The sequence below is a fragment of the Saccoglossus kowalevskii genome, chromosome 19 (genome assembly GCF_978046115.1).
Source record: "Saccoglossus kowalevskii chromosome 19, keSacKowa6.1, whole genome shotgun sequence".
Taxonomy (NCBI): Eukaryota; Metazoa; Hemichordata; class Enteropneusta; family Harrimaniidae; genus Saccoglossus; species Saccoglossus kowalevskii.
Genome location: NC_140659.1, coordinates 12,349,504 through 12,493,682, shown reverse-complemented (window position 1 = coordinate 12,493,682; position 144,179 = coordinate 12,349,504). Strand labels below are relative to the sequence as shown.

The following is a 144,179-nucleotide window of genomic DNA, read 5'->3' as shown; positions in this document are numbered from 1 at the left end:
AATGTGGACACTGTTAAGTCTACCAAGGGGAAAATGTGGAACAAACGAAGAAGACAGCAGCTCACACGAGATGAGCCTAATCAAAAAAACAATAATGTTAGCTATCATCATAGTAACATATGTTCGTGTTGTGGAAAACAGCCAAAATCACGATAGAGTAAGTGTCCAGCAAAGGGTGCAACTTGTAACGCATGTTCTAAGGTTGGTCATTTTGCAAAATTTTGTAGGTTTAAAGGCAACCAAAGTAGACCAAAACAAATGAATGCACTACAAGAAGCTGAAATTGATCCAGGATTTTTAGGTGAACTTAATTAAAACCACAGGGAGCAAACATTGGGTGGTAAATCTTACACTCAGTAATAGAAATGTACATTTCAAAATTGACACAGGGGCAAATGTGACTGCAATACCAGAAAAGATATTCACGGAAATACTCAAGTCGTCACAACTACAACCACTGACAGAATACTTTATTGGCAAGGACAAACCAAATTATAGACTATTGGACAATTCAAGGTGTACTAAACCTGAATTCAAATCGTAATGGTCGTCAACATACAGCCCAGTCATGTCAACATATCTACGAACAAGTCTTACTTGGTAGGTCAGCTATTGAAGCACTGCACATTTTATCCAGAGCCAACCTCAGTACTGTTTCTGAACAACAGAATGGACAACTTGAGGAATACAAAAGGGTATTTCCAAAATTATTCAATGGACTAGGCAAACTTGAGGGTACATACACAATTGACCTCATTGATAATGCAAAACCATATGCTATTACTACTCCCAGACAAGTACAACTACCACTCATGTCAAAGGTTAAAGAGGAACTTGTACGCATGCAAAACCTTGGTGTAATAGAATCAATTGATCAGCCAACTGACTGGTGTGCTGGAATGGTAGTAGTTCCAAAACCTAATTCAGAGCGTGTTCGCATATGTGTAGATCTACAAAGGCTTAATGAGACTGTACACAGGAAGCTTCACCCTATACCATCAGAAAATCAAACTTTAGCGCAGCTACAGGGAGCAAAGTGATTTTCAAAACTTGACGCTAACAGCGGATTCTGGCAAATCGATTTAGAAGAAGACTCTCAGTTACTTACCTTTATGACCCCCTTTGGGCGATTTGCATTTCGTCGCCTACCATTTGGCATCTCATCAGCACCAGAACATTTCCAAAAACGCATGCAAAGGATCCTTGAAACAACACAATGAAAGACTGATGGATGTTTTGCGCAGGTTAGAGAAATCTGATCTAACTTTAAATCCTAAGTCTCAACTCGCTCTGTAAAATTCGTTGGACATATTGTTGGTGAAAATGGAATTAGTGTGGATCCCCTCAAAGTCAAGTCAAATACCGAGATGGAAAAACCCACTAACGTCACTGAACTGAGGGGATTTCTATTAATGACAAACGAACTGAGCAAATTCACCTTAGACTTATCAGAGGCAACAAAGCCTCTCAGAGATCGTCTGTCAAAAAAAATGCATGACACTGGTTTGATGCCCAAGACCAAGCCTTCACCAAAGTGAAAACATTGCTTAGTTATACTCCTGTGCTCGCCATGTATAACACACAAACCGAGACAGTATTGTCTGTAGATGCCTTGTCATATGGTCTTGGTGCAATTTTGGCACAAAAACAGACGTGTGGCGTATGCTTCGTGAGCTATGACAAACTAAGAACAAAGATATGCGCAAAAAGAGAAAGAAGCCTTAGTCATCACATGGGCATGTTAAAACTTATAATTATCTACTAGGACTTCAGTTTCATATCGAAACAGACCACAAATCTCTTGTACCGTTACTTGGGACCAAGAATTTGGAGGACTTACCCCCCAGGGTCCAGCTTTTTAGACTCCGATAAATGAGATATTCATATACAATTTCACATGTACCAGGTAGAAATTTGGTTACAGCGGATGCACTCTCACATGCACCGATAAAGTCAGCATTGCAGAAACGAAACTGCAGCATATGTAAACGCAGTATACCAGGGGATACCAGCATCTTTGTCACGTCTTGAACAGATTCGCATTTGCCAATCAAATAATCCAGCATGTCAACTGATGGGACAGTACATCAAAACAAGATGGCCTGAATGGTCAAAACTGAACACCATTGCGAAACAGTAATGGCATGTAAAGGGAGAAATAAACACCCATAACGGATAACTTCTGAAAAATGGTAGACTCATTATTCCTAAGGAAATGCGAATTGCTACAAAAAACCATGAGGGCCATTTAGGTATATCAACATGTCGTGCTCGTGCAAGGGCGGCAATATGGTGGCCGGGACTGAGGTGTGAAATAAATGACTTAGTGAAAAACTGTGACACTTGCTTTAAACGCCAGAAAGATGAAGCTGAACCATTAATTCCAACTGAATTCCCGCAACGTCCATGGCAAAGTGTCGCCACTGATCTCGTTGAGTGGAATCGATCAACGCTCACCACGGTATACCAGAAACAGTAATGTCAGACAACGGACCACAGTATACTGCAGGGAAATTCCAGAAATTCGCAACAGATCATGATTTTGCACATGTAACAAGCAGCCCATACTATCCGCAATCGAATGGCGCAATTATCTGGTGAGCGCAGAAAACGGGTAACTCTTTGATTCTCGGTTCTATAGTCCTCATAGTATGTTGTCAGTATATTCAGGAGGTTCTTCCATGATATAGCCACCACTGTATCCTTTTGTCTGGATACAAACTGTCCCCTCTCTAAATTTGTTATTGCCTTGTGATTTAAATTTTTCTTGGCGTTGGTACGGAGGGCATTTGGAAATCCCACTCTATCTTGCCTAACTCTGCCAACCACATATATTTCATGATTTTCTAGCAGGTAACTCACCATGTCTACACTGGTATAATAACTGTCAGTGTACAGGACATGATGGCATCCCCTAATGTCAACGATAAGCCTTTCACACAGATCTTTTGTTCTGGACACATCCCTTCTATACTTCTCATGACTACCAGTCATTGACATGATCTCAATCCTGTAGTTGTAGCCTGATTTGCTATCAGCCAAGGCATATATTTTGAATCCCTTAGCATGGGGTTTTCCCTGGATAAAAATTGTAGGTACTCCTCCATAACGACCCTTGTAGCCAACAATAGATTCATCTATGCAAACCTGGCGATGCATGTTGTAACATTCCCGGGAATTGGTGAAGACAGCATCCAGTACTTTATACAAAGGCGCTTCTTTTCTCCTTTCTCTGCGTTCTTCATCATTGACTATATTCATTGGGTCAGTTTCTGAGTTGTTACAGTGAAAATACTGCATCAGTTTTTGGTACCTGTTGCGGCTCATAACATTGGCAATGTAGTCATTTCTTTTATAGCTTGGTAGGTGGACCAGTAGTCTGCTATCTCTGGTTTTGAATCAACACCCATGATGGCAATTATTCCAATCAGTGCACTTATTTCTTCACTGCTAGCTGGAGACCACAATCTATTCCCTCCATTCTTAGTGATGCACCAGGTTGCATAACTGTTGGTTTCTTTCCATAATCTTTTCACCAGAGATCTTGGAAAGATGGAGTAGAAAGCATCAATGGGTTTTGCACCCTCACTCAAATCAATGTTTGGTTCAGGTGTGTTACCAGTTAAGGGCTGTGTATGGTGTTTTTTAGCATTCTACTCCATCCATCATCATCTATCCTACTACTGTCGTCTTTAGACTCAGAGTAGTGTGCTGGTTCAGTATATACTGTTTGCCAAATTTATAGAAGACACCTGGAATTGTGGTTGCATAATCTTAACCGTGCCATTTCTTCATCTTCAGATGAAAAACCACTTATTTCACTCCCTGATGAGGAATCTACTGGAGGTGGTGGGGATGGTGAGGACATTTATGAACCATCATCGTCGTCAGAAGTACTGTCATGTACCGGGGCATGGCTTACAATTATCCCCTGCATTTCTGGTAGTGGTTGCTCCCTACTTTCAGATGGTGGTGGGTCTATATTTTCTGGTGGCGGTGGGTCTACACTTTTTGCAGATGTGTCATTGCTTGTATCCATCATTTCCTCATTTTCAATGTCACTAACAATTGCATCTTTTTCAATATCCCCTTTTTTCGGCTGTTTTTGTCGCACTTTCCCAGACCTGGTTGTTGAAGGCTCTGTAAGGAGAAGCTTTTCTGCATCAGTAAGCTGCAAGGAGGACATGTTTCGCATTGACATGATTCATGCAAGTGGCTCACAGTTGGACCAATTCCCGTAATAACAATGAATGAGAACCCACTGTTACTGACAGGAAAAAGTTTCCATGCATCACCATAAAATAAACGCCATGCGAAGGAATCACACAGAAATGACAGTAGTGCATATCAAAAATATGTAGTTATCAATTTTCCATACCGCCCCAGTATGGAAATTTATAGTGTGGGTGAACCAAGGATTTTATATGTGTACTTGCTACTAGCATAGTTGAACTGGCATGCACTCAGGCTATGCTCAGTGGTATGAAACAGTAGCCTCATGTATCCATTACGGTATTTTATGTAGTTAGCCTTGACTGATCAGCACTTATGCTATGCTCAGCGATATGAAACAGTAGCCTCGTGTATCCATTACAGTATTTTATGTAGTTAGCCTTGGCTGAACTGTACTTACCAGTTCTCAGCATGAGCTGTGTACGGGTTTCAATTCAAAGTAGGCAAAATTCAACGGGAGAGCTGACAAAAACACGTCCTGTTTTATCCTCAGGAATGCGCCAAATAAACAGGATTAGTGAAAAATATTCCCTTAAGTCACCTATATATGCTAACATGGTTGGCTGCAGGATACATGATATCCCTGACCCAGGGGTGCTGCCAGACCCCACATGTTCAAGACTGCATATTTCTTCCCCTTGGGCAATGAACCAGTGATCACTCAACTACCTTTTTTCCCACTATGGGGGGTAAACTCAAAGTAGGTTGGGCAAATCACCGGCTACCAAAAAGTTCAATATGGGAGAAAGAGGAATAATTATTAATTAATAATTATATTTTTAAAATAATGAAATTCCATACTTATAAAAGACCGTAAACATTAAGTATAAACATGCATTTATAAACCTTACTCTTTTTGCCATGATAAATCTGACATCTTTAACATTTTTTCCTTGTTCCTGGTAAAAGCTTTCATACATAGCGTGAATTCGATCATTGAAATGATACTTCAGGACATAATTGCCTGATTTCAGGTAGTCATTATCAAATACATAACAGTTGTATGACTCGCACACCTCTTTTCCTAAGTATCATTCCTCTGTGAAATGAAATTGTGTGTGGTGTATCTTCCCAGTTACATACACCAGATGAACTATACTTAAAAGAGAGTAGTTGTCCTTCTGTGATTGGGCCTAATAACACAGAATGAAAAACAAACTCATTTTAAAAGTGGTATTTCCCGAAAATGCTTAATTAACCAATCAATCTTGTCTATACTTTATTTGAAGGTACACATATCAGGCAATCTAACTGCACTTGATTAGCACACCATGTTCAAAATCATAATCAGTAAATAAACCTGAAATGTTAACCAATATCAACATATTACCCATAGTTTTATTAATACATGCAACATGAAGGATGTATTTGATGTGATTGGGACTATGTTATTATGCATTAACAAATTAGAGCTACATGAGAAATGTTAATTAGCAAAATGTACAGACAAGGTGTTTTAGTGCAAATACATGTATATGCAAATAACCTGGATAATTTTCTTAATGATTAGGTAATTATTATTATGTCTTGGACTGTTCCTCACTAACTCAAGAAGAGCTCATCACAACTCAATGAAATTAAATATAATCAGAGGTTGTGAAGTGAAGGTTATGTTTTGGTGCTAACTAACATCGTAATTGTCTTTTGTTTATGGTCGACTCATAAACGCGTCTATGAACACAGGTTAATTCATTGGTTATATCCTGTAATTTGTTTGACATATAACATTCGAATAAATAAATAAAACTTTGCTACTTTTTGTTTCAGCCTGTTTATAATTATAATAATGAAGAGTATTTATATTGCGCTTAACCTAAATTAGCTCTAAGCACATAACAAAAAAAGTAAATTTCAATTTAAATTCAAATCAAATAGGTGAGTCTTCAACCTATTACAAAAAGAGTCATGAGAACTTGAGTGGTGGACATCATATGGTAGATTGTTCCAGGTAAAGGGGCCAATATAAGCAAATGTGCGTTCACCATATATTTTGGTTGAAACGCACGGTTTCAAGAAAATATGGGTGTCTGAGGATGAACGAAGTTGTCTGGCAGGAGTATATAGTTGAATTAGTTGTGATATGTAAGATGGACCGGTGGCAGCTATGGAATTGTAACAAATAGTTCCGACTTTATAATGTATACAAGATGTAATTGGTAACCAGTGCAGTGATTTTAGAAGTGAACTGACATGATCCGATTTCTTTGATTTTAATTACAAATTAACCTGGCAGCTGCGTTTTGAACATGTTGCAGTTTGTTTGTAATAGTGAGAAGACAGCCGGACAGTAGACTATTACAATAATCTAGACGAGAGAGTACAAATGCACAGATAAGAGTCTTGGTAGCATCATGGGTCAAATAATGGCAAATCGAACTTATCTGTATCAGCTGAATGTATGCCGCCTTACACACATTTCCGACATATTGTGATATGCTGAGACTGCTGTCTAATGTAACACCAAGATTTTTGACTGAAGTTACAAAAGGTATATGTGAACTGCCAGCAGTAATTGAGGATGGAAATGATGATTTCGATTCCAGACTTGGTGACATAATTAGCATGGCCTCAGTTTACTGTCATTTAATTGAAGCTTGTTTAGTGTAATCCATTCCTTGATGTAGTGCACAAGCAAATTTCAAATTCTACTAGTCCCATATATCGCCTAATTAATGGCTGACACAGTGAATAAGCTTGCCACCAAGTATTGATTACACTCTTTGAATGTAGAATGAGAATGTAGAATGTAGAATGTAGAATGACGAATAACTGAAATGTAACACAAACAAAATAATAAATACACAAACAATGATAAAATAAAGCAAATACATTTCTAGTGATGTACACACAGTGTAAAATATCTAAAAATACACAGTACTTCATGGCTTACAATGCCCAGTCTGTCTTTAACAGAGACACTGCATAATTGTAATATGAGTGGAATGACTCTTCCAAGTAACCTAATATCTATATGCATGCATGGACAAGTTTATGTTCTATAAATAGCTTTGAGAAATAGACAGTGCAACTAGTACACTAACAAAGGTTGTACTTGTACTTCTAACATAAAACCTGTAGAATGCTGTGTGGGTAATATTTTTATATTGATTTTTGTTGCATTTGCAGCAAATAGTTACCAAACAATGAGAAATCTATAGGATTGGATATACCTCTCAGCTGGCTTCACATGCATAGTTCAAGACTGCCTAACCGGTTGCTTATACCAGGATTTAGTTGCAGCACTGTGGTCTGTGGTTACAGCTTCATTTTCCGAGTAATCACAAGAAATTGACATTACAATAGAAAATAAAAGACTGGCACTCCCATACAATTAATAGCAAGTGAAATTCCTGGAATTGAAACATAGATTTTGAAGTCACTGGTGTAGGCATTGAATAACTTCAAGTTGGCATAAAGACGAGGTAGTTTATTTAATCAGTGCTGAACTAGAGGTTGAAATTATAATTAAGTTCGTTGTCATATAATTTGTTTATTTAAATTTCTCCTGAATTCAAATAGAATACACTGGTGAAAGGATGTTTTTGAGGTGTGGTTACATTGTGTATGGAGTGGTAGGGTTGGGTGTCATATAATTTTTTCATTTTCAACTCTCATGAAATCACACAGAATTTCACTTAATTTATTTTTGATGAAAAGTTTTCAAGCATACGGTGTGAATCAAATTTTCACTGTGCTGTGTCAAGTCTCAATAGAGTATGGGGGAAATGGCATTTTCACTGGAGTTTATTTTAGCGGAAAAATGTTCACAGTGAAAGGAAGTATTCCACATTATTACATATATACTGCAGTTTATTTTGATTCGTCCCTGAAATCAAAATCGGTACTTCCACACCCCATATGCAAATGAGGTCTGAGAGCGAATAAATTAGTCCGTTCAAGAGTAGCGTTTTTCGAAACATAGCAGAAATAAACAATATTTAGAAGTACGATACTTTACGTTTGGGTACATGAATATATTTGCCGAGTGAAATGAAATTTGAACAACAGTAATGGTACTTCTAAGCAGTAACTTATTTTGACTAAAACTAATTTGCATATCACCCATGCAATGATGTTTTTGGTATTTTCACGGTCAATATGCAAATGAACATGGTATTGGCGATTCGCTCCACTTAGCAGGTAGGTCACACCTTCACCCTAGTTATCAGGAAATGTATCTCCTACAAATTTTGGATACAACACCTCAGACATAGCTCATTTTGCTCAGCTTGAGTGTGGGCACAAAGTTACTATTGGTAAAATCTGAAAACAAATTCTGACCACCGTTTCCATGGAAACAGCCAACAACTGCATTTTTTAATACCTTCACGCCAAATGTATCACACCCTACATTTCTATGATTAAAAAGCATGGACGTAGCTCATTCTAATCCGCTTGAGTGTGGGCAACAATTTACTGAGATTTTTTTTGGCTTGGCTAATTTTGTTTATAATTGACAGGCAGGTCGTACCGTCACTAATTGGCAAAACAATCCTGGTCCACAGCTACCATGGCAACAGCCAAAAACTGTTTTTTGAATACTTTCGACCCCAAATATATTACCTCCCACTAGTCTTGTATTCATGCCTTTTATTTTGGCTACGTTGCACACCAGTAAGAGATCACCGAAGCCGACATTGTTACACTGTATCAACGTAATCCCGACGCAACTTTGAACTTTGAATGAACTGTAAATGCTGCCTGCAATCTAGATCAAAGAAAGCTTAGAAAGAACTCCCATGTGCTGAGAGTATTGGAGACACATTAAATATAATTCGAAATTACTTAGCTGAAAACTAATTATGCAAATCAGAAAATTAATATGACCAGATTTGAGTGTAAAACTAATGAGGTCTGCGCAATTTAACAGAAAATCTATGTCTCCAAGTTTAAATGAAATGTGATTAGAACCAAAAAATTATGAATTATTATGCTTATTAGGGAATTAATATGAACAGATTTTTACCCCAAACTAATTAGGTTTGTACATTGTCCTAGAGCATCTTTATACTAAGTTTCATTGAAATGGAATAATTAGTACCGTGAAAACTCCAAAATTTCGACCCCTCTAAAAATTCGAACGCCTATTTATTTGCCGGGTTTCGGTGTTTTATTTACCTCCAAATTTTCGATTCCACTAAAAATTGCCGACTCATTCTTATTCGAAAATTGCGACCAGTTTTAGTTTTCCCACAAACGAAAAAAAAAACGATGTGAGCGTTCAAACGGGACCTTCCTCGAAGGCATGAATCCGGGTTTCTGATTGACTGAGAGATTTTTATTTTATTGGTAACGAAAATATATTCTAAATAAACGAAGTTTGAAATAAAAACGAACACAAAAATCTCGGCATGCTGCGTTTCTGAATTGTTGATTATTACTGTACTCAGTAGTGATTATAATAATGTACACAAAATAAATTTGTTGAATGGTTATGAAATACAAATAAAAGTCAACTTAGTTTCATCGTAAGCGAATGATTCCGGTCTCGTATAAACGTTTGATGCTGTAGGATATCCGCCATGTTCTCTTAGGTCAAATAGGTCAAATCGCTAATTAACCAATCAAAAAGCTGGATGATGCCAACGTGTTCAAATTACCATAGCTTATTTAAATATGTTAATGTTATTGAACGCAATGCGGAAGAGATTGGTGTTGTAGTACGATGTTTTGGCTTGGATTTTGATGCGAAAACGGCATGATTTTTTTTAAATAAAAAAATTAGTTGTTTTTAAAAAATAAACTGGTCATCTGAAGAATAATTTAACATTGTTCACAGTGATAACAGCTCATTCTCGAAAGGAAGCTTACCCGCTCACGCTAGTCACGATAAAAATCATACACGTGTACTCTTGAATAGATAAACGTCAATGACTACGGTAAAACTTAGACTCTATTTTAGCCGGCAGGATTGATTGAAATGTCCGAAAAATGACGCCAAAATACACCTTAAAAGTCCCATTTTATTTTCTTAAATCCCATTTTATTTTTTAATCCAAGGGCGAATTTACGGCAGAATTTGGTCCCTCAAATAAGGGACACGTGAGCTTTGATTCTAACCGGATACATTGCACTGGGTCGGGGAGATCGTTTGCTAAACTTCCATGTATCTTTTGTCCAATGGGTACCTGTACTTCGAACATTCGCAAGTTTTTCTAGGTAGTGCGAGACAGCTTTGTCTTTTGACCTATTAGTTTTGTGCTGACCTCTTCTCCGCGTCTTGATGTTTTGTTTTGCTTGTCATAATACTCACTGATTGATGACTTTGTTTAGATTTTGAGTTACAACTCGGCCACGACCTTTGCTTTTACCGTGAAACATGAGGAAGTTTACGTCAATTGACGGACATTGCATTTTTTAAAAACTAATGAAGCACACTGTCTATCATCCCATTTTTTCATTTGCTGATTTATATTCTGAAAAATTCGACCGTCCGAAAATGCACCTTAATTTTGACTCTAAAAACACGTCACATATTTAACACCAATTATTTAAAACCGGTCGAAATTTTGGAGTTTTTACGGTACTTTAGATATCAGTGTGAAAGCTTAAAATTGGTTAATTATGCAAATTAGGTAATTAATATGTACAGATTTTAACCCGCAATTATTCAGGTCTGTCTATTGTCCTACAGCATCCATGTACATTCATTGATATGTGATGTAGTACCTGAGATATCAGTGTGAAAGTTGGTTAATTATGCAAATTAGGTGATTAATATGCACAAATATTTACCGGAAACTAATTGGGTCTGCATAATTCTAGATTCATTGAAATGTGATGATTAGTACTTTAGACATCAGTAGAAAAGCTGAAAATTAATTATGCAAATTAGGTAATTAATATGCACAATTATTTACCCTAAAACTAATCAGGTCTCTGCATAGTCCTAAAGGATCTATGTACCAAGTTTCATTGAAATGCGATGATTAGTACTTGAGATACCCGTGGAAAAGCTGAAAATTAACTAATTATGCAAATTAGGTGATTAATATGCACAAATATTTATCGAAAACAATCAATCTCTGCATAGTCCTTGAGTATGGAAGTACCAAGTTTCATTGAAATGTAATGCTAACTACTTATATCAAATGCTGAAAATTAATTAATTATGCAAATTAGGTAATTAATATGTACTGATATTACCATAAAAACTATCAGGTCTGTGCAGTGTCGTATGACATCTATGTACCAAGTTTCATTGAAATGTGATGATTAGTACTTGAGATATCAGTGGAAAAACCGAAAATTGACTAATCATTATGCAAATTAGGTAATTAGTGTCCACGGATTATTACCAAAAACTAATCAAAACCTAGCATTAGTTCAGAGCATCTATGTACCAAGTTTCATCAAAATCCAATGAGTGGTTGTTTAGATATCAGTGGAACAGTCATGGAACCACTAAAAAATAGCTAATTATCATGCAAATTAGGTAATTAATATGCACGGATTTTTACCAAAACCTAATCAAATCTGCGCATTGGCCCAGAGCATCTATGCACCGAGTTTCATCAAAAACCGATGTATGGTTCTTGAGATAGCAGTAGAACAGTCGGACACACATACACACACACACACATACACACATACACACATACACACATACCCACATACACACATACACACATACACACACACATACAGACACACTAACTGCAAAGACTCCCATTTTGTGCTTCGCACATGGGAGTCAAAAATACTATCGGTTGGAAATAAAAAATTTAAGGGATTGTTCAGTTACTCTGGCCTGGGGGGGGGGGGTCGGCAGATTCCATTTTGTCAGCTGTAAATCTCAGTTGACCCACCCCTATCAACAACAAAAAGTGGGCGACCCCCTAACATTATATTTTAAAACATGCTGACCCCCCCCCCCGAAAAACAAAGAAACATTAACAGTTTTGGCTCTGACATGATTACAAAATGTGTGATGTGCATTGAAAATATCGTGGTTTGCCGTAATTTTTAGTGTTTGCATTTAATATACCAGTCACCTTAGGAGGGAAGGGGAAGCATAAAGCCAAAAAACGACTACAGAAAAGGCTGCAGGAAGTAGGGAAATTTATGCTGCTAAAGATAGTAAATAAAAACAAAGCTGTGGAGTACTCACTTGATAAACGCCCTTATAAGATAGGAAAAGAGGATTTGAATCTAGGCGGTTTGAAAACTAATTTGGATTTAATATATTTTTCATCTCTTATAGACCAGGAATCCTCTACACCTGAAGCACAGTCTGTGCTTATGAAAACAAAGGACACTTTGATTTTTGTATAAATTTGTGTTGGATTTTGGTATTTTACAGAGCAAAATATGCATATTTAAAAGTTAAAAAAACTATTTATTTATATACATGAATCCATTTAACTTTTTTGATTTGCTGAACAAAAACTGTCACTGCTCTTTGTACTAATTGCTGTGTTTTTCCGTCTCCAGCTACAATTGGATAAATCCAGTAAATATCTTATACAATGGTGACTTCAGACTTTAAATAAAATAATCTGATATCACATGGACTTGGGATGTGTTCAAAACTTAACTGTATAATTGCATGGGGCTCTGCCGCATTGCATAATCTGTTAGTTATTTGTCAACTTCAACCCCAAAATATTTAGCCTATAACATTTTTTGCATCAACAAATTTATAGGCAATATGGGTAATAGTTATTATTAAGAACACATTTGTACGATTACCTTTTTAATCTATTGTTCTGAAATAAAATTTAAAAAAATATATGCATAAGCGCGTGTGTGAATTGTGGAAAACAGGGTGACCCCCCCCATTCGCAAAATCAAAAACAGGGTACCCCCCTACTGATCCACCCCCAGGCCGAAGTAACTGACCAATCCCTAACAACAGCATATGTCCTAGCAATAAAATAAAATGACTTCTAAGGACTGAATGTTTTTTTGCGAACTTTGTATACGGTGCCCGGTTTTAGTTATAAACCGACGTTAGCTTCACGTTCATGTCCTACCATGGCAACAGCCGAAAACATATTGCTAGTTTTTTTTTAGTGGAGTGGATTGCCAACCAGCTTGTTTTCATTGGCAAAATCGTTCAGCAACATGTTTGGCATATTAGGTGTACATCACATGGACTACTACGATTGAGAGAACTTTATGTATGTTGAATGAGTTTTATAAACCCCGAAGGGCTCTTGGAAGATCCACCCACAGTAAAATTAGCGATTGCCATGGAGGCGCAACCATCAACATCAAAATCCCAGGAGGTTTCTGCTGGCGACGTTACCCAGTTCCAAATAAAGATCACCAACGCCAAATAAGCAACATTTTAACCGGTAATCAAGATTAATTCAATCCACGGCTAACAAGCAACATCACAAGTGAAGTTGTAGCGTGAAGCTCAGCGACTACTGCTGCTGACAACGTAAGTTATGCTTGCGTGCCTTCACCATTGTATTCAAACGAATCACGTGGTGTGCCGTTCTCTTTCAAACCCGGGATTCGATCAATAGGGGAGTTTCAGTAAAACAATACATTGCAAATCATGCAAATTCAACATTTTCAAACCAGTATACTAAAACAGAAATGCTCAGCGATGTAAAAGAAGGATAGATGTTACTTTTCATTATACACATCTCTGTTGATACAATCCCTCACATATTCTATTCCCAGTTATACCTGCGTAAATGGATTAGCCTCTTTTGATGTTGACATTCAGACTAAAATCACGTGACAGGCTGTTAAAATTGGCTGTTGCATACACTTTCGCCGGTCTGGAAAATGTGTTTAGTTAGCTCTCATTCAAATAACAATGCAGATTTCCCAGTGGGAGTGAAACTATTCGACTCTGCCATTAAAAAATAGGGGTGTTTTGAGCAAAAAACGAATAACCCTGGAGTGCACACAACACTGAATTTCGGAACAAATCTTGCATTATTTACAGCAGCAGAATACCACAGAAATATCAGACGAAACATGGAAACACTATATATATGTATTTCGGCCTGAGCCCTCTTTATTGCAATTCCAGGAATTACCCCCCATATGTGCAACCATTTTCCACCTTGGTACCACCCAAGCCTGAAAACAAAATCTTAATACCACGCTGAAGCGTTTGGTAATGATTAAGTATAGTGAAACTTATTTAAATCTATACTGAAATCTTGGTTGTTCTGGCTATAGTGAAGTTATTTACACTTAAAATCAATGTAATGGCACAGTAAACAGTGTACGATATATTTGCACCATAATGGCACTAAAATTAAACCGCGAAAAGGACACATGTGAATCATTAAACGCTCACCGTGTTTGTAGACCTTCCTAGCCAATCAATTCCTAGGAGACCTCGTGATGTTGTTTATGGCACCTGCAAACTTCCTGGGAATAGTTTTATTATTCATAAGCGGGCAAGCATTTTCATCAGTAGATTTGGTCCTGATACTACAGCGGACATGATTGAAGCATATGTCCAGGCAAACTTGAATGTAGTCAATGTTAAATGTGAAAAATTGGTTACTAAATATGACACATACTCCTCATTCTGTTTGTCTTCTTCAGTGTCCGACTTTTCTAACCTTATGAACCCCGAATCGTGGCCGGAGGTGGCGCTCGTGCGTAGATTCTATAATCGTCGTAACTAACTCATTCTCCATGGCAGATCGTCTCAGAATTGTAACCTACAACTGTAGATCGATCAAATTGAGTAGACCAACTGTCAATAAGCTGTGCGAGGATCATGATATTTGTCTTCTTCAAGAACACTGGCTCGTACAAGATGAATTGGATTATTTATCTTCTATTCACAATGACTTTTATTCTCTCGGTAAATCAGCAGTTGACACAAGTACTGATATAATTGTTGGGCGACCATATGGAGGTGTAGCCATCATGTGGCGAGAGTCTCTTTTGAACGTATAATGATTCGAGACTGATTGGGGCTGAAATCAGGAATGGTAATATCATGTTGTTTCTTCTATGTGTGTACCATCGTCGAAGATTGTGACACGCCCAACGTTTGTAGTATAGGGGACTGGAATGCTGACCCCAAATCGCTATTCGGTAAAGAAGTACATAAGTTTTGTGCGAATATCGGCATTATAATTTCGGACTCTGTGCTTATTAGTGAAAATACAGATAACATATGTTAGTGAGGCACATTCCACTACCTCATAGTTAGACCATTGTTTTTCGTCTGTTGGTGCACATCGCTCTATTATAGATATCCATATTATTTATGACTGTGTTGCATCTGATCATATGCCAATGTCCATTGTGTGCGAGTCCCAAAAGTAGATCCACACCAACTGCCAGTCCTCCAGCCAGGCTAAACCACGTGACACGCGCATTGATTGGACGAAAGCCAAACCACACAATTTGATAAATTAAACAAAGCACACTGAGCTATATTTGGAAACCATTGATATTACAGAGGAAGCCATTTGCTGCTCAGATATTAATTGTAAAGATAGTAATCATTGTAGTGACATTAATCGGTTCTACAAAGATATTGTGACTGCACTGAAAAAATCAAAGTTAAATCCACGGTCAGTTTGTTCCAGTTCCGGGTTGGAATGATCTTGTTAAAGACGCTCATGATAGGGCTCGTGAATGTTTTCTTGTGTGGCGAGATGTTTGCAAACCCAGACAAGGTTTCATACACCATATGATGCAATCATCAAGATTAAAATTCAAGCTCGCACTACGTAGTTGCAGAAAGAACGGAGCACAGGCTAGAGTTTATTCTATTGTAAAATCCTTTATAAATAAAGAGTGCAGAGCATTCTGGAAGAAGGTTCATACAAAAAACGTGGTACATCGCCCTCAACAGTTGGGGTACCTCTGGTGAACCAACAATTGCGGATATGTGGGCCGATCATTTTGAAGCTATTTTAAATTTCGTGAAGAATGATCAATATAATTAAGGGTTCATAACTATATATCTGACTGTGATAATAACCGTATTCTTGTATCTAGTGCTACTGGCGTTTTCGAAAGAGTGGATTTCAAAACATTAGTCGCTGGTCATTCATATTCTTCATGTGATAGATTGTTTGCACTAATTGACAGACGCAGCAACAACATTCAGACTGTGGAAACACTTGAAGCGAAAGTCATGACTTTTGAAAACTTAAAAACTATTCCGACTATTTAAAAAATAAATAAACGACACGGTACCATGACGTGACCAATGAAAAATGTATTATACTGAAGTCCATCATTTTAATTTTGGAATTTGGGAACGAGTGGATACAATTACAAATGAAGTTAAAACGTATTGTCTCGCAGGATTGCCATGGTTACGGAAGACCCTTAATCCTAAAGAGGAACCGATTGTTATTGATTTTGATAAAAAAAAAAAGAATTGGGTCAGAAAAATGTGAACTTATGCCACTGTATGACGGTCGAATATCCTTGAGTCGAAAAGTTTGGAATGATGTACCCATTATTTGTCGCCTCGAGGACAAACATGGTATGATGCCTTGCCAGTTGAGGAAACTGATGTTTTTATTTTCATAGAACGGGGCAATTTATAGTGTGGATTTTTGGATTGCTGAACTCAACTATCACGCAACATTTGTTTTCGGCGACAACAACCTAGAGTAGATAGGACATATCCGCACATAGAAACGATCTCGTTAAGTTGTGAATGCAATGCACATTGTTTGAGAAAACTAGGCGGCAGAGATGTAGTAAGTAGCATAAGACGTAATTTTGATAAAGAAAATTACAATGAACAAAGTCGAATATTATCGTTAATCTACCAACTCAAAAGTTGCGTGGCTCTGATGGTCTCTGCGCTGAGAATCTTAAGTGTGCTAACTCGTCTGTTAATGTGCATTTGTCTATGTGTATCTCATATATGTTTGTCCTCGGATATATCCCTCCTGAGATGTCAAACGTTATTCTTCTTCCTCTATTGAAGAACACAGGTGGAGATGTGACCAGCAAGAATAACTACCGTCCTATTGCAATAACAACAGTAATATCAAAACTAGTGGAACACTTGCTTCTTGAGAGATGTGAAATCTACCTCATGACTACCAGCAATCAATTTGGTTTTAAAAAGAATCATTCTACGGATTTCTGCGTTTTTGTTTTAAAAGAGCTTATTCGTCATTATAACTCTCTCGGCAGTAAAGACTTTGTTTGTTTTCTTGATGCGTCAAAACTTTTGACAAAGACAACCATTGGACATTATTTAGCAAACTAGTAGACCGCAAGGTTCCACCTTACATCGTACGATTTCTTGTGAACTGGTATTCCTTGCAATACTATTCTATCAGATGGAGTAATTCTGTCGCGACAATTCTCTGTATCTAATGGGGTGCGACAAAGGGGTCTTATGTCGCCAGTCTTATTTAATGTGTATGTGGATAGCTTGAACATCCAGCTCAATAATACCATGAGCGGGTGCCCAGTTTGTAAAATATTAATTAACCTTAGTTATGCTGATGATATGTGCGTGATCGCGCCCTCTATCAAGGGTTTGAAAAAACTTGTACATGTTTGTGAAATCTATGCGATCCATCATGATATTGTAGATAATCTTACAAAAACAAAATGTATGCACTTTTCAGGATGTCTCAAACTTGACACTTTACCTGCAATTACTATATATGGTATTGACATTAACTTTGTTGGGAACTTTACTTACCTCGGTCACGTATTGACTACGAATTTAAAAGACAATATGGATATTGACAACCAGAGACGGTCGTTCTGCGTGAGAGCTAATAGTATGTTACGTAGATTCGCAAAATGCAGTTATCGTGTGAAATGTATTTTATTTAAAACGTTTTGTCCCAATTTTTATTGCTGCCAATTGTGGTGCACTTACCGTAAATCGAACATGTACGCTATTAAAGTATGTTATAATAATGCATTCGGCAGACTATTTGGTTATCCAAGTGACTGTAGCGATAGTACTATGTTTGTTACAAACCGCATTAATTCGTTTCCGTGTATTTATCGTAATCTCATTTTTAAATTTAATGAACGTGGGCAGAGGTCGTCAAATCGTCTGCTTTTGAGTCTGTATAACTCTGATATACAGTGGAAGTCAGCACTTTTCCAACACTGGAAAAATCAGCTGTACTAACTTGTACATTTTTTTGTTTGTTCTCTTCTGTTCTGCTATGGATCTTATGATTTGAATTAAAGCAATAATAATAATAATAAAGTGGGGTCATAAGTAGTTAAAGTTACATTATAGGTACGACCATGAGGGCGCTGTTCATACTCGGATGCGATGACGTCATATGGGGTGGGATGACGTCACAATGGGAGGCTGTGCATAGCTTAGCATAAATAATGACGTCACAATGGGAATTCGTGCATAAATTAGCATAAATGAGGACCAATGCCGTAAAGGGGATAATTTGAATGAGGATGACGTCACAATGGGATATTGTGAATACATTTGCATACATAAAATTGATGTGAATACGAGGTCGTGTCGAGGTCATCGTGAATACATTTGCATAAATTACTATCAATTTTTTTAATTATTTTTTTAATTATTTTTAATTATTTTTAATTATTTTTTTTAATTGGACAGGCGTAGACGAAAGATTTTTTCATGAGGATGACGTCACAATGGGATATTGTGAATACATTTGCATACATAAAATAGATTTGAATACGAGGTCGTGTCGAGGTCATCGTGAATACATTTGCATAAATTACCATCATTTTTTTAATTATTTTTTAATTATTTTTAATTATTTTTAATTATTTTTTAATTGGACAGGCGTGGACGAAAGATTTTTCAGAATGTTTCGTAGAGGGCGCTCTCTCTCTCACACACACACACTAATAAATACACGGCATTTTTGAAAACTAACAGAGTTTATTGCACAAAAGAAGTAAACAAGAATGAAATATTGACATGGAGTATACATTCATGGCGTGGTTGAGTATTTTTTTTAACGCCACGAAAAAAACATACGATGTGAGTAAGGAAAATAGTTGCGTAGCGTATAAATGTTTAGCATGATTAAATATTTCTTAACACCTCGAAAAATACGTACATACATGTAAATGTGCGGCGTTGTTAAATTCATTTTTCACGTCACGAGAAATACGAGTACATAAACGATTCGATTAAATACACGGAAGAGTGAAAAGTCAATAATTATACAGTAAACAGTGAACAATAAAAATAATTCATTCTATATATATATACATATGTTGTTCATCGTTTATATTTTCTTACCTCATATTTGCTTTGTTTTGTTTGAGTAAATTATTTTTAACGACACGAAAAAATACGAGTACATAAACGATTCGATTAAAAACACAGAAAAGGGAAACGTCAATAATAGTAAACAGTGAACAATAAATAATAATTCATTCTATATATACATGTTCATTTTTACATTTCTTACATCCTTTCAATGAGTCAAGCAGTCTGTACATTTTTTTTATTCCATCGCTCCAATCAGAATCGCTCATCTGTCGTAGAAGAAAAAAAGAGAGAGAGAGAATAATATTAAAAATCAATAGTCACCCCGTAAAACTGCGGTAATAAACCCCGCTAAAATGCAAAGTATGCAAAATCGGTGATCGACGTACAGTTTGTTTTTTTCAAAAATGGTGGACTACGGTACGATGAGTTAAAATATATAATTACCTGATCGTTTCACAGAATAACTTTTGACATACATAATCATCACACGGAATGAGTTTACGGTGTAACGTAGCGATTTTCGTTTTTCCCTTGGCGAAGAAGATATGTCCTCGCCTTCTTGCCGAAGATTCAAAGGCGGTAAACCAAGTTTGACCTTCTGTGAAAGGTCATCTCATGGATATCTACACAACGAGTCATACACGACGTATTGGCTACACATTGCTTGAAATCAAAGTATTTGATGATTGTAGATCCACGTACGAGAAATCTCTTAAATTCTGTGACATGACTACCGTACGAGTCAAAATAGTCTTCGTGGTAAGGTATTTCAGACAGAAAGTGGCCCAATGCGTTCCACCCGCGAATATCAACGGTGTTTGATACGAGCGATGTGTATTATTCCGAAGCACTGTCCGTGAATGCCAGTTTGAACTCAATCACAAGATTAAGTGTGAGCGCATAGGATTATTTATAAATCGTTCGTCATAAATGTTCCTAATGTGAAATAGACCTCCCACGTAGATGATAAACAACAGATGTTGGTGTATTTGTATATTTATGTTATCTAAAACATGAACACTCGCAAACAGCCTGAGGGATAGGGTTTCAAGTTGAAAGCATTACCCCTATACCTGCGTGTATGGGATAATGATAACAGGACTGGAAACACGGGGTCAACTTGATTCGGTCAACGTGAATCAGTATGGTTCTTGTCCATCACCAATTCACTTTTCTGAAAAGGCACACCCCCACAGAGTGTAATGGCATTCCACAGCTACCATCCAAGTGCTACAATTGATTTACTCATTACAGTAGCGTTAATTTGGATTAGCGTTAATTTGGATTAGCGCTTTCTTCTCATCACTTTTCTCATCACAGTACCGTCTTGCGTAGTTATATAGTGTCTTCACATACGCGCTAAAGATTCCTGACCTGACACCATTCAGTTACTCTGATCGTTTTTGTATCATTTTTGAAGGTTTATTTTACAACGACTGGAAAACCGACTGAAAATCAAGACTATTCAGTTCATTCTCTTCACTAATGAAATGGCAGTACTCAGCAAACTATCATTCGTCGTTTTTTTAAACATGATTTCGAATATCCACGATTTCGAAATTCTAGAAGAGGCAAGAACGAACGTTACATTTGAATGGTCAAATGACAAGGGGCTGACCCCGCTTGAATGCGCAACAGAATGTAGTAAATACAACCATATTCAATATTTCGCTTTTTTAGTGTTGACCCATTTAAACGACAGAACCAGTCTCGAAACACTGAAAGCCATAGCGGATGCTTCAAAAAACGAATTTCTCTTCCAATGGCTCGAAACCAAATTAAATGAAGCACTATGATTCTTCACAAATTACGATGAAATCCTTCACAGCCTGGCAAAAGAAATCACTCAACTAACCTCACCACCAGATTCGAATTTCCACGATCAACGATCAACGACGAAAAAAATTAACCATTGAGGTAACAGGCTTCGCTACAGAGAAACAATGGAAGTTACTAGCTCGCCAAATTGAATACTTTGAAACGGGACATCTAGCCGATCATCATCGAGACATCGACTCAGAGACTGTACGCCTCAGCAAAACAACCGATTGATGAATTCGTGGACTCAAATTCTAACAAGAACAATCCTGACATAATACTTAAACTACGCTCCTTGCAAGAACATGTGGACATGAACACGACATTTCTACCCACAAGATGAAGAACATAATTTTAGTATATCTGTTAATTACTTTACGATTGGAAACTGTCGATAGAACACATTTTTATGAATGAATTGGTTTTCCGATTTGAAAATCATTGAGTAGGTATTCATGCATTAATTAATTAATAATGATCAGTCCATTGAATTTGTGTCTCACCCAAAAAAAATAATCAGAACAGCATTACTAGACATCTCCATATTATCCAAATTTCGAAATTATACATATTTTAATATTAAATTTACTATTTTTTTACCATCAAACTACTGAATCACTGTACATATAATATACTATACGTATACCATTGACAAATTCAGACTCCGCTTATAAATTATACTCGATTATGTTTTTACCAATCATTACCCCGCCCATCATTCATGATTCGATTGACCACGTTCTGAATAATTCGTACACACAGATAAACGGATTTTTGCGATATACATGTACTTCTTGTTTTCACTCCAAAACTTACTGCTTATTTGATCCCTCAATCAAAAGCTGTTTTACTTGGGATTGACCAAGAGTGTATTTCCACGTTAAACTGATGTGACGACATGTCGGTCATCAACGATTTCATAAAGGGTGACTGTCGAAAAGTGGGACACCAATAATTTAAAATAATTAGTTATACTGGAGAGAATGGATGACATTGTTTAATATTATAGAGATGTTGCGTAGTTCGTTCTTTGACGGTAAGCACGTACGCATACCATACACGTTGTATGCTAATTCATGTTAAATAAAATGCGCTAAGTTTTGATTATTCCCAAGATGTACAGAGAGCACTCGCTTATCCATTAGACAGATTCCACTATACAATTACATGTATAATATCCTGACCGCATTGTTTACACTCTCGTAAATCGACTGTTTGACGTGACTGGGGCACCGGTGGACGAGGAATGCGTGCGTGCACATTACATTTCGTCAACACTTTCATTCATAATAGTATCACTTGCAATATGGCGTAATATCAATCGACGATCCTCAAAATACTGTATGTATGTATGCACGTTGTAGTTCGAATGATTAGATATTTCTTTTATTTTGCCATTTTTGTCGATTCTTTCATTATGAACAGTGTTGACTTGCTCTCGAAATAAATACTTTTACACCGATGTTACCGTTTGTAATGTTTATAAGTGTATACGTGAAAGATATTCGCCTTTGAAATAATAATTGAAGACACAACTATATAGTCTTCAAATCAGCTGGGTGTTATTATTGAAGTAACGCACGACGCGTGATATTGTTGTAATGGGGTCTGATCGCGTTCCATAACTCCTGAATAATGCCATGAATCAAATTGTCCTAACAACATGGTAAACACGGGTCAGCAATAAGTAGCTATTTTATCGGTGAGGAAAGATCTGCTTCTTGATTGCGATTATGATTATGTCTAATATAATGTATAATAATCTATTACTCTACGTACACAACTTGAAGTGGGCTTTTCAATTCAACTCACTGCGGCCGTACACAACATGGCTAGTTCCCCCTTCGAAAGAGTGCGTGCGTGTGTTGCAACGCTATCTGCTGTGACCACTGAGCTTTTCAAATATTTACAAAGCACGATGTGATAACTGAGGTGGTAAACTGACCATGATGTCAATATCCAACCATCTAATTTGCACAATAACAATTAAAATTGAAACCGTATTCATGCGTGGGATCTTGGTTGGAAATACAACGAAGTAACAAAAAACCAGCAAAGTGTAACAATAATAAAATCACAAACAAGTGAATGTAAAGCAAAAAAAAAAAAAAAAAAAAATATTTGGTGTTTGGTTTAGGCATTTGGCATTTTAGGATTTTTTTTTCTTATCGTGCCCTGAATCAGATGTGGACGAATGTTCCTAGCTCAATGATTGTTTTGTCATTTTAACTTTTTAGTATACCTGTTAGGTGTTCATCATCTGTTCTAAAGTTGATTTTATTGTATTTAATATTTTAATCATGATTTTTTTTTTGTTTCTTATTGTATAGATTACAAATGAGAAGATATTTTTTTTCGTTCTCAATTTTCTAGTTGTCACAAACTGAGCAAATTCAGTCTTCAGCTATAAGATTATATACAATAAAGTAACAAAAATAAGCAATGTGTAACAATAATAAAATCACAAACATTTGAATGTAAAGAAAAACAAAATTATTTTGTGGTTGGTTTAGGCATCTGGTATTTTAGTTTTTTTCTTGTCGTAACCTGAAACAGATGTAGACGAATTTTCCTAGCTCAATGATTATTTTGTCATTTTAACTTCTTAGTATATCTGTTAGGTGTTCATCGTCCGTCCTAAAGTTGATTTTATTGTATTTAATATTTTAATCATGATTATTTCGTTCCTCCAAGTATAGATTACAATTGAGAAGTTGTTTTTCGTTCTCAATTTTCTAGTTGTCACAAACTGGGCAAATTTAGTCTTCAGCTATAAAGTTATTATATCTACCCCCTTTCCATTTGAAGGGTATGAGCCTTTATTCCGAGTTTCGCCTTAGCGCAGCACTATGTTTTAGATTTTTTATTGTGGTGAGATATTTTTTATATGCAAATTCTGTTTTAATTTTCTGTAGGTTCGTAACTTGTTTTTATGATGTGTATTTTTATTTGCATCATGTAATGTTTCTGTGCTATGAATTTCTAAAGGATTGTTCGAATTACCTGTCAATGTTTCAATGATTTTCTTTTTTGTCATCCTGAGATTTATGTGTATTCCAAAATATTTTTTTTTCCATAGTCAAATTGTCTAAAATCTGATTCATGTCTTTTACAAGGATATTTTCTCAACTCTAGCAGGCTTGCCAAATTTCTTGGTTTGCTATTTACTTTGATTCATGTCTTTTACCCAGTTGTCTTTTCCCTTTTCGTCAATATGTATTCCAAGTTTGTGAGCTTCGTGAACTAGCGAGTTTGAGTTAGAATTATTTATTTTGATCCAATATTTCAATCTAGTTGCTACGGGGGAGGATATTTTCCCAACTCTAGCAGGATAGCGAAATTTCTTGCTTTGCTATTTAATTTTAGAAGGTATTTGCAGTAATATATTTTCATTTTTTTTTCCATTGGTCTTTTGATTGGAAAAACAAAACAAAAACAAAATGTATACTTTCTATATACTCAATTTCAATTACTCAGTTTTTAATCTATTCTTTTTGATTATTTACTCATTAGTAGATTTCCCCTTCTTTGTGTAATAAACTCCGTTAGTTTTCAAAATGACGTGTATTTATTAGAGTGTGCGTGTGTGTGTGTGAGCGCCATCTACGATACATTCTGAAAATCTTTCGTCCACGCCTGTCCAATTAAAAAATAAATAAAACATCCAATTAAAAAATAATAAAAAAAAAAATTAAATTGATGGTAATTTATGCAAATGTATTCACGATGACCTCGACACGACCTCGTATTCACATCAATTTTATGTATGCAAATGTATTCACAATATCCCATTGTGACGTCATCCTCATTCAAATGAACCCTTTACATCCATTTATGCTAATTTATGCACGAAATCCTATTTTGACGTCATCATTTACGCTAATCTATGCTTTCATCCATTTATGCTAATTTATGCACGAAATCCTATTGTGACGTCATCATTTATGCTAATCTATGCTTCCACCTCGGTACGACCATGAGGGCGCTGTTCATATTGGGATGCGATGACGTCATACTTGGAAGCATAGATTAGCATAAATGATGACGTCACAATAGGATTTCGTGCATAAATTAGCATAAATGGATGAAAGCATAGATTAGCGTAAATGATGACGTCAAAATAGGATTTCGTGCATAAATTAGCATAAATGGATGTAAAGGGTTCATTTGAATGAGGATGACGTCACAATGGGATATTGTGAATACATTTGCATACATAAAATTGATGTGAATACGAGGTCGTGTCGAGGTCATCGTGAATACATTTGCATAAATTACCATCAATTTAATTTTTTTTTTTATTATTTTTTAATTGGATGTTTTATTTATTTTTTAATTGGACAGGCGTGGACGAAAGATTTTCAGAATGTATCGTAGATGGCGCTCACACACACACACGCACACTCTAATAAATACACGTCATTTTGAAAACTAACGGAGTTTATTACACAAAGAAGGGGAAATCTACTAATGAGTAAATAATCAAAAAGAATAGATTAAAAACTGAGTAATTGAAATTGAGTATATAGAAAGTATACATTTTGTTTTTGTTTTGTTTTTCCAATCAAAAGACCAATGGAAAAAAAAATGAAAATATATTACTGCAAATACCTTCTAAAATTAAATAGCAAAGCAAGAAATTTCGCTATCCTGCTAGAGTTGGGAAAATATCCTCCCCCGTAGCAACTAGATTGAAATATTGGATCAAAATAAATAATTCTAACTCAAACTCGCTAGTTCACGAAGCTCACAAACTTGGAATACATATTGACGAAAAGGGAAAAGACAACTGGGTAAAAGACATGAATCAAAGTAAATAGCAAACCAAGAAATTTGGCAAGCCTGCTAGAGTTGAGAAAATATCCTTGTAAAAGACATGAATCAGATTTTAGACAATTTGACTATGGAAAAAAAAATATTTTGGAATACACATAAATCTCAGGATGACAAAAAAGAAAATCATTGAAACATTGACAGGTAATTCGAACAATCCTTTAGAAATTCATAGCACAGAAACATTACATGATGCAAATAAAAATACACATCATAAAAACAAGTTACGAACCTACAGAAAATTAAAACAGAATTTGCATATAAAAAATATCTCACCACAATAAAAAATCTAAAACATAGTGCTGCGCTAAGGCGAAACTCGGAATAAAGGCTCATACCCTTCAAATGGAAAGGGGGTAGATATAATAACTTTATAGCTGAAGACTAAATTTGCCCAGTTTGTGACAACTAGAAAATTGAGAACGAAAAACAACTTCTCAATTGTAATCTATACTTGGAGGAACGAAATAATCATGATTAAAATATTAAATACAATAAAATCAACTTTAGGACGGACGATGAACACCTAACAGATATACTAAGAAGTTAAAATGACAAAATAATCATTGAGCTAGGAAAATTCGTCTACATCTGTTTCAGGTTACGACAAGAAAAAAACTAAAATACCAGATGCCTAAACCAACCACAAAATAATTTTGTTTTTCTTTACATTCAAATGTTTGTGATTTTATTATTGTTACACATTGCTTATTTTTGTTACTTTATTGTATATAATCTTATAGCTGAAGACTGAATTTGCTCAGTTTGTGACAACTAGAAAATTGAGAACGAAAAAAAATATCTTCTCATTTGTAATCTATACAATAAGAAACAAAAAAAAAATCATGATTAAAATATTAAATACAATAAAATCAACTTTAGAACAGATGATGAACACCTAACAGGTATACTAAAAAGTTAAAATGACAAAACAATCATTGAGCTAGGAACATTCGTCCACATCTGATTCAGGGCACGATAAGAAAAAAAAATCCTAAAATGCCAAATGCCTAAACCAAACACCAAATATTTTTTTTTTTTTTTTTTTTTGCTTTACATTCACTTGTTTGTGATTTTATTATTGTTACACTTTGCTGGTTTTTTGTTACTTCGTTGTATTTCCAACCAAGATCCCACGCATGAATACGGTTTCAATTTTAATTGTTATTGTGCAAATTAGATGGTTGGATATTGACATCATGGTCAGTTTACCACCTCAGTTATCACATCGTGCTTTGTAAATATTTGAAAAGCTCAGTGGTCACAGCAGATAGCGTTGCAACACACGCACGCACTCTTTCGAAGGGGGAACTAGCCATGTTGTGTACGGCCGCAGTGAGTTGAATTGAAAAGCCCACTTCAAGTTGTGTACGTAGAGTAATAGATTATTATACATAATCATAATCGCAATCAAGAAGCAGATCTTTCCTCACCGATAAAATAGCTACTTATTGCTGACCCGTGTTTACCATGTTGTTAGGACAATTTGATTCATGGCATTATTCAGGAGTTATGGAACGCGATCAGACCCCATTACAACAATATCACGCGTCGTGCGTTACTTCAATAATAACACCCAGCTGATTTGAAGACTATATAGTTGTGTCTTCAATTATTATTTCAAAGGCGAATATCTTTCACGTATACACTTATAAACATTACAAACGGTAACATCGGTGTAAAAGTATTTATTTCTAGAGCAAGTCAACACTGTTCATAATGAAAGAATCGACAAAAATGGCAAAATAAAAGAAATATCTAATCATTCGAACTACAACGTGCATACATACATACAGTATTTTGAGGATCGTCGATTGATATTACGCCATATTGCAAGTGATACTATTATGAATGAAAGTGTTGACGAAATGTAATGTGCACGCACGCATTCCTCGTCCACCGGTGCCCCAGTCACGTCAAACAGTCGATTTACGAGAGTGTAAACAATGCGGTCAGGATATTATACATGTAATTGTATAGTGGAATCTGTCTAATGGATAAGCGAGTGCTCTCTGTACATCTTGGGAATAATCAAAACTTAGCGCATTTTATTTAACATGAATTAGCATACAACGTGTATGGTATGCGTACGTGCTTACCGTCAAAGAACGAACTACGCAACATCTCTATAATATTAAACAATGTCATCCATTCTCTCCAGTATAACTAATTATTTTAAATTATTGGTGTCCCACTTTTCGACAGTCACCCTTTATGAAATCGTTGATGACCGACATGTCGTCACATCAGTTTAACGTGGAAATACACTCTTGGTCAATCCCAAGTAAAACAGCTTTTGATTGAGGGATCAAATAAGCAGTAAGTTTTGGAGTGAAAACAAGAAGTACATGTATATCGCAAAAATCCGTTTATCTGTGTGTACGAATTATTCAGAACGTGGTCAATCGAATCATGAATGATGGGCGGGGTAATGATTGGTAAAAACATAATCGAGTATAATTTATAAGCGGAGTCTGAATTTGTCAATGGTATACGTATAGTATATTATATGTACAGTGATTCAGTAGTTTGATGGTAAAAAAATAGTAAATTTAATATTAAAATATGTATAATTTCGAAATTTGGATAATATGGAGATGTCTAGTAATGCTGTTCTGATTATTTTTTTTGGGTGAGACACAAATTCAATGGACTGATCATTATTAATTAATTAATGCATGAATACCTACTCAATGATTTTCAAATCGGAAAACCAATTCATTCATAAAAATGTGTTCTATCGACAGTTTCCAATCGTAAAGTAATTAACAGATATACTAAAATTATGTTCTTCATCTTGTGGGTAGAAATGTCGTGTTCATGTCCACATGTTCTTGCAAGGAGCGTAGTTTAAGTATTATGTCAGGATTGTTCTTGTTAGAATTTGAGTCCACGAATTCATCAATCGGTTGTTTTGCTGAGGCGTACAGTCTCTGAGTCGATGTCTCGATGATGATCGGCTAGATGTCCCGTTTCAAAGTATTCAATTTGGCGAGCTAGTAACTTCCATTGTTTCTCTGTAGCGAAGCCTGTTACCTCAATGGTTAATTTTTTTCGTCGTTGATCGTTGATCGTGGAAATTCGAATCTGGTGGTGAGGTTAGTTGAGTGATTTCTTTTGCCAGGCTGTGAAGGATTTCATCGTAACTTGTGAAGAATCATAGTGCTTCATTTAATTTGGTTTCGAGCCATTGGAAGAGAAATTCGTTTTTTGAAGCATCCGCTATGGCTTTCAGTGTTTCGAGACTGGTTCTGTCGTTTAAATGGGTCAACACTAAAAAAGCGAAATATTGAATATGGTTGTATTTACTACATTCTGTTGCGCATTCAAGCGGGGTCAGCCCCTTGTCATTTGACCATTCAAATGTAACGTTCGTTCTTGCCTCTTCTAGAATTTCGAAATCGTGGATATTCGAAATCATGTTTAAAAAAACGACGAATGATAGTTTGCTGAGTACTGCCATTTCATTAGTGAAGAGAATGAACTGAATAGTCTTGATTTTCAGTCGGTTTTCCAGTCGTTGTAAAATAAACCTTCAAAAATGATACAAAAACGATCAGAGTAACTGAATGGTGTCAGGTCAGGAATCTTTAGCGCGTATGTGAAGACGCTATATAACTACGCAAGACGGTACTGTGATGAGAAAAGTGATGAGAAGAAAGCGCTAATCCAAATTAACGCTAATCCAAATTAACGCTACTGTAATGAGTAAATCAATTGTAGCACTTGGATGGTAGCTGTGGAATGCCATTACACTCTGTGGGGGTGTGCCTTTTCAGAAAAGTGAATTGGTGATGGACAAGAACCATACTGATTCACGTTGACCGAATCAAGTTGACCCCGTGTTTCCAGTCCTGTTATCATTATCCCATACACGCAGGTATAGGGGTAATGCTTTCAACTTGAAACCCTATCCCTCAGGCTGTTTGCGAGTGTTCATGTTTTAGATAACATAAATATACAAATACACCAACATCTGTTGTTTATCATCTACGTGGGAGGTCTATTTCACATTAGGAACATTTATGACGAACGATTTATAAATAATCCTATGCGCTCACACTTAATCTTGTGATTGAGTTCAAACTGGCATTCACGGACAGTGCTTCGGAATAATACACATCGCTCGTATCAAACACCGTTGATATTCGCGGGTGGAACGCATTGGGCCACTTTCTGTCTGAAATACCTTACCACGAAGACTATTTTGACTCGTACGGTAGTCATGTCACAGAATTTAAGAGATTTCTCGTACGTGGATCTACAATCATCAAATACTTTGATTTCAAGCAATGTGTAGCCAATACGTCGTGTATGACTCGTTGTGTAGATATCCATGAGATGACCTTTCACAGAAGGTCAAACTTGGTTTACCGCCTTTGAATCTTCGGCAAGAAGGCGAGGACATATCTTCTTCGCCAAGGGAAAAACGAAAATCGCTACGTTACACCGTAAACTCATTCCGTGTGATGATTATGTATGTCAAAAGTTATTCTGTGAAACGATCAGGTAATTATATATTTTAACTCATCGTACCGTAGTCCACCATTTTTGAAAAAAACAAACTGTACGTCGATCACCGATTTTGCATACTTTGCATTTTAGCGGGGTTTATTACCGCAGTTTTACGGGGTGACTATTGATTTTTAATATTATTCTCTCTCTCTCTTTTTTTCTTCTACGACAGATGAGCGATTCTGATTGGAGCGATGGAATAAAAAAAATGTACAGACTGCTTGACTCATTGAAAGGATGTAAGAAATGTAAAAATGAACATGTATATATAGAATGAATTATTATTTATTGTTCACTGTTTACTATTATTGACGTTTCCCTTTTCTGTGTTTTTAATCGAATCGTTTATGTACTCGTATTTTTTCGTGTCGTTAAAAATAATTTACTCAAACAAAACAAAGCAAATATGAGGTAAGAAAATATAAACGATGAACAACATATGTATATATATATAGAATGAATTATTTTTATTGTTCACTGTTTACTGTATAATTATTGACTTTTCACTCTTCCGTGTATTTAATCGAATCGTTTATGTACTCGTATTTCTCGTGACGTGAAAAATGAATTTAACAACGCCGCACATTTACATGTATGTACGTATTTTTCGAGGTGTTAAGAAATATTTAATCATGCTAAACATTTATACGCTACGCAACTATTTTCCTTACTCACATCGTATGTTTTTTTCGTGGCGTTAAAAAAAATACTCAACCACGCCATGAATGTATACTCCATGTCAATATTTCATTCTTGTTTACTTCTTTTGTGCAATAAACTCCGTTAGTTTTCAAAAATGCCGTGTATTTATTAGTGTGTGTGTGTGAGAGAGAGCGCCCTCTACGAAACATTCTGAAAAATCTTTCGTCCACGCCTGTCCAATTAAAAAATAATTAAAAATAATTAAAAATAATTAAAAAATAATTAAAAAAATGATGGTAATTTATGCAAATGTATTCACGATGACCTCGACACGACCTCGTATTCAAATCTATTTTATGTATGCAAATGTATTCACAATATCCCATTGTGACGTCATCCTCATGAAAAAATCTTTCGTCTACGCCTGTCCAATTAAAAAAAATAATTAAAAATAATTAAAAATAATTAAAAAAATAATTAAAAAAATTGATAGTAATTTATGCAAATGTATTCACGATGACCTCGACACGACCTCGTATTCACATCAATTTTATGTATGCAAATGTATTCACAATATCCCATTGTGACGTCATCCTCATTCAAATTATCCCCTTTACGGCATTGGTCCTCATTTATGCTAATTTATGCACGAATTCCCATTGTGACGTCATTATTTATGCTAAGCTATGCACAGCCTCCCATTGTGACGTCATCCCACCCCATATGACGTCATCGCATCCGAGTATGAACAGCGCCCTCATGGTCGTACCTATAATGTAACTTTAACTACTGTCATATGACATTTCCGTTCTCACGACATTAGATCACATGTCAGGATGGCGTTTTAGGTGAGTCACGGAATTGATTGTGCTGATGATTCTCGCTTTACAAGTATTAACTGCACGTAGTAGGTGATTGTTTACTTGTGTAATGTGGTAATATTGATATCGTACTACATGGGACAAAAAAGGGCAATCTGGCTGAGAGGGTGTCTAGTACAAGGCAGCGCCGTCGGTGTACTGGCCGGACCAAAAATGAGACGCTGCAGTCACGTTGTAAGCTGACAGATGAACCCCGGAACGCCGCGGAACAACGGCTAAATAAGTTGTATTCTGAAGAAAAGTGACGCAAAATAGCCTTACCATAAAAAACATCAATGGTGGAAATCAGTGCCAGGATCAATGCCGACTTACGAACTCTAGTCGCGTGGTATGAGGTCAAAGGGGTCACAGGTCGAAAAGTGAAAATGAAAATTGATTTTGAAATTGAAAGTTGAAATGATATTGAAAACACAAATCGAATGTCGTATCGAAATGAGAATCTCATTAAAAACAATTATTATGTTAAAGTTAATGCCAAAAATATCAGTGACTTTTCAGTAAATTCTGCTAGAAATTTTGCTTCAAAGTGAAAAATTCATATATACCTAGAGTTCAAAAGTCAACAAAAACGAAAGTGAATTTTAAAAAAGAAAGTGGATTTTAAAAATGAAAATGGATTTTAAAAACAAAAATGGATTTAAATAATTGCTTTTAAAAATAAAAACAGATCTCAGTAACGAAATGGGTTTTTGAAATCGATTAATGGTTTGGCTGTTTTCAATGTTTTCATCAGCTGTTACAGGATTGTTATTAGATTTGTAATTGGGCCGACAGTTACGCTGTATATTTCCCTTTTTAAAACATTTGTGACAGGTTATTTCATAAGTAGACAGTAGATTCTATACATACGATTTTCATGTTTGACCAACATTGCTGATATCTTTATCAGTAATAACATAAGCTTGTCTTCGGAATAATTTGGCATGTTTCAAATCGGGGTCTCTGATGCCATATGGAATGTAATGTTACTCACAACACGCCCAAATCGTGTTAACTCACTTTCCAGTAAGTTATTATTAATAAAAGGAGGGACACCAAATAATACTATCTTAGTAAAAGGCTTCGCAAGTGGCTCTTCATACACAAACATGTCACCAATAGACAGAGCGCTCGTACAAAACTTGTCCACGTCAGCAAGCGAAGTAAGAAAACCCAAAGCACTGCCACCAACACGTGACGCACCAATAATTTTTGAAATGGAAGCAACGTATGCTTCAATACTCACACCCGAAACTGACTCACAACTTACTCCATGGTTACGCGCGAGAATGGTTTCAATGCTGCACGGATTTGTGCAACGTGGCGGCGGCCATCTTGACAACTCGGCAAGTTCGTCAACCCAAGAAAATAAAACAAGAAAAATTACAGCTGCAAGCAGCATTGGCGAGGTCAAAACAGAATTATCAGAAAAGTTATCTGCCGATAGTCATTGTATGGCGTGCTGATACCAATATCCCTGCATAATGAAGTGTAAACATGTTAAATGTTTGTTTATATTCAACTTCAGCATAACCATGTGACTGATAACAATTTGGGGGTAAAATTTGGGTGTATTGCTTATGCATATTTATGAGATTACATGATCATATGTGGCCATTTCTTATGTCAGTTACATCTTTTGTTTGATGCCCTCATTATGGCACTGGTTACATGTTCCGTTCTGCGACAGTGTTACAGATATGACAGTTATGCATATTAATGACCATATAGAGTCATGTTAGTTTAATCAAATCTCTTGTTCAACATTGTCATAACACAGGTTTCATCTTCCTAACTGCAACGGTGCTTGAAATATAACAGTTATGCATATTAATGAAGGCCCAGCCACCAGGACCTAGCCATGTGCCATCATTCTGTTCGAAAAATGTATCTGAAGATTAGAATGCAGATACAAATTTTCACCCAGTTGTGACCAATACAACATATGTAATTAATTGTCCATTCCCTGTTTTCACAAAATCCAAGATGGCGGCCAAGCCACGCAAAGGATGGAAATGTCATTATTTGTTTCATATAAAGCTATGACCACACATGCCACATACATATTTGTTTAGTTGATCTAAACTTTTGGTATTTTTTTTCTATAATCCAAGATGGCGACCAAACCATGTGACTGACCAAAAATATATTATTTTTCTCATATGCAGCTATGACCAGACATGTCACATACATATTTATTTAGTTGATCAGTTGATGCACCTTTGGGAAACAAACGCCTAAACTTTTGGTCAATTTTTCCTATAATCCAAGATGGCGGCCACACCATGTGACTGGTCGAAAATATATTATTTTTCTTGTATGCAGCTATGACCAGACATGTTATATACAAAATCGGCAGTTAATTGGTTGCAGTACCAATGAGAAAGACATGCGCAAACTTATGGTAATGTTTGTTAATAATACAAAATGGCGGTCAAACCCCTTTTTGGGCTTAAACTTAAAAGAGCTTTACATGTAGATGGATTATGCCAAATGTCATGTCAATCGGTCTGCAACTATATGAGAAGAAGATTATTAAAGGATTTAGCTGTTTTCGAAAAAAACAAAACCGCGGCAAAAGTCACGTGACCTATAATGTTCTTTTACCTCATTAAGAATAGGCATGGGCTACGGGTACACCACAACACAAATTGGGACTTCTAGAACGCCACAAAGTGGTCAAAATGGACGCTTTCGGTTTTCATCAAATGAGAGATGGCGACAAAATTAATGGAGCAAGCAAATATGGTTTTCCAAACTAAGTAAATATAAGTTAGTAGAAGCTATATACAAAGTTTCATAGTGACCGGCCATGTTGTTCAGGAGAAGAGATTTAAACAAAAAAATGCTGAGTCAGACATAACATAAAAAGTCACGTGACCGCTAAAGTTTTTATTGGCTATATTTATTGCACTTGGGCAGTACTATATACAGTAAAAAAAATTGAAAGCCCTAAAAACCTCAGAAAGGGGCGATTACCCCCCCCCCCTCTGATCGAAGTTTGACCCTCGATAGCGTCCATGACAGTTAACCAATACAAATTTAGAAAGTTCAGTGCACAAGCTCACATCACTACCAATCAGCAAAACAAGTTTGAAAACATTCTGTTCAGCCATTTTCTCAAACGAGCTGACGAAAAAAACGACGGAAAGAAGAGGAAACAACATACAAACATACATACATACATTTCTATATTTTATTTCACAGTAAAAAAATCAAATTACAGTCTCGTACTTACAATTGGTCCACAGTATACAATCCAACGAGCGAAAAACTTTGCAATAGCGATTTTCGAAGTCAATAAACAACAATATTTTAAAATTAAATATGTCAAATTATCGATGATTTAAAATTTTGAAGCATTATACAATATAAAAATATACGATATAAAAACAAAGTCATGGAATAACGGTACATTAAACATAATATAAAATGTTCCAGAAAACGATACGGAGTGATATTTCCCTGGTTGTTGCACAACAGTGTGGATCGGTTGTTCATATCAAATAATCCGGGAACTGCAACGACTGACCATTAACCATAGCAACAGCGTTGTTGATGCAGAAAAGTGCTTCAAATTCATCAAGTGTGTGGATAAGTAGATGGTACTTAAATTCATTTGATATTCTGAACTTGACCCGTGTTTTGAAGCACTGCAGAACATCAGTTCGTGATACCAGATCTTTAATCTTACCAATTCGTGTAACATGAATTGATGCCTTCATCGTAATCAGTATGTAACAAAGCAGGCGATGTGTATTGGTAATGACACGCCTTCTTGGAGGACCAAATATATACCAGCATAGAGGGACTGGACCTTGGTCACACAATGTACTGATTACGGTGTTGCACGTAGTAAAAAGTGTTGTCAGTCGAGGACACTCAATAAAAATGTGCACCAAATCATCTTTTTCATCACAGAAAACGCACGCATCTGAATTTTTGATTTTAGATTTCAAGTAAAAACCACCAGTTGGATAAACGCCATTGCAAATCGCCGTCTTTTTTGGTGACTAGCGCAATATAGCAGTCACGAAAGTTTGGCTTAATAACAGCAGGCAAGGATAAAATATCCGACCAAACTGCTTCGTAAAGAACATTATCTTTAGAGAGTTTATTGGTAAGTACAAGAAACTTATACAGCTCTCCTCCCTTATCGATCTTATAGAGAGGATAGTTCAGCAGGATATCATTATTGTCATCCCGGTACACTAATTCTAAAGAGTAATTAGTGCCACGTGTCGCTTTTTACAATTTTTACCCAACAGCACACGCTGAATAACTTTAATAAAGAATTATTGTACATTATGTTGATACATTTTGATGAATATTTACAGCTAAGGCTTCAATACTGTAGAAAATTTTGATTTGATCATCAACAAAACATTCCTTTCACCAGGGCAAGCGACCGAAAAAAAAGTACTGGTGTTCGGTTGAAGCGGTGTGGACAAATTGTCACTCCCGGAATAACCACCTAAATGGGAACGTGTTTATGACCTGACTATGACCTGTGACGTCATCAGGCGCGCTAAAGAAGTAGATCTGTGATTCGTTGACTAAACCAGTCACAAGAGGTCTCGTTGAAATCCCGTTACATAGACATTGGTTCAGATGTATGTAGTGATAGTTAAAACAAAATGAATCACAAATACGTAACAAAAAAAATAAAAAAATAAAATACACGTCTTACAATAGATCAGATTTTAATTATTTTGGTTAACATATGTAAAGCACAGAAGTGAGGCTCTAAGTTTGTCACTGCCATGAAAATCTGGCTATTCGTAGTTCAATGAATCTTGCTATATTTATCTTTCCTGAAATTCATAAAAGTTTTGTGACAAAGTGCCAAAATGAGCCATTATGTCTCACTGGTGGAAACTACATATAACTTTAAGGTGCCCAGTTATTGCTCGATTTTAATTCAGAAGTAACCATTCCAACGAAGTGGAACATCCAGCATCTTATTGTCAAAGCACGTTGTACTGTAATCAGGATTATGAATGATTTGTACTCAAGTTTTATTTTCGTATGTCCCTTGGGTATGAAGATGGCATAATAGGACGTGGACTTACAGGGAGTATCAAAAGCAATTTTATCTTTGGAAGATAAGTGCCCTCTTAATTACAAAATACGGTTCTACAATGGTATACATGTACATTTGTTTTTTATAATGACTTTTGAAAAACATTTCAACATGTCAATCATTTCTCAGGCATTGTGGATTTTATTCAAACTTATTTTGAATATTATAGTGCTGGTTTTGATGATTTGTAATTTATTTCAAAATGCTGACTGGTGACCATGTTTTATAATACTGTACTTGTAGGGTAACACATTAAAATGCTGAATAATTCTGCAACATTTAATTATAATCTGTCATTGTTTTTGATTGACACAGTAACTGTCACGAGGTCACTGGGTCAAATATTAGCAAAAATACCAAATAGTATGCAATACGTTTACTACCTCGTGTGCGGGTTCTTAACCAATATAAAATTACACAATTTGTGTAACACAAGTATAATTTAGACTGATGGGCCCCAGTAGAGTTCAATATGACTATATGCACATATAAGCAGCAATAATGCACACCGGCCAATCTTACACATACAACACTACACGTGAATTACGTGAAACCATAGTTTATTAGGTACACAAAACATATGCTTGCTACAGTTCTCTCCGTCGGTATCACCCGCCCTTGCAGAGGTTCAGCACTACACGCGGCCCTCACCACGCACCAACTTAACGCAACTATGTTATTGGTAAGAGGTGGGGGTTACGGAATTTCGCACTGTAGACACCACGGCAAAGTCGGTAACTACCCTACAACCAGGGGAGGAACGGCGTGCCCTACTAGTCACGTTTATCAGTACCATGCACTCTTAAAATGTTACATAAATAAGCTGGCCAGGAAAATAACAATTCTAGTAATTAACAAGGTAATATAATAACTTAAAGCCCAAGACTAACTAGTGTGTGTGTAGGAATGTTCGGTACCTGACGTTTCCCGAGGTGCGTCGAACAGTGTCAGTCGGCAGCGTCGCCCGGTGAATTATAAGAAGCCAGCGACGGTAATTAGCGACTTGAACTCTCCCTTCTCGTCCACAGCGCCAAGGCTTCCTTCCCAGTTAGACTTCAGACTGGTGTTCAACGCCGGGTTCGACTATGGTAGTATGTGGTGGTACTGCTCGCCGCTTCCAGGGTCGTACAAAGCGTAGATGTTGGTCAAGATCTCCAGCAGCAACAACCGAGCACCACGCTGTCTCAGTCTTTAAATACCCTGCCATCACATGGCTAATTGTGTCAATCGCTAATTGGTCCGCGACACCTATTCATTCATCACACGGATACTCGTCCAGCAGTGTCCAAGTGCGACCTCGAGGTCACATAATAGGTACTTTCTACCTACTGGGCTACAAAACCTACCTCTGGGCTATTATTAATTTATACTATTACAATAAATTAATAAATACAAAATTACATAATAACAACCATGTTCTTTTAATAATACAGTATCTGTTATGATTCAAACACCTCGTGACATACCCCCATGCTAAGATGTAACCATGCCATTAAAGATGGTATTATGGTTACGTCAACAATACAATTCATTGAAGTCACGGATCAGGGAAACTACATAAAACAACCATTCTTTACTATGTTACATTCAACACCATATTGGTCATTGTACTAAAACCTCAGGATTTCTGCTTAAATAATCTGCCCCTAGATTATGATTACCCTTTATGCTAATTATTCGATAGGAAAATGATTGAAGATATATGGCCCATCGCATAATTCGACTATTAGAAAATTTAGCGGTTTTCATATAGACTAGAGGTTTGTGGTCGGTCTCAATCCAAAATTCACAGAGGTATAGATATGGCTGAAACTTTTTTATTCCCCAAACTATGGCCAGGCATTCCTTTTCAATCACCGCATAATGCGACTCTGCGTGGCTCACCTTCCGGCTAGCATACGCCACTGAAAATGCAACATCGTCATAATATTGCAACAAGACCGCTCCAAGGCCCGTTTCCGAGGCATCTGTCCGAAGAACGAAAGTTTGCTCAAAATCGGGAAGTCGCAATACAGGGGCATTACTCAAAATATTTTTGAGCTGTTCAAATGCCAGCTGATGGCAAGGCTCCCAATCGACTTTCCTGGGTTTACCCTTCTTTGTAAGTTCGTGTAGAGGTGCAGCAATGGCAGAAAAATTTGGAACAAATTTGCGATAATAACCCGCTAGCCCCACAAATGACCTAACGTTAGTTACTGTCAGGGGTCGCGGAGCATTCTGCAATGCACGAACCTTTCCTGGGACAAGACTCAATTGGCCTCGCCCCACCACATGGCCAAGAAATTCAAGCTGAGTGAAACCAATATAGCATTTTGATGGTTTAGCCGTTAAGCCTGCCTTCTGGAGGCGATTCAATACATCATGGAATCGCTTCAGATGGGAATGCCAAGTCTTGTTATATATCAAAATGTCATCCACTAAACTAACAACCTCTCCTTCGGTACCCATCAGAACTGTTCGCATAGTGCGATTGAACGTACTGGGACTATTTACAAGTCCAAATGGAAGGTAACGATATTGGAAAAGACCCAGTGGGGTAAGAAAAGCAGTTTTGGCTTTCGCCTCAGGAGCCAAAGGTATTTGCCAGAACCCTTTAGTAAGATCAAGTTTGGTCAGGTAATTACCATCAGCCAATTGTGCAAATAATTCCTCTGGATTAGACATTGGCTCAGCATCGAATATTGTGATCTTATTGAGCTTTCGGAAGTCTGTACAAAACCGAAGACTTCCTGATATCAGGCTTCTTAATTAGCACAATGGGCGAGCAATAAGGTGAATCAGACCGTTCAATGATTCCCAGTTCTATCATATCACGTACTTCTTTAATCACAGCGTTACGTGTTGCAAAAGGGGTACTGTATGGTTTAGAACGTATAGGGTCAATTGAGGTCAGTTGTATGTCATGGCACCCGATGTTCGACTTTCCTGGTATGTCTGTAAGTGTAGCGGTGTATTCTCTCAATATCCCTTGTACTTCTTTAATCTGGGAATCGGTAAGTTCTGGGCCCAAATGCACATCTTGAACTTTTTCTTTACCGTGCAGGGGGACTAATTCTATCAAGTCCCCATTTATGTGCTCTGGACCTTCTACGCCATGGTCGTTAGATGGGACTTCAATCAAGCCAGTAGACACGCACATAGTGTCCTTTGGCACAGTTAAAGAATTAGTGTGCACGTTCGTGTTTGCATTATCATCCGTGGAGTCTCTTATCTTGTACAGTTTATCTATACCATCCTTTTCTATACGATAATCATTCCGCCCGATTCGTTCTTTAACACGGTAGGGTCCTTGCCATTGCATCCGCAGCTTATCATGAGCTGTAGGAAGCAGTAACAGTACCATCTCGCCTGTGTTGAAAGATCGGGGCTTTGTACGTTTGTCAAAATGAACCCTATACCGATCACTGGACTTGCTCAGTTCTGTCTGCGCCACTTTGCAAGTGTCCTCCAATCGATTTCGTAGGTCAATTACGTATTCATATGTACCCTTAATTTCTGGGTTGGTGATCTCTTTTGTCCATAGCTCCCGCAAGATGGTCATTGGACCCCTTACTGTTCTCCCGTACAACAGTTCGAATGGGGAGAACCCCAAACTGGCTTGCGGAGCTTCTCTGTATGCAAACAATAGTGGTGCTATGTAACGGTCCCAGTCCTTTGGTCGCTCTCTTCACATGCGTTTGAGCATGGACTTCAGAACGCCATTAAAACGTTCACATAGGCCATTTGTTTGTGGGTGATATGGAGTCGTGATGAGCCGTTTAATTGACAGAAGTCTACTAACTTCTTGCATAACATCACCAACAAACTGGCGACCTTGGTCAGTGAGAACCTGTTCAGGTATACCAACACGACTATAAATAGTAACCAGTGCTTCTTCTACTACTTCAGTAGAGATCCTTTCTAGAGGTGTAGCTTCAGGATAACGGGTTGCATAATCAACCACTGTAAGTATATATTGGCACCCACTAGTAGTAATTGGTTGGATTGGCCCCACCAAGTCCATGGCAACCCGTTTGAATGGAATATCAATCAAGGGCATAGCACTAAGTGGAACCTTTCCGACTCGACCTTTGGGTACAGTACGCTGGCAGGAGTCACATGACCGACAATGTCGTTTAATGTCATCATGCATCGCTGGCCAGTAAAATTGGGAAAATATTTTATCTTGTGTCTTCTGTACGCCCAAATGTCCCCCCAAGATGGACTCATGGCCTAATCTCATGACATCAGATCGAAATGTAGAAGGAACTACCAACTGACTGATAACGCGCCCGAAATCAAAATTAGGTGATCGAAATTTTCGGTACAATAGACCCCTTTTAACATGAAAACTAGTTATATTTGATTTTCCAGTCGCTACTTCCGTTTTCTCAGCTGCATACCTAAATAATCGCTTTAAACTAGAGTCATTTTGTTGTAATTCACGCAAACTGTCGGGGGTCACCACGAGGTCACGAGTCTTGAATTCTGGTACCACCAACTTCTGCGTATGCTTTTTGGTCCGAGACTGTGCTCTTGTCTCGACACCTTGTGTAACCTCAAGTATATTCAGCCCACTAGACTGGTCATTGGCGCCATCTTGGACAGTGGTCGAGGAGTTTGCTAGCTTACCTTCTGCCACCTGTCCCTCAGGATTGCCACCCGTGTTCACCATGTCAAGAGCATGGCCAGGACTTGCACCTACATAATTGGTGCCATATTGGACAGGGGTTAGGGAATCTCCCTCAATCCTCTGCCCCTCAGGCAAACCAGCCGTATTCATCACACCAACTGTATGACCGGGAATTGCACCCACAGAAACAGTCTCAGGGGTGGCCACAATTTGGTCCACCTGACTGGCCCCTCGGGGTCTTTGTGTTTTGACACTCATACCCGTGTCATTAGGAATTTCACCTGAATGTTTTAATTTAGTGACATTCACGTCACAAGTGATTTCACCTCCACTATAAGTACCACAATGCCGCTCACATGAAGTATGAACATTACCTATCAGCACATCAAAGAGGGATCTGGTCATGCATGCAGCTTTGACAATTCCAGTGTAATACGGAGTGTGGACCTCCAGCTCGGCTTCAGGGACTCGTTTCCATGTACCGTCAGCTAGTACACAAGTACGATGTCTACCAGTGAACTGTGAGGGGCGTACCAGGTTCTTTCGAATAACAATCCCAGAACACCCTGTATCCCTAAGTACTGTCACTTTCTGTCCATTGACCATGCCCTCGGCAGTGGGCAATTTTAGTCCCGCAACCTGTTTATCGAGATTGCGTTCTATTACCTCTGAACATGTGACAAATGTGTCAACAGGTTGACATGTTGAATGTGTGTTGGTGGTCGTTGCATGTGGTATAATGATGCACGTTGATGTGGCAGTGGTCGGGGAATCGAGAGAAGGAGTCACATTTTCTACCTCAACTCCACAAGCGGCCGTTAATAATTTGCCATCTTGCCCAAATTTGGCATGACAGTCTTTCCGCTTATGCCCGACACGTGAACATCTGTGACACCTAACTGGTGTGTACCCTTTCTCTGTTTTGCTTGTAACTGGTGATGCTTGTGATTTCGGGGTGGTGTTAGCTGTCTTGTTGACCTTGGGTTCAGCTGCAGATTTACTATTATTTTGAGTATAGTATCGTGCCTCATTCCTGAGGTCAGCAAATTTGGCAACTTCACTTGAGTCTCGACACTGGTGTTCCCTCAAGAACACTAACATTTCAGGGCTACATGTGCTATAATACTGTTCACGCAAGAACAAGTCTTTCAGCGTTTCTACAGTATTCACAACACCTGCCATGTTAACCCACTGGGTCAAGTAGTGCTCAAGTCGAACCATAAATTGCCTTGCAGTCTCAAATTTTGTCAGACGTGCCTGACGAAACTTGATACGATATCCCTCCTCTGTCAACCCGTACGCCTTCAGCATAACACGCTTGACCACGTCCCAGTCACGAGTCTCATCTATGGACAGTGCATCATAAACAGCCAATGCCTTCCCTGTTAATTGACCACTAAATGCCACACCCCAAATGTCTTTCTTCCACCCACAATTCTGAGCAAATATTTCAAACCGATTTATATACATGTCCATGTCATCACTATCTTTAAAATTGGGAGGGGACTGAATTTTTGTAGCAAAGGGAGACGAATTTGTATTATTTTGCAATTCCAGTTTAGTCTTAAAATCGAGCTGAGCTAATTCTGTGGCAGCCTCTCTTTCAGCTTTTAATTTTGCAAGTTCAATTTCAGCTACTTGCTCTAGCCTTTCTTTCTCAAGTTTAGCCCTTTCTTGCTCGAGTTTTATAGCTTGTGCAGCTTTTTCCCTCTCGAGTTTAACCTTTTCTTGCTCAAGTTTAACTGCCTGGGCAGCCTTTTCCCTCTCGAGCTTGACCACCTGTTCTAACCTTTCTTTCTCAGCTTTAGAAGCTTGTTATATCTTTTCCCTTTCAACTTTGGCTTTCTCATATTCTCTCTTTGCCGCTCGCTCAGCCCTTTCTTCTTCAAGTATCAAGGTATATTGGGCCGCCACCCAATCCTCCAACTTCTCCCCAGTTAAACCAATTTGTTCCCCTTGAATTTGTAAATCGGCAACTGCCGGATTTTTATGTTTGCCAGTAACAGATGCTTTAGCCATTTTTAGACCTTACTTAGAACGAATATTAGCACAGGGAAAATCTGAACGTGATAGATATTATGTACTGTTGAGTAATTAATTAAAGTAACCAAGATATGTGTAAGCGTAACCGGTTTAAAATGCATATAGTAATATCGTGCCCACAGTAATTAACAGTATAGCGTACCGTATATTCAGTCGTACACTATCCCACTTCTGACACCAAATGTCACGAGGTCACTGGGTCAAATATTAGCAAAAATACCAAATAGTATGCAATACGTTTACTACCTCGTGTGCGGGTTCTTAACCAATATAAAATTACACAATTTGTGTAACACAAGTATAATTTAGACTGATGGGCTCCAGTAGAGTTCAATATAACTATATGCACATATAAGCAGCAATAATGCACACCGGCCAATCTTACACATACGACACTACACATGAATTACGTGAAAGCATAGTTTATTAGGTACACAAAACATATACTTGCTACAGTTCTCTCCGTCGGTATCGCCCGCCCTTGCAGAGGTTCAGCACTACACGCTGCCCTCACCATGTACCAACACAACTATGTAAGAGGTGGGGGTTACGAAATTTCGCACTGTAGACACCACGGCAAAGTCGGTAACTACCCTACAACCAGGGGAGGAACGGCGTGCCCTACTAGTCACGTTTATCAGTACCATGCACTCTTAAAATGTTACATAAATAAGCTGGCCAGGAAAATAACAATTCTAGTAATTAACAAGGTAATATAATAACTTAAAGCCCAAGACTAACTAGTGTGTGTGTAGGAATGTTCGGTACCTGACGTTTCCCGAGGTGCGTCGAACAGTGTCAGTCGGCAGCGTCGCCCGGTGAATTATAAGAAGCCAGCGACGGTAATTAGCGACTTGAACTCTCCCTTCTCGTCCACAGCACCAAGGCTTCCTTCCCAGTTAGACTTCAGACTGGTGTTCAACGCCGGGTTCGACTATGGTAGTATGTGGTGGTACTGCTCGCCGCTTCCAGGGTCGTACAAAGCGTAGATGTTGGTCAAGATCTCCAGCAGCAACAACCGAGCACCACGCTGTCTCAGTCTTTAAATACCCTGCCATCACATGGCTAATTGTGTCAATCGCTAATTGGTCCGCGACACCTATTCATTCATCACACGGATACTCGTCCAGCAGTGTCCAAGTGCGACCTCGAGGTCACATAATAGGTACTTTCTGTACGTGTAGTGACAATGCGGCTACCTACTGGGCTACAAAACCTACCTCTGGGCTATTATTAATTTATACTATTACAAAAAATTAATAAATACAAAATTACATAATAACAACCATGTTCTTTTAATAATACAGTATCTGTTATGATTCAAACACCTCGTGACAGTAACTAAAAACTGGACAAGTAAGGCTAGACAGTGACTTATTTGATTTGTTTAAATGGTCCAATCACTAAAACGCTATATACATTTGTTTATGTGCTGCAGACATTTGCACTATGCTGCAAAGATGTATATGCATTATGCAAAGATTTAGATTTGCAATTGTAAATTAGTAAGCATTTTTTTGTATTTAAACTATAAAGAATAATACCAAAACATCTAGTTGTCTGAAAAGTAACATAAATATTGTGTCCATGTAAAATATAGAGATAGATGTATATACTAAAAAAATTTAAAACATAACTATACAAGGAGGGTGATTGAATGATTTGGCCATACTATTATTTAAGAAATCACGCTTTGATAGTATAGGTTCAGAGCTGGTACAGAGACAGGAATTGATGATGTATATGTGCACGTCAAGTTATTTTTGATTGAATATATTTTGAGTGGTTGGCAGCCATTTTAGTCTCCAAAAATCTATAAAAAAAAGCTTTTTCTCAGACATGTGCCATAATACTCATCCAATTCTGTTCAAAGTTGGTACAGAGACAGGTTATAATTGTTTACAGGTACACGTCCAGTTATTTAATGATATTTTGTCCTCAAAAAAAAGCTTTTTCTAGCCGTGCCACCTTTTTCTCAGATATTTGTCATCCAGTTTTGTTCAAAGTTGGCACACAGACAGGTACTAATTGTTTACATTTAGTGTACATAAGTGCACATCGCGTTATATGTTGATCAAGTTATTTGTTTGGCTTTTTTGGGACAATTTATATTTATATCAATTATGAACAATTGAATAACGGAACTTTAGTACAGCTCATAATGGATAAATTCACTGTGACACAAACCCAGTTCAATATCAGTTTTAAATTGTTTTCTGAGCGGGTGCTATGACATGTCATTTCTTGTCCAAAAGGAAATAGTAAATAGAATTAAATTAATTAGAAGGTATTGTCTGCTATACAAGAATTATTTGATAATGACAAATAACCGATTATGTGTGTATCAGGATGATTCAAAACAAAACATTTATTAGCTGTTTACTTTCAAGCAAATATTTTTTTTAATTCTCACTGAATAGATAAAATAACTCACTAACAATGTTTGATTTTTTTCAAAACCATTTTCAGGTTGTTGACTATGTTCTTGTTGTTAATGAGTTTACAGTTATGCTCTGAGGTGTTATTCAAAATAGATTTTTGTATATTACACAGAACACACATCGTTTTGCCGATGCAGCTGCCAATCATGCTTTTGATTAATATTCTCATGTTGAAAAAGCAGTTAAGTAAACTTGAAAGGTAGTACACTAACAAGTTCCAGGTTATCTTTTTCCCGTCGAATGACTGGTAATTGTAGTATTGCCAACATCCAGATCCCATCCATTAGGAAAAAGAAAAGAAAAGGCCAATTATAGTGAAAAAGCATTTTAAATTATTAGGTTGTTGACTATGTTCTTGTTGTTGTTAATGAGTTTGCAGTTATGCTCCAAGGTATTCTAAATCCAGTGCATTACAAGATACTGGGCAATCCATACTCCTTAAATGAACCATTCAAAAAGCTTCAAGTTGAAATGTGTTTCTCACTGATTACTTGAAAGTAATTGCGATATAGTTGTTCCCCCTTTATCACAATAATATGAATGCTGTCACTTGGAAATTATTAAAGTAAGTTGTGGCTTACATTTAAGATGATCATATAGAAAATAAAACAGTATTTCTGGCACATGCATTTTGTCTATTTTTTAAGTCCCATACATGGAACAAACAAATAAAGACTATGTATAATTACATTTCACGTTTTATTTTTTATAGCACCCGTGGTTAATTGAATTACATTTAAACAAACAAGTCTGTTGTTTCTAGCAATTCCACAGTAGAGGGTAGTTATAATTTAGAAATTTGTTTATATCCTATACTCATTTTCGCTTGATTATGACTAATAATATATTTCAACAAATCCAATATATATCGATACAACTAATAAAGTATTTTGGCAAGAACCCCCCCCCCCCCCACTTTTGTAGTCATACAGTTAAGAAATGAATAATTCAATTGATACTTGATGATTAAAGCCTGTGACAGTACACTGTATTTCTAATACATTAAATTAATCAGTATTTTGCTGGCAATATTAACCTTTGTCTCTGCTTGGTCACGTGATGTCTAGTTAATTCGGTAACTATTCAGCCAGACAAATCAGAAGACGAGTCTCGTAAGTTAAATGGTTTATTTTGTGATACACTGGTACAAGAAAAACACAAGACGTGTTTAGCAATCGATAGCAGATAAAACCACATGACGAAGACGGCGATATTACAGAGTTAACCTATGAACACTAATATGGCGACAATGTAGTCTTCGTACTGAGGTTTAGGGGTATACTTTCTAACAAAAAAACGTATGTCGGACTCTAAGCTGGTCACATCACCGTACACCCTGTCCAACCCACGAAACACGCGTACATACGCATGTTTTGGTTTTTTTTTGAAGTATGTGCTGCCCTGGAAGGGGCAGTTTGGTTTTGATGCAGCTATGTACATCATTAATTTTTTTTGTGGCAGGTTTCTTTGGTTTTAAAGTATTTTAGGTGCTTTCTTTTTAGCTGTAGTTTTTGCGGTATTCTTAGCTTGCAGTTTAAAATAGAATGTATAACCAACTTCAAAAAATATATTACGTTGTGTGACTTGTCTACGACTAACCAATATTGTGCCTTGTAGCATTGTACCTCATGAAAACAACATCGGGCTAGATACGGATTCTGAGTCTGCCAAGCCAATTTGGAAATGTCAAGCCCAAGGTAAATCATTGTCATTTGTTTTACAAAGAATACCCTAGAAATCAAGCAACTGTTTGCAATAAGATCAATGCTGTTTTAACGCAGCGAATTTGAACATGAAAAATTGGTGGGGCCACATGCACATATATACAAATACGTGGCGAACAACAAAGTGGGTCGTGGCTGCTGACAATCCTTGAAATGTGCCGCTACTAAAAGCTACAGAAGTTCCGCAAAAGCTGCTGGCAGAGAAGAAAAGATCCTTAGGTGAGTACAAAGAAAATTACAAAATCATCGTTCAACCGTCAGCCGAACCACTCTGTCCACGCTACACAGGATTTTGACAACCAGTCTGTCTGCAGTTATGATCCTCTTCCCGTCATTGGTGAAGCCGAGGGAGAAACGTGCGAAAGGTAAGGAGGAACGTGGTCAGTTTAATGGCAAGAGAAAAACCAGCAGGTTTATCGCCATTTATGCAGTTCACGCATGTAAATTCTGTCTAATGAGATGCATTGAGGACGAAGAGTCACCAACTGAAAAAGAAGACTATTATTAGAAAGTGGCATTAGAGAAAAAAGCTAAATTTAAAACGTAAAGGTGGCAACGAATACCTTGTATCGGTTCTTGAAATAGAATTCCCTAAAACTAAGAAAGGTGGAAGATTTAATCTATGGCATTGTGGTGGTCGAAGTTCGAAAGATTCGGTCAAATTTACATTTAAATTGAAGGTTACACTCTTGTTACACAGCCGATCTAGGAACTCTTATGTTAGACATCCAGAGAAAAAAATGTACTGCCGTAATACTGCATGGGGTTGTACCACCACTTCTTCAGTAGCAGTTAGATCACTGTTTTCTTTATAGTCGACATCTAATAATTGTTCAACCATAATCAGTATCAGATAGTGTCCATTATTTCTTGTTTTACCAGCATTTGCTATTTTCATGTTCATTTGTTTATCCCGTGATTGTTTTTTTCTGAGTACATTTTTCAATATTTACAGCCAGGTTTTCTTTTGTGTTTAGCTGAATATTATCATTATCACACCTGTGTTGTCACCAGCATTGTTTAAATCATGTTCATGTTTCCCATCTGTTACAGTCGGCGTTCATTTGTGTTTGTTAGATTATGCAGATATTAAGATCGATTGTTAGGATTATCAGTTTCAATAATTTTGAGCAATTTACCACTACTACTAGCAGTAACCCTCTTTGCCTCGCGTACAGTGTAGTGTGTACGGCGATGCCTTCGGTACATAGATGTCTCCCACCACCATCTGGTCAATCCAGTAAAGGCGAAGTGATCATCTAACCATTTGCCTAGAACACGTGCTGATTTCAGCTAGCGAGATTCCATTTTAGAACCATACTTTTTCCCCATAGATACTTAGAGAGTCACGGTGCTTGATGGTTTTACAAAAGGATGTAATAAATATTGCCAGGTACAAAATGAAATAAACAGTGTACAAGATCTGGGCATCATCAACAGTCAAGGCATCCTGTGTGTGAACTGGATAAAAGCATGGCTTCAAAGTCAGACCAATGTCAATATCAATTACATTAACATGTTTTAAATCAGGAATACCAAGTAGACTTAAATCTTTCCCAGCAAACTAAGTGTCTGGAAGGAAGACATTGTGACCAATTATTGTATTCATGTTTGAAATGTGCATTTCCCATATGTTTACATGAAATGTTTCGGTCAAGCTCTAAACATGTCCTAAACAAGCCCTAAAAATGTGTGGCAATCGCATTCATGTCCCGAAATTATGCACACGTAGTCGTTCGAAATTATAATAGTTTCAAACTAGTGGATAATGTGTGGACGACTGCATTTTTACCATGTAAAACAACCGAGGCACCGTGATTCTGTTTTCATTGGCCCTCTTTGCCAAAATACGTTAAAATAAGCTTCTGGTTTCTAGACATCTTTAACATTTTACAGGGGTGATACCGTCAGTCCACACTACAAATTGATTAATTGTTCCAACCCTTTTTTAATCTGTTAATTTATTTGGTCGCTACCTTACCCTTTACCAAGTGCATATGTATACCCACCCAGTGCATATACCCAGATGACTTATACCTGGTAATTCATTCAATCCTTTACAATTCAAATGAAACCCTTAATTATTAACAAATCTAGCTTCATTGCAACAACCAATCCACACAACCTCCTCTTCCTCTTATTAAATCCTACCATGAGCTGAACATTCGACCATGGGAAGACTGTCTACATCTCCTGAAACAAGACAATAAATGATCAAATGTCCTAGATACTAGCACACCAGGTTTGAATAATTTTTGTTCCCATTCGTTAGCAGAAAGTTATTATTGTAAGAATTATGTTAAACTGTATCTTCACTATAACATATACAGTACTCTTGGTCATCGTCTTAATCATCATCCACTTCTAACTCCCCAACTTTCTTGATGTTTTCTCTGTCAACAGTTGGCCAGACATAGTTATTTGACTTGCCAAATCTTTTAAATACTCTCAAATAATGTTTGTTCTTGGCTTAGCATCCAATCTATTCATAGTTTTTATTTTCATTGCAAGGATACAAACCATTCCATCAGTGTGAAAGTTGAGGAATTTTTTTTGCATGGTTATAGCATTCCATTACATTCTTTTAAACACCTCTGTGTCCAAACCATTATTTAGGTTGGTACAGTGTTCCCACATTATATGTATTCCTACAACAGGAGTAGTTATTCATGGTATCCTGGAATATAATAAATCTTATTTTAAAAGGGGCACACTGTATCTGTCATGCTCATTTTGGAATGGATATAAACTTTGTTGCTTGATACAAACACAGAATAGGTGATTTTCCGTACAATTGCGAGATCTCGCGAGATGCATGAAAGACGCGCGTCGAACGTCTGCGACAAAAATCGAACGATTTGATTTTGAACTCGAATTTCTTTATTTCGTAGCTCACATCGACCGGCCGATCTTAGACAGAGGAATATTGCTTCCGAATACCCTCACTTAATCAAATGTGGACAGCACATTATTAAGCATGGAAATGTCCCCCAAAATGCTTTCGCGTTTGTCGAATCCCACGCGATGTTTGACGCCACTACGACGCTCATTCTCCTTCCCAGAGATCCTTGCGTTTAGATCACCGAAAGTATCTCTGCCACCACACACCGCCATTTTGTGGTGAAACACCACAAGACTTTTACTACGCGTGTCATTTGCGTATTTTTTGTTATTAGAGGGCTCTCGTGTTGATTTATTCCTATTGGAAAACAAGTTTTAAAATATTTTATCGATAGATGATAATGATTTTTCTATAAATGCACTGTCAAGGGTGAAATAGTTATAATTTACAAAAAAAAAAAAATCATCGCGGAATAACGGTTACTAAGGTGTTACTCGGTTCATCAAACTGATCGCCCTGTTGATTGCCAGACAAAGAAATATAAAGAAACAAAAGCACTTAGGGGTATTGGCGGCTAAATCGTCCTACTGTCACACCATTTGTGCTACAGAAAAGAAAAAAAAAGCTTTTGACTTTGAAAACAGCCAGTATAAGCGTACACATTCGTCAGGTTCGAAAATCGAACACTTGCATGGCAATGTTTTGGTGAGTGTCTTTGAAAGTAGTGCCACTGTGACGCATCGACCAATCAACGACAAGCATAATATCGCGTGGTGGCAGAGATATATTCGTAATAGAACTCTGTCCTGTTTTTAAGTTCGATTTCACGCATAACGCGTGATTCTCGCAGTGAACGGAAAATGGTCTATTACTGCATGACCAAACCAGACATCCTTTTTACAAAAATTCCTGTGCGCAGCCTAAAAATTTTTATATAGGATTAGAGACAAAATACTATTGGTCCTATAGCAATATTTTGTTGGGGTGCCTCCAGGACATATTCCATAACTTTGAAATCATTAGAAGACTGACTTTAACACCATATGTCTTAAATATTATTCCAAAATGCATGTTAGGCTTTAGACTGCACACAGTAAAGTACGTCTCAAATGAAATACAGACAGATGCAAACTTCTGTATTGCTGGCTAGTATGTACAGCTTGACTCCCTAGGCCAATGTTGGTTAAATTTATAATCATGAGACTAAAAATAACTTTTTTTTTTTTATTTGTTAATATTACATAAAGTTACAATCATAATCATCTATTTAAATAATACATATAGTATCTGTTAAAATTATATATTATAATTACAAAAAATATTCGCTTAAGTAATGTGGCTACATTGTGTAATCAACAGAGACTTTTTTTATTATTATTAATTGAGAGAGGATTCCAGTTCAACTAGTCTTCCCCATTTTAATTTAGCTTTATGCTTATTAATTTCGTGTTCAATGTTAATTCTAAACATGAGCTCTGATTTAAATAATGAAAAACAATTAAAAAATTGGAATGTGCTTATAGACTTGCTCTGGCAAACATACCAGGATTTATAGATAGAGAACATTGCAATTACAATAATATGATTGACACATGTGTCTGTGTTTGATACACCAGCAACAAGATGTTAAAGAAACCGCATAGTTAGTATTGCTATTAATAAACTCTCCCACACATGCCCAATAATTGCATAGACGTGTACATTCCCAAAACATATGGTATTGCGTTTCTGTGTAATTACAGATACGACATAGTTTGCAGTCTGTCTTCTGTCATTTAAACAGTTTATCATTGTTTGGTAAAATACAATGCAGGAATTTGTACATAAAGGCTGATAATCTGCGCTCTTGGGTAATTTTGATTGTCCGTTCAACCCATACATTGGCCCAACAAAAATTTAGCTTGTATTTTTTTTCCCACATTTCGTTTACCCAAGGTACAATAAACTTTTTTTAACTAGTGTCTTGTAATACAGTTTTACTGTTATTTTTTTAATTGTATTGTAATTTTCTAATAGATGAGCAGTTTGTTGTTGCTGGTAATCAGCTGCTTGATATAACTGGGGTTCTTGTTTAATTAGCATTTTCTATTTAAGTGGAATAGCGTTATAAACAATAAAAACTTCCCTTAACCAGTCTACTTTGGTTGGAGGTGTTAACGCAAAATCCCCTGTAACCGCGAAATCATCCAGACTGGACGTTTTTGACGCGCCCTCCGTGGTGAAAGCAGGAACTAGTGTGTTTTTATGTTAAAGCGGTACCGTCGTCGCGCTGTGCATGTTTGGGTGGCGAGTCCCACCAGTCGAAATATTTCCTATAATGCAATCTGTCACTCTTGAGTTCCAACACACAAAATGGCGGCGAAAGCGATGAATTATAGAAACCGGGACAAAACTAAAATCTACTTGGGTGCTTCCCACGGCAATTGGTGTGACACCAAGAACGTGCAATTTTCTGGAAAGTCAAATGCAATCGTAGATACTGTCGCGATTGCTTCTCGGAATCGGAACGCGAGTGTGATGTTGTTGATCAACTTGAACTTGATAATGTTCATGAAGAAGAGTCGACATTGAAGTATTAGTACAATTCATCATGTGTTTTTGAATGTATACACGTTTTATCTATATACAATTTATAAGATGAAATCAGTCATAACAATTTGTTCACAGCTGATCTCGTCACTAACCGCAGTCGTGTTCATTGTGGGCTGATCACATCACGTCATTTTCATGCAGCTGTCGTCGTCTAGTGATAGAAAATTTACAGTATTATCATGAACGTGTATAGATTACTCGAATTCAAAAAAACGGAGGTACTTAGCCAGTATTTACTAGGTAAACCAAACCATCGTGCGGCGATCGTAGTGTTTATGCGCCTGTGGTTTACGCCGCAATATCCGATCACGGAGAAACCTTCGATGCAGTCATGACATATGAGAGCCTCACCGTGATACTGTACTAACAAATGTCTTGCGCTGAGTGTTTTTTTTTTTTTTTTCTAACAATTCGACATATATAAATAGTGCAGTAAAAGAATAAGGACTGCATTTCCCAGTTTATTATTCACTCTGTTTCTCAACATTGAAATATACTTTTACCAATTAAAATATTTTACCGATAAATACAAATGAAAGTAATTCATTCCATATTATGTATTTGTTCTCATAGTGTGTTTTCACCTATTAAGGTCAAAGATTCAGGTATTTCTATTTACAAATTGTAGGGTTGTTTTTCTGCAACTGAGTTTTTGTCAAATTTTGATTTTGAAATTCCAATAAGTATAATATAATTTCAATGAATACTAATACTTATATTCATTATTTGTTTCCCCCTGTTATTTTTTCTACTATGCAAAATTGTTTCTATGTAGTCAGTAAAAATTTTAATTGTTTTCAGTTTTTAATTAATCAATGCATTGTTGAATTTTAAATGTTATATACTACTAGCTATAAACTTTAAATAATTTGTTTATTAGATAATTGTTTATTTTTCATTGTTTCATTTACTTATATATTTAAAATATTGATATTTTACATACATATACCTCTGGTAATAGCAATGTGTTTATGTTTTGTTATTACCTAATTTGATATAAAATTGGAAAGAAACATTAAAATCTGTAGTTCAGCTACTATCTGTTTTTGATAAATCAGAATAACCACTATTTATTTATATGCCATATCAATGTGACTCTGATTGACATTTAACTTGTTGATTTATCAGTGCCCTGTTTGTAGAATAAACCAAGTTTATTACCATAGACCTGGTTAAATTTATTGTGTGTCATATAGATATGCTAAGCTTCTCATATGATTTCAATTATGAAATGCTTTTTGTAACATTGAGCAATTTTTTTTTTGAGCTGAATATATTTCAGTTTTAACACTAAATATAAAGCACACTTCATAAAAATCTCATACAGGACTGCATATATACTTGGTACTGTACATGCTTATATTGATAAATTCCATTGCTATCCTTTTTTCACAGTTGTAGAACCTGTTCCAGTTGCTTCGTCTACTCCTGTACGCCCTAGGCATTGTGAACCACAAGTCATGTAAGTGTAATGCTTGTACAATTTTTATTTATTATTTGTCATCAATACACATAATTACTTAGCAGATGTAACATTTTTACATTCCAGTGTGGCAATATATTTTATATTGATTGCTGAATGAAGTTCAGCACACAATTATCAAAAGTCATTATTCTGACAAACATGCTGAAGGGGTTGTCGTCTCTGGTCCCTTTTTGTTGTTGCCAGTGCTGAATGCATTTACTTGTCAGCTTTCTGAATATATACTCAGCCCTCTATTACTTTCAACTATTACCATAGGATTGATCCTGAAGAAACGCTAACTGCAAGTGAAGAAGAAGATGATGGTGATGAATGTGACAATGAGATATATATATCTAGCAATATCAGGTTTGCAATACTTATTGTTGTGGCAATGTTTGTGTATCTATCTGTATCTCAATTGTTTTGTGTTTTTGCCAAAATTGGGGTTAAAACTGAATTTTTTACTTCTCATAATACCGCTACTTAGAATTAGCGATGTGGTTCTCTTCCATATTTGCTCATTCACTGACAGTAAGGAAGTGTAGCTTGACCGCGAAGTGTTAATAATGAATACAGTATGTGCTTGCTCCATATAATCTTGATGCTTTCAAAGTATTGTATATAATTTATTTACAGAAATTTTTATTTACAAAACTGCTCTGTTGAAGATGTTGTTCTTAATTTTGATTGTCATGGTACTGATGACAATGGAGTCACTCATGATGCTGTTGATATGATAAAAGCTCCTAAGTGTATAGCTTATGTGTCTACAATTGTTAACCTGGTGAAAAAGCTTCTAAAGATGTGTGCTGTCGTAACGAATGTGAGAAAAAACTCGCCTACAGCCATTCTCTGGTTGGAACTGCTCTCACAATTGAATGGATTTGTTCTGACACTCATAGAAATTGCAGATGGCAATCTCAACCACGTTATGATGGTATATTCGCTACCAATCTGCAACTTTCCATGTCTACATTATTATCAGGAAACAGTTTTAGAAAAATTGAACTTTTGTTTCGGTTTGCCTGCATTTCAGAAACTACTTTTTTGCGCGTTCAGAAAAATTATGCTGCACCTGCCATCCAAGCATACTGGAATACATTGCGAAAGGACTTGCTTGAGTCATATGATAGAAGTGTTATTCTTTGTGGAGATGGGCGTAATGATTCGCCGGGCCATTCTGCTCAATACTTATCATATAATTTTGGAGATTCTGCCTCTAAAACCATTTTACACACGGAAGTAGTAGATGTTAGAGAAGTTGGTGGAAAAAGTCCAAACATGGAACGCCTTGGCTTTGAAAGATCCATTGACCAACTAAAGACAATAATTAGGATTGAAGAAGTTGTCACAGATGCTCATATACAGATTGCAGCACTCATGCGTAAGTAATTACATTGTCCACTTTTGTCTCCGTATTTCTTATACAACAGTGCAAAATTACATAACTGACTTGTACCATTCTAGTTATTGCAGTCATGATGAAACACAACTATTAGAGTACTTTCAGTTAAAACAAAGCTATAATATGTGTTCTTATTTAACCTCCAGTCATTAAAACAAATTGGTTGATTCTTTGTGTGCTGGGACTTATTGAATGTTTGAATTGCAAGAGATTGAGCATCTCTGCTGTGTAGTTCATCCACAAAAAGGTGTAAAATAACAAGCTTACACAAAGTACAAAAATCGTGCATTTTATGCCCGGACATTGTGCTTGCCACTCCACGTCTTGAATGATACCTTACTATATGTTGTATTGAGACATAAATTTTATATTTTATATTAACAGCATATTATTCATAAATTATTCTAAGTATCAACTTATTGTGTTCAGTGAACATCCTTTTTTATGGCAATCAGCTTTACAAATGTTGATAATGTTGCAGTTATGTGAGCAATGTGGAGGCGAATCAAGAAATCATGAATCATACCAATTTGCAAGTTAAATAATCTTCACATCATTATGCTTATGGTATGCTTATTTTCAGTCAACTGTGATAAGTACACAAATATAAACACTGTGGCATGGTGGAAAAAATATTCTCAAAAAGGTTGTAGAGGTAGGTTACAAATGTTGATGAAGTACACAAATGATATCACATAATATTGCTATATTTTGCAATGGCCCTGTACACAACATGTTTCATGTGTATAGTTTTTCATTGACTTAATCCCCACCAGCCAACTTCCAAGCTTTCAAATTTTTCCGTTTTCATGTAATGGTTTCCATCTGATGATCAACAAATTAGCATTTTTTTTCAGGCATCAAAATCAAAGAATTGTAAGGAACAACTTGTGTGTGCAACTGCAGTTAGAAACCATTTTTGGTATGCTTCCAAGGAATGTGGTGGTGATGAGAGGAAAATGAAGGTATATGTCATATTTAGTTTGTGTTTTAGTTGAGCACTAGAGTGTTGTGTATTCTTCTAATATACTCAAGAATTTAGATCCAGGAATAATTTATTTGAAATATTAGATGCAGTATGCTTATAATAATTATAATTACATGGGTACAAATATCATGTTGATCTTTTGCAGGCAATTTGGTTTGGCATTCTGCATCATGTGGTTAATGAACATGAGTGGTTATTGAATGTCGATGGTACATATGGTGGATGTGCTCATGAACCCCTGTATGTAGAAAACCAGTGTAAGCCTTGGCTCGAAAAAGGATCACCTGCTCATTTGGCCCATAGGAATATTGTAGAGGATAAGCGCCTGCTGAAAAATCTTGGGCACTACACTAACTTCAGGTGCACATTATCATTGTATTTTATGACTATCTTTCAGCGCAGGATTTTAAACATAGTGTACATGAACTTGTTACACATTTTCATTTCTGCTATTTTATATGATTAATTAAAATATGTATTTTGTTGGTTTACATCATCAGACATACTGGTTTCTTGGAATCTTTTCATAGCCACATGTTGATGTATGCTCCCAAACGACACGTAAGTATAATATCATATGCAACTTTGTAGTAGAAAAACTAAAATCTAATAAATGTTGGATATAAGGCTCGGACCCAGCTCGCTGCCATAGACTTTAACATGCATGCTGGACGTGAACAAGCTGTCAGTAAAGATCGACAACCAAAGTACGTAACAAAACACTGCCAGTGACAAAATTACATCTTGTTAGAAATTGTGTTAATGAATTGATTTCCACTGAATCTGATAAATTTTTCATATGTAAAAAATACTTGTTTTACTAAACTTTGTAATTCAATAGCCTGTCCAGGATATTTTGGACAGATGGGTTGAATTATAACTTTTTTGGTATCCCATTTTTGTGTTGGTGACGCTACTTATACAAATCGAAACTACTATTAGTTTTTGATCAAAGTGGTCATGGGTAGAATTTCAGCAGATCTATTTTGTGAATGGCTGCTAAGTTTTACTTTAGAAAACTGTTGTTATTTCTTGCTTCCATACTTTGTATGACTGGACATGTTTTTTGTATCTAGGTTCAAAATCAACTATTCAAAACAGTCAAACAAATTCTACAATCAGCTGTATTGGTTCCAAAACAATATACCTATATTACTGAGCTACAAGAACTTATATTCAGGATGAGATCCACTGTTGAAGGGCATATGTCTCAGCACATATCATTTGCTGAAGATGATCCACGCCAAATCCACAGGAAGATCTCTTATGGACCCACCAAGCTTGTCAGATCTTGTTTCACAACATCTCAGTAGATTTTCAAGATCATCTACATCAGATTGTAACAGAATCTAATTACTTCAATGTTATTTATATTAGTACTTGATTCTGCTGCAATCCAGCCCTGGGTCATTAACAAGTTTGGGTTTTGATACAACATAATGACCCCTCAAGAAAAAGCTCCATAAATGTAGGAGAATGCAATTTTTTTTTTCATTCTCTAGATATTCAACTTTTCATCCGTATTATGTAGTCAGCCATCTTGATTCTCAAGCAAAGGATTATGGGTAAAGTCTGATATAGAATCTGTTGTCAGAAATTGAGAAAATGATCTATAACTTCAAAAGTTAAAACTTCAAATTGGCTGAAAGTTTAGAACATGGTAGCATATATGTACTGGTGCTTCTAAAATAGTTGTCATGGAAACAGAACTGAAAATATTTATTTACATGTTTATCTGGGAGTATTATGTTGTTAGCCTTGACTTTCCTTTTAAAGGTCATTAGCATATTGTGTACGCAGTGTGCATGCTTCTGCCTTCTCCTGTATTGACTGCTCAGCAAAAAATTTGTACACACTCCTACCATGTCATACTCTGTAATATGCAATTACAATTCTGGTTCCCCAGAAGTGATGTAGTAAGAAAACCATGAATAACATCGAATGCCAACCAAGAAGACTGAATGTGAAAAGTTTATTTATTTTTCTATATTGTACACTACATAGAAGTATGACTACAGCAGCTGAACAAATTTGGCAGTTAGAAAGGCCATGTTAGTCATCTGCCCACATAGATCAAAGGGAACTCTATTATTGCTGATATCTAAGTTTAAAACCCAATGTGACCAGAGAATACTGTAAACCGTTACAATTTGGCGGCTAGAAAATTTCATGATTTTTTAATTTGAGGCACATCAGCGGCGATTGACTTTTGTGAAAGTTGCCTGGAATTTAAAGCCACATAATTTTTGTATTGACTCTCTCATACTGGTATTTGTATCTGTGCTACGTTTTACAATTACAATGCCTGCCAAAGCTTTGAACGTCACCAGATTTAAAAGATGATACTGTTTTAAACATGATTTTCAGGTTTTCGTAAAATTGTATAGCAAGCAAAATTAAAGCGGTTTACAGTATGGCTATTGAGATTAAACTATCATATAAATTCTGTTTGGAATCTAGCTGCTAATTTTATTATTCTCTTATTTATACAGTTGTTACAAAGTGTATTATTAAATGTGACTAACTGATTAGTATTTATAATATAAATCAAGACCAGAAATGATCAATCCTGTATTGCACCTTCTTTAAAGCCAACATATACATTATTGGGGTTAGGAAACCTTCGACTTACTGCCCAAACACAGCATGATGGTACAACACGACGGTCACCTTTTCCCAAACGTCCGTATTGCCAATAAATAAATTGCCTATAGGCATAGTGACGAAAACATGCATTGTCTCTAAGAGGATTCTCAGCATATACAGCAGCCACCACTCTCATTGCTACTTCAAGAACATCACCATCTAATACTAAATGTTGGAATAACCAAGTACCAGTAAGACACTCTTGGCCTTGTCTGACAACACAACATTTGTTCTCAATCTGAGTTGGCATATTTATGCATTGTCCACACTTGCACCATGGTCGAGTAGTCTCATTAGGCTTGGGAACAGGTTGTGGATCTGGAGGTGGATTACTGATGGTGGGGTCTGAGCCTTCTTGTAAGACCAAGTCAGCACACGCACCTGGTTGACGTCTGAACAACTCCAATGTTATATGCTCAAGCCTTTCTCTGGGTTAGACCACTAACAAATTCCTGAAAATAAGAAATTTCATATTTGCAACTGTAAACAACAATCATACCACTGACTTCAGTCTTACTAAAATGACATGGGTAATTGAAACACGCACACAGTAAACATAGTTTTTGTTTTGGGGGAGGGTTGAATAACAAATTCAAGTACTGCTCATAAAAAAATGGAAATAGATGGTCTTAATTCACTTCTGAAAAAGAATAACATTTATGAGCACAAATCCCTATTATTGTCAGACGCGGTGTAATTCCATTTGCACATGCGTAACCTACATAGCAACGGGCGAGGGTAGGACAAAAATATAAAAAGTCAAATGAACACCGGACGACATACTGACTTCTTCCGGGTTGCGACATATTTGAAAAAGTTTTTTTAAAGATAGTGGAGTGAGTGTGGGTGGCTACAAACAAGGGCAGCTGGAAGAACTATTTAAGACAGACGAGAAACGTGAATTTTCACTTAAAAAAGATTATTTCTGAAATAGCGATGGTATGTGTGTGAATACGACAGTTTTTTAACTCCCAAAAAATATAAAAATATTATGCTATAGCCTTTGATAATTTGCATGCTCGGCAGAATAGTGTGCAAATTGTCAGAGGCTGGTACGAGTTAGTTGAAAGAAGATGGCAGTTTTATTTCAGGGGAATTTTTGCGTTGAGTTGGAAACATTGATGTTCGGTGCACTGCAACTCTGTGCGTTTGGAACATTCAAAATATGTCCTAGCTTCCGGTTTGTTGTCTCCAGGTCACAGAATATGTGTAAGCGCTATCAAATCGGGAATTATATTTGATCATTAGACACCAATTGTGGAGAATCTTTACCTGCATTTTTCTTTTGTGGTCTCTTTGTTTATCCTCCTCACTGCACAATTAGTCGTCGTTTTCTCAGAGGGATGCGAATGTTCACTGCTACTGCATCTTCAGCCCCATCTAAGTCTTCAGATGTAGAATCCTAAAAACAAGGATAACATAATATTAAATGCTTGGAAATAATATTTTTATTAGTTTACAGCCACAAAAATATTGAATTAGGTAAAAAAAACACTGAAAAGGTTATTAATGTAATAAATGATTTATTCATGGGAAAAACATAATTATTGAAATGTAGGTAAATAATGCTTCATAGCCTGGTGTAAATTAAAAATCTCTACTGTAAACATAGTTGAACAAAAATCACATTCAGCTTATCATCTAATCCATATTGTATATACTTTTATTTTATGATTTTATTTTCACCCTAAATATCCCCACAAACCAATAAACAAAATTTCAGAGGTGTACACAAAAGGTATATGTCTAAATTATTGCCCTTGGTAATTGTACATGATATGTTGAATAATAAAGAGAAAAATATAGTTTCATGACAACTAGTCCTGAATGGTCTAAATTTATATACAACAATATAGTTTTGATTAGTAAACTTTGAATGCTGTTCGTGGAATAAAAACTGGCGTACATCAAACTTCATACAGTTGAGGCATGTAACAAGTCTAAATTTACCATTGATTTCCACAAAATTAACTTTGTAAAATTACAGCTACACATATCTGGGAATAGTAATAAAATCATATGGCAAGTTTCAAAAATGTAATGTCACATCTGGCTACAAAAACAGACAAATCAATTCACATTTAAAATAATCTCACTAGAATTTTAGATATATAGACCTAAAAATGAGATTATTTAACATATTAAACAAATCAGTTATAATCTATGAATCAAAATGTTGGGGCATTGGAAACTAAAATCCAAGAAAATGATACAAACAATTTACAGGATGAATTTAAAGAAAGACTTCCTTCTGTACCTCACACAAAATATTGTGTGTGGGGGGGGGGGGGTACCATAACTATTCTTGATAAATAGGCGAGGTAAAAATTGTTTTGTGGGTGTACAGTATTTCGGTGGAATTCCAAAATAAACAAAGCAAGCTTACAAGTATTCACATGATCAATATAATTGGATAAATACAGTGTCATGGAATATCAAGAAGAGACACATAGTCTGTGCATTTGATTATATAACTTCCTGGACTATCATTTACAAGGCCAATGACTGTCAATAAACAAAACACACAAGCCCTTCCAACTACTGTTTTAGTGTTGCATTAGCAGCATCTTTTTAAGTTATAAATTCTTACTTGTAATAACTTTGACATCTGTTTATTTCTTTATTTTTATTTTATGAAAGGAAAGGAAATATAAAAATATAAAACAATATGCTAAATAACAAAATACAATCACTAAATTACTAAATAATACAAAATGGCTATTATTATACGCATGTTAGGCAGTGGATAACCCTGCGTGTGCTGCGATAACTGTGTGTTTCGAAAACTTTGCGACCCACCCACCCTTGGAACCCGAAGAAAGGGAATCGTGAGCTACAGAACTGTGTTTGGCTTGGTGGTGATTTACCGCAATGACGGTATTATCATAATTTGTGTACAGTTGCTAATTACAATACTTGATAACTATAACATGTTTGTCTCATGAGGTACGTGATCCACCCAAAATGTACAAAAACAAATGTAAAATTTACATAGAGTAAAAATAGAATATAAAGTTGGCCGGTGTTTACCACAACTACATGCATCGTTGCACAATTCGTCCCATGTCTTGCAAGGACAAGACTCACGTCCGTGTTTCCGCATACGCGCACCTTTGCATTTGCAGGACCTTGGTTCATCAACGTTTTCAACTGTTCGCAGTGCTTCCTCAATCATCGCTAAATCGTAGTTTGCCGCCATTTTGAATTAGAAAAAAAAATAGCGAGGTGCATTGTGGGCAACAAAAGGTGCTTGTAAATAAAAACTCTGGACATGCGCAGCGCGACGACGGGCCCGCTTTAATGAGCAGAATGACAGGCAAGAACGTTATCCAATCAGAGAAATTTAACCTTTAAACTATATCTAGTTAACCTTTGTACTTGAAGGCTTTTCTTCAAGTTTCTTGATCGTCAATCATAACAAACAAATTACTATTTATAACGTTTCGTACAAATTATTCTAATAGGGAGAAGTAGCCTGCATGTAGCTTTATCTCGCCTGGGTTACAGTGAAGCGCGATCTGCACAAAAAACACAATGTTTACCTCATTATGCAGTGCGAACACCCCCACTCTTTTTCTGTATCCGCTCAGTGAAGTCACTGCATATTATGAATAAATAATAGCAACAAATTCGTTGCAAATAAGACCAGTCTGTGGTAGTTCCGTGTTCAGCCCACCTTTCGCTGAACTATTTTTTCCAATTTTTTTAACTGAAAAAAGAATCATCACAGCTGGGCCAGTCTACCCCTTCTTAACCATAGGATAAATGTGGGAGAATCAAAACGAACTATGGTAATAAGTCATTCTGAAATTTAGCCTATCGGTGGTGTTATTTTTGCTAACACATGTTTTTTGCGAGGTTTTCAAGAGATGTGTTTTTATTAAGAGCTAAGGTAAGTAGCTGTATTAACAGTAGAATATTATTGACATTCACTATTATTGAAGAAAGGAGATCATAGTTTTCTTGTTGTTGTTTATTTGCAGCACACCAGTTTGCTACATGGTTTAGATTAGTATTATTCGAAAATGAATGGAATGAATTGCTGTCATCTGCAAACAATTTAGAGTAAATCAGGATGATGAGGAAGGTAGATCCTTGAATAATAGGAAAAAGAGAAGTGGTCCAAGTATAGATCCATGTGGTACCCTAAACCTGACTTAAAAAGTAGAAGAGTTACGATCATAGGCTTGTATGTACTTTCTACGATTTTCTAAATAGCTTTTAAACCAATGCAAAGGAATGACACGAATGTTATAGTGATTAATAGTATCACAAGTTTTAGAGAAGTATAGAAAGATTCCAAGGGAAACCAATAATTCTGATAAAAGATCGATTAGCCATATTGGTTTTTATTAATAGTGTTAAATTTATCAAGAAAAGTGATAGGCAGAACAGAAATAGGTCGGTAGTTGCTAGGCTGATAAGGGTATCCTTTTCTATAAATAAAATGGTGTTTACACGTGGGGGAAGGCTAGGCTAAACTGGGTCGGTCAATAATCCTTATCCATGGTATAAAACTCTGGAGCGTTTACACGTATTGTTGGTTTAGTTTAGATTGGCATGACGATACATCAGCTCGTCAAAAATATCCATAGTTGTAGGTGCTTGGCCTCGTGGTATGGCCAAGCAGTTCCTTGAACTGAATTCGTAATCGCTTAATTTTGCCTTAGCACTGCTCTGGTGTTCGAAACAAACCATGTCCCTTGATCTTCTCTGAAATAATCCTATAAACACGGGAGTCACGCGTAGTTCCATCCATCATCTCTCTTGCGCTTATTACTAACTGTGTCATGAGAGGACGTCTTGATAGCATTCACGAGTTATAAAGTAGTACGTATCAAATACCAAACGTAAATGATGCATGTGGACTGCATGCCCTCCCATGCTCATGATTTAGTGGATTTATCAACTTCTTGTGGTTGTGAATGAAATCCTGGTCAATTATAACATGAATGGAGTATGAACCATCAGCATTTTGAACCTGCCGAGCTGTCATGGTAAATGACTCATTTGGGAGACCGTATCTTCCACCTTCTCCTGAGGTCCTTGAATTGCCAACATCAACTTCCTTCTGCGGTCCAAGAAATTCAGGCAACCCAGCTTGCGAGTACAAATCATCCACAGTGTTACACTGGTCATCAACTTCTGCATGAGTAAACCTGTTACAGGTGGCATCAAAAAATAGACTAATGATGGTAACAAACTATCAAGAGGGTTGATCATGATAACACGGGCGTATCCTCCAATCACATTTTCTATGAATTCATTATGAATCGTCTCAAGTCCCCCTTCCCCTTCAATCTGTATGACAAACTCAGACTCGCATACATGATTGTCACCAGAAGGCCCACAGAATCCCCAAAGTGTGTTTGTCATTGCATACCAGTATATTTGTTTCAAAATGGCAGTCTCATCTTCGCACGCTTCAACAAGGACATCCCCCGCGATGCTGTAGTAGAGCTTCAGCTTCTGCTTCTGGTAGGTTTGGGAAAGTTCCTTAAAAACATCTTGAGCTGATGGTTTGAGGCTGTAGTGAACCAATTTTTTGCGTCTTTTTCGTTTACGAGATGAGTTAGATGGACCACACAAATTCTCAGACATCACCCTGGCTACATCACCCTGTCCACTTCCCCAGATCTTTCTCAGATATTCTCTTTAGTCATTTACTTGACCCAGTGCAACCAAAGGAAATTACACTCTGTTTAACCTTTTTGCCAGTATTGGCAATGTGAGTGTCACCCTCACAATGGTTATTAACTATTACTGCAAAAAAACTTGTTTTTGGATGAATAGGCAGAGTCTTGGAGCAGAATGTACAGAGAATACCTTGGATTCATCAGTACAATACAATACAATACAATTTTATTTCACCAGATAAATTACATTACAAAGTACAAAACGAAGATAGAGATATACATAACTATCTGGCGAGGACAAGAGAGGTAGTTCTAGTAGAACTAATCTAGTCTCTAGCCCTTGCATATTCACTGATAGCAGAAAAAAACTGATAAGGACAATGAAATCATAAATCATATTAATATATTGTTTAAGAGTACATAATGCATAAGGAGAAAAATTATATGAAATATGGTGGTAATAGTGAAATGACAATACTGTAAATTGAATGATAGAGAAATAACAATAAAATTGATGTTCAATTATTTAAAAGAAATTGTTTTAGGGTAAGCTTGAAGCGATTTCTTGATGTTAATGTTTTAATGGAAATTGGAAGATCATTCCAGTGTTTTACTAATGAATATGTTAAACTGTTTTTAGTTGAGCTTAGTTTTACTTTTGGAATTTCAAGTTTGTCAGAAATAACTGAACGTGTCAAATAAGAGTGAGAGATTGAAGAGGCATAATGACCCAGAGAACGAGCATAACGATCGCCCTTCAGGTCATAAATAAACATGCACGTTTGGAACTTGCATAATTTATGCACATCAAGAATGCCCAATCTTTTAAAGAGTTGTGAGCTACTTGCACGGGGATTTGAAAAAGTGGCTAAGCGAATAAATTTTTTCTGTAATTTTAAAATTGGATCTATAACGGTACTAAAAGTGTTGCCCCATATTTCAATACAACAGCTTATGTGTGGAAGAATGAGTGAATTATATAGTAATATTATAAGTGATTTGGGTAGGTAGTGACGCAGATATGAAATGAGTCCAATCATTTTACTAATTTTTTTAACAATATTATTAATGTGAGGTCTCCAAGTAAGTGATCTGTCGAGAGTGACACCAAGATATAGCACAGAGGAAGCAAGTTCAATAGGAGAGTTATCAATATTTAATAAACTTTGCATATTTGTCTTCTTTTGAGCTGTTTTGAAAACCATAAAATTTGTTTTATCAATATTTATGGTTAATTTATTTGCCTTACACCATGTGCAAACCTTATTCAATTCTGAATTAAGTAGGCCAATAGAATCATTTTTAACGGAGTGAAACAGATTTGTGTCGTCAGCAAAAAGCCTAAACTGGAAAGTGTTGGATGATTTTACAATATCATTTATATAAATTAAAAACAAAAGTGGTCCAAGAATGGACCCTTGTGGGACCCCACAAGAAATTACTTTATAATCAGAATTACAATTATTTAAATTAACATATTGCTGGCGGTCTTCTAAATAAGATTCAAACCAACTCAAAGTAGACCCTCTTATACCATAATAATGTAATTTAGACAATAATATGGTATGGTTAATGGTGTCAAAAGCCTTTCTGAGGTCTAGAAAAATACCAAATGTGATAAAACCGTCATCTATTTGTTTTGAAATCTCAGCAGTAAGGTCAGCTAAAGCTAATTTGGTGCTGTGATGCTTACGGAATCCATATTGGTTTTCATCAAGAATTTGGAATTTTTCTAGAAAAGCACACATCTGTTTATTTACTAAAGATTCAAACAATTTGCTAATAATGGGTAACACTGATATCGGCCTATAATTACCAACTTCAAATGCACAACCTTTTTTAAATAATGGAGAAACCCGGGCTATTTTTAATTTATCAGGGAATATACCCGTGTACATAGAACAGTTAAAAATATGAGCCAGTGGTTCAGCAATTTGTTCAGCAGCCTGCTTGATAAGTTTAGGGAACATATTGTCATAGCCAACTGCTTTATTAGGATCTAATTTATCGATCTCTTTTAAAATATCATGAGCACAAACTGGGCTGAAAAATAATGAATGTGATTGTCTACTATCAAGGTAATCATTGAAGTTGGCATTACAATTGATTTTAGATGCATAATTTGGACCAACATTAACAAAATACGAATTAAACTTCTCAGCAATATCCCTACTTTCTGTCACAAATTCATCTGGGTTAGTACTCACTCTAAGTTTATGTGGAAAACGATCATTACATGACTGATTATTCCGCAGTTCGTTTATAACCTGCCATGTTTTATTGCTATTTCCAATAACATTTGCCAGCTTGCCAGAAAAGTAAGACTTCTTAGCAATTTTTAATAATTTTGACAAAATATTACGATAAATTTTGTATTGAATGTGAATTGGTGAACTGGGACTATGTCGCTTAGTTTTTGAGAAAAGTCTATGTTTTCTTTTAATTGAAATGAGAAGCCCCTTAGATAACCATGGTTTTTGTGATGATTTTGATGCAGAATAAATCATTTTCTTAGGTAGATGTTTAGTAATTATATCACTAAACAAATTATAAAAATAATCATATGCCAAATTCGGATCCAATAAATTATAAATATTTGTCCAAGAAATATTGGCCATTTTCGCTTCAAATGCATCTGAATGAAACTGCGAGAAGTCAAATTTATATCTAACCGACTTTCTGTTAAAAACATGATGTAGATCCCTGAATAGGGCAAACACTGGGAAATGGTCACTAATATCAGTTTCAATAGTACCTCCTTCGATGAAATAATCAGAAAAATTTATGAGAACTCGGTAATTTACATCAAAAGTTTTGAACAGTTCATCTTTTTCCTGCTTTGAAAAACAAACACTACCTGCATTCCCTCGCTCCTTGTACTGTTCAAATTCTGTTTTGTGTGAATCGCTACCTAAATGTCTTTTGAAATCAGCTAGTCCCTTTCTACGTACACCAGCCAGTATTGATTTTCGACACAACATACACAAAATCTTCAACTTCTTCTCCTTAACCACCAATTCTGTTATATCCTTTGACACCTAGAGAGTCTAGTCTCTGTTCAAATCATCTACTTTCCAATCACTGTCATAACCTGAAAAACCAAATTTATTGTGGCATTTATGCATAGAAACCCCAACATAAGTTTTAACTTTTCCTACCAACTTTCTCACAACTGTTTTAAGATTTAAATAATAAACTGAAGTGAATTCATTATTGCCTTAAGACATTGGAATGTGGAAAATATTCCTACCTGACAGGTTTTTTCTCCAGACTTCTCTGCAACGGAAGCGGGAACAGAAGTCAAGTCGTGACCATCACCTGCATTGTCAATACTCCAATATTCCAATAAAATTGGAAAATGTTTTCAACCCTTTCAATTTAAGAAGTTATATGGAGTATGGTACATACTGTTTCTAATTTCTCTTTTGGTCCTTTTTTATTGACTCCCATGTGCGAAGCACAAAATGGGAGTCTTTGCAGTTAGTGTGTCTGTATGTGTGTGTGTGTGTGTGTGTATGTGTCCGACTGTTCCACTGCTATCTTAAGAACCATACATCGGTTTTTGATGAAACTTGGTGCATAGATGCTCTGGGCCAATGCGCAGATTTGATTAGGTTTTGGTAAAAATCCATGCTCGTTAATTACCTAATTTGCATGATAATTAGCTAATTTTTAGCTGTTCTATGACTGTTCCACTGATATCTAAAGAACCAATCATTGGATTTTGATGAAACTTGGTACATAGATGCTCTGAACATATGCGCAGATTTGATTAGTTTTTGGTAAAAATCCGTGCATATTAATTACCTAATTTGCATGATAATTAGCTATTTTTTAGTGGTATCATGACTGTTCCACTGATATCGAAACAACCACTCATTGGATTTTGATGAAACTTGGTACATAGATGCTCTGAACTAATGCTAGGTTTTGATTAGTTTTTGGTAATAATCCGTGGATACTAATTACCTAATTTGCATAATGATTAGTCAATTTTCGGTTTTTCCACTGATATCTCAAGTACTAATCATCACATTTCAATGAAACTTGGTACATAGATGTCATATGACACTGCATAGACCTGATAGTTTTTATGGTAATATCAGTACATATAATTACCTAATTTGCATAATTAATTAATTTTCAGCTTTTCATATAAGCATTAGTGAGCATCACATTTCAATGAAACTTGGTACTTACATACTCAAGGACTATGCAGAGATTGATTGTTTCGGATAAATATTTGTGCATATTAATCACCTAATTTGCATAATTAGTTAATTTTCCGTGGATACTAATTACCTAATTTGCATAATGATTAGTCAATTTTCGGTTTTTCCACGGGTATCTCAAGTACTAATCATCGCATTTCAATGAAACTTGGTACATAGATCCTTTAGGACTATGCAGAGACCTGATTAGTTTCAGGGTAAATAATTGTGCATATTAATTACCTAATTTGCATAATTAATTTTCAGCTTTTCTACTGATATCTAAAGTACTAATCATCACATTTCAATGAATCTAGAATTATGCAGAGACCCAATTAGTTTTTGGTAAATATTTGTGTATATTAATTACCCAATTTGCATAATTAACCAATTTTAAGCTTTCACACTGATATCTAAAGTACTAATTTTCATTTTAATGAAACTTGGTACAAAGATGCTCTAGGACAATGTACAAACCTAATTAGTTTGGGGTAAAACTCTGTTCATATTATTTCCCTAATTAGCATAATAATTCATAATTTTTTGGTTCTAATCACATTTCAATTAAACTTGGTACATAGAGTTTTTGCGCAGACCTCATTAGTTTTACAATCAAATCTGTTCATGTTAATTTTCTGATTTGCATAATTAGTTTTCAGCTAAGTAATTTCAAATTATATTTAATGTGTCTCGAATACTCTCAGCACATGGGAGTTCTTTCTATGCTTTCTTTGATTCCTATTGATAGTAATAGAGGCACTTGCTCGGGCATCTAGGAACCCCCACAACTGATGAGACTAGAAAAAAATGAATAGATATCAAATAAATAGGGAGCATTTACACAATCAAACAAGCAATAAAGGAGAATTTCACAGACACTAATGATGTGCGGGCTTATAGTGTCTTTTACAATTAAGTGTCAAGGCACTTCACAATTACTATTGTCTCAAAAGGGGGCTTGCTGGTCTGAGTTTGACCAAATATTGACAATGACATGAATGACGTATCTGCACTTAGTAGATGAACAGGGGCAGTTGCTTCTGTAAATGTGGTCTGATGTCAATGACCATCAGTGTTTGCCACCCAGTTTTCCACAATGGAAGTAAAAATTATTTTCTTGTTGGTTCCTATGGCATTTATTTTCAAAAAAGCTGGCAATTTATGCCTAGGAATTTATGCTACCAAGAAATGCCTAGTCAAATCAAACAAGTGCATTCAGTGTAAGATGATTTCTTGGGTGCTCCCCTGACAAATGAAGTTAAAAAAAATGGTTACAAACTCCATCACCCAAGGCCAAGGTCCATCACCAGGTATTGACGCGCTATTGACTAGGAACACATGATACAGGAGGTGCAACTGCAAGGGATGTCCATAATGTGGGTGCCCAGATATGCAAGCCCCAGGCGCAAGCACCAGAAATTAAGAAGCTTACAAATACACAGCCAATCAACGCTATAAATGGTTAGAGAGTGCAAAGCCTGGAAACACCACCAAGAAAAACTGTGAGAAAAGTAAACATTTAAGCAGGCATTTAAGCTGACACATCATGACCAAGCCCTAATGAAGCACACATTTCAAGCAGGAAACAGGACATGATGAAATGAAACCACATAAAATACTCACCATATTATATTTAAAAATTATTTACCTACAGAATCAAGGTTAAGAGAAAAAGAAATATTTTAAAATGCATCAAAACCCCGCCACAATCATAAGGCCGCCTACATTAAAAATACTTAGAGGGAGGGGGTATGAAAAGATCAGGGGGTACCTGAAATTAATTTCCGTTGCTGGGGGGTGAAATACACTGTTCTGTTCAGGGGGGAAAGTTTGTTTAATATCAGAGGACAGAAAAAATCCTTATCCATGTCCATGTACACAGTCTGGTCGTTGGAACATTTACTTGTAGTATCCGTTAAATGTATTTGTCCACTACGAAAGTTATACTCTAAGATCACCTTCCTTAGCAATACATACTGTAAACTTTAAACGACATTTACTGGAAAAAACTAATGTCTGCCTAAACAGATACTTGGAACATTAACGTAAACAATTATATCCATGTATACCCTCCAAAACCAGAAATTCTGTATATAAAAAGATTAATTTGATCAAAAGTAACTTATTAAAGCAATTAATAACAAACAGTTGATCAAGAGCATTTTGGAATTACTTGACCTTTGATTTCATTTTATGGATGATATCCTCTGGAGGCCCAGAAGATTTACGACAACATTGGCATGTTTTGAGGTAGTCCAAAACGAGATTTACGACAAGCCGGCGCTTTGCGACAATACGAGTCAGGAAGTTCTGGACAGAAAACCAATCTGTGGAAACTCGTCGTCAGAGATTTTTTTTGAGAACAGGCGAAAACTAATGCATGCGCGCAGATGTCATCCATAAAATTAAGTCTGTGTGGCCTTAGTTAAAGGCCCACAATCTGCCAATTTTTTTTTTTTACACTATGTTATTGTTTTAACTGAGTATCAAGTAATGATCAACACATACTTTATTTTTAATCAGTTATGGCTGAAAATATATTAAAACAGCTCACCCCAAAAAAGATGGTGGTCATTTGTAGCAGACAACAAAAGCTCATTGAACTATCATTTTCAATTACATATGCACTACCGGTAAATAAATTTGTTGTAAAAAGTGGCATTGGTTGCACAAAGATGCTCAGTGAATTAATACAATGAAGTGAAGGTTTTTTTGTGATTTACCTGTAAACGTTTTTAAAGAAATATAAAATATAATATAAATTTACTAGTTATAATATGTCAATAATGGATTTCTGTTTTCATTGAAATTAATGTATGTATTAAAATTGTACCATTCTTCAATTAAGCCACTGCATATCTCCATTGTTTAATTAGTAAACATGGTATATGATGTATACACAACTTGGCAAGATTAAGTTCCCTTCTTGATTCATCACCAAAAAAAAATTTAATTTCTCCTCCTGGGTCTAGTTGCATTTTATGAATGAACTCGGAAAAACAAGCTCTTATAAAAACAAATTTGCTGATTTTGATATGCTATGTGTATTGATCACAGTTCTGTCCGTACATGGAAGCATATTACAGGCAAGCTCAGAGTTTTCTACTCATTTGTAATTATGACCAAATTTAATATTTACTTGAACTTTTTTGTATTGGCAGGCAAGTTGTTCTTTCACACATTATTTTTTTTTTTATTTCTAAGTTTTATTGGGATAAATCCCCAAAATGTTTTTGACAGTAGAATATAATAGAATATTGCTTTATTACAACCTTAAACAAAATTTGACAATTCTTTTTTGGTTTCTACACATGTAGAAGGTAATAATGATAAAAGCGTGACAAACAAACAAGAAAAATTAAACTACTGTGTTAATATTATTTGCTATCTGTGTGATGTCAGAGGCATGACTATCTACCTATAATCATTCGCAACATTTCATGGTAAGACGCATGGTTGTGGTAAGGGATGTTTCTATTTTTCATTCCATTTAGAGAACTGTCTGTGGCCTATAGTCATTTTTTTTATAATCAGTGTTGGATAGTCTGTAGCCAAGGGAATAAAACATTTGTCATCCATTTTGGCAAGTCGTAATTAACCCATATATTTGGTTGAGACTGAATTTATTCGAATCATGTAAAGGGTTGACTTTAAAATTCTACGTCTGGTTTTGGAGGGGGGGAAATAGGAATAAAAACCCATCTCTTCAGACCCCCATAAACATTTTTATTGTAAGCAACCTAAATATGATGACAGGGTTGGCAGAAAATTGAACGTGCCTACACTGACATATCCAACCGTGATCCACACATTAAATGTTACAATTTGGTGCCTTTCAATTTTCAGATTTGTTCATGAACACAAAACATTCTTTGTATATAGATGGCTTCATGTTATTGTTCAGCAAATACATACTTGTAATGTGAAAATACAACTAAACTAGTATTGATTTGACAGGCGAAAGTACTGATTCAACTCCAACAAATGATAAACTTAGGTATATAATATTAGGTACATTTATAAATGATTATTCCACAGCAGTCTGCCTTTTGGCTACATTCTCTGTAGTATGTGTGGACAACTCGTGTAATGAAGTAACCTGTCAGTTCATTTGCTTGCGTCCAAACAAACTATTACAATGGTTATTTTTATTACATGTTAAGGCTTGTGAGGCATTGCAACTACAACCCAATCTTGTAATTCAGCGTTTTACAGTTTGCACATGAATACAACTACCGAGAAACATTTCACAAAATGGTGACTGAGTGTAGATTTACACACTGAGGCACTAATGCAGAAGTAAATTGAAGAAATCTCGTATAATCCTGCTCAGATGCCAGGGATCAATGCAATTGAGGGTATTTTTAAATATAATCCCTGAATGATACAACCATAGTAGTAATGTAGTTATCAAAAATGTAAATAATGCTTATGATGATGGTTGGTACAAAACCACGTAGCTGTGATATTATGCACAAGATATTTTATTCCATTGCAATAGACAATTGACAGACCCCTTAAAGGTGATGTGTTATTTTTATGGCTTCAGTGTTGATAGGCTTATTTTTTTTTATTCTGCATTCATAAATGTATGTACATCAGATTACAGTGGTTTGATCCTTGAGCGCAACAAAGACAACATGAATATTGTTTTGAATTATCAGAGAGCTGTTCTAACTTGTACTCCTGTAATGTTGTTGGGTGCTTTAAGTGGCACGTTAGGCACATCCTACTCATCAGTACTATCCAATAACTGTTGGTTAAAAGGAATGCCATTTTCTTCACGAAAGTTGTGTAAAATCCAGCAGTTTTTGAATCATTCCGTATTAAGAGACAATACCAATGCCCTTTTAATATTCCAAATGCATTCTCCACCACAGACAGACAGACACAATAACAGGTGGAATGGACTGCTCGCCCATTAGCATGTGTCTGGAAACAAGGTTCCATCAATCAATCAACACTGCCAGCCTATCCTACACACAAATCAATGATTCTATATTTATGGCTTACCACTGCTTGTAAAATCGCAGAATACAATGATTTTTTTATTGTAGTAATATTTTAGCTATTATGTGGCTCCCATGAATGCGTCCAATTGCTTAAGGAAATCCCCAGCGCTGGTAAAAAAACCATCCATGAAGAAGTTCTGGGTAAATCAAGTGCGCATACTCATGTTCAGCCAATCAGGCGAGCCGTAACAGCGGGTATTTCCTTGATTTACCCAGAACTCCGTGTGAATCCCCCTTGATTCTGTCTGCTGGCAATTTTCGTTAATGAAATCGTCGGATATCATTAAAAAACGCAGGATTTGTGCAGTTTTGAATAAAAACAAGTTAGCGATTATGAACAATGGTGATTAACGTAACACCTGATCCCCTCTAAAAAAATTGTTTCGCATTTTAAGGTAAGAAAGAAATCAAAATTTGAAACCGACACGATGTTGATTTACTATGTGCCATGTTTCACAACTTGTTTATTTATATGCCTATAGCGAATGATTTTTTTTAATTAGTATTTATTGATTTTCAGCCCCCAAGTGACTGGGACAACTGTGGATGAAATAACAGCAGCACTCATCATTGCACAAATAAGAGCTGACCGGCGGCGGCGTTGTACCATGTAAAAAAACAGCAATACTAGTACGACACCAAAATTGTTTTCTATGGAACGCCATAACTGTCTTAAGTCATATACAAGATAGACGTTGACTATACTTATGTTAGGAATAACAGGCCATTTATAATTATGCTAATTTATGCAGATTTCTGTTATGCATGTGATACAGGGGGTCTATAGAAACAATAAAATGAAAAAAGAAATCAAATTAAATGACTACTGTATGCTATGGCCGCCTTGTAAACAACTATTTTTAAATGGAGTCTGCCAAATATGCAAATGAGGTTTAGCAAGCTCTAGCATAAATATCTGATCAAAATTTTCCTCTCCAAGGACAAATATGATATACCTCCAAATAGATGTACAGTGGTTAGCATCTAATTGCCATCCTAAGGGGCCCCAATGATTGGATTGTCTACGTACCCCTGAGACATTATTTGGACCTTCTCCATATATACCTTGTTGACAGAGTTCTAAAATGTCAAACTGATCATAAAAGAGCAAATTGAAGCTACTCACCATGCAACAACCCAAAGATATAAACCACAATGATCTGATTGTGGTATAATAACAATATTATGTTTATTCATTGCAAAATGGACAGGAGGTGCTACCTTGAACTGAATAGGGATGTACTACTTAGTACACGATTTCAAACTTAGTACATGATTTCCAAGCAACTAAAATGTCAAAATGAGTCAAAATTTGCAACCAATATACACCATTAGTTGCTAACCAAATTATAACAACTTTTTGAACGAAATTTTTAGTTTCAAAATGAAAAGCAAACAAAGTTTTATGACTTGGGCATTACAAAATAAAATTTCAAAGTAGCTATTCCTTATGTAGTTAGTCAACAACCACTTCCAAATCACCATCCTTCAGATCTTGAAGAAGTTGGTATGAATACATTGCCTTTACCATGTCACCTTCATAAATCACATTGTATCAGGTAGGATATCCTTGAACCTGGAACAGTAATAAAATTAATATATTGTTATTATGGAAGTTGTACATACGTGAACGTCTTAATACGCACTCAATGACGCAGTGTAATTATCACTTGTACATTGCTATTTGCATATATGTACATTGCTATTAGCATATATGTGCATTGCCTGCTAGCTTGATTTGTTATTTCAGTGCATATACTGCCAAAGCAAATACCTGTGATATAACTGAACCTTTATACGTGACCAATGACCCATTCTCATCAAATCTGTGTTTGATTTTTTTCCAACCAGAAAGCCTGTCTCACTCGATTGAAGTATTGACATTGAACATGCATGAATAATTAATTTAATTACATTTTCTTTCAGCTCCTCCCACTTCAGATACACTCGTCTAGCCCCATCTTTCCTTGAAAAATTGTACACAGTTTTATCTGCCATTTCCTGTTTTAGAACATTTTTTCTGAAGCGAAGTTGTGATTTGTCCAACATTAGTTGAACCTGCTCAACAGTCTGCCACAAATCATAGTGGATCATCTCTGATGTCTGTTTTTCCAAATCTTGAAGTTCCTTGAGCTTCCTCGCCATCTCTTTTTTGATGAACTCTTGAAGTTGAAGCTGCTTGGTTTCTTCAATTATTAGCCTCCTTTTTTTTTAATTCAGCACGTACCAGTTTGACTCCTTTCCGTGCATCACCAACCAAATTCACAAGCCGTTTTTTTCGTCTTGCGCATGAAGCCAGTTCTCTGTGTTGTTGGAAGTAAACATTATGTAGGCTTCTGTTGCAAGGACATTAACATTCGGTTCGAATTTCAGAATTTGGTCCATATAACCAAATACTCTTTCAACATATTTGTTGTGCTTATCAACACTCTTAGTTTTCTCCCATATTCTTGCACCAGGCTCACTATACATACCACCTGGCAATTGATCCTGAAACTCCTCTTGTAATAACTTGGCTAATGCTGGTAGCAACGCCCCTAATATTACTTACGTATCAACATCATATTCACATGGTAAATACAATCTTCCTTGATTTGTACGTCATCAAACGGTATCATTTTAAGAGACATAAACTCATCTACATTCAGAGCAGCATCATGCAGGAAAGTGACCAATGTAAGATGGTATTTGTTCATATCCATAACATGCAAACATTTATTTTCAAGTAAATTCCAGAGAGGTGTGGTAACTAATTTGCTTACTAAGCCAATGGCCCTCAGACCTGCAACATAGAATGATTCTTGTAGGTGATTTAGTACACAATCTGTGAGCCGATTACAGTTTTGGGTTTTCAGGAATGCAATCATCTTTTCTTCAAGGAAATACACATGTCCAGCGTTAGCAAACAAAATGTTCAACCTTTGTCCTCTGTAGGGTACCAGTGGCACTGATTGCATTTTTTTTTTTTTTAAAACCATAAGAACGGAGATATGTAGTAAATGCCCGGTGACAGCCAGACTTTTCATCGGCTCCACGAGCAAAGGCTTTGCAGGCCATTCTTACCAGGCTTAATGTACCTGGCTCATTTGTAACCTTGTACTCCTGGGTAACAGCAGGCGCATTTTAAAAATGAGCTTTTTCTACCTCATGAAAAATGCTTTGGGATGTTTCCGCCATATGAACCAAGCTGTGTCAACCACAGAAAAAGTTGGATAAAGTTTCTACTAAATTTTTATCTTCATCTGGCAAACTGATGTACCCTTCTTGTATTTCAGGTAATACCGCTTGTCGATACAACTCTAGTAACCTGTTGAATTTGCGCTCTGCTGCTGCACGGTCACTCATGGTATTGGCTATGTGGCATGATATCTTTTTGCCCACATCCGATTCAGTTTCTTCTGATGTCATGAAGTATGCCCTTGAAGGTGTCAAGTGTATCTTGTGCCGATTTGGTTGGCATTTCTCTTAAACCTAAACAATAATACTTGCTCTCTTGGTCACAGACTGCAAATGCACCAAACTTATCACCATATTTGGATGTTTCATCCGTATGTAAGATTGTCTTCTCTTTACTGACAAACTCCTCACCCAGTTGTTTTTGTGAGAGCATCCTCGCTGGATATTCATGTTGTTAACCATGCTTGTTGCTGGGATACGGTTAGCCTTTTTTCCCACAAGTTTGAGGCATGCTTCAATGACAGCTCCAAGATGTGTATAGACACATAACTGCAAGTCTGATGTGTAATGACCCATGTCCTCATCTTACAGTTTTACAACTTCAGCTGTTAGGTCATCAACTGGTTGCTTCAAATCATCGATTTGCTGTTTGGCTTCATACAGTTTTTTCTCTGTACATTTTACCTCTTCTTGAAGGACTCCTGGTTGTTTTTGGGCCTCCAATTACGTACGCCAATATGTTTCCCTTTTCCTCCTCTTTTAACCTGCTTTCTTTTACTTTCCAGATTGTAAGTAAGATGAGCCTCACTTTTACTCTTCTTTTTCAGCTGCTCCTTCAAATCAGCAAGTTGAACAGTATTCTCTGTTTCAGTACGTACTTTTTTGTTCAGATTTTCTTGAAGTTGGTGCACCTCACTGGCGGAGGAGGATGGGACTCTGTGTGACTTTTCACATCTCTCCCTCTGGTATATTCGGCGATTTTTGGAAATTGATAAATTTCCTCGAGAAACTCAAGAAGTACCACAGCACCATCAGGCCTGTTCTTATTCTTATTTAATTTCTGGTATTTGGTAATTACTCTTGTAACGGATTTAGAGTATGTATTATGAGTGAGCTTGATGGAGTTAACATCAATAACCATGATGCTGTACCATCTATGCCATATTTTTTGAAGTGATCTACAACTCTACCATTTGTGATTTGATTACTTACATCACAATCTGCTCCACCACTATCCATTGGCAAATCCATGTGGTACATCTACAAAGCAAAAACAAAAAATGTTACTGGACTGAAAATAAGTCTGTTTTAGTTATTGGTATATTGGTCAGAATGAGCACAATAACCACAAGGTTGTTTGGTGTAATGTTAGATGCAACCAACAGGAAAAACAAGCATGCATTGAACAGTACCCACTTTATTGTTATCAGGTTTAAGAACTAAAAGTTTTGTTTATACAATGTAGTAATACACTTTGAACCGGCCGCTCAAAGAACAGCAATCATTACAAATGCATGTACATATGTATATGATGTGATATGCATATGAAGGGTAAATGTGATTGACTCGTGCAGGTCTGAAACACAGGTGAGTAAAGATGCATAAAGAGAAAATTAGGGACTAAATATGAATATAAACAAATTTTAAAACAGAAAGAAGAACACTACTTACATATAATTGTTAACATTGAAACAGTCCTACCCCTTTTCCTCATCTAGGGATGGGGTGCCGACACTGAAGGAAATCAGTCTACATGAGAATATATCTGTACACTTCCAAGTAAGATTAAGTTATGTTGTTTGCAAACCACTCTACACTGTGAGTCATTCAGCAAAAAAGTCGAACCTCAAAAGTTAATGTGTTCGAGAGGTATACCCATCAAAACCAGATACAATACCAATAAATATTAAACTTACTAGATCCACAATAATTAGAACCTATCAATATATTTAATCGAAATGAACTTACAGAATGTACACAAATATTGTATATAAAATTCACTTCACTTCACTTCACTTCAATAACACACTGTAAGATAGTAATAATAAAAAATTAATTGATCTTATCGGGATCCATACTGCATACGCTCTGGTGGCATTCATATGCTAATACACATTGCTAGGTTACGAATATTTCAAAGAGAAGACGCCAGTTTCTAGGATACGTCTTATGTAACAAAAAAATAGAACAATGAAACGTCAACACTACCATGACAGTGCAACTCATTTCCGTAATCATTTTTGACGCAGCTATCCATTCTAAATGAGTAAGGAATATTGAAACTAGCTATGAATAATTGTTTCATGTTCGTCCCATGCGAGAATTTAGTTTGGCAGAGGTTTGAAGAAAAATCATTGTAAACTTAGCTATTTTTGCAACAAAAATCATGAACGAGTGAAGAACGTAACACTCACCTCTTCGTAGTCTATAAACAATGGCGAAAATTCTAAACTAAACAGACGTTTTATTTCGATAATAAGTGTTTAATCGTTTGTTGTTATAAAATGTAAAACGATTTTATGTGACATTTAACGCATTTTAATTCGGGATACAGTGACCATGGTGACGGTATAGGCAACCTTATGTATTGTTATTCCTAATTATGTAATGGGAAACCTCCTTTTGTCATACAAGTGTATCATTATGTAACAATCGCATATCATTATGTGATGAAAACATTTCATTAGTGGTTGAAGTGTATCATTATGTTACCGAAACATGTCATTAGATGATGAAGGTCTGTATTATGCGATGTACACATGTTATTATGTGACGAAAACATAATTATTTTGTGCGAGCATGCAATTATGTAATTCAATCAATTCATTGCGATATGCAAACATTCTTCCTTGTGATGTAGGTATCTTATTAGGTGAGGCAAACTTGCTATTATACGATGCAGACGTTTCACTGTGCAAACATTCAGTGACGCGATGTAGGCGTGTCATACTGTGGTGCAAACATTCAGTGACGCGATGTAGGCGTGTCATATTGTAGTGCAAACATTCAGTGACGCGATGTAGGCGTGTCATATTGTGGTGCAAACATTCAGTGACGCGATGTAGGCGTGTCATACTGTAGTGCAAACATTCAGTGACGTGATGTAGGCGTGTCATATTGTAGTGCAAACATTCAGTGACGCGATGTAGGCGTGTCATATTGTAGTGCAAACATTCAGTGATGCGATGTAGGTGTGTCATATTGTGGTGCAAACATTCAGTGACGCGATGTAGGCGTGTCATATTGTAGTGCAAACATTCAGTGACGCGATGTAGGCGTGTCATTGTGTCATACCGACATGTAACTATGTAGGTTATTAAGCACTTTTACATCGTTTCCGAAAAGAATATTTTGTTATTAACAGATGGTGAACTGTCTAGACTGAGCGTCACGACAATGTGAGATGGGTCACATTTGCGCGAAGTTTGCCGTTGCAGCCCAAGACAACCCACCAGTTGACCTACACAGTTGTGATCCAGGCCGACATCCACAGCAGAAAGAATACGTAGTGAGAGGTGATGTTATTTAGTCCCAGAACTGGATCTAATTCCTCTAGATCTAGGAGATTGAGAGGTATATGAAACGATTCCGCTGAGAAAAGCAAGAGAACTTGGACAGGCCAATTTGTCTGTTTAGCTACGGCAACCGAGGTGGCTCACCACATTGAATTCAATAATTAGGCTTTATTTTTGTATTTTTTTTTAAATTTCCGTTTTAAATTTTAATTTCAATTTCACTTCATTTACTTTTCGATTTAACTTTCGTTTACGATTTGACTTTCGTTTTCATTTTAAATTTCGTTTTCGATTTGACTTTGATTTTAAAGTTCGTTTTCATTTTGAAATTGATTTTCGATTTAAATTTCGTTTTCATTTTGAAATTCGTTTTAGATTTCATTTTAAATTTCGTTTTCATTTTGAATTTCATTTTAAATTTCGTTTTCAATTTGACTTTCGTTTTCATTTTAAATTTGGTTTTCGATTTGACTTTGATTTTAAATTTCGTTTTCATTTTGAAATTCGTTTTAGATTTCATTTTAAATTTCGTTTTCATTTTGAATTTCGTTTTAGATTTTGTTTTTACTTTGTTTTTATTTTAAGTTTCGTTTTAACTTCCATTTTGGGGATTAACCTTTGATTTAATTTTTACTTGAATTCACAATTTAAAATTGTTTATTAATTACATTTATTTGCCCTTTTACACGACGAACACGATGACTAGAACGATGAACCCAAGGTATATATGTATTTTTTTGTGGGTGCTCATTTTTTCCTTATTTTACATCTCCATTTTGTTCGTAAATTTGACGGTGTTATTGAGTATTATTGACAGAAAAAAATCCCAATTGTTAATTTGGGTTTCAAATTATATTTATTTTTAATATCACTTTCAATTTCAATTTGAAATTGGATTTCATTTTACTTTTACTTTTTTTGACCTTTGCCCTACCCTTTGACATTTGTCACGTGATTTCTGATGACCAATCATTTACCACGTTCGCCATTGTCTGGATAACGTGGTGTTTGTTTTGTGGATGAATGAATCGCATCTTAGCGGTAAGTATGTGCGTAAATCATCCTAATAATGTATAGCTTAGACACGCGATTCCTAGACAGCGTTCTCATACCCGTGTTGATGTCAATGGAAGGCGATGAAACAAATCGCATCATGTTATTTCTCAGACCACTTGCATTCAGCACATACTACCGGTACGAGTGTGGTAGTCGTTTCTTATTTACACGAGTAGTATGACCCAACGTCACGGGGGGGGGGGGGGGGTAATCACATTGAAGTGCTATATGTATATATGGCGCCAAAAGTGGTCCCAAATTCACCACTGCTATCTGAAAAGAGGTATGTTATTTTACCCTGTCTGTCTGAAAACGGGTATCCTTTTTTCATTATTTCTGTCGAAAAAGGGGTCCATATTTTCCAGACTGTCTCTAGAGCTTGAGTGATCTAACAATGAATGAAGCTGATTGTTTCTTTCTGTAACTTCATTTTGATCGTCAAAGTCCTCCCCGGGAGTCCACCTGCTTTTCCCTTGGTACCATGTATGCTTATTGTCTGAAAACGGGTGTCAAATATCACAGTTTGTCTGTCAGTATTTTTTGTCAAGTACCCCCCCCCCCCCGGGCCCAACATACACACTACTAGTATTTAGATGCCCAATAACTTGAACTTGACAGGCAGTAATTATCAGTTACTATTTGAGCATATCTGAAAACAAGGTGGGAGTATTCCATCTCAGCATAAGTTTTGTAAAGAAACTTAGTACGTTCAGTACATATAGCTATGTAATCCTTGTAAAACGGTGGGTAGAGTTCTATTTGCACCCACCCCTATCAATTTAATGTTCCTCTGAAAAACGCCTGTAGTTGAATGTAAAATTGACTGGTGGGGGTGGGGGCTAAAGGTGAACATTAAATTTCGGGTTTGGGTTAGGGGTAGAGCTGCAAATTAAACTCTTTCCACACTCCATATGATGCAATGTAATGTTGCTAGGCTAATCACTCACTGTATGCCATGACACGGTGCAATGTAACAGTGGTACAACATGTAATGTAACAAACGTCCTGTGCGAATTACTTTTATATGAACATTTTGATACTAGTAGTACAAAATGTATCTAAAAATCTACTCAACAAAACCTGTTGAATTACAATATTAAAAAAATACCAACGATTGCTTTCAGTAATGGAGCTGTCAGAATTTATAAAAAACCTGGTAGTTCGAGGAAAAATCAATAGTGTTATATTAAGGTACTTGCTGGCAGATTTTGGCATCAGGTGGAGGTAAGCATTTACACAAACTTGACCACTGACCAACGGTGAATTGTGAATTATAGTCGAAAGAATACTTTGCAGTTTACATGTCGTTATTAAACATAGTGTGTGACTTCAAAATGACATTCTGATTGAAATATTTCAGTGTTTTTATCTGACTGGTTTGTTTTTTATCATCAATGTTCATCGGTAAAGTACCAAGTACTACATTTATTAACACAGTATTCTGTAATTCTGCCGGATATTTGCATTGATGACTATATATATATATATATATATATATATATATATATATATATATATATATATATATATTTGACACCTTACACATGTGATCTACTTTAGCCTGTCTACACTGAAACGCAGAATGAATGCCTGGGGAATAATGAGATATCAACAAGTATCGCCCGATGACGTACTAAGAGCAATACAGGTACTGACAAATTAACCAAAGAGCAATTTTACAAGAGCATGCTGGCATTATAGCATACTTCATTATTCATTGTAACCGAGTCCGTTGTATTGCAGGATACAATATACATTAAATAAAATAATTAACCGCACAACTACTCAACAAACAGTTCACAAGGGTATTTTTCATTTTTTTGTGTTGCTGTACAGGAGGAAATGCGTGGATCAGGCAGACTTTTGGGAATTAAAGCAATGCACAAGAGAATTAGGCAGAAGTACAAGATTCTGGCAACAAGGTGTATTTCGTTGAGATAATATGAATTTATTATTTTCGACCTGAGTTGTTAATCGATCATGAAATTCATTGTTTTTGTTCATTTTATTTGACAGAGATCAGGTGGAGGCTGTTATGGTAGCCAACTATTACAATCACATTCGTGAACGAACAGGAGGGCGTCTGGTGAGATATGTTGGACAAAAACGTAAATACTACTCTGAGGTGATCATTCATTTAATTTCATTTTGCTATTTTATGTATTATGATGCGCTAGTAGCTAGTTATTTGTTTTGTGCATGTGGATTATTGGTCATTATAGTGGGTACTATGTGCTGTTTTATTACAATTATACTACTTTCTGTATCGTGCCTATTGTTGTGCCCATGTATGGTTTTTACTGATAGTTAAAGAACAGTTTCGAGGACGCTAACTATAGTTAACATGCTGTTTTGGGTCAAGATCATATACACATTTGAAACCCGTAGCGTATTGTATGAAATGGGCAAAATATATGCGCTGCCAAATACCCTCACTTGTTGTTTATATATCTCTAATCTAACCGAAACTGGCATAATTAAAAACACGCTCTTGCCCAATCAGAAGGACGTTTTCATGCAATTGCTGGCATAATATAGTTGTAAATTAAATCCCAGAATGATATATGCAATTTGTGGATGTGCTTCTTTCGAAACACCTGACATCACTTCATCCATGTCTTTCTCTTACTGTTTTTTGACTCATTCTTTGTGTTCATTGGCTTGTGAAGTTATTTGAATTATTATAAATTTAGATATTGTTTGAGTAGGTTATTTTACTATATGTACAAATGGCATCATTTATCATATGAGAGAGCAATAACTATAGTCTAATTTGTGTAACATATGATGCGAATATAGGGACCCAACTGGTACTGGCATATCGATGGTTATGACAAACTAATGGGTTTCAGGAAAAAAGAGTTCCCATTTGGTGTGCACGCTTGTATTGATGGGTATTCAAGGAAAATTATATGGTTAAGGGTATATCAAACCAATAATGATCCACTGGTTGTCTGCAAATATTATTATGACGCTGTAGCAGAACACAAAGGTGCAGTATTATTTCTTAAATATTATGATGTTATATACTCTTAAATATATAGAAAATCAAACCACAAATGAACAAATCCATTAGGCCCGCTTCAATCGGCTTAAAATAAGATTTATCATAAGAGTGTATAGAATTTTGAAAAAAAACCGACCTAAAATCAAAATAGTCTTATTTTTATCACATTGATTTTATTTGTTTATGAATATATTGCTTATTTAGTTTGTCAAAGTCGCACACGGTCAGATCGTGGAACAGAGTTAACTGAATTAGTCCAGTGTCAGATATATTTAAGAAGAAATGGCGATGACCAAAATGCCTACAATAACGCACACAAATACGGTACATCTATGTCGAACCAGGTGGGTAATATCATTTGAGCGATATGCTGTTACTATTTATCCATTCAGTCACTATTGCTGTGTTATTAACACTATCGGTGTGTTTGGTTATTTCATTAATTCTGTATTTTGTATTCATGTTTCGTGTATATATATATTTTTTATAAATATCTAAACAGTGCATTGAGAGTTGGTGGACCCAACTACGGAAATACAGTAGCCAATTTTGGAGAGAGGAGTTTGCGGTAAGATTTGTATTTTTTATTATTGTACTTTGTTTAACCCTTATATATATGTATATATATATATATCCACTGACAATTTAACAGACAGTAGAATATGCCTTCGTAATTTTCAGATGCTAAAAACCAAACAACAATATGACAGCAGTTGCTTGCTTGACAGGTATGTTATGCCAGAATGCACTATGAAACAATTTGAAATTTATGAATCACAGACAAAATTATATTATAAAAAATTACGAAGGGTTACACGTTTCGGTCATATCAACTTTTCACATGAATGTGTCTTATTATCGTTTTTTTTACAGAGATTGTTTGAAGTATATTTATATGCCACTGTTAGAAAAAGAACTTGAGTCCTTTGCAGACGAATGGAATTCACACAGAATACGAAAACATAAAGGACAATTGAGACCAAATGGCGTTCCAGAGGATTTGTACAAATTTCCTGAATTGTGTGGTAAGCAAGTGACATATTCTTTGTTAAACTTTATAAACTTCATATTTACACAATACAGTATGAATCGCAACTACTTGTAGCGAATCATTTTTCTACATTTCAAAATCTGAAACAAAACTGAATAATTGTGTTGAAAGGTTGCCTTCTATTACCAATCATCTTTCTTTAAAAATTAAAAATAAATAATTGCAACGCCTTCTTCATTGTATATAATTATATATGCTATTATTATACATCTGTCACTGTAACGCCATAAGTTACAGCGTGCCGTAATTTTGTGGTATTTTACGAGGTATTTTCATCCACTCACCATATAGCGAAATGCGAATTCCAAATATGGAATGATTACGCGCGTAAGCGTCCTCTAGTAATAAAAACAAACATGATGCCACCAGGGTTTGATCGGACTCTACACAAAAAAGTTCGCTGATTGTGTTCTGAACATTTTGGATGGGCATTCGGATGATGTCTCTTTGGAAGGAAAAGATACTCAGACAGTACGCCGTGCATCGACTTCCGCGCGATACTCTAGCTGTACTGTCTTTGTGCATACTTTGAGATATCCTCGTAATAACCTCATATACATACGCATAAAATTACAAGATTCTCTAATAGTATTTAATAGGATGAATAGTGAAAATCTATTCCTTGGTGAACTATAACCAATCTTTTTTAATGAGAAATTATTGATATTAAATTTACTTTTTGGAAAGCGTGTATCAATCTTCGATTCAATCCTTGCCACTACTATGCGCGTACTTTTAGTGGTATTTTAGTGAAAACATGTAAATAATATGTCAGAGGTTTATGTACTCAAAATGACTAATTCCGTAATAATACACACAGTTGCATGGTACATGCGTTTTTTTATTAGTACCAATGAATAAACACATTCCATGCCACTTTTTATCGAAAGTACTGATACAAAATTGCAGTCAACGCCATATTGTTCAAGATGTTGAATATTTTATAATTTTTCCGCAGGAGGAACCGACATGGGTTACGCAGTGAGTGAAGAAGATCTTCGGTCCATTGCAGAAGAAAAAAGAGTTGGCGTGCCACTCCCGGACTATATATCACAAGAGTTTAGAGCAGCCGCTGATGCTGAATTGTCTGACTATTTTGATGTAATCACTGAAGATGCACATAAAGCATACATGTTTCTCCGGTACATTTTCAAATAATATGTTGTTATACATATTATATTTATTTATTCAAGGTACTGAGGCCAACGGTACGGCAACCGAGGTGACTCACCACATTGATTTCAATAATTAGGCTTTATTTTTGTATTTTTTTAAAATTTTATTTCCGTTTTAAATTTTATTTTGAATTTCACTTCATTTTTTTTTTCAATTTTCGATTTAACTTTGGTTTTCAATTTGACTTTAGTTTTCATTTTAAATTTCGTTTACGATTTGACTTTCGTTTTCATTTTGAATTTCGTTTTCAATTTGAATTTCGTTTTCATTTTGAATTTCGTTTTCAATTTGACTTTAGTTTTCATTTTAAATTTCGTTTTCAATTTGACTTTCGTTTTTATTTTGAATTTCATTTTCGATTCAATCTTGGTTTTTATTTGAATTTTTATTTTTCATTCAAATTCATTTTCGTTTTAAAATCCATTTTCATTTTAAAATTCATTTTCGTTTTTAAATCGCTTTTCATAATCAAATCTATTTTAATTTTAATAAAATCTCTTCCCAGTCTTATTTAATCTTGTTTCTGAATATGAATATGAAAAACTGATTATTGTATTATCTGATATTAAATGATATGTACGGTTGGAGAGAATAAAGTCCATTCAGTTTTATAGACTTGGGTCTTAGTTTGAAAGCTTTACTGCAACACAAATAATACTCCGTTTTGCAGACTAATAAAGGTTAAATTGTTAGGATAAACAATGAAACATGAAAGCCATCAAATATGGCAGATCCCCTGGAATCATTATTATATGCATTGGCTCAACGTCTAGATCTACAAGGTTCTAGAAATGATAGTTATGTATTTAATGAGATCACAATGCATACAAGATTAACAAATATGATCATCACATAAGTCCAATGTCTTCAATAAAGCACTGGTTGAATGTCCATCAGCTAAGGTGTTCCTGACCACACAAGTTCTTTTAAATACAGTTCTGATACGAATTGAAAATTGTTTTTTTTTGACAAGCATCAATTCGTTCACACAAACACAGGATTATTCATTATTTCAGTTGTTGAAGGAATCAGACGTGTACAATAATGAAAGTCAGATTGACAGGTGATTACTGCAGTATATATATTTATTAACTTATAGTAACGTATAATAATATACATGTGATTGTGTTCTATTTTATGTATACAAATAGTGCAAAACAAAAATAAACTGATCTGCCATTTAGTGCAGTTTTGCAACATGCCCCAATGTGAATGAATCGTCAAAAATCACAAACAATTCGAAAGTACCATAAAACTATGGTATAAAAATTATACCATAAAACTTCAATAATGTTTACACTATTCATAGTAGCTTCATAATTATATATAACATAACGGGGATGCAGTTAATAACCAAATTATACATAATATAATTATGTTTATCTTTCACACACAATGCATTGAGCATGTGTACATACCATGTACAACCTCCCATAGTTAAGTAGTATGTAGCGATAGCATGTCATTTTTAAATGTGCTAGGCAGAGTTGAGGTGGTTTCTATGCTTAACAAACTCACTTATTGGTGACCTTGTCCTATTTAAAAAATCCTTCATTTATAGAACCATAAAAAATGGCAACAGTATATTTTTCAAGCTAATTGTAAAGCACATTAACACTGAAATGTTTATATAGGACAGATTCAAGATTATCACAAAACATTCATTATATAAGACTTCCATTAATACTATTTGACATGGTGCATATATGGGTTATAATGTACCTGAGGACATTATTGTAGCCAATGAAAAGGGTAATGTTCTACTAAACTACTTGATTTTAGGAAGGCAGTTGATAGATGAAATTTCCAATGACGTTTTTATTGAAATAATTTTCAATTGAGTTATTCAATATTAACTAAGGCAAAAAATGATACATTCTGAAATGTTTATTCCATGCTAATCTGTGTGCACCTTTAATAATATTTGATACAGTAATTTGATACACATTTTTTTTTATCAGAAGCAATTTGATAAATAGCATTGAATAAATAAATGCTGAAATATACATAGTTTTATTCACTGCACAGTCTTTTAAATGTGTAAATTGAGTGGAAGCAGGTTATCATATTTCTTTTTCTTTTTTCAAATTCCCCTTTGAAATAGAACAGAATCTCTGGGAGGTTACAACTTAAAATGATCTTGCAAAGCAGAAAGTGTTCAACGTTGACTTTGTTACTAAGCAGTGTTCAACTGTATCTGCAAAAAATAGAGTATAGTGTTATTAATTAATAGCTAAGCATTTCAACAAATTAGAAAAAAGTAAAATTCATTAAACACAAAAAAGTCCCCATTGGAATTAGGAAAAATGTTATTCATGCCAAAAAGAAAGTGATATGGACCACAAGTCATTGAAAATGACACAGTCCCCGTTAAATTTTTGAAAATTCCCTTTGTGCTCGTCATATTAAAGCAAAGGGGTTGTCGCGAGCGTGTCCTTGAAACTTGAGTTCCAAGTGGCGTATACAACAGATTGTTTATTTACATCAAAACACGTGTTCTGTGTAGTAGTAATATGGCCAAAAATAAAAACAGTCGTTATACGGCCATCTTTGATCTGATTATGAAACACACTGATATGTATGATGTATGTGCCAAATACGAATGAAAATGGTACATAAATTGTGGAAATATAAGTAGCGAGGCCCAAAAAGTCAGATGGCTGTCAATCGGCCATCCTTGACCAGATCTTGAAACAAATTGTCATGGACATGCATCCTAACATGTATAAAGTACATTTATGTGCCAAATTTGAATGAAAACTAACAGAGCACGCACGTCCAAGATACCGCACATAAAAAAAAACAAGATGCCTGCCAGTCAACCATCTTTGATCCAATTGCGAAATAAATCGTCATGGACATGTATAATCTATGTACCAAGTTTGAATGAAAACTGACAAAGCATGTCCAAAATACAACATTTTCAAAAAACAAGATGGCTGCCAGTGGGCCATTTTCAATCGAATCGCTAAACCACTGCATGTGCATATGTCCCACATAAAGTACTAGGCACATGCAAAGAACGAACAGACTGAATTATAAGTCCCTGCTTCAAACTTCAAAAAGTTCAAAAAAGGACTAAGAAGATCTTAATAGACTATAGAAGATTGATTGGGTTATCAACATTTGTATTCTACGTTGTTTTTGCCAAACATGGTGAGACATGTGGCTATTTATAGAAGACTGTAATCATTATGATGATGAAGTGGTGCCAACTTACTTCTGATGCACTATATTCAGCCATACTGTCGCTGAGTTCTATTTCTGATACAAATTAGAAAAATATTGCATAAATAAGCATTTTCAAACACAAACAGGTTTTAGAGCAATGACACTTGACAAATTGCATTCAAATGTAACTTCCACAAAACAATTTTCTCAAGAAAGTCAAACATCTTATTGTTTATGAAAATGTCTCACTGTAATTATCCATCTCGCACTGATTGGAATCCTATTGTCCAATGTTAAACTTTGGACATAAATCAAGAGTTATCGTCTAACATTTGCCTATCATAGGTAATTGAAATTAAATAGTTGCAAAGCAGTTTATGAACAACTTCAGAGATGGGCAGAAAGAAGTTAAAACATTTATCACTTACACATTTAAGGAAGTGACAATTATCTTGCCTCAGTTACCGGTATAAATAATTTAATTTACCTGGTAGGTTTAGATGAACACAGTATACTGTACAAATGTGATCTTTTGTAAAATCCACAATAGCTTTTCTGGCAATACTGTCCATTCCGAACAACCTGAAAACATGAACATAAAACAAGAGTTGTCACAGGAGTTTGTTCAATTATAACAAGTTGAATGTCGTAGTGATTAGGAATTGCTGTGTTATTGATCTGTATGTTGCATCATTTAATTTAGTGTCAAACTGTGTTTTAGCCATAGATGGCATTGTTATACCCCCAGTGGTGATGGCATTTCTTTCTTTTCTGTTAAGGTTTGGGGGCCAGCCAAACACAGAACTAAACACACCTTTTTCAGGTAAGGTTAGGACAATAAAAATGTTAAGTGTTTTGTATGGAATTTATTTTTACTCATTTTTGACAAGTTGAATGTAAAATATAGGAAAAAAAGTATATTCGCTGGATTTTATTTTCACTGAATCATTCCTTCAACAAAAATAAATTCCAAGCAACAATAAAGTATTTTACAGTAGACAGACTGAGTTCCAACATCATGCACAATAAGTAAATAACACTGATCAAATTATTTAAAATTGAGTATTCAATGTTTATAGACAAGCCGTTTTCCGGTTGCAGCTTAAAGCAAATACTAATGACACATGTTCTTATTAGCAGTGATTGCACTAGTTTAGATCAGTATTTTGGGGCATGTCACATTATTTAGTTCAGCCTGGCGCTTTCAGGATCCCTGTAAGGGTTACTGAAATTGTAAGTATATTTGAATCAGTTTAATTTAGTATTAAAATCTAAGCGCATTTTTGGGGAATAAAAACAATTTCCTGTTTATAAACAGAAGGGTACTCACAGATCATTTGTGGCTTCATCTAACAGATCCCACGTTGCTACAGCAACATATGTCAACTGCAACCAAACCCCTGCAAGTTATAAAGATATTTATAAATAAATAAATAAATATAATAACCAGACATTTAAAGATCCAGCAATACAAACTAATTTGAATAGAACTATAATTTCTGCTTCGTTTCATTTTCATTAGGGATGGTCTATTTTTATTACAGAATATAATAGAGTACATGTATATACAGTCATCACTTGTCACTAATTCAGAAAGATTTACACTTTAAGAACATGTTTTACCTTGCAAATCAACTAGCATAAGTTTGCCATTATATTTGTGAAATGTCCAATGGGCAAAGCATGCCATCTTTTCAAAAGTATCATCAACAGTGTTGAGTTGAACTCCAGTATTATTAATATACTTCTGAAACTTTCCAGGAATGTATGGCTCTATTGTGTAATATGTGTCAGGAACAACTTTAATCAAATGACAAGGTATCATACTGCAAACAATATAGAGCATAATATAAAAATAAAGATTGTGGACATTGATAATATTTCTAGGTTTTTACTAACCAAGGAAATGTAATCATCCAGGTATGGCAATTGTTCCAGTTTTTACAATATGTTCCCCCATGACAAGCAACCTTGCAGTTAAAATAGCTTCACTGTTCAGCAGTCATGATCCAAAGTTCATAAACATCATAGTGAAATCAAATAGCTTTGGCTTCATTAACATTCAGTTTAAATGTCTCAACTCATGTGTTCAGGACTTATCACTGATGAGTTTGAAAGCAATGTTCATCATTATAATACCATGAACAAACAAAGACATTAACTACTGAACCTTCAATTAGTGCACAAGCTCTCAAAATGCACACCAACTGACTTTCCACAAAATAACACAATGTTGTAAATGTACGGGCAGGGTGATATGTTCATGGGTATGTAACAGCAGAAAAAGTTGCATAAAACAGCAAGTTACACAAAAAATGTGAAATTTTTTGTCTCTCTGCCCGTCCTGCCTGATATTTTCAATGACAGCTGGACTGAAAATGTTGTTGTAAATTAACCTTGGTGTTTCACCATACTCAGGAGGTGCTATTTGCTGGAACAAGTCGCATAGCATTTTTCCAAGCATCTGTGTTTGAACCTCCTAAAATTGAATTGTCAGTAGGCAAGTTTAGGGTATTTTTATGATTGGCAACATTGAATCAAACAATGCCCAGGCAAATTTCTTGTGTAAAGCTGAGATTATCAGAATACTACATCAGAAACATTTGTTTTTTAGCATTAATAATAAATTCGCTAATAAATGCAGTGAAAGCAAATAATTCGTCACATTTTGTATGAATGTATTTACACAAGAAAGATTACATTATGAATGCTCAGGAGGACAACTTTAACAAAAAAAGGTGTTTTAGTAACATTTTGTTCTAAGAGAAAGTCAACAAGTTGTTCAAAACCTATTCAATAAATCAAAGAAATGAAAAAGCACGAAATAAATATTTAAATATAGTTCATGAAAACAGTTTTTTTTTTTACATTTGAAACAAAATACGTGTATTGCAGTATCACACAAGGACTTGAGTGGATATTGTTTGTAAGCACATAAAAAATAGCTTTTATCTACAAATCAAAAGGGAATATTGTGTTTCCATGTGATAAAACAATATACGTGGTGAAAAATTAAAATGTTTTAAAAATGTAATAAATTCAACCAAATGTGACATGCAAACAACTGCTTAAAATAAAAATCAACAAAATTTAACATGCAAACAACAGTTGATTAATAATAAACTAAACAATATGCAGTAACTGCATGCTTACACGCTTAGCCATAATAAATTCCACTTCTTTAAATGTCTTTCCATGGTTTTCGTAATAATTTTCATGCATCATTTTGATGCTTGCTTGAATATGTTCTTTATAGACATATTTTGTTTTATTAGATAAAACTTCACATTCTGCAATGCTGCAGTGGTACGCATTACGCATACCACCATTGCCAATGAATTTTCCTTTACGAAACTTTATTTTAATGGAATTGTTTTCCCATGAACATTTTCCATTTTGTTCATAATAAAATCTCAGGAGTTCCCCTTCAATAATAGGGCCTAAGAAAGTAAAATTTACAACAACAAATAAATATAAAACATCAAAATCCAAAGCACCAAAAGTATTTCACATACATAATTTTTAAAATATTCCTATATTCGTTTTTGAAAAAAACAAGCAATGCATGGCACAGTCCTCGTTAGTTATCAAATTTAAGACATATAGTTTTGTTTATAGTAATATAGTTGGAACATAAACATGTCAGAAGTATGGATCTAGAAGATAATGCTTGATTATGATGATTTTTTAACATTGTTGAAAAGTTGAAAATAACAACATATCAAAAAATGGAAATAAGGAACACCTCACTATGCACTGTACATGTAAATTGTAGGTGTCATGACAACAACATAACAGATTATATAACATGCTTGATGTACACACTACAGCTTTGTAAAGTTGCAGTTTTGTATGCAATAACATCAGCACATAAAGTAGAGTTTTTCTGATACTTACCAGACTCGAATGGCATGCAAGTTTGGCTTCGACCAAATGCCAACAGTGTTGCAATACTTACTGATAAAAGAGAGATATAACATTTGTTTAAACATTCTGCAACAGTTCATTATGTATTCCACAAGACCAGTTCATGCTACAATATATATCATGCAAGAACAAAACTAACAACATGTTATCTTGCTCAGTGCTCTGTCAATAAATTATGTATGCTATATGAATATTTAAAGAACATTCAGAATATTTAAAGTTTCTGAACAAATTTTCACAGAGAAATTAGGAAAGGAATTATAGTGAGTTTAGTTTGGATTGCTTGAAATCTATGTACATGTAAATCTATGTGGAAAACTTTTCTTAAAAACATTATTTATTACATACTCACTGGATGGTGATGGCTTTTGATTGGCCTGAAATGTGATGGATGTTGAAATATTTATTAGTAATTTGTACTGCCATAAATATACATTTGTACTAGTTTACAATATATATCCAGCAGCCTCTGACTAATAATAAATGTATGCACATACTAGATAAGAGCCAAGCCAATGAGCCAAGAATGACATCAGAAGCATGTATGCAAAAATATATGGCAAACACAAGTTCCAAATGGACTTATAAACTTCCCTTGAGGCATACTTTTACATACTAGGAGTACTATGTACCAGTGTATATTGCAAGTGAACAGCTAATAAATCAACAATCATGAAATGGAACAAATCTAGGAGAGGTCTACCCAAGGTACATATATTAAAGCAATCAGACTTGCAGTTTTCAAGAAGAGAAACACAGAGAATAATGGACAATCAGTAGTAATATGATTAGCTCCACTCAATAAAGTTGACAGCAGAGATAAAAATTGGCAGAAAGCAGAAAATAAATTATTATGTAAATTGGGTAATTATTATGAATGTATTCAAACCCAAAACTAATTAGGTTGCTACATTGAATTTATGGGTAACCACAAAGATTTTCATTATGTGCGAAGAGTAAGACATTATTGAATACCAACCTGAATTAGATTTTCACATGAACGTTTTTTTACTGACAAAAACACAAAAGCAAAGACAAATTGCAAAGACTATGATTCTCATTGAAAATAGGTTATTCACTAAAACGTATATACTATGTTTCACTTTGCAAGCAAGTAAAATAGAAAACAGACAATAGTAAACATACCAACTGTCTAGGAAACTTTGCAGAGTCACTGTGAGATACTTTTCTTTTTACTGCAGTCATAAGAGAAGCTGCAAAAGTGACAAAAATAAGTTTTTGAAAATGACGCAATCCAAGTTATATTTGACAACTAATATAATCTGTTCATGGATTATAGTTTATTCAGTTTTGACATGTACTCAGGGTCAAGGCAATAAGTCCACCCCGAAAACTGATAATCAGCAGCTAAGTATTGAATTATGTCTAAGATTGAGCCACTTGGATAAGAGCTGATGTTCCATGGAGATCCTTGATTGATGCATTTCACAAACTGAAATAAAATCACTCAATTATAGACACACTTGACCATGGAATACGGAATTCATAAAGTCTACAAACTTATTTCAACATTTCATTAAACTCCAGGCTAATTACCGAATTGTTTCAAGTAGTCAAATGTGTTACTTACATGCACTTGAGGTACCGGTAATGCTGTTCTCTACCTGTAAAGTACTAAAACATTATTGTTTAACCTAAGGCAAGATTTATTGAATGTGAGTTAACTAGTTTTATTAAATGGTTGTGTGCCCGGAGACAGTTGCAAAAATTGAATGTCACAGTTGTCTCTTCTGACTTTTTTTTGTATGTGCAAATTGCAAGTGCTAGTGCTGACACATAGTGCACAGCAGCAAGTTCATATTTCAGATAGTGCATTAGAAATACTGAACTATATTTTCAAGATGACCCTAACTAATTATTGTTATCACGATAGAAAGAATTGCCAAAACAAATGAAGAGCAAATGAGGCCTATAGTTTCAGATAATTGTTTTATAATATAGCAATATATTATAAAATTATTCAAAACAAATCATTTCGTAGAATTATTCCATATTAACACAATACAATGGATAGTATTGAGAAATCAGTCAACCAATTCAAGTATTCTACACAATCAGGTACAGCCACATAGAAACAGACAGATACAACACAAGGAACAATAATATATAACAATCATGCACATCTTACCTTTGAAGCTGATCTAACAGTTTCAGAAAGTTGTTGTAGTTGATGTGAGGCTGAATAATTGAGTAGACATAACTAGTTACAATGTATTCAACACAAATTCAATATAAAAATTTTGCTCAAGCATAATGTCAGGTTTAATATATAATATTTCATATTACTTTTGACTAGAAGATTCATGGAACTTTAAAACACTGTACAAACAATTGGAATCAAAATGCTTGGTTCAATATGGAATCATTAAACAGTATGTGCTTGGCATATAGTGTACCAGCAATCCAAACATAACATGACAAGCACATGGCAGACATAAAGAAATGTAACATTCAATACAGTATAGTTACACTTACCACTATAAATACTACTGTTCTCAGATTCTTCATGAATTGAAGGATTTCTAAAAAAAAAAACTTCCAATAAAACATTTCTGTTTAGATTGCAACAATTTATGATTATTCAGCTAAAGATCACATATCCCTGCGCTTGTTTGAACATGTTCAACTTTTATCTATTATCCACACTATGATGACAATTTTCTAAACAATTACAAAGTGCTTTGATCCACTAGATTCAAAAATATTAAACTTTCGCAATATATACAAGTTTAAACTTAAAGTAAATTATATGTGAAAATTTTGGTGATGTTTTACTGTGTAGTTTGAAATACATACTCTTCAAGTTCAGATGAGCTTTCACTATCTTCAGCTAATTCCTGAAATAATAGAATATTCTTTATTGTTACAAATCGCCCTAGTGTGTATATGCATGGAATACAATTATTATACATCTAGAAATTGCTGTAACCTATGAAGTTCAGAATGTACCAACTTATGGCACTATGTTAAATAACTATACAAATTAAATCAGCAGACCAATTCACAACATGGTCACATGACCAGGTCACTGGCACAAATGTCATTTACATCATATTTCATTCAATGCATCTGCTATATTATGTGACTGTACTGATTTAATTTAAGTAATTTTGTGAATAAGCTTATAATAAATTTGCACTAAGTATATACTTACAGGAAAATAAAAACAAAATGACGACTTGCTCTGAATATGGATATCTTCTTTGAATTCTGGTCCACTCGGACCCCCTAGAAGTTTGCACTCCTTTTTCAGCCTCTTCGGGACTCCAAAAATTCCATGCAAGCATCAAACACATTTGACAATGTCAGAGCTTTGTCAAAAGGCACCTACAAAAGATGCATAATTTCACAATTTACATTGAATTGCATAATCATTTGCAATGTCATACAATAATTAAGTACACAAATAAGCAGAGTGACTCTACTGACAAATGATAGTTGTTGTCAGCTTATGGCAAAGCAAACAAGACAAGTCATTGTCAATGATATAATCCTTGTTTGTATTATAGATGTGAGATATGTATAAAGTGGATGCATGCGAGAGATGTACATAAACTTACCAACTGTTTCAGGGTTTCATCTTTTCTGTATTTTTTTCCTTTTCTGTCACTGACTAGTTTTGTCACTGTTAATAGCTAAAACAAGAAAAACAAACATGTCAGTATAAACTAAACATTGAAAACCATTTCAGCGTTAACAACTTCATCTGATTTTATCTTGCAATTAATTATTTTTTTAATATTAGATTATATATGAACAACATGTATTATGATAATATTGTGAATATTCAATCAGTATGAGTGACAAAGAATATTAGTTTATCATTTCTAAGTGAACAGATTGTTAGAAGTTGGCTTAAAAATTAAACTCAATACCCAATTCAGTTTTCTAAGAACTTACATGTGCAGTGTTCTCCCCAGACTCTAAGCCAAGCATCGCGGCTAATTTACATAACAATACATCTTATTTGCATAATTTTGTTTGCATAATAATTAGTTTCCCCAACAAACATTATAACTGAAATAAAGAAGAGATACATATCTCATATATTTTTTATCATTTACATTCATTTACATTCATTGTGTTTTATGTGTGCATCATGTCAAATACAGTTTGAAATAGAACAGGAAAGAAATGGAAATACTTATAGCCAGTCAGTAAATATTGTTTATCCGTGGAGGTAACTGGTTCATCATTATTTTGTGTACAAGTAGTCAGTTTTAGTGCCAATGTTACTGTCAGTTCATACGACGGGGGGGGGGGATAATAATTAATAAATCAATAATGACATTTTTTTCTATAACGGCATTTCAAAACTAAAGTCAGCGATTTTTCATTGATCTATCTATTATTTGTGTAACGCTACGATCACCGTAACATTGTCAGCTGACGGCATTGCGTTGAACGGGTATTCACCGCTGCTGTTGCGATCATCGGTCCCTGACTTTTTTGTTTAAAAATACACAAACTTAGAATGTTTGCTTAATTAAAACGATTCATTGATGATTAACTTAGAAATTACATCAAAATCGCCAACGAAATGTTGTTTTTAAACATCGCGGAAAAACATGCACTCTGCGCCGCCATCTTTGTTACCTCAATCAAAATCTCCGTTGTAACCCAGCATGCATCCGTTGTGATGTCACTACATGCGTTACGTCGCCTTAGGGTGGCGTTCCTTGGTAATGACGCACTATGAAGGAGGTATTTCTAGAGGTCAGGGTTCGTTTTTTCCTCGTCCGTCTCGTCTGCAGTTGAATAATTTTTACTTCGATTTATTTACAGTTTTTTTTTCCGATGCGACTTAATTTCACTTGTTTTTTTAATTCTTGGTAATTAGTGTCACTGGCGATGAAGTAGTAAAAACGCAATTAATCGCAGTGCAGCAACTCGGGATAGACCATCCCGACGCAATTGGCAAATTATTACTACCCTAGTATTTTGGGTTTGCCAGCTCCGCACCCTTGATAGACTTGGTAACTTCTTGTAGACTTCCGTTTTTATCACTGTTTTTGTAAGGCTAACTATGTACAAAGGCGGGATTACCTTTCGATCAATACATGTTATTGTTTTAAAGATGTGCTAGACGCGGCTGACACTTGTAAACAATACAACGTGAATAAGCATCGCGGGCAGGATTTCAAGGATCGCGGGTGAAACAAAAGCGACGCGGCTGTTTGTCTAAGCGACGCGGGCCCGCAGTCCTTGAAAGGCCTGGGGAGAACACTGATGTGGGCATCTCAATCCAGATTTAGGACCTCTCCGGGAACCTCTTCTTAGTTCTTTTTGTTTTTCCCTTACTTTGTCCCATGCATCTACAAAAGATTTTAAAGAATGATTTCTACATATGCGTTATCCTGCCATTTCAAGTATCACAATGTAACAATTAGCAATGATCAGCAGAATGAAAGTTTCCTAATGAAAAAAAAAAAAACACTTTTATAATCAACAAACAAATTTAGTTTATTCTTGTACACAAATCTACTGATTTGTTATGTTAGTTTAAAGTAAGCACCTCAAAATTAGGCCGCCATGTTTGATGCTTAAATATCTCATGTGAAATACAAATGAAGCAAAAAACATGTTGTGTGTACAAGCATGGGTTGCAGGAAAAAAATGACAAAACTTTCGTCAAAGTGTAAACTTGTACAATTAGGACATGCAAAATTATAGATGCATAGGTGAAAAACATTGTCATTGAAAAATTTCTTTGGAAAAAAAATATTATACACACCTGATCTGTTTGATCTTCTCATGTTCACAACACAGACCTGTTAATGGTTAAGAGAAAAAAATAAGAATAATGTTCACTGTAATAAATACAACAACCAGTCAACAATATTTGGTAAACTGATTCAAACTGATTACCATAGTACCATACTACAAAATGAATGGCAACAGTCACCAGGATAACTGAATGGATGCATTAAATGGATAAAAATACTTTCACCCTCGAAAGTCTCATGGCCTGTCATGATTTGACATTATGAAAAAACACAACAAGAGCACTCAAATCACATAGTTGAAATGTGGCAAAACCTTAGAACACAAAAGTTCTTTATTTGCAAATTCTGAAATAGAAAAGGTATTTGGTTGTGTAGCAGCTGGCCATCAAAGTTACTTCCTGAGGATGACAGATTTTCAATCCATAATTTCCTTTAAATTTTGAAAACTGTTTATTCAAGTTTATTAAATGTATGGGCAGAGCTCCAGAAGGAGTACCTACACTTTATGCAAATTTTTTAAAAATTATGCTAATTTATTCATGACGTAGCAGTTTCTGTGCTCATGAATATTCATTAATTTGTGGGTCATTACATTTTAAAAGGGGCGATATATTATTTTTGGGGGAAGAGTTAGAAAGGGGGATTAGCAATCCTTAGGGGGTCAATACAAAAGAAGGGACCCATTTGGAGAGCAGCCATGCTCATCGTGTCTGTTGTTGCACGTGACCTACAGCTGTCAACTGTGTTCGTTCTTCGACTGTGTTCGTTCTTCGACGACTTCGGCTGGCTTCCACGTGGGGTAGTATTCTTGTGTTCTGTTTTCCTGACTTGAGTTTTTGAATCCGCTGTTTATGATTTTAACGTCTTTCATGTCTTTTGTAGGAGTGTCCAATCCGTGATTCGAACTTGCGATCTTTGAGTTCCCAGCGCACTGTCTTGTCCACTGTACCACGAGTGTCTTCACACAGGAGTTAGGATTTAAGTCCTATTCATAGGACACTGTCTTCACTAGCATTCAAAAATCTAACTAAACATACTGGATTCGAACCAGCGATCGCTCACATTGCTGACATAGTACAAATCAACTGAGCTATGTGGGTAGTCATGCAAATTAAATAATTTGTTGTCATATTTAGCTTTATTGCCAAATGGTGTTTGCGAAAAAAAGATGGGCAGGCAAGGGAATTGAACCCAGGTCCTCCTGATCACTATGTAGAGAACTGACCCACAAGACCACAATGGATTGACTGGATGTATTTGCATTTGATAAGACTATATAGTGTGTATATATATAGAAATACAACATATTTCTATTATTGAGTTACAATTGTCTAAAAAATTGCCAATTTTGTGTTTTTACTTGTGTAAACTATATGCATGCCATAACCCGTTAGTGTACATCTTGCCAATTGGGTGTTTGCCATTTGCGTTGCCCATACCTGACCCGACCCTAACCCTAATGCCAAGACACGTTCCTGTTAATAATTCCGTTGCCCATACCTGACCCGACCCTTACCCTAATGCCAAGACACGTTCCTGTTTATAATTGCTCAACAATGATACTCTGTTGTGCACTGTCTGCGAGTAAGTTGCATTGATGTCAACTGATTAAACAAGTCGCGTTTAAGTAATTTCCACTATTAACAAGTGGTTAAATTGTGACAATAAATGTGTGGACAAATATTTGAGATTAATTTTGGTGTAGACAACTCTCGTTTAATTATTTTACACCATTACAAGTTGTTAAATTGAGAGAATAAATGTCTCAACAAATATTTAATACTTAGTTTGATGTAAACAACTCACGTTTGATTAATTCCCACAATTACAGGTTGTTAAATTGAAAGAATAAATGTGCGGACAAATATTTTAGACTTATTTTGGTGTAGACAGCTCTCGTTTAATTATTTTACACCATTACAAGTTGTTAAATTGAGAGAATAAGTGTGCAGACAAATATTTTAGACTTATTTTGGTGTAGACAGCTCTCGTTTGATTATTTTACACCATTACAAGTTGTTAAATTGAGAGAATAAATGTATGGACAAATATTTTAGACTGATTTTGGTGTAGACAACTCTCATTTAATAATTTTACACCATTACAAGTTGTTAAATTGAGAGAATAAATGTATGGACAAGTATTTGAAACTTATTTTGGTGTAGACAACTCTCATTTGATTAATTCCAACAATTACAAGTTCTTAAATTGACAGAATGAATGTATGGACAAATATTGACCATTATATTTGTGAGTAAATACCTGTTGTTTAATTAATTTCCACCTCTACAAGGTTGAGAGAATAAGTGTGCGGACAAATATTTTAGACTTATTTTGGTGTAGACAGCTCTCGTTTGATTAATTCCCACAATTACAAGTTGTTAAATTGAGAGAATAAATGTGCGGACAAATATTCTAGACTTATTTTGGTGTAGACAGCTCTCGTTTAATTATTTTACACCATTACAAGTTGTTAAATTGAGAGAATAAATGTGCGGACAAATATTTTAGACTTATTTTGGTGTAGACAGCTCTCGTTTAATTATTTTACACCATTACAAGTTGTTAAATTGAGAGAATAAATGTGCGGACAAATATTTTAGACTTATTTTGGTGTAGACAACTCTCGTTTAATTATTTTACACCATTACAAGTTGTTAAATTGAGAGAATAAATGTATGGACAAGTATTTGAAACTTATTTTGGTGTAGACAACTCTCATTTGATTAATTCCAACAATTACTAGTTCTTAAATTGACAGAATGAATGTATGGACAAATATTGACCATTATATTTGTGAGTAAATACCTGTTGTTTAATTAATTTCCACCTCTACAAGGTTGAGAGAATAAATGTGTCGACAAATATTTGATACTTATTTAGGTGTAAGAACTCGTGTTTGACCAACTTCCACCATTGCAAGTTGTTAAAATAATGAAATAAATATACTGGTATCATTGGATATTTGATTTAATTGTGAAACTTTCTAACAAAACGTTAACTGCTGGCTTCGAACCCTCAATCAACAATTCCGCAGACACGGTATAAATTCAACAACACCACAGAAGATATTCGTCTGTTGCCTGAATTGTTTTCGTAATATAGGGAACGCCATCGACACTTTAACAAAACTTACCTTGACTTGGGTCTTGTTTATCTCTTGTCACAATCTGGAAACTGTTGAACAAATTGCGCGTCGTCCAGTTTAAGACGTTAGTTATTTTATTATTTATTCATTCAGTTTTGTATGGTGCAGTTTTGTGAGGTTTATTATTTTTTGCGACGTTCTTTGTTTACTTGTTTACGGTTTGAGAGATTTCAGTTTATTTGATTTACGTTTTTACGGTAGCTCTGAGCGGGACTCGAACCCACTGTCTTTTCAAGCTAATTTTGTTTTATTTTGATGGCACGCTTGTGTACCACGCTACGACGTTGGTCGTTAAGTGGTGTTCATTTTTCTAACTACTCTAGTGCTCCGATGAGTTGAACGGAAAAGCCAAAACGATTGCTGGTTTCTGATTGCTTCGGTTCTGGTGAGTGTGTATCTAGTGTGATTCGAACCCATGTCGTTTGTATTGGGCGTTTTTTTATTTCTCATGGTAGCTACGCCGTCATATGCAACCACTTCCCCGTTTTATTGTGATTTTGAGTGTTTAATGATGTCTTCCTCACCCGTCACGCCATGACCCAGTTTCAACCACACGGCCATTTTGCAACACAGTTCGTGACCCTCGGCGTCACCCGACTGACTATATGAGCGTTCTCTTCAACTGTTAAGCTAGGATTTATTACCGTTATTATCATTATATTGTCACGTGATTTGTTTTACCTTATGTGTAATGTCTTAAGTATCTTTATTGTAATTTGTATATACCAATTCGTATATACCGAGGAAACGACCCCGATTGAAGGTCATGTATTTTATGACGTCACCAATTCGTGTGTAGGTACTGCTTCTAGATCTGTGCCAATGTATGTGTTAAGAAAATATGAAAATTGTAAATTAAATTGGGTGAAGTAATCATTAACATCAGAACAATAACAGGGGAGAGTTGTCACCAACATCTACAAAAAGAATCACGCCTCTGGTAGTTTTATATGGACAGTCCTTAGCATTTTCCACTAACATTGCGATTTCTGTAATGCAGAAAATAACCTTTGTGCCAATTTACACGAAACACATGTGATCAATGCTATTTTCGGTCTTTGCGAAGCTCAAACTGAGTTGGAACACGAGTAACCCCCCCCCCTCCCATTTCGATTTTGAAACATCCTCAGAACAGTAACTGCAAAATACCGTCTAAATAGAGTGCACGTTGAACCTAATCGAAAATAATAACAGAAAACTACACTGGTACTGTGGTAGTATGTGCTAAATGAAACTGATCTGAGATGGAAACACGAGATTAGTTTCGACGCCATTCCTCGACCAGAACACTATCAACATGATTATGAGAACACTTTCTGGGAATCGCGTGTCCATGCTGTACATCGTTGCCCTCCTAGATGTACAAGGACCTCTTATTGGGAACAATTTACTAACAAACTTACCGATACCAGGCGATTTAGTCACAAACTGTACATTCACGAAAACAGACACCACACTCCAGCAATGGCGAATGTAGTAAATGATTGGCTATTAGTAATCACGTGGTAAATGTCAAAGGGCAGGCCAAAGGTCGAAAAAGTGAAAAGTAAAATGAAATTCGATTTCAAATTGAAATTGAAAGTGACATTGAACAATAAATGCAATTTCAAAACCAGTTTAATAGTGGTAATTTACTTCTATAAACACTATTCAAGAAAACAGTTAACTTTACTTAGAAAATAAAGATGTGAAATAAGAAGAAAATGAGCACCAAAAAAAAAATACATGTATACCTGGGGTTCAAAGGTCATACATTCGGGAGCATGTTTTTACGGTTAATACGTTAAATTTAATTTAACGAAATGAAATTTGAATGAAAAATAAAAGTTCAAATAAAAACCAAGATTAAATCGAAAACGAAAGTCAAATCGAAAACGAAATTTAAAATGAAAACGAAAGTCAAATCGAAAACGAAATTTAAAATGAAAACGAAAGTCAAATCGAAAACGAAATTTAAAATGAAAATGAAAGTCAAATCGAAAACGAAATTTAAAATGAAATCGTAAACGAAAGTTAAATCGAAAAGTAAATTGAAAAAAAAATGAAGTAAAATTGAAATCAAAATTTAAAACGGAAATTTAAAAAAAAAATACAAAAATAAAGCCTAATTATTGAAATCAATGTGGTGAGCCACCTCGGTTGCCGTATTTAGCTGGTCGTAACTCCTCGAAAGATATATATCTGAAGTTAAGCAAATTCTCCTTAAGGCTGAAAAGAATTACACTCAACTGGGACTCTGATACTAAAGAATTGATGAAAACTATCATGTCTGATGAATATGCACACAGTGGAGACGCGGAAGAGAAACGCATGTGGGGTTTCCTCAGTTACGTGATTGCGGAGGAGTCAAGTTGTTGCAGTGTATATCGAACTGTGATTGAGTGCAATTGGTGTGTAGCTGATCTGAAGGCAACTAACTATAGGGGCAGTGTAAAATACACATACGACCAATCAGGGTTTTCGTTAGAAGCCGAACGCCGGCTTATTTGCCGTCTACACGAGCTCGCACGGCCGTCTACTGTTGCAGAATTCAATTGCAGGTCATAGGCCACATCTGTTGTCACGTAGTTGATTGCAAAAAGTGACGTCCAAACGTGGGATCGCACAGGGAAACAAGACGGGAATAAAATCGCGCAAAATTGAAGATTTTTTTTAATTTCAAAGGTATATATTACTTTTTATTATCTACTTTGTCATTTTTTTACGAGGTTTTGTTATTTTCGCGATTATTTACGAAAAAAATATGATTGTTGCAACCCAGGCTCGATCGTGATGAGTCACTGTCACGGTAAAACTCAGGCCACTCACTGGCGAGTTGTGTTATCATGTTTACCCATGGTTTTGGATAAAAAATATACATTCACCGATCACGAGTTCGTTTTGTTGGATATGTTTTTGTGGATTTATCATGTGGAATGATTCTCCTGTTTACCATACGAGAAAGTATGTCGTTCACAGACACTTCACCGTAAGTGAGACTGAGCATCACGTCAGTTACATACAAATTCGACTGAGATTATTTCAGCCAAACAGACCTATTTATGTTTTATATTATTTATATTTAAGTAAGTACATGATAGTTATTGTGGTGGTGTATTTTCATAATTTTAAACATGAATCTACAAGTATAATTTTAAATTTTATATTTCTTCGTGTTCATTGTGGCTGATTTTATAAATTTAAGTTTATAGTGTTAGTAATATGTAATTACTGGCTTACATTGCAAGGTATGCCTGGTTCTACTGCAAATGTTAGTTATGCATGGCAATTTAAAAACCTGTAGGTTTGCTATTGCTTTAAGATGTCTATATGTTTTTTATATTGGTAATATTTTTTTCTTCAATGACACTGTATTTGCTTTTTTAGATACTGCCAGTAGTGCAAGTTCTCGCAATGACGAGTCTCCAGGGTTTTCCAGCAACACCAGTGTGTTGGAATCACACCTTGTCAGCATTCCAGGTATTTATAATAAATATTTTATATTAAATTGTCTGAATGTTCTATTAAAGTGTGTCAGTTGTTATTTTATTTTTTGAAAATATGCATAAACTCGCGTTTTCCATTTATTATTACATACAAGTATTTTCATTTGCAGGTCTAGTTGACAATGAACAGCAAGCGTTCAGTCCAGTTGTTTTCAATGATGATAGCAATACAAAAACAGGTACAGCTACAACTACTTCATGTGTTCCTGGGCCTACAAAACCAGCACCAACCATCCTGACATCATTCATCAGCTAACACAGTTTTAGGTGTGATTGTGTTAATACTGGACTTCCACGTCTCTGGCTGCAATAATTTGTTATGATGCTTTCAGGTTTTAAAGAAAATATTTTTTTTTTAGATTGCCTAAATTTTCCTTATTTAATGTTCTAATTTTAGGTTGTAGGCGAAAGTGTGTCCATTTTCTCAAGAGGAAGTGTTAGATATGATAACAACACTTCAAACAAGATTCAGCAGATCCTGATCAGATACTTCTTTCTCTGTAGTAGTGGACAATGCTGCAAAATAAGTGATATGTGTACTATAAACAGATGGCACCAAAGAAATTCAATCATGATCATTTAAGTGCTGGCAATTGGTGGCTGGTAATTTTAGAAAGCTGTAAAACTAACCTTTGTGGCATGTTTTGTATACTTTGCAAAAAAACAACATGCCAAAAGTTTACAGAACAAAAGTGAGAAATTTGCTGCTGTTCCAAGTGGCAGATTCAAGATTGATGCTATCAAGACACATGCCAGTTCAGAAGTTCATGTTGGTTCTTTAAATAAGGAATTTTTGCAAAATGTTTCCCCTTTCCATAGAGATGATATCCACAGAAAGACTGTTCGACATTCCGTTTACCAGAAAGCATTTGTCACTGCATACTTTGCCATAAGTTTGGACATTATAAACAGATTATTTACCGCACTGTTGTTTTTTGCTAAGAAGGTTTTAGGTGTTGACTATAGGTTAGCATCAGCCACTCATGAGATTTTCCTTTTGTTGGTGAAACAATGAAGGATCATGTGTAAACATTGCCCGAGCTGCCAATAACTATGGTTTAATGACTGATGAAGTGACTGGCATTGCTGTTTGTCATCAGTTAGTAACATTTATCCAGTATTTTAATCATACAACAGAAACTTTCTCTCTACTCAAAATATCTTATCAGAGCATGAATCAGCTAATGCACATGCTATCTTCATCCTGTTAAATAATAGTTAGAATCATGCAGGTTAATGTTAGATTTCTTCACAGGTTTAGCCACAGATGGTGCTTCAGTCGTGGTAGAGAAAACCAGTGGTGTAGAAACTAGATTCAAAGCTGTAAATAATTTATTGATTAATGTACATTGTGTATGCCATAGGTTGACCCTGGCCTGCACAGATAGCAATGAAGAAATCAAGTATGTTAAGCAAGTTGCAGATATTCTGAGACAGCTCTGGCAGTACTTAGAGAATTCTCCCAAACGAATGGCTGTTTATTTAAAGATTCAGCAAAATAATATTAACATCAGAAATAAGTGAGAAAGTCATTGCTCATAAATTGAAAAAGGCATGCAAGACTTGCTGGCTTAGTTTTTAACACGCTGTTGCAGCTATACTACGAGATTTTGAGGTCATTTTGCAGAATCAATGCTTTAAATAGTGATGCTACTGCCATTGGTATATTGAAGAAGATGAGGTCCATGAAGTTTCTAGGGACATTGTACATCTTAGATACCATATTACCAGTACTTGGTGGTTTATCAATAATATTGCAAAGAGATAAAGTGAACTTTTTCTTGATTGGTGCAAACATTTCTGAAACAGAAATTCAGACCAATCTAGTCAGCGCGACAGGTTAAAGTGTGAGTGGAGAGGTTTTAAATAGTATTGCGTCAATCACATAAAACCATGAATGCCCTCTGAAGTGGCTCAGTGCCAAGCTACTGTGACACCAACTGAATGGTTATTGGTGAAATATAAAGTACTATCACCTCACTGTGGAGAGTTATATCGCTGAGAGCTCCATTGCAATCAACATTTCAAAATTTATTCACATGCATGGTTCAGAATTCTACTGTTTACCTATGTAGTATAACATTCTATCTTGTTTATCATTTAATGTTGCAATGTTAGGTGTTGGTCTTGCCGCCTCTTTCTATAACCTTCGACTCGTAACTAAGACGAATTACTTGTGGCTATGATAGTGGAATCTTCCACTTTGAATTGAGTCAATCACAGTATGTATTCTATTTTGAAAACATTATGCAAATACTCCAAGCTTCCAGATTTTTGGAGGGAGTAGTTCTGGTTTTGACTTCAATGTAGTCTGACGTATTGTAATAAAGTGAATCTGACGGAACTCTGACTTTGTCCCATGGAAGTCGCAATCCTATCTCGTCCACCACATAATGTTGGTGCCGAGACCAGGATCGAATGTGGATTTAATTGCGGAACTCACAACATTCTACAAGTAATTGGTAACCTCTACAAGTAACCTCATCAGCAAGGTACAACTCATCGTTTGAACTCTATTATTAATATTCTTCAATTAACATTTTTATCTCAATACTTCTCAAACTTCAATATGGCACCTAAAAATGCAGCCAAACCTAAACTTGTGGGACACATTGAAGCATGAAACAAAGCAGACTATGCCTTGAATCAATTCTAAGGCCAAACAAAAAAAAATTGTGTGGTTCCGGTAACCTGACCTACCCTAGTTTTAACCCGCCGACCCCATTATTTTGTTAACGCAAATATCAGAAATCACGCATTTCATGGGATCTTGCGAGAATTGTGACGTCGCCCAGACACATGTCGATAAAAACAAAATGGCGGCTGCAGAAGTTCATCGAGTGTACTCGGTAACATTTTGTAAATGCGATCACGTTGATGAAAAATCATTATTGACTGCAATTCATCGCAAACGAACATTTGAGCAAATCTTAGAAGATTATCACCCAGGTTATTCCGAGTGTAAAACGCATTCAGTTACTATCAAGTGTGCACGCCAACACAATGGGCCGTGGCTAACCATTGAACAATCCAATATCGAAGTTGGCGAGGTAAACGCAAATTTCGACGTGAAATACATTCGGTTCCTGTGTGAGCCAAACCAAGTTTAAAAAGAAATGGAAGCAATTGTTCAGGAAACCACGATCATTACGATAAATGCATTTGAGATTTTGATGTCCGGCGGCCGCCGATGCCCATCCAAGAAGACGTCAAGGTTTGTATTATTTACAGTTGTTTATTTATTTTAAATACTAAATTCTTAAACTGTAGCCTTCGAAATTAAATTCGACACCAGTGAAGTAATTAATGTTTTATTCTTGTCGTGCAAAATTATCAAAGCTCTTGGAAAATGTTTAAAAGAAAATGCCTCCCGTTTGTGTATGCATTTTCTGTATTTTACATGCAGTTGTTCAACACTGGTAGTTTTTGAGTTCCTCATACTTTGACAGGTGTGTGTATTTATTAAATAGTGCTGGTGTGGTGTCAGGCTCGTCAAGGAAAGATGATCTGTATAATATGCTGGTTGATGAATTTGAAAGAAAAAAATTCGATTTTCCTAAAGCAATAGTAAAGACTGATGGGCCTATGTTGTACAGCAGGTATGTATGTTTTATCTGTACATGTTAAGTACACTATATCATAAATATTTGTTACAGTATTAAATTATATAAACATGTTGGATTAAATGTTTATTAATATTTTTTCTAGGATTTGGCTCAAAATATTAGATCACATTGATTCAGGTATGATGTGGCTGTATGTAGAAATTGTAGCACATGGTATGAGGTTACATATACAAATGTGTTTGTGTGGTAAATGTTTGACTATAAACCAAATGAGATTAGATTTTTTTCAGGTTGTCTATCTGAATGCATGGATATTATTATACCTCCATGGTGGATGTACTCAATGCATCAGTAATTTTCAGCCCTTTTTTAAATTATGAGGACTCAGGCTTTAAATTTTTTGAACACTTTTTTATTTTATTTCTTTTTTAGGTCATCTGCAATGCTTTATAGTATATAACCAATGATCATCAGGTCATCAATGATGCCTCCATGAGAAAAGCAAAAGTATCTGCTATTCCTTCAGTATTTGAACAGTATCATGGCTTCAACAACCTGAAACACAAAAAGAAAAAATGTCAGCCACTATCTAGTGTTCATCTCCATAGTCACAGTCAAGCACTCTACAGCATAATGTTGAAGCCTGTTATGAGAAGTAGTCCAGCCTGAAATGTGATGCATGATGATATTCAACAATTAGCTGACTGCCTTCATAAGTACAAAGTACATTTAGATAACCAAGCTGCAATGCAAGACAAGATCAGAAACATGGATCACCCTGCGAGAACTGTAGCAGAACATAGAGCACACACAGACAACATACGCAGTCAATAACAAATATAAACTTTTAAATGACGCTGTAGTATTAGCCGATTGTTCAAATCCTGTCTTTTTTGATGAGACAAAACATCTTAATGAGCCATTTGAAAATGCAATGCAAAGGCATAGATTTGTGAAAGGTATGCAATTATCTATTCCAGTCGATATATATAGGTTTTGTCCTGGTGGATCAATAATAACAATTGTAGCGCAAGTGGCAGAAGGTCGTACTGAACTCAAGCTGCAAGGCTAATTGCAACTATCAAGCCTGAGTTGGAGGAGTATCATACAAGGTCGCAGGGGAAACTATTTCGTGACAGATTATGCAATATCACTGGTATTCTTCCTGGTGTGGCTGATCTAATATATAAAGAACTTGCAATCGATGCTACAACAGCTTCACAACAGCGACTATGTCTTATTTTCCTGGGAGAGGAAGGACTTTTATCTGATATGAGACATTTAAACACCGGTCGCCCAAGTTGTACTTTTGATACGTTTTTCAGTAAACTTGCAGAACGAGTTGAAGAAGTAACTGCAGCTGATGATGAGAGGCGCCACAATGTCATCTGTCAGAGTGGATCTCATTGCGTGACCTCATTTCACAAGCCAAGTTGAAGTGTCCAGGTGATGCACCAATCCTGTCTTCTAGTCTTGACGCGAGATTAACCATTTCAAACGTAACTTGCAGGAGCTGTTTCCAGAAATGGATTCCTCAAAACTGCAGAAAGTTCCCTGAAAGAAAGTGGCATCATACAATCAGTGAATAGAAACTCACTGTCGAGTCAGACAATACAGCTTTCAGATACGTAAATGTTCAAATACAAACTGCTGTACATCACCACACTTAAGTCAAGAAGACTTGGTCTGGCTGCCTGATCCATTGCTGGATAATACTGGTGACCATTACAAACCATACACAGAAGTTAAAGGGTTGGACACAACAGATGAAAACAGGCCATCACTGAAGCTGAAACTTTGAAAACAGAAGCCAGCTTCTGTTTGTGTTGCAGCTACTACTACAACTACAACTACCGCTGATGCCTACCAACTACCAACACAGCAAGATGTTCCTCCTGTATGTAGCTCCCAGAATACTGTGTGTAGTTCCCAGAATGTCCGTGGCAGTTTTCCATGTATAGAGTGTAGAAAACCATGTGTGGTTTATTCAAAATTTAAATTCACAGAAAGGCTTGTAATATTAGTTGGTGGAAGTGATTATACCTGTGGAGCACCATTAGCCCCAATGGGTCATCTGCTGTACAGAAAAGCTCAGTTCAGACCAAACCTGACATGTCAAATGCCAGTGGAAATACCATACTATGGAGCTGAAGTTGGTAGAAAAGATGTATGTTGTCACTGTGGTGATGGAGGAGCTGTAGTGGATGTTGAATTAAAGAAACGATACTGTACTTCCCATATGCGATACATGTAGTGCCAGTGGAAAGTTACCTGTAACCCAGCGACCATATGGAAAAAAAATGTAATGTGTTTTCTAAATTAAATTGCATTGCATTTTGAAATAGCTATTGTTGATACATTTCTCATCAGTTTTGATCCTCTCATTGCATTGTCAACTTTTGTCACCATCCACAAAATGGTTCTGTACTCCGTCATGATAAAAATTGACTTTTGCACCATGTATTTCAACATTTCATACATACATACAGTGACAGTGACACCTGGGTGATTGTGTCTTTGAAAGATAAATCAGATACAAGTATCGGATCAATTGTCACCTATAAAAGAACTTTGGCAAATAAGATGAATTAAATGAAACAAAAAAAAAAGTTCTTGTCAAAATGGTGTTGATATTGAATAAATAAAATGTATGGATTGAAGTGTACTTACCGACTCATCTTTGCTTTGTTTCCTGCCAAGAAGACTGACACTGCATAATGCCATACAAACGTGTATTCATAAATGTAAATAAACACATTTGTATGGCTTGAATGGAAATTTTAGATTGATTTATCGCTTCCTCAACTCACCCTGCAAAAAAAAAGTTTAACAAAAAACAAAAAAATCCCTACCTACCCTATTTCTGACTGGCATGTTATAGGAACCACACATTTTTTTTTTTGGCCTAACTTCCGCCGAACAAGGTGTGATTCAATACAGTACTGCATCGACAGCGAACAAGATGGCTATTCGTACTGACATTCTCACCAACAAATGGGCGATAGATAAACGATCAGAGGAATTCTTCGAAACTAAGTTATCACTGCTGAGGTCGACTCCACATACCAGGAATTTATTAACTATGACAGAGATGAGATGAAATCTATGCGCGAATCAGTCGTATCAACCAGTTCTACAGTTCAACCCTGCCCATCATCCGATCATCACAGAGGAGTACAACTACCGAAACCCGAGATTGCTAAATTCTATGGAGACCCCCTGAAATGGTGTGAATTGGATGACAATTTCATACATACTGTGGATTCTAATCCTAATATCACCGATGTACAGAAATTTGCATACTTAAAGGCCGCTTTGGATGGTGAATCCAGCAGTCAAATACAAGGCTACATTCTATCTTCTGAAAACTACAGAGCTGCTTACAAACAACTTGAATCAAGGTACGGACAGACTAATCAAATTATACAAGCTCACATGCGATCCCTTATTGCTAGACAACGTCCCGAAAATACTGCTCAATCACTTCCAGACTATCGTGACAATTTGGAAGTAACCATAAGATCACTTGAATCACTTGGAAAACCTGCTTCAGGTTATGAATTCCTCAACTACTTGATAAGCTACCAACAATCTTTCGCCAACAACTATCACTTATGAGCCCTACAAGAACTGAGCGAATTGATGCTGAAAGAAATACGATTTCTGGAACTGGGACAATCTACTACTTTCTGTGAGTTAAACCCCCAACCCGTTTCTATATCTACCTTCAACACAAACACTCAACGCAAATTATACTACAGAGGAAACACTAATTCACGAAATAATGCATACTCTCGCCAAAACAATAATCATAATACTACGACATTTCGTTCTTCTGATAACCCTACTGAACAACGACACACTGAAACACGTCAAAGTAGCGATACGCACGCCAGTCGGGCTCATTCGCGATCTACTCAGCCGACAGGCGCGTTCACTACAGCGCGGACTGTGACCGACAATACCCCTTACTGTGCCCACTGCAAGGCAACGCACTATTCTTCTGATTGTACCGTGTTCGGCACGCGTGCTGCTCCCATCGATTTTATCTTCAAAAATAAACGTTGTTTAAATTGTCTTGGCCGACATTTGGCGAGCGCTTGTAATTCACGCGTCACGTCCGGATACTGCCAATACAATGTTCGCTTATGCAGCTCTTGATTCTAATACATACTTTTAATTTCAGAATCTACAAGTTGTATATAACATTAAAATTGTAAATATTAAGATATTCTGTAAATCCTGGCTGTCCTAACTTGCATAAAGGTAAATATCATGAATCTGTTCTGCTATCGGTTAGTTTTAACCTTTGACCTTTGGTTATTTCTCAAATGTCATTATACTTTCTATGTGTGGCACACCTAAAATCGGTTAGTATATTATGTATTATTACGTTTTCTGCAGTTGTCATTTTTTACAAATGTACAGGAATCTCTTCACACAGTAGGTGGGCATTTTACTGGGCTGCCATGCCAGTTTCTATTCATTACCAAGGTCAAGCTGTGGATTTTATCATTATTGAACTTCTATTGCATAACTTATTTGCATATGAATGGTCTGCCTTGCCTAGTATAGGGATATATTCGTGTTAACAAATCTCCTCGGAATCGTGATGTACACGTCGCAACTTGCCTGGTGGCTTGTCCCCTACTCGAACCTGATCTATGACCTTTCAACGCTGCTGTTTATCGCAAGTCGGTCGCCGCGTCTAAATGTGATTAATTCACCGGGTAAGGCAAACTCAATTATTCCTAGACAACCTCGTCACAAAACATATCTTCATTGTGAACAATTTGTAGTGCTGGGAACAAATAAGTTTTTCACTCGCTTTTTTATTATTTCTTGGATAATAATGGTACAAAAATTATAACAATAAACAACATTTGTTCTCATTAAGAATACTTGAATTTTTATTTTGACCTTGTATGCTGAGGGCAACACAAGACTACCGGAACTGCTAGTAGTTTAAATAAATGGTTCAGTTTGTTGTTAACGTAGATTGTATGCAACAAATGATGTGAAGCTATAAATATTGTAATTTAATGTAAGCTAATGTTGCTGTCAGCTTTCTCAATATGCCCGTACATTGTGTACATCAATGCTTAGATACAGATTATTTCCCTGGGTAAAATGTTCATGTTGCTTATTTTATTGTAGAATCTTCACTTATCATTTATACAATTTGTGTGTGTTTGATTTCAGAATCCTGGTACTGTTTGTGAGGAAAGAAGATTTTTTCTAACTGTGTTCAAGCAGAGTACATTCCTCTCAATATTGTTTTCTAGAGGCTAAAGCAGAGTTGGCCACTGTGTTGTACTACTGCTTTTGGTCACCATGCCGAACGTATTAACAAACAATACCTGGTCACCGTGCCAGAAGTATATACGAAATAACAATACCTGGATACTGTACCAGAAATATATACAGAACGATACCTTGTCACCGTGCCAAAAATATATGAAATACACAATATATAATACATGAGCTGTTATCTACAGCAGTGCAGTCCATTGGTTGTAAATTTCCAGTGTGTGACTAATAAGCTGAATAAAGTATGTTTTATGTTTTTCTATAATTACATGAGAACAATTTTTATTCTTGGAGGTGATATTGAAACGAATCCTCGTCCAAACCACACATGTACAAACAAAACTGTAGTGTCAGGTACTGTCCATCAAGGTTCTCTTAAATTTATGGACAATTTGTCTGGAGCAAGTACATGCATGACCAACTCCTTGGTTTTTCTTGCATATTCAACAATATTGGAATTGTTCTGTTATTGATGCACTTCTAATCTGTGAAGAAGCTCTTTACAATAAAGTTTATCCACATTGTTGATGACATTCCAGATTTGAAAATTTGCTTTTTATTTATACATGAGCATTTCAACTGTAATCAAGGATTATCTGTGTTTGGTAACATGGCTAGTGATGCATCGTGGACGGAAGATTTGTATAAGCCCTTAGAATATGCACTAACTATAGTTTTTGATGTTCTCCGTACTGCATTATAATTGTTAAAGGCTTTGGTTTGGCTGTATTTAAAAAAGAAACTAGTTTCTACGTCTTTGATCCACACAGTAGGAATGGTGAAGGATTCTTGCATCCTGATGGACATGCTGTTCTTGTTGGTCTTGGTAATATAAATGAACTTTGTACTTATTTGAGAGAATTGACTTCAACATTTAACAGAAATCTTCTTGATCCTGCACAGTTTGAAATTGCCACAAGATGGATTGATGGTGCATGAACTTGAGATATATCTAGGGGTTGATAGCTGTTTAACAAGTATAGAAAGATTGCATACGAAAAACCATAATAAGAGAATGAATGATTAAGACGAAACAAAACCAAAAAAACTTGCAAAAAGGGAAAAATAAAAGTTGGGTAAAGAAAACGAATTACAAACCACAGGTTTTTCCGCGTATGGCAGTACATGTACATCTACAGTACAACACTCTCCTGTACTGAAAAACAATAGCACCACTGATTGTTTCATTATTTGTGAAAAACAATGTTTTTTGTTTTCAACCCTATTGATCAGTCGTGGCAAACTGAAAAATCAAAGATTTTGGGGTTATTCCCAGCTCAAAACACTTTTATGTCTCATGGACTTGGCCTTCCACTAACAGAACCAGTATCAAAAAACATAGTTGCAGATGACAATTGTTTTTAGAGCTATATCTTGTATTGTTACAGGTTCTGAGGAACATCATGCATATATCAGAGTAAGAATAGTACAGCACATGATCAGACATAAATATATATTCATCAATATCCTTCGTATTCCAGAACAGACTTTAGAAGAATATCTACTAATGAGCAGAATAGCTGACTTGGGTAAATGGGCAAGTAAAGTTGATATAGTTGCCACTTCTCATTTACTGGAAACCAGTATTTATACATCATCATTTACAAACGTTGGGTACACTATTCGGGTCAAATAGTGGATAATTCTATGCATGTAGAATACAGGTCAATATATTCAAAGCATTGCAATGCTAATCATTATGAGGTGGTTATACAAGTTAAGGACATAAATGTGTCAAGTATGATTAACAGCTATTTTAAACAACAAAATTGTCAAGCAAAACATGTACAAAAGCGCAAGGTATCTTATCAGTATAGTACAATACAATACACAAGCATAGTAAGAAGGAAAATGATGCAAGTAAACAAAAGACACTTACAAAGAGGCATAATAAGCAATTGAAAATGCAAAATGAAGTATTAAGAAAGCAAACTGAGAGATCAAATAGATCTGAAATAAAAAACAAAACAAGAAAAGGATGAGCATCATCAGAAGCAATATATCTGAATCAGAACAAGTGAAAGACAAACATCGAAACATGAAAAGAATGGGAAACAACAGAGCAAATAGAACTGAATCAGAAAAAATAAACAGTATGTCAGAGCAAAGAGATCTGAATCAGAAAAAGTGAAAGACAAACAAAAAACATGAAAAGATTGCAGCAAACAAGAATACTAACTAATGAAGAGAAAAAGATATTAATATCAGATTTTCAGTCAAATCGTTCAACAAGCCATCCTGCCTTTAAAATTGTTTTAGAGGAATAGCTTTACCAACTGGTAGTCAACATGGTCTGAGAGGACAGGTAGTTCTTGCTCCTAATAAAGTGACAGAGACTGCGTTAAGTCTGCCAACACAAACTTCAGAATCACAAGTTATAGCACTTAGTTTGAAGCGACGTTTGTCAGACAAACATTCAGTAGTCGAGCAGTTCATTCGACCACAGTGTGTCAATAATGCTATAATGCATCTTCAGCAATGCAACCCACACTATAAGGATGTTATTACAAACATAGAATGGAAAATCCTGAATTTTGGAAAACAATTACTGAACTAACTAATGAGGACAACCATGCTACTCCAAGTGATGACATTTGACACCTTCACAAGATGACAGTGCTTCTATCATTGATTCTGAAGATGAAGTTCCAGAACATGCAAGAACAGAACTTGCTATACGAAAAACAATGAATTTAGCAACCTGTCTTTACCCTAACGATGGTCTAACTATTAAAACAAATGAAATTTTACATCTTGCCCCTGGAGAAGGTCAAGGCTAACACATATTTTCCATGAAAAAGACTGGGAATCCATGACATTTACTACCCTTTTCCCAGATAGTAAAAGCACATTCAATGAAAAAATAGAAAAACAAATATATACTATGTTCAGCAGAGTAAAATCAAGATCTGGCCTTCTTTTAATTGATTTTGAAAAGCGAGAAAACAAAGTAAATAATTCAGCACTGAACGAAATGAAAAGACTGCAAGAGACGATGCTACTCAATTACAGATGGCCTATTTACAATTTTGAAAAACAATACTTCCTTAGTGTTGGACATATAAATATAAGATCATTAAAATTGCATCACAATGACTTGAATCATCACTCCTTCACAAGCAAACTGAATGTGATTTGCCTTACAGAAACAAGATTACAAAATTTAAATAACTAGTTTGCCAAATATGAAATATTTCTCTGTTGAAAGTGATCATATATTGTGCCAAACATGTTGCTCGCCATTTTACTATTTTACTGTTGGTGTTATTACCGAAAAACCTCTTATTGTTTGTGTTTATATTCCACCAAACCAGCCATTGTATAGAATTAACGATACAATCGCTGATTGTTCAATAATTCAGTCCAGTGAGACTGTTATTATTACAGGTGACGTCAATGTTAATATTAATGACCCAAATGAAAAGATAAACCATATTTTTTCAAAACCACAATTTCCATCAGCTAATAAATAAACCAACACATAGATTGGCAGAAGTTCTTGACCTTATGTTTACTAACAATACTGATACATCTAACTTCTGTCACCCACTGTATTTTAATGATACATTGTTGCCTACTTTCATTAATTAAAAGTCCAATCATAAATTCTTATTGTATAAAAAGAGTGTCTGGTTTAGATTATTTGCTTAATTTTTCACCTCTGTATTGTGAGAACACCACTATTGACTCTGCTCCCGTTTAGTAATTCGAGGTCTACCAGTTTAAAATGATCGGACGCTTAGAAAGGCGATTCAATGCCGACAGCGACAAATTTTATACAGGAGCCGTAATATCGTCATCGCAGCCGTCCACCGTCAAACAGTTCACTACGACCAATGTTCAACTGGGTGAAGAGCTCCTCCCGCTAGTACCGAATACTGACTTTGCATTGAAGGGGAATACATCAGAAACTTCAACGCATGTTAGGGCAGGTGACAAGACAAAGGTAACCCATTATGTGCATTTTAAATTCACATCTCATGTTTATATTTCATAATGTTTTCATAGTTTTGTTCGGTGCAGTTTTTGTGCCTCGTATGTATCGATAGAGGGTGAGTACGACACCCAGTTTTACTCAAATGTAAGTTCCATTGTGTTCGTGTCTCAGCCTACAGTTATTATTATTACCATTAGCCTCAGCTCGTATCAAAACTAAACTTAAAATTTACATGCAAACGACGACAGAACCTCGTTTCAACAGGCAAAAGTTTGTATGTTTAGCCGAAACTCGTATCTCGGCCTTTTGAGCGGAAATAAGGGTCCCAGACTTCCATGCATTTCCGTGCCCGGCCTGCACACCAACGATTCGGTGTAAACCGACAACCGAAGCCTAGCACCTCTGTCTGCATGGTTTGATTCTACAAAGTGTAAGCCAAACTTGCGCAAATATCACAAATCATATATATTAAAAAGATTTTGGATTTAAAAAAATGTTGTGGCATGTAAATTTAGTTCTCTAATCACCTTTATGTACTTTATGGGGGAAATATATTTACCGGCATTATGTCAACTCGTAGTTAACACATTACGTAACATGAATAATCCACAAATTTTTAATTACATGTATCACTTGAAAGAAATTTCCACTGTTTTTCATGAATCATCATCTGTATAGCAGCCTTCTAGCTACACGACAAATTTCTTTACTAACATCATAATTTCCAAGCAAACCAGTATCAGCCAAGATAGGGTAGAGCATGGGTAGAGTAACCCGAAACATCCAGCTCCCATATAATCGCTATCAACAATAACAGGAAACTTACTGAACAGCATATCATTTTGATACTACTCATTCCTTATTAGCAATCGCAAAATATTAACAATAAATTCATTCATAATTCATAAACTAACTTTTCTCTGAATTTGTTACGAGCTAAAGTTCAAAATTTAAACCACACTGCTAGACAAATAACTCGCATAGAGATGCCCATCCCAATGCATACATTCATCAAAAACTCAACAAAAACATCAGTAATCTATAGTTTGAACCTCTCCATTTATGAATATGTGTTTAAGGTAGAAGCCTACTCATCATTTTTGAGAAAAATGGTCATAAATCGCATGATAATGTTCATTGGTTTATTACAGCCAAAACAACGTCAGCTTGGACATTCAGTTGTGAGACATGACAAAATAAACGGTGCCAGTGATAGATTTTGCGAATGAAAGAACAAAATAAACGCAATCAAAGGCGCCGACCACGCGCGTTGGAAATAAATAGAACGCATTGCGACGAGTAATCTCGCCTGCATCTTTCACTCACGCAAACGCACACACATGCTATTTCCGTATATTGAATACGTTGGCAACGGAAGGACAAGTTTAAATCATCTTTGTATTAACACAACTTGAAAGCAACAGTCTGACACTGAATATATGTTTATCAATTATTAAACTAAACATTCAATGAAGCAAACTGCGACGGTTAAGACGAAAGGACAAGGCTAAGACGAAAAACATGTGACACAGCACGATTATGCTCGTCTACTACACGCCCGGGAACTACACGTTCAAGTATCCAACTTCCAAATACAAAACATGATTAGTATCAGCAATAGTTTCTAGTATTGCCTGGATAATTACGTATAATTAGTTGACATCAGACATATCCCTGTACAGGATTTTTTTTAACAATGTCTCAAATTTCAGAAAGAATATACAAATAAGTTGGGATGAATATGAATTGAATATGCATCTTTTGAAAAATCAGCTAAACAGTTTACCACCACGGTTGTGGTGAATTGGCGAGGTATCAACGAAGACGACCGGACGTCTCCGGTCATGAGCTGGCTGGTTCGAATTTATCCACTTTTACAGTGATGAATATTGCGTTCGAGTTGAGTTACTAGTAATTACAAGCCTGATTTACATTTTTCTTGTGGTGTTTTTCGTCAATGTATTAAATATAAGTGCGTTGGGAAATAGCATTATTATATTGCGCGAGTGAAAGACGCTGGTAAGACTGTCACAACGCGTTCTATTTATTTCCAACGCGCGTGGTCGGCGCCTCTGATTGCGTTTTTTTTGTATTTTTATTTTCGAAATATATCACTGCCTGCGTTTTTTTTGTTACGTCTCGCAACTGAACGTCCAAGCTGACCTTGTTTTGGCAGTATGTAGACTTGCTTGCAGTCTGTTGCGATTCAGATGAAAAATAAATACAAATTGCATGAAAGAGGGGTGAACGCGAAAGTCATGTGACCGCGAAATCTAAACAGACTTGCCATCAGTGTAAGCGCCCTCAATTACCGGCCAGATTCGGGCTTGTAATGATTGACATGTCTAATATGTTTCAACCAATCAGAAGACAGGCTAATTAACATATCAGCTGAGACCCCGGAAACCATACACACTTTCTTGGATAAACTTAGATCCCGAAAACTTTACCTACTTTCTCATATCCGAATCGCATATGCCATTTTATTTTAGATTGGATTTTAAAAAAACTGGCAATGTTATCAAGAGAATGTTTGGAGCGAGCCTTAAAAGTATTAGGATACCAAAGCCTTCGTCGATATCAGCGAGTGGCGAGTCCGGGTGGCGAGTTGGCGTCAACAACATGGTAACATAGCGTGAGACAAGTAAACACAGGCACGTACCAGTGAGGTCGCCAAAGCCACATTTGCATATCTACGTTCATTCGCGCGTGTGGCAGTTACGTTTCAAACCAGCCGAGCACGGCATTATTTCACACATTTTAAACTTGAACTGGCTTTAATTCGGAGTTCCCAATACAAAGTTCCTGTGTTTATTTAGTATTATTGACATTCCAGCTTCAACGCAAACCACTTATTATGGATCGTTCATCAAAGTTAATATGATATTTGAGGTGGTTTTTTGAAGGTCGGTATTTCTCTCTAGTGTCAAGATACACTCTATGACTCCCATTTTAAAAACAATTGATTGGAAATTAACCATACTTCGCCAACATGTGCATTGTATTTATATTTTGTAAGTACAAAACATTTTTGATTTTATAAGGCTTGTGTAAGACTTGGCCGAAGAATTTTCCACTGGCGAATGGGAAGTAACCCGAATTATGACCTATGACCTCAAAGCTTTCAATATCGCATTGAAACCCGGAAGCACGGTATATACATGTAATTACCGGGCGTGAATAGTTTTATGTTTTGTTTTTACTTTAACGGTGTTCCATATAATGCGGAAACAATATTGCCTGTTAAAAAATGTGTGTAATGAAGCTGTATACTGGCAATTAAATGTATTTAACCTGAAACACCCTTGCCTGTGTTGCTTTCTTATAACATGAAATATTTTATAAAACACTGAAGAACCAGTTTGTTTTTGACTTATTTATTAATTAAAAACAAGGGTAATATTTTATTTGGCATGTATTTTACAATCCATTAACAAATAAATGTATGGATAAATTAAGCAGCTTACAAACAAAATTAATTCAATACAAAATAATTACAGATCAGTTCAAAGTGCCCTCCACTGGATTCTTCATTGATCTGTCATGAATTCAAATATTCAGAGCCTCATAAGTTATAACATTATGCCAAGGAAAAATTGATTTTTTTCTGAAATTCTATTCTTTGGCCAATTCAATTCCTTTTTTATGCAAAAGAACTAAATTTGTTGTTATTCAACCCACCAATAGTTGCCAACGGGCATCATCAATTCATGATAACCAACTTGGGGGTATTTTTTTAATAAAACCTATCTACCGGGTATATACAGTGCATATTTTCACAAATATAGTCAATTAATATTCTCAATATTCAAATGACTAGATGCAAGAAAAAAGTCTTTAATTTCAAAATATCTAATACTATATGATGGACGAGAACATGTTCAAGCATATTGTTGTATACAATAGGGCGATGAATTATAATTTATCATTAACTAAGAATATAGTTGTGTCCCTTTCTGTCCTTGGTCATGGTATTAAACTCAAACAAAGTTCTCTTTAATAGTGACAGAAAATTTCAGTCTTCAGTTACACCCAAACTAACATGTTCATATAACATAATCATGAATGAATACATGTACTTGGCATTATGTGCGTTAATATTTATGTGATATTGTTAATTTTGGAGATACAATAGCTGCAATTTAGAATAACCATGAATACAATAGAGGTAATTACCATATTACATTGCTATTCAAATTGGTCAATACTCTTACCGGATATGCTAAACAAACAGCTGTAAAGAGTTATTTTTTTACCCCCATTAGACAGGAATGAATGGGACAGCCTAAAAGTATCTTAGAAGAAAATACAATTAATTGTTTTCAGCAAAGATTCCAGAGAAATATTAGATACACAAGCCCTAGTAATTTAAGCTTCAAAAAAACTTTCTGGCCAAATTGTTTTTCAAAAAGAGACTTCCTTGATTTACAATACAGTGAAGTTTAATCTCATGGATGTTTTCAGTATTGCATAACATTTTTTTTTTACCATTTTTACCATACTACCATGTCATACTACTGTTAAACAAAATTATTTACAAATACATATAGGAAGGACTTGACCAGATTTTTTTACAACATAACATAATTTTGAACACCATCAACATATACAACTTGAGGGTTACTACAGGTATTGGTAAAAATAAACCTCAAATTTAACAAGCATTGAGAATAGTTTAGCAATAGAACTCTAAATGGTGATGCATAAACTGTAATAGACATTTTTAGTGACAACAACCTGAAAGCCCCCCCCCCCCCTACACACACCAAGGTTGTAAAATTCCAACAAGTCAGAGACAGATTGTAGGCAGTTAAATATCAAACTTTCTGGTTGCGCAAATAGAAATCATTTCGCACAACAATGCATCTAAAAACAACGACCATCACCATGTATTTTAATAACTTTGAAATCTTTAAACAAAGAATGCTTATCATAACTACCAAAAACAAGATCTTCTGTAGCATTATGCAGTTTTAGGTTTTGGTTGAACCATTTGGTAAGAAGTACCATGAAAACCCCTTTGACCAACAACTGACCTCACTGCAGCATATTTTGAAGATTTGTCTATATTGTCAATGGATGTTATCGAGAATGCATTTCTTACTATACTGTCCTCCATAAATGTGTAATGGATAGATACATTGATCAAAACATGTAAAAAGAAGTAAACAGACAGAAAATAAACGTCTGAGAAAGCGAGCCCTACTCTCCATTGAAGTTCTACGGTAAAAACCAAAATAATGCTTATCCCACTCAAAGTTTTTGAATTTGACTGGACAATTTCCGCTTTATTTTCGACTTTTCTGCTTATGTTCAACTCAAATGTACTGTTAGTGTTATAGGTCCAAGTAAAACTCACAAATATGCAACAATGTCAAAAAAGATAGAGAAAATAAAATTAAAAATATTTATGGTGTTTTCATTGGTGGTTTATTTTACCACAAAACTATACATATAAACATCAATTATTTTGGCAGGGTGACTACAAACAGCTCTTCCAAGTAACAATTTAACAAGAAGCACAGTAGTCTGGAAGGGAAAAGAAAAAAATACAAACAATTAATATATTATTTATAAAACGAAGAATATAGAATAGTCAAGTCACAAAAACAAAAACGCATAGTGCTGCAAAACGAATTTATATACCCTGGTAGTCACGTAGGTTTCAACATAGAGCCAAGAATATTCTCAGTTCCATGGTTTCAACAAAATACTGCTTATTCCTTTTTTCTTCAAAGCCCTCAAAAATAAATAAATAGTCAATAGTCGTATAAAAACTAAACAAATAAATACTATAATTTAGCCTTTTACGGGAACAAGAAAAAAAACACGCTTTTGAGTGAAACTGAAGTCCATTTCAGATAATATTGTCATGTAGGTCAGCTGTTATTTTGGCGCCCTTTTTGTGGCGGGAAAATTGACATTGACACGAAAAGATTCCAGTATTGAAAACATTGCCAAATGTTAGAGAGACGCTGGAAACTTACAGAATTTCTTACACACGATCACACTTGTGTATATTTTCAGTAGATTTTTGTTTCATTTCACAACAATGTTGTGTAACAGTCCGCCGAAGAATTTGCAAGAGACACGTTAAATTAAAATTAAAATTAAATTAACCCAAATAAGTTCATAAAAGTCACCTGCACACACCTATTGATACATACCTTTCACCGATCACAGTAAATTTGGTTTCCGTACTTCACACAATATGTAATTTTCAATCAAGTGCAGCAGCCAAAATAGCCTTGTTTCTCGGTTCGAAACAATGGCGTCACTAACGGGTCTCAAGTTCAAATTACCACGGCTCATTTAAATATGTTAATGAGGGTTCGGCGACCGCACTGGTACGATGTCCGGTTTATTGTTATGATCCGTGGCTCGGCTGCTCCGCCCACCGTATGACATATATGCACATTTACACGCCCGAATCTGCCCGGTGAGGGCGCTTACACTGATGGCTATATGGCACCATATAATATCATTCTTTTGTGTGTTTACAGTGACGTATTTTAAGAAACTTGTCCTAATATTTTTCACCAGCCTACAATTTGAGATATGGCATAATGTCTCTGCCATAGGAACCTATGCTATGGTAAAAGCATTATAATACTACAAAAACGGCTGCTATTCACTAAAATACAACCATGATTTTCTCTAAAATTAACCTGGTGACCCCAACTTTTTTTAAGTCAATATTCTTGCCCGGAAGTACAATTTATTAAGAAATAGATAACTTCTTGGTATTTGAAATCATGAGTAAAAGTAAGTGTGTGTCAGTTTGTTCTGACGATAGCAATCATCTCACGTCCTTTGTTTGACCACACGTGAGTGCGAAACAATAGAAAATCATGTAATAATGTGTGAATTGGTGACGCCAACAATTGCACCTATTTGTTCTTGCGAGACATTATCCTAAAACAACCGACGAATGGGAAGACTTCAAACCTGTCATTGAGTTTATTTTTAAAACGAAAACTAAGGATATAGTTTTGTAGATTAATTTCGCATGATCGTTTACATTCTTAAAATTGCTTCGTACTTTGCCCGATGTTGTTTTTACGACCAAGCGCCGAGTACAATGCTACAAGGGGCAAGGTACGATCCACAGCACTCTTACGCACATTGAACGGAAAATGTGCAATATCGCGTACAATATCGGTTAGTCGTAGACGAATCACACAACGTACTATATTTAATAATGACGTTGGCTACACATTCTATTTTATTTGTCAATCACATTCCATTTTATTTGTCATTTACGTGCGTTAATCCTTGAAGTAGTACGAACGTATGCATTTTTGAAAATGAAAATGACAGTCAGTCAGTCAGTATGTATGTATGTATACTGTAGTAACACATGCCATAAATAATGATATATGAATGTATATGAAAACGAAGCACACGAAGTCCTCCACCCAGTGTGATAGTTGGATTTAAATGTATATAGTCACTTTTCATGGTGTAATGTGAGTTTAATTGCCAAAAACAAAAACATAATCGAAATGGCACTCAATTCACACTTACGTTTCCACGGACGTTCGATTGCTATCGGCGCTCTGTTAAAAGACAATTCTCGTCACTCTGTTTTCGTATTCTGCTTGTATCTCTTCAACAGCAAACATTCTTAAACCTGCATCATGGTTGAATGGACTTCAAACAAGTCTTCGAAAAAGACAATGGATATGATAGTTTAAGCTATCCAGGCACTGAAAGACCGGAAATGAACATCAGTACAAGCAATCAAGTCATACATTTTGACTCACCATTCTACTGTCAGCCCGGCTCATATCACTTCCAGTCTACGCATATCAAAACACACTTCGGGTAGCGATTGTTATTCCATTTTGAATCAATGATTTCTAGCTACAAAAGCGAACTGTACTGCGTAAATCGAAAATAAAATTGAATAAATTGTTGCCAATTGTTAGAAGCCGGTTATAAAATGCCTCTGACTAGCAAATATTGTGTGGTCGACTGTGGACAGTCAATCTAATCTGCAAATAGACAAAATTCCAATAGTGATACTTTGCATGATCCCTGGAAATAAGAAAATACAAATTCAGTATTACCGGTGTAATTATTTCATGGAGGACAGAAACTAAACAATGGAAGACATGCTAAAATTTAAATAAAATTAGGTCTCAAATGCCCTCGCCAGTTCCGCTACACTGGAGACGTTGTTGCCTGGACTGTTGATACATTTTGAGTAAATCTGAGATACAGTGTGTTTTATATTTTTTGTGATTTTCACGCATACATCGGTATTTGGGGTTAGTCTAGCGAGTTAATCTCGACTCCCAGCTGCTCCATGGCGGTGATTTTTGGTACGAACATCATTTCTGTGGCCATATTTCGGGTTCTTTGAAAAAAAACTTTCTATTTGCACAGTGTTCACGTGATTGTACGGTTCCATTTTTTGGGACTAGTTATTTTCATATTATTTGAAAAATAAGCTTTCTAAAAATATATAATTTGATGGGATGCAAAGAATATGTTACTTCAGAAATGTGCTATGCGATTGCAATAGCAATAACCTCTACTACATCCTCAAGAAAGTAACTATACTGTGAGCATATTGACCAAAAACACTTTGAGACAATTTTCCGAATCTGCTAATGGCCAAGAAGCAAGTTTAGTTCAACAAGATTCAAAGAAATTTGAAAAATAAAAACTGTTTAAGTTATTGTAACCACAAGAAAATGTTTTACAACAGAGTTGACAACAAAGACAAACATTTTTATCTCGTATATATTGACCTTCATCTACGATCATGATACAAACACGGTAAAAAGAGAATGAGCAGCATCATACCTTACACAAGACCAATTCAAAATTCCAAACTTCATTGAGTTTTTGAATATTTCATAAGGCTTGACTACAGGTATTCGTAACGCACTGTGTTTGCAACTGGCAAGTTCATATTATCTAAACTTGGAGATCGAATAAATCCAAGAGGAGGAATACTTTCCAAACTGGTGGCAAATATCATTATGTCTTTTAATGTTACTTCTACCTCGTTTTCTATAAACAAAATTATATATTGTGCCAAGTTTAGAAACAATGAAAATTATAAGTGTGATTTTTCATGCTAGTTCTATCCAAAATCTTGATCTTCTGAACGTGGCAGATATCTCCCAGTATTTAGGAAATTTGGTTTACTGTTGAATGATTCGGTACATCTCAACTTAATGATTAAATATTATTATAAAAAACGTATGTATATTATGTGAAACTGAAATATTTGCTACTATTATTTTATTTAGCAACTAATTGTTTACCTTTTCAATGCAGCCACTTTGATGCGTTAATATTTTGCAGAACAATTAATTTCCTGGGTTTTCGCAAGTTCAGTATACCAATTGTAAAACCTAAGCCGGGAACTAAGTAGACACGCTTTCCATCATCGTCACTGGTAAAAAAAAATCATTAAAATGTCACTATATTCGTACATCTGTATTGTGAATTGTGTCAAACTGAATTTGAAAACGTATCACGAATCCAGATACATATTTCACTATGATTATTCATTATGATTATGCAAATTCGATTGTTTAAAAAAAAGTTACATAATAGAATAATATAATATTCGCTCATTAGATTGACACTTATCCTGACAGGTATAAAGATTCCAATTCAATAATACAAAACCGTATGTCCATTCGTGAATACCAATTTTTTTGTGAATATCAGGATTTCGAAGGTATTCAGATAGATTATTCAAATTACTCACATATAAATCTTATCAGCAGACGATCGGTTTGACAGGGAACCCTCAAGTACAGCATGTAATATTGGATGGAGATCCTAGTTGCATTTAGAAAGCGAAACCATTTAAACCTTTTTATGTTTTGAATTGTGCTTTCTTGGGACCGTATTCGACTGATTTTCCAATAAAACGAAACTTCCTGTCGAGATTCGTGTACAAAGAGACGATGAAAATCATCTCTAAATTTACGACTGTTTTTCAGAAGACGTTTAATTGCTGGACAATAATTATATTTCTTGAGGTGATAAATAGCAACATGAACGTAGACTTCTGTAAATGATCAAATAATATAAAATGAATAGATGAAACAAGTATGCAATATTCTTCAATGTTATTTCTACACCGCTGCTGACTAATTATTCCTGCCATGCAATATGGAGGTGGTTATTCCATATGACAGAAAGAGATGCAGAACGAGAAAACGATGGCCCCCCATTGATGTCGAATTGGAGAGTTTTGGTGTTAGATTTCTGGATAAATATCTTATAATTATTATCATTTTTTTAGTAACAATCAAAGATGTGATTAAAAATACTTGCGATCTTCACAAGGAAATGTTGCTAAATAAATTCAGCGTATATTCCAGGTATAAAGGAGAAGAAATGCTTTAAAATAGCACTGCTAACCTGCAAGCAGGAGCTTGGAACAACATACCGCTAGATTTTGCTAACGAATTTCTAAATAATGGCTTCAAACGTAAGTGTACAATTAGGAATGGTGAAAGGCCTCCTTTTAGTAACTGAATGTCTGTGTTTACATCAACCTAACCACTACTTGGCCAGATTGGCCGGAAACTTGTTTACATGGCTTAATTTAAACTACCTCTGATGATTACAGATGCGACGTCTCCGAATTTGAAAAGAAATACAAAGAAGATGGTATATTTTGGTATAACAAATTCCGTGTCGGTATTACGCTGGACTTTCCGATTATCGGAATAAAATAGCCATTCACAATGGTGATAAGTTTGTATCCCGACTCAAATCACACTGTAGGACCCTTGACATGTTGAAAGAAATCCTTACACAGCATTGAGCTTGTTTTCCATGAACGGACACGCAAACTAATCAGCCGTATCTCCCTTTAAACTATTAATATTACTACTTTATTAGTCAACAGTGAGCTATATTACGACACTGTTGGTTGGGTTACTTTTTTGTTCACGGCATTTTTAGCCCTAATCAGATCTTGGATCATGACATGAGTCGTGTCCGTGTGTGCATACACGTGTTACCAGGTTTTTCTTACACATTTGGTAAAGAGACAGGAATGTGGGTGTTACAGGTGCACATTAAATTACTTTGACTGTGATTTTCAACATTTCACCAGCAAAATTGCTGGAAAACCGAAATTACCCGAGTTTAATCCGAGTTATGATGACGCATGCCCAGTTCTCCTGTCGGTGGAAATCACCGTCATTTTCATGATAATATTGTACCTCGGAATTGTATCTTTCTTTGCAAAACGCTCATATGGACAAAATTCTGTCTTGTAAATTTTAAAGGAAAAAAACTTTGTTTATTTGAATTATCGTTTGTGTCTCAGGTTTGGTGATCGTGGGGAACTCTTGCTAACTTTGTGAGAGCTTTGCCAGAAAAACTGCCTTTCTATTATTGTTGTAAGAGCTGATTGTATTTTAATGTGTAAATTGAAAGTTTACCTCGTCATTTAAGAGGCTTGCAGTGTTCTCTCCGGGATTAAAACATTGTGGTGGTGGTGCCGTAATACTGCTCTGAGACACGGCCACGCTCAAAATTATTATCGCCATGTTTGATTGCCGCACATTTACATTTGTCTATGATTTCCACAGTTATTGTTCCATGAGATGCGTCCTTGCTGTTCATAAACAGCCATAAACAAGTTTATTTGAGTCTGCATGTACTCATTGAAAGTGTTGTTTTATTTACGTAATCCGTTGATCACGCCATAGCCGAAGTCAAAGACACGTCGCTATTCGGAGAGCTTGCCCACAACATGAGTTTACCGCAACGCTGAAGCAATCCCACCTCGACTAATTTTATTGTGAGTCTGTTATGCACGATTGCTATTTCCGGTGTTTATTGGCACTTTTTAGTAAAAGTGATACCCGAGTGCCGGAGAAATTACTGCACCCGTGATCTTTATATCGTTGACCATTGAGCGTGGATGACTAGACATAACGAAGGAAGATTATCGGTAAATCGAACCTCTGTCAACAGAGACACATTTTCCTAATCAGCTATTTATTTCCGTACTGATTAAGTCAGGCGTGCAATGTTAATGTTTAGCTACCATAATTAATCTCCATTATGAGCAGGAAAATAAATTACGGAGCCCGATTGAGATAGATAGTTCTTAACGGCGGTCATGTTTTTTTCTAATGTTGACAATGCAGTATGCAAATTACCAGCACAGCTTTTAAGGGAGCATTAAAACAAGATGAGGAAGAGAGCCAAATTCACATAATCCTCAATTTTAATGATGTTGACTTAGTAGTCATAATTTTTTTCAAAACTCCAGATATTATTGTATATAATTGTAAAAACAGTTAACAATATTAACTAATATATTTTTTGGCAATAATCTAAATGTGTTTCACTGTATACAGTAAAATGTATTTATAAATTATAACTACGATATGTTAATTTGTATGCAAATTAGCCGCCAACCTGAGACGAATTTCCGGGGTGAACACTGCATGACCACTACCTCCGCTGATTATTTTTTTTATATTAAATGTATTTATTTTTTGTATTTTTTTATTTCTTTAGATATCTTGGCGCCCATTTGGTTCAGTTCATGTGAAATTTTCTGCATATCTCTGGTCAGATTTTAATGGCATTGAAAACATGGCATTATGCACATTCTTGATATTTTTTGTGCAGAATCCTGTGCATATTAATTTGACAACTTTGTGGAGTGGAAACAGACTGGGGAATTAGTTCATTCCTGACTTTGGTAGAACATGTTTAAAATAGTACAGTGTAAACTGTAATTTCTTTCTGGCTGGTATAAATATATTACGTAATATGTTTTCGTACTAAAAATAATATGTACACAAATATCTTTTTTAATTAAATTTAACAGCCAATAGGAGCACATATGCTACAACATCTGCTTACATTTGACTGTCTGTTTCTTGCAGGAGCAGAGCCAGAATGTTTTTCTCAGAAAGCAAAGCCACTCACTGGAACTGCATATATATCACAAAAGTATACTATTCGCTGCACGTATGACAATTGTATAAAGTTTCGCAGGTTCTGTTTTTTTTCTTACTTTAAGAAGTGCTGTCAACCAAAGCACAAATATGTGTTTCTCTGTACATAAAAGTTCAGTTTCACATGGTATGATAATAAAAACTTGATAATAATTGTTGCATTCTTGCACTTTATTTGTATCATTGCCATATTGTACTCTTGTTCTCATTATTATATATTGAAACTAATCCAGGGCCACAAACTACATGTAGATCTGTATGTGAAGAACCTGGAAGTAAAGTTGTTGTCACAGGTACTGTACAACAGTACAAAAAGAGGTTTATCCAAACAGAAACAACTCTGACTCTTCTACATATTTGCAGATCTAATTTGCATACTTCTTCATTTGTGTCTTTCTCCAGATTGGCTATTTTTTGTTTCCCTGTTCTTCCTTTTGCTCTTTCAGATGCTCTTTTTTTCTCCTCTATCTCTTGTTTTTTCATCTTGTACAATTCTCTTAAATCTTTAAAACTTCTTCTTGCATTATCAACCAACTCTCTAGATGTTTCTAGATTCTTGGCAGCCAGCCACTGCTCGGTTTTATTGGAAGAAAACATTGTGTAAGCTTCTGCTAGTACCTGAACATTTGGTTTGAATCTCAGTAGCTGGTCCATGTACCCAAATAACCGTTTCTCCATACTATTCAACTTTGAATGTAATCTCGGAGTGGGATGCTCAAACTTGCCTCCTGGTAGCTGATCTTTAAACTCCTCCACCAATTCTACCAGTGCAGGTCACAGAACACCAATAATCATTTTGGTTTCTAAGCCGTACTGATTTGAAGTTACAAGACACTAGTGGATATTGTCTTTTTCTGATGGCAACATTCTCAAATGGTTTCCATGTCAATAACATGGATACTGTTGTCTTCCAATAGTTTCCATAGTGGTATTGTTACTTGAACATCAGTCCCAGAGCTCATTTAAGAAATGTAGAGTGCACTCTAATAATTTGTTTCGAACTTGTGTTTCCAGAAAGCTAATCATTAATGTCCCGCATTTGCAAACAAGATATTGAATCGATTTTCACGATAAGGTACAAGTGGTACTGAAAGGAGGTGTTTTTGACTCCCATGTGCGAAGCACAAAATGGGAGTCTTTGCAGTTAGTGTGTCTGTATGTGTGTGTGTATGTGTGTATGTGTGTGTGTGTGTATGTGTGTCCGACTGTTCCACTGCTATCTCAAGAACCATACATCGGTTTTTGATGAAACTTGGTGCATAGATGCTCTGGGCCAATGCGCAGATTTGATTAGGTTTTGGTAAAAATCCATGCTCGTTAATTACCTAATTTGCATGATAATTAGCTAATTTTTAGCTGTTCTATGACTGTTCCACTGATATCTAAAGAACCACTCATTGGATTTTGATGAAACTTGGTACATAGATGCTCTGAACATATGCGCAGATTTGATTAATTTTTGGTAAAAATCCGTGCATATTAATTACCTAATTTGCATGATAATTAGCTATTTTTTAGTGGTTCCATGACTGTTCCACTGATATCTAAACAACCACTCATTGGATTTTGATGAAACTTGGTACATAGATGCTCTGAACTAATGCTAGGTTTTGATTAGTTTTTGGTAATAATCCGTGGATACTAATTACCTAATTTGCATAATGATTAGTCAATTTTCGGTTTTTCCACTGATATCTCAAGTACTAATCATCACATTTCAATGAAACTTGGTACATAGATGTCATACGACACTGCACAGACCTGATAGTTTTTATGGTAATATCAGTACATATTAATTACCTAATTTGCATAATTAATTAATTTTCAGCATTTGATATAAGTAGTTAGCATTACATTTCAATGAAACTTGGTACTTACATACTCAAGGACTATGCAGAGATTGATTGTTTTCGATAAATATTTGTGCATATTAATCACCTAATTTGCATAATTAGTTAATTTTCAGCTTTTCCACAGGTATCTCAAGTACTAATCATCGCATTTCAATGAAACTTGGTACATAGATCCTTTAGGACTATGCAGAGACCTGATTAGTTTTAGGGTAAATAATTGTGCATATTAATTACCTAATTTGCATAATTAATTTTCAGCTTTTCTACTGATATCTAAAGTACTAATCATCACATTTCAATGAATCTAGAATTATGCAGACCCAATTAGTTTCCGGTAAATATTTGTGCATATTAATCACCTAATTTGCATAATTAACCAACTTTCACACTGATATCTCAGGTACTATACATCACATATCAATGTATGTACATGGATGCTGTAGGACAATAGACAGACCTGAATAATTGTGGGTTAAAATCTGTACATATTAATTACCTAATTTGCATAATTAACCAATTTTAAGCTTTCACACTGATATCTAAAGTACCGTAAAAACTCCAAAATTTCGACCGGTTTTAAATAATTTGTGTTCGATATGTGACGTGTTTTTATAGTCAAAATTAAGGTGCATTTTCGGACGGTCGAATTTTTCAGAATAGAAATCAGCAAATGAAAAAATGGGGATGATAGACAGAGTGCTTCATTAGTTTTTAAAAAATGCAATGTCCGTCAATTGACGTAAACTTCCTCATGTTTCACGGTAAAAGCAAAGGTCGTGGCCGAGTTGTAACTCAAAATCTAAACAAAGTCATCAATCAGTGAGTATTATGACAAGCAAAACAAAACATCAAGACGCAGAGAAGAGGTCAGCACAAAACTAATAGGTCAAAAGACAAAGCTGTCTCGCACTACCTAGAAAAACTTGCGAATGTTCGAAGTACAGGTACCCATTGGACAAAAGATGCATGGAAGTTTAGCAAACTCTCTCCCCGACCCAGTGCAATGTATCCGGTTAGAATCAAAGCTCACGTGTCCCTTATTTGAGGGACCAAATTCTGCCGTAAATTCGCCCTTGGATTAAAAAATAAAATGGGATTTAAGAAAATAAAATGGGACTTTTAAGGTGTATTTTGGCGTCATTTTTCGGACATTTCAATCAATCCTGCCGGCTAAAATAGAGTCTAAGTTTTACAGTAGTCATTGACGTTTGTCTATTCAAGAGTACACGTGTATGATTTTTATCGTGACTAGCGTGAGCGGGTAAGCTTCCTTTCGAGAATGAGCTGTTATCACTGTGAACAATGTTAAATTATTCTTCAGATGACCAGTTTATTTTTTAAAAACAACTAATTTTTTTATTTAAAAAAAATCATGCCGTTTTCGCATCAAAATCCAAGCCAAAACATCGTACTACAACACCAATCTCTTCCGCATTGCGTTCAATAACATTAACATATTTAAATAAGCTATGGTAATTTGAACACGTTGGCATCATCCAGCTTTTTGATTGGTTAATTAGCGATTTGACCTATTTGACCTAAGAGAACATGGCGGATATCCTACAGCATCAAACGTTTATACGAGACCGGAATCATTCGCTTACGATGAAACTAAGTTGACTTTTATTTGTATTTCATAACCATTCAACAAATTTATTTTGTGTACATTATTATAATCACTACTGAGTACATTAATAATCAACAATTCAGAAACGCAGCATGCCGAGATTTTTGTGTTCGTTTTTATTTCAAACTTCGTTTATTTAGAATATATTTTCGTTACCAATAAAATAAAAATCTCTCAGTCAGTCAGAAACCCGGATTCATGCCTTCGAGGAAGGTCCCGTTTGAACGCTCACATCGTTTTTTTTTTCGTTTGGGGGAAAACTAAAACTGGTCGCAATTTTCGAATAAGAATGAGTCGGCAATTTTTAGTGGAGTCGAAAATTTGTAGGTAAATAAAACACAGAAACCGGCAAATAAATAGGCGGTCGAATTTTTAGAGGGGTCGAAGTTTTGGAGTTTTCACGGTACTAATTATTCCATTTCAATGGAACTTAGTATAAAGATGCTCTAGGACAATGTACAAACCTAATTAGTTTGGGGTAAAAATCTGTTCATATTAATTCCCTAATAAGCATAATAATTCATAATTTTTTGGTTCTAATCACATTTCAATTAAACTTGGAGACATAGATTTTCTGTTACATTGCGCAGACCTCATTAGTTTTACACTCAAATCTGGTCATATTAATTTTCTGATTTGCATAATTAGTTTTCAGCTAAGTAATTTCGAATTATATTTAATGTGTCTCCAATACTCTCAGCACATGGGAGTTCTTTCTAAGCTTTCTTTGATTCTTAAAAGTTGTTTAATTTAAGATATGTTGTAAATGATCGATGACATCCAGATTTTTCATCGGCTCCTCTAGCAAATGCCTTGCATGCTATACACACCAAGTGTACTTTTTAGGTGTATCAGGAAGACTTGGGTTGGATTGTTTCAATTCCACAAACACATTTCCTGCCATGTGAACTAAACTATGCAATCTACAAAAAAATATATCAGATTATCTGTTGCATTGCGATCATCCTCAGACAGTTGGTTGTAGCCTTCCCTGATCTCAGGCAGTACTTACTTTCTGTACATTTCAAGTAGATGATTGAATTTGCGATCTGTTGCAGCTTTGTCACTCATTGTATTCGCAATGTGGCAAGGAATTTTTTTACCAATATCACATTCAGTTTCCTGGGAATGGTTTTTGATATTTTGTAGAACCGTTTGAAATGTGTCTAGGGTGTCTTGTGCTGACTTTGTTGGCATTTCTCTTAAACCAAGACAGTAATAAATACTTCCTTGTCGCGGGCAGCATATGTACCATACCTATCACCATATTTGGAAGTTTCATCAGTATGTAATGTTGTCTCTTCCTTGTCAGCATAGTCTCCACTAAGTTGTTTTTGAGATGGCCAGGCTCTATGTATGTGCAAATTTTTGACTGCCAAGGCACTCTATTTGTTGTTTTTTCCAAGCAGTGTTAAACTCTACCAACATTCTGACTGCCAACATTGAGTTCCAGCAGGGTATACACACAAAGCTGGAACTCGGCTGTGCACCTTCCTTCTTCCTCATCATAAATAAAAACAATTCCTTCCTTCAAATCATCTACCTGAAGTTGTAATTCATCATCTAGTACGTGGCTGTCGGTTAGCTTTTGCTTCGGGGGTTTCACAATTTCCCTTGGTTCTGACATTGTTGCTCTGTCATTCTGGAGCATTTGGCTCTCCAATAGTTTTCCCTTTCTTCTTCTCTCTTTAGTTGTTTTTCTTTACATATCAACACTGTATTTAAAATGTTCTTCTTGTCTAGATCCATGCTCAGTTTCTTTACTTCCATCTCTTTGGCTTGGATCTTTCTCTCCATCTCTTCTTCCTGAGCAGACTAATCCTCAGATGGTATAGGTTTTATACTGGGGCATGTTGGTTTTAGGATCCTGTATTTGTAACCAAGTCGCCGTAGCAGCTTTACAATATTCTTTGAAGAGATTAATCACCATCCCGTTGGTCACTAAATCTACATGTGCATACTCTACGTAGGGAAAACAAAAACAAGTTATTGCCAATATATCATCTCATTTCTTCACAGAAATTGAGTATTTTAATTGGCTCAAGTGATAGGCCCAAAATCCAAATCCAGAGACAACAACAAAATGCTTGTATATATATATACTGTACACCAACTTATCACATTTGGTTATGGAAATCATATATCAGTCTATATTCTATAAGGGGTTGAATGGATACCCAAGATTTTATTTGAAAGACATATAAGCAATAATGTCATAGATTATATTTCATTCAGTATCACTCGTGTTATACCTTCCAATTACTTTATTTTGAATTCTTAATTTGATTCAGATATTTCTCTATTTTCAGATATTTCAACAAACGTATATTCGCTTAACAATCAAGTTAGAGAAAGTTCCCCCAAACACTGTTCATAACATGACACACAAGCTAACAATGGCCGGTTGCCATGTTACAAAGATTTCAATAGGACAGCGCTTGTTACTTTGGAAACGATCTTTTGTTCTCGAACAATGGGGAGTCACACAAAAAATGAATGAACCTCCATGACAGTATTCTCACTTACGTGTTTGAAAAATCTCATTGCGCCAACGTGCGCTGATAAATAGGTGCTTTTAGATCGGTAAAACGGGTAACTATGTGCGCAATGGCCATGGCATTATTGATACACGATTGAATAAACGACATTTTCATACAATAAATCAAGAGAAAACAAGAAATTCATCACTCACCTCGTAGGAATTAATAAATAAAGGCGCCATGAAGAAATGAGGTCATATCCGTGTATCTTGTGTTCTCACGCGTGAACGATTCTCGCGAAGCTGGTATTTTCATGATGGCGTCCTTGAAATGACGTGGTAATAGGAAATTCAGTATGTTACATGCTCACGCGCTTATTATCGTTAATTGCGCTACACAAATTATCATGTGCTGTTGTTAATATGGACAATTAACTGTATTCCCACCAAGTTTCAGCAATCAATAAGACTTCCACGTATGGTACTAGTCATCTCAAATATCAAGTGAACAGATACATTATCAACTTCAACATCAACTAGATTGTCTCGCCAGAAACAACTGCCAATTCCTCAGTTCTTTTATCAGAAACCTTCTGGACTAAGGGTAATTGCAAATAATTCTTCTGCTAAATACTTAGAAGTGGATTTGTATTTGTGTAAGTGAATACTTCTTGAAAAATAAATGAATGAGCTTCAACAGTCTATAAAACATCTAAAGTAGAAAGTCCATCTTTTAATCTATAAAGACAAGAATAACAAAATTGCAGTTCATGGCCAGGTTTTAAAACTATATTTTCGAATAAGCTCATGGTGTATTAACAATGTACATCTGACATTGATTAATCAACATAAAAGCTCACAGTATGTGGCTGTATGCCAACACAAACTACCTGTTAGATTGTCTTTTGTGTTTTGCAGTACAGTGGCCCAGAGGAAATCTGCAGAATAACTGTCAGTCACCCATAATTCTTCGAATATGTCATGCACCAGTAACCAAACGTGTGACCATGGCACCAATTTGGATTGAAACTGACCCATTCATCTCTGATAAATGGCTTGCAGACCCATTCGAATGGCAACTTAATGAACATTCATCAAACATGGCTGACAGTTTCAGACTGTGTCTGAATGGGAAATAATGTATAATTCATTAAATTCTGTAAATGTTATTTGCTTGAATCTATAAACAACGAAAAATGTTAGTTAAGAAAATGTGATTTTTTGTTGATAAATTGATAATTATGGCAAGGCCTTTGATTCTTGCCATATGCCAAATAAATTAGATAAAGAGCATTAGTGTATGATTATTTGTATACAATGTAAAATTACTGCAAATCTGCTCCCAACTCTTCACGGTGGGTAAACTGAGTTGGATAGTTATGAAAGTATAAACATATACACACTAATTTTATATAAAGTTTATGATGAAGATAATTGTTTTCTATCTCTGGTGAATGAGTGGCCTGACACACATAGCCTTGTGTTCAGTTCAAAAAACTGTTATGTAATTTGAAATTAGTTCTGTAATTGTCTAAACCTGCTGGATGGATCAGGTGCAGTGTAAAAAACGATGTGAAATCTATATGTGACATATGTTAATACTAATATGGATGGTTACAATGCATGGTTAACTGTACACAAATACTGTTGCCGTAGTTCAATGTCTGATATGATTAAAAGTATATTATAACGTGTGCATGCAAATTAATAGTATTGAAATCAAGGGTATGAAATCTACACATACAATTAGTTTATGTTGAGAGATTGAGCATGTTATTGTTACTTTGAGATAACAATTAGTGTGTTCCAGACTAAAGAATTAAAGCGGCAGAGTCGTCACCTGCGCTCGCTAAAAACGCAAAGGCTCATGACGCATGCGCAGGTGACGACTCCCTCGCTTTAAATTCCGTGAAGTCCAATCAAAACAAAGAATTCTCTGATCGAAGAAGCATTACCTCGACTGGCAGCTGAATTTGGAGAGGTATCCTAAGTATCTGATTGGATTGGTGCGTGCGTCCGGACCTGTATCTTAGAAATGCCTCAACCACAATAAAACTTCACACATACATCATACATGACATTATACATGTGCACATTAATTTGTTTCACGATCTGATTCAAGATGGCCGGATGGCAGCCATTTTTGTACAAAAAAATCATCAAAATTAAGCATTTCTCTGCTGTTTACAGGTGGATTTTGTTCAAACTTGGTATATACATTGGAGATTATAGGAGCTTGATGTACATCATTTTGTTTTTCAGATGCGATTCAAAATGACTGACTGGTGACCATGTAGTTCCAGTGCGATATCTCTGACTTGCATTGACTGACATGGATATACAGATATATTAGGTTGACGATCCTATTAAAAATTTGCCAAATGTTGGCAATGTTTGTGCTAAAAAATCATCAAATATCAAGCATTTCTGGATGGATTTCTTTCAAACTTAGTACATACGTTAGACATTACTGGTTCCTGATGCACGTCATTTTATTTTTCAGATCGGATTCAAATAGGCTGACCATGAATGGGCTTCTGGAGCCATATCTCTGACTTGCTTTGACTGATTATGTTCACATTTTATGTATTCATTAGGCCAGACTTTTTTTATTCCTTGTTTCGCGAGTTTTTATATATAACCTTGTTTCTCATCTGCGCGAGACTTCGATCATGATACTCCCACGAAAATGCAACTTGGAATTGTTATGCGGCGGGCGGTAAAAAAATAAAAATAAAATTTTTTTAGCAAATTTTTGCGCCTACAAGTCGGCGGGCGCGTGAAATTACCCTGAAATTAAATTTTATTTTTATTTCATTTTCGGCTCCTGTTCATTCGGCGGGTTCGCGAAACAAGGGATAATAAAAGACTGGCCTTATACATCATGTCATAAATATACAGACATATTGGTTTGATGATCCTATTCGAAGTGTCCGATTGGTGACAATTTTTTTTTCTAAAAAGATCATCAACTATCGAGCATTTCTGAATGGATTTCATTCAAATTTATAACATACATTAGACATTACGTGTTCCTGATGCACGTCATTTTATTTTTCAGATCGGATTCAAAACGACTGACCATGTTGTTTTAATGAATGGGCTTCTGGAGCCATATCTCTGACATGCTTTGACTGATTATGTTCAAATGTTATACATTATATATACATGTATTTAAAATTGATGATTTTGTTTTAATTATTGCTGTTCCAGAGCAATATCTCTCATTGTGGACAAGTACTTTTTTGACGGTAAAAATTTCAATGGTAAAAAATCATCATAATCATATTCCAGCTATGTTACTATAAACGAAACATCATAAATTCGATAACTAATGGTAACTTGCCATGCATGGCTTTTTTCTGGGTTTTGCTTTGGTGAATACACCAATCACACCCATATGCTCCATTAAACCGCTGCTAAGCTCCACATTATAGAAGTGAACACAGTGATGCATGTCATTTGATTGTCTAGACCTAGTAAAGCCAACCTCACTTAATCTGGTCAACAACATATTGATTGCTGTTTGTTTTTTTATAGAACCTAGGTTCAGGTGTACGGATGTGATGTTTTGGGTGACCAATAGGTAGTTCTGTGTCAGTGCGTTGAATAAGTATTATTGACACAATGACGATTTAAATACCGGTACTACGTCAATGTTCCAAACAAGAGTAAGATCACCATCCTGAATATAATGTATAACAATACAGCGATGTAGCTGTGTTATATTTATAGACTGTTCTTTAAATGATACAGTCAAGGCTGACAGCAAATTCCGTGTGGCAAATATGCAAAACACACAGATAGTGTGATTCCCATTTTCTGTACCATCCTACTGGTCTGATCGGGTCCTCTTTCACAGTATTCACTTTCATGACCTTTGTCTCATCTTGGTGGATGATTAGACCAAATTTGGCAGAAGTTGTTGCTAAGTTGGTGGTTTTATCTTGCATCTGCCTGTGGTTATGGGACAGAAAGGCAATGTCATCAGCGAAGTCCAGGTCTTCAAGCTGTGTCCACTGAATACCATTTTTGTCATTTGTCACTTTCTTCATAATCCAGCAGGAATAAAAATGGTGAGAGTAGGCAGCCTTGTCTTGACACCTGTCTTCACTTCAAAGCTATCTGTCAGCTTTCCTCCATGTACCACCCTGCGGCAGTTACGGATCATTCTGACAAACTTCAAGGGGACCCCATAGTGCCTAAGCAGCTTCCAAAGTGACTCTCTGTCTACACTGTCAAAAGTTTTCAGATAGTCTACAAAATCGATGTACAGGGAGGAGTTCCACTCTGTTCAACTATGATCCTCAGTGTAGCAATGTGATCAGTACATGATCTGTCTTTATGGAAGCCTGCCTGGTGGTCACGCAGTTGTTGGTCAACCGATCCTTTTAATCTCTCAAGTATAATCCTATTAAAGACCTTTCCTGGTACTGAGAAAAGTGTGATCCCTTTGTAGTTGTAACACTGACTGAGGTCTCCTTTCTTTAAAATTTTGATCAGGTGGCCCTCTTTCCACTCTGAGAAGATTTGGGAACAGGAAAAAATCCCGGCAAACAAAGTGTATAGTACCTCTACTGAAAAGTCCAGTGCCTCTGCTGGAATATCGTCAGAGCCTGATGCCTTACCATTTTTAAGTTGATTTATGGCTTTCTCGATCTCTGCTTTGGTGGGTTTGTCACAGTTAATAAGCAGGTCAGTGTCAGCTTCAGGTATGGTAGATGTATTGTCAGGTGCAGGTATGTTGAGCAATTATTCAAAGTGTTCAGCCATCTACTGAGCTGTTTGTCCTCGCCAAGTATTGCATTGCCATCCTTGTCTTTAATAGGTCTGTCTGTTTGCCTGAATTTTCCTGCAAGCTTCCTTGTGATTTTGTACAGCTCCTTCATGTTTCTCTTTGCCACAGCATCTTCTGCTTGTTTAGCCAGACTTTCTACACATCACACAATTAATTTTTCTTTTTTACCACTGCAAAGAATTCTGCTGTGGGTCATGGAAATAGCTCATTTGACCTAGTCGAGTCCTAGACCCGGAATAAGAAATTGTATACTGATATTGTACTGACGTGCGGATTATCATAGATTTATCATATACATATATTTTTATCGCAAAATTATAGTTAAATTACTAAATATCAAAATTAAATAAATAAGTCATTGAAATTGTTGAGTGAATATGAACATTATTTTGTCGCATAATAATTAAATCACTAAATTTAATAAATCATTTT

The 144,179-nt window shown here is 35.6% G+C and overlaps 3 protein-coding genes, 3 long non-coding RNA genes and 3 pseudogenes across 6 annotated transcripts; 5 read left to right on the top strand and 4 right to left on the bottom strand.

Annotated features, from left to right (window-relative positions):
• The first annotated feature begins 30,088 nt into the window (after positions 1-30,088).
• LOC146730288 (uncharacterized) lies at positions 30,089-31,347 on the top strand. The gene is made up of 2 exons (XR_014927401.1): positions 30,089-30,544; positions 30,723-31,347. It is a non-coding gene; the product is annotated as an uncharacterized LOC146730288 (long non-coding RNA).
• A 24,240-nt stretch (positions 31,348-55,587) lies between these two features.
• LOC144345257 (uncharacterized) lies at positions 55,588-58,600 on the top strand (annotated as a pseudogene).
• Positions 58,601-59,810: 1,210 nt separating this feature from the next.
• Positions 59,811-63,092, bottom strand: LOC144352204 (uncharacterized; annotated as a pseudogene).
• A 2,763-nt stretch (positions 63,093-65,855) lies between these two features.
• LOC146730287 (uncharacterized) lies at positions 65,856-68,979 on the bottom strand. The gene is made up of 3 exons (XM_085493697.1): positions 68,938-68,979; positions 66,972-68,567; positions 65,856-65,897 (listed from the first exon to the last, which is right to left on the bottom strand). Exons 1-3 carry the CDS (start codon positions 68,977-68,979, stop codon positions 65,856-65,858), a joined length of 1,680 nt encoding a protein of 559 aa, XP_085349823.1.
• Positions 68,980-75,916: 6,937 nt separating this feature from the next.
• On the bottom strand, positions 75,917-80,376 carry LOC144352202 (uncharacterized). Its single transcript, XR_014927437.1, has 4 exons — positions 80,344-80,376; positions 79,898-79,957; positions 79,142-79,189; positions 75,917-76,328 (listed from the first exon to the last, which is right to left on the bottom strand). It is a non-coding gene; the product is annotated as an uncharacterized LOC144352202 (long non-coding RNA).
• Positions 80,377-82,352: 1,976 nt separating this feature from the next.
• LOC144352203 (uncharacterized) lies at positions 82,353-87,851 on the top strand. Its single transcript, XM_085493816.1, has 11 exons — positions 82,353-82,485; positions 83,625-83,724; positions 84,061-84,148; positions 84,337-84,422; positions 84,517-84,625; positions 85,300-85,492; positions 85,712-85,851; positions 86,010-86,075; positions 86,189-86,235; positions 86,381-86,532; positions 87,517-87,851. The coding sequence occupies exons 1-11, from the start codon at positions 82,464-82,466 to the stop codon at positions 87,714-87,716; spliced, it is 1,203 nt and encodes a 400-aa protein (XP_085349942.1). The 5' UTR covers positions 82,353-82,463; the 3' UTR covers positions 87,717-87,851.
• Positions 87,852-89,549: 1,698 nt separating this feature from the next.
• LOC146730286 (transient receptor potential cation channel subfamily M member 6-like) lies at positions 89,550-105,215 on the bottom strand. The gene is made up of 17 exons (XM_085493647.1): positions 105,131-105,215; positions 100,588-100,624; positions 98,754-98,870; positions 98,414-98,488; positions 98,008-98,180; positions 97,650-97,690; positions 97,329-97,375; positions 96,982-97,031; positions 96,424-96,467; positions 95,979-96,046; positions 95,181-95,209; positions 94,803-94,862; positions 92,529-92,731; positions 92,236-92,305; positions 91,393-91,487; positions 90,955-90,998; positions 89,550-89,931 (listed from the first exon to the last, which is right to left on the bottom strand). The coding sequence occupies exons 7-17, from the start codon at positions 97,359-97,361 to the stop codon at positions 89,911-89,913; spliced, it is 717 nt and encodes a 238-aa protein (XP_085349773.1). The 5' UTR covers positions 97,362-97,375; positions 97,650-97,690; positions 98,008-98,180; positions 98,414-98,488; positions 98,754-98,870; positions 100,588-100,624; positions 105,131-105,215; the 3' UTR covers positions 89,550-89,910.
• A 5,999-nt stretch (positions 105,216-111,214) lies between these two features.
• LOC144346266 (uncharacterized) lies at positions 111,215-113,032 on the top strand (annotated as a pseudogene).
• Positions 113,033-131,752: 18,720 nt separating this feature from the next.
• On the top strand, positions 131,753-133,143 carry LOC144361656 (uncharacterized). The gene is made up of 2 exons (XR_013422421.2): positions 131,753-131,816; positions 132,919-133,143. It is a non-coding gene; the product is annotated as an uncharacterized LOC144361656 (long non-coding RNA).
• Positions 133,144-144,179: the final 11,036 nt, after the last annotated feature.

What these genes read in the sequence shown, in the direction of transcription:
- LOC146730286 (XM_085493647.1), bottom strand. Translation starts at nt 97,361, where the DNA reads ATGAAGAATCTGAGAACAGTAGTATTTATAGTG. An exon ending in TACCGGTACCTCAAGTGCAT is followed by an intron (nt 96,047 to 96,423) that starts GTAAGTAACACA and finishes TCACTTTTGCAG; the next exon opens with CTTCTCTTATGACTGCAGTA. An exon ending in CTGAATATAGTGCATCAGAA is followed by an intron (nt 89,932 to 90,954) that starts GTAAGTTGGCAC and finishes TATTTTTTGCAG; the next exon opens with ATACAGTTGAACACTGCTTA.
- LOC144352203 (XM_085493816.1), top strand. Translation starts at nt 82,464, where the DNA reads ATGAATGAATCGCATCTTAGCG. An exon ending in GTACATCTATGTCGAACCAG is followed by an intron (nt 85,852 to 86,009) that starts GTGGGTAATATC and finishes ATATCTAAACAG; the next exon opens with TGCATTGAGAGTTGGTGGAC. An exon ending in TTTGGAGAGAGGAGTTTGCG is followed by an intron (nt 86,076 to 86,188) that starts GTAAGATTTGTA and finishes CGTAATTTTCAG; the next exon opens with ATGCTAAAAACCAAACAACA.
- LOC146730287 (XM_085493697.1), bottom strand. Translation starts at nt 68,979, where the DNA reads ATGGGAGTCAATAAAAAAGGACCAAAAGAGAAATTAGAAACA. An exon ending in CAAAAGAGAAATTAGAAACA is followed by an intron (nt 68,568 to 68,937) that starts GTATGTACCATA and finishes TAGACTCTCTAG; the next exon opens with GTGTCAAAGGATATAACAGA. An exon ending in ATTGTAATTCTGATTATAAA is followed by an intron (nt 65,898 to 66,971) that starts GTAATTTCTTGT and finishes TGTCCTTATCAG; the next exon opens with TTTTTTTCTGCTATCAGTGA.